Source organism: Uloborus diversus, chromosome 2 (assembly GCF_026930045.1).
Source record: "Uloborus diversus isolate 005 chromosome 2, Udiv.v.3.1, whole genome shotgun sequence".
NCBI classification, from domain to species: Eukaryota; Metazoa; Arthropoda; class Arachnida; order Araneae; family Uloboridae; genus Uloborus; species Uloborus diversus.
The window spans coordinates 77,985,841-78,130,019 of NC_072732.1; the positions used below are offsets into that span (position 1 = coordinate 77,985,841).

The 144,179-nt window shown below is 32.6% G+C and overlaps 2 protein-coding genes across 2 annotated transcripts in view; one reads left to right on the plus strand and one right to left on the minus strand.

Annotated features, from left to right (window-relative positions):
- The first annotated feature begins 51,033 nt into the window (after positions 1-51,033).
- Positions 51,034-118,984, plus strand: LOC129216374 (enhancer of polycomb homolog 1-like). Its single transcript, XM_054850587.1, has 16 exons — positions 51,034-51,413; positions 74,947-75,106; positions 80,707-80,852; positions 82,678-82,773; positions 82,901-83,008; positions 83,096-83,163; positions 86,495-86,575; positions 89,597-89,729; positions 91,184-91,330; positions 93,716-93,796; positions 94,344-94,507; positions 100,165-100,290; positions 104,073-104,551; positions 116,853-116,894; positions 116,985-117,126; positions 118,903-118,984. The coding sequence occupies exons 1-16, from the start codon at positions 51,261-51,263 to the stop codon at positions 118,982-118,984; spliced, it is 2,208 nt and encodes a 735-aa protein (XP_054706562.1). The 5' UTR covers positions 51,034-51,260.
- A 22,486-nt stretch (positions 118,985-141,470) lies between these two features.
- The window catches only part of LOC129235242 (rho GTPase-activating protein 26-like), a 235,843-nt gene continuing 233,134 nt past the window's right edge, over positions 141,471-144,179 (minus strand). The window contains exon 25 of the mRNA XM_054868951.1: positions 141,471-141,586. Coding sequence (XP_054724926.1) covers positions 141,495-141,586 — 92 coding nt within the window. The 3' untranslated portion in view covers positions 141,471-141,494. The remainder of the gene's footprint in view (positions 141,587-144,179) is intronic.

Sequence of the window (144,179 nt, forward strand, 5' to 3'; positions counted from 1 at the left end):
AGTTTTACGTATAATCTGAGTTTTGCAGTTGAGTTAAGAGTAGAGAAAGATAGCAGAGAAGAGTAGAGGAGAGAACTCGCTTTGGATGCAATGTATAGAAGCGTAAAAAATGAATTTCAATCTGCGCCCCGATTAAAATAATTGTTAAAAAAATTTTTTTTTTTCAAATTATTTTAAAAATGGTTAAAATCCAAGTTCTTAAGCATACTCTTTTAGAAGAAAATACTTTTAAAATTTCGGAAACGACCCCACTACCCAAATAGCCCCCTTTCATCCATTTATTTTGAGATTAACAAACCAAAAAGTAAAATTGGAATAAATTATTACTGCTTGGGATTGTGCATACATATAAAAATTGTATGTTTCCCGATATGCAGTAAACATGAGTAAGAGTAAAAATAAAAATGTTGGAAATAGTTAAATTCATACAAGTTTTCTCAAATATTTATTTATGAATATGGTCAAATTTCGACCACTGAGCGAACACTAGTATATATACAGTGGCTCCCAAAATGTGTTCGTACACCTACGACTTTCAATGAAATAGGACCCTATTCATTGGTTAGAATTAATCTTTCGGAATCCTATTCAATTATAAGATCTATGATCAATTTTCAACAAAACTACATGAAAAAAATTTTAAAAAATGTTAAAACTTAATTTTTTAAAAATCAAAAACAAAAAGTGCCGGAAATTTTGTCTGACAAAAGTCTTTGTACACTTTAAAAAGTGTCTATATATTATTGAATAATCTAACTTTTTATTAAGTTTTTTTTAGTAGAATATCATGCAGTATCAACAACACCTTTTAAACACGTCAGGAAATGTAGATTTCATTCCTTTTTCTTTCTTTTCTTTGCGTAATTTCGGAGTAAGTGTTTAACTACACTTCGAGTCTTACTGTTTCTAGCTCTATTTTCGTTTCAAAGCCGTATTTTCGGAATCTAGCCTCCAGATATCTCTAAATATGTTACATTGAGTTCAAATCTGGAGATTGAAGGGGTATTTTATAATTTTTAGGACAATTTTTGAGGCACTAGACGCAAACGATGAAAACAGTGTGATTCTTATTGTTATTTTGATAAAAAACAAAGTTGTTTCCGATAACCAAATTTTTGGCTAAAAGTTTAAAATTGGTTTTTAAAATATTTAAATTAACAGCATGATTCATTATCAAAAATTCCAGACTACCAAGTCCTGATGCTGATATGCACTCTCACACAAGAACACCTTCACCGTGCTCGTCTGGTCTATGCTAATTCTATATTAGTAACCAGTTTGTTTGGCATTCTTGGCTTCCTTAAGAAGTTTTCCACCTCCAGCTCAGTCACTTCCCATGCCGGGTTGATGAGTGCTAATGAGCACGAAGCTGCAGTCCTCGGCTGGAATGATTGAGCTGATGGTGTATTTCATGTAAGTTCTTAAGATTAAGTTCCCAATTTTTTTTTCTACTTACAATAATACAACAAGTGAACCAAAAATGTTAAATTCATTTTTATCTGTAAGCAAGACATAATTTCCAAACGTTTTGAGCTTATTTATCTTTGATTCTGCGACGAAAAGCGTAAGCTTTCTGTTTTTCTCACGGCCAAGAAAATTTCCGCGGGTAGAGGTCTCATTTAATCCAGCTAATCAGAGAATTTGGCGAACAATTTTAGGAGAAAATTAAATGTAAAAATTTTCATTCAACTCTGCAGAAACTTTTACAACACTCAAATGGGCATTTTTCAAAAAAATTTTAACTGTAAATCTCCAATTACGCTTTGTAAACTTTGCCGGTTGACCTTTTCTTACCTTGTTTTCAACCGATTCTTTTCTATAAAGCATTTTACCAAGCGTTTTACTATAGAATGGAATAAATTAACTATTTTAGAGACATTTCAAGCCAATTTACCGGTACTGTGAGGGAAAAATTCAAATTTCGAATTGCATTTGTGATTTTTTACGAATACGGGCCATTTTTAAGTAATAAGCACAATATTGAGGAATAAATACACAAAAAATTAAAGCCAAATGACTTTTAAGGGTCAACATAATGCAAAATAATAAAAAAACGACTTATGATAATTTTAATCATGAATTTATTCGAAAATATGTGAGTGTACGATGACTTTTGTGGCGTATTATTTCTCTGTCTCTTCGTTTTTTGACCCATTTCAAAAGAAGATCCGTCAATATTTTGAAAAAACTACAGGGTTTTATTCAGAATGACATAGGAATGAGTGAAAAAATATTGGACTTCGTATTCAAATTCAGTTTCGTGTTATTTTGATTTTACGAAAAAATTTCAAAGTGTACGAAAACTTTTGGGAGCCACTGTAAATGCATGTAACAAATTCAAAATCGAAAAAAACCATCTCAGATTTTTGTTCAAAGTTGAAGTTTTCGATCGATTGATAAATTTCTAGGAAGCAACAGAAAATACATTATCTTCGATTGTACTGTATATGTTTATTAGACAATGCATTCAAAGCTGCAACATACAATGCTATTAGCAATCTTTTACTCACAAATTCGCAGTAACTCACACAACTACAAAAAAAAAAAAAAAAAAGTTTGAATTTATGAAAAAGAATTATTTCATTGGCACGAACGGCAACGACAGACGCATGCTCATTGCGGACGATAAATTAAAATGTAGCACAAACGAAAATAAATTAATTTTTAAGGCTAAACTCTGGCATATTAACTGAACTCGCACAAATATTCGAGACTGAACATTCTATTTAGTATTAAACAAATGCCGAAAATAGTTATTGACTGTGTCCAGTGTTCCACTAGACTGATTTTTGTTTTGTCGTTTCATCCGAAGTTAACCTGAAAATGAGCCAGCAGCATTGGTAAATCTCAAAATTCACTGGTTTAAAATTTTCACTCAATCAGTCAAAATTGCTTCCTGGATGATTAAAACGGAAATTTTATTTGGAATCTGAAAGGAAAAGTTTTCGTGAACATAACTTCCTTTACTTCGTGCAAGGAAGTAAAAAATGAATTGATCAGTAATTTGAAGCCTGGGATTATCGGGCAAATGTAGTTTATATTTACTTGTTGATCCAGAAATATTTCGCTATTGCTAAATTTGAGTTCAAAAAAGAACAGAATTAAAGAAATTGGGAAGTAGTTTTCTAGTTTTTTAGGATTTCTCTTTCGTAAGTGTATTGCTATGCCTTTTACTCTGCGACATAATTTACAGAAGAGCTCAGATAATTAACCGTTTATAGATGCTACAAATTAGTTCAAGAAATACATATTTAAAAGTAACTTGTCTCATTATTTTCACTTGAAACAAATTTTCCATTTTATCTTGCGGTGTAGACAATAAAAGATATTACATTTTAATTGCCTTTTCTTTTTAATCGACTTCAAAAACGTTGAGACTATAATCATCAAATTTATACATTTGAACAAGAATCAATATTTATACAGATCAATCAAAATCAACAAAAATCATCAACATCCACATAATCTTCCTACACATACATTCCTATTGTCACTATGAGACTTAGAAATTATGAATGAAAATAAAATAGATCAAAAAGGAAAAGGAAAAAACCAAATAAAGTTTTTTTAAAAAAAGGACTAAAACAAAAGGTTGGTTTTATAACCAGTTTCTTTTTTTTTTAAATAAACTTTAAAACGCAAAAATAAAAATGTGTTTAAAAACCAAGCACTTTTACAGACTTTTCGGAGAAAAAAAATGTCAGCGCTTTTGGTTTTTTATTAAAAAGGTTTGAATTTCTCTCATGAGCGGTAAGGGGGCAGCTCTCAGGGAGTTGGGCTGATTTTGGGGTAAAGGAATCGGAGTAGGGATTCGAAGGATTAAAATTCCAAGAGTCTTAAAATTCCAAGAATCGGAGTTGGGCTGATTTTGGGGTAAAGGAGCCGGAGTCAGGAGTCGAAAGTTTAAAATTCCAAGAGCCGGAGTCGTTCATTTTCCCTCAAAGTGCGCAACTCTGCCAGTGTTTGCGGAGTCGGAGTTGGGCTTATTTCGAAATAAAGGAGTCGGAGTTGAAGTTGAAGACTCTATACTGTCCGGAATCTAAGTCGGAGCCAGAGTCGATCATTTTCCCTCCGACTCAGCAGCCCTGGTCTCAGGCTGTGTCTCTTTATGTTTACTATAATGATCATGAGTCATAACATTTTTCAAATTCATACTCGTGCCTATGATGCTGTGTCTCCTTATCTTTATTATTCTAATCATGTGAGTCTTGACATTCTTCAAAATGATACTCGTGTTTAAACCTGTATCTGTTTATCTTTATTGAGCCACGACATTCGTTGAAATCATTAGCGTTTAAAGAACTGTGTCTCTTAATCTTTATTATACCAATTATGAGTTTTGAACATTTTTCGAATTCATTCTTATATTAATATAAAGCTGTGCCTTTTATCTTTATTTTACTAATCACGAGTCTTGACATTCTTTAAAATTATACTTGTTTTCACATAAAGCAGTGTCTCTTTATATTTTTTATACTAATCATGAATTTTGACATCTTTTAAAATCGTACTTGTGTATAGATAAATATATTTCTTTGTCTTTATCACACTAATCATGAGTCTTGACAGTCTTCAAAATCGTACTCCAGTTTAAAGCTGTATCTATTATCTTTAATTTCATTCAAATACTGATGCAATCACCTTTTTTTTGTTCATGTTTTCGATTTATAAACTACAAACTTGGTATTTCATTACAAAACGGAGTTTTTATTCAATCTAAGTTTCTGCAAACGATTAAGTTATAAAAATTAATGTTCATAGACAGGTGTTTTTACAAGAATAACTGCATGTGAAGATTTTTTATTGATTTTTTGAGCAATCAAATTGCTTATTGTTCTCATTTGGCTGTTTTGAATTCCTATGATTTTATTTCCCCCTGTCTCACTCTGCAGCACCACCGTCGACCGGTCCCTCCCAATGCTGCAACTATAGCGAAAGCCGTCTCCAAGTTGCGTTCATATCCTACACACACACACGGATGCACACACACTCCTACACACACACACTCACACTTGCCTGAACACAGACACAAACACACACGCATACGTACACACACCTACACACACACATACCCACACACTCATGCCTACACACAAACACAAACACAAACGCATACATACACATACCTACACATACACACAGACACAAACACACACGCATACATACACATACCTACACCTACACACAGACACAAACACACACGCCTCCCTACGCACATACACTCGTGGTTGCGAAAAACATAATTTGAATTCAAGATGTCAAAATTCAAATTAATTTTTAATTTTTTTTTTTCCTCTTTGAATCTTTATCTCACAGACAGTTCCCCGTTTTCATCACATAACGTGTCCCAAGATTTATATTTAAAAAAAAAACTTAATCTGTAAGCTTATTTAAAATTACTCGATAAACTTCTAGCATTAGTCTATGGAGTTTGTGTTGCATACACAATAGCAGATGAAATTGCTTCATGCATAAGGGACCCAGTTCAGGAGGGATTCAATTCCTGAAAGGCACTGAATCCCCTTCGAGTGAATTTTCGTTTAAAGAGATATGCAATAAAGGATCGGAAGAAGAGAAAAAAGTTATTTTTAGGAATTGATTTTCCTCTTGTCCCCTATGGCGGTAGTTCCACGTATAGGAGAAGGAATGTTTTTCAGAGATCTATTTTATCCGTTTTTTACTTTATTTTTCTCCAAAAGGATTTTTTCTGCAAACATTTTTGTTTGAAAATATGTAGACGACTGTTGTTCGGGACATCTGGGGGGGGGGGGGTTTCCAGTCGAGTTTTAAAGTCATCCAGTCATAATTTAGTGGATTGCAATACTTTAGTGAATAATCTATTTAGTTTTACAGTAGACGGAATGTTTTGAAACTAACCTGTACAATTGTTTTATGAAATAAAGATATTTTGAAACCAGGCAAAGGTCAGACTTGTGTTTTTAAAAAGTGGAGGGATGTCGGATCAAATGATAAAATTTAAATTATTTACTAAATGAAAGTTATCTTATTTGTTCATGTATTTAAGTTAGTCATTTTTCGAGTATTTGAAATTAAACCACCAAATACTTTTTTTTTTTAAGTACTTAAATCCTGGATGTGAAACTTCAAAAATTTCCTTTTGTTCTTACAAAAAATAACTAAAGAACTATGGCATTTTTTGGAAAGAGAAAAGAATTGCGCATTATGTATAGGGATTGCAATACCGGACGAAAATTCAATATTGGTATTCGGTATTTTTAAAACGTAATACCGGGGTACCGGTATTAGTAAAGGTATTTGAAATTTGTCAAAAAATGATTGAAAACATGTTGTTTCGTTGCCACACTTCATACTTTTGAACAAAAGTTGTATTATTTATGAAAACGTATTGTGAAAAAGTATAAAATGAAGGAACTAATGTCATTTTCAAAATATCAATAATAGTAAAAAACATAATGAAACATAATTTATTGAATTGTCTAAGCCTTGCACTCATTTTTGTGCTCAACTTTCCTGCAGTTGAAAGTACTCTTTCTGAATTCACGCAGGTCGGTGATATTGTTAACAATGTGCGATTCATCTCCTCTAATTGTCTAGAAGTACTTCAACTTCAAATAATTCGGTCTTTCTGTTTTGTTTTGTTTTGTTAATTTTGGGTAACTGCTTTTGTGTGTGTGAGTTTTCTTTTGTATTGTGCGTATTATTATTATTATTATTATTATTATTTATGTATACAGCTAGTTGTAATTTCTTTCCGAGAGATGATACTTTTCAAGTACTAACATCATTGTCTCTTGAACAGGAGAGGTTTGTAATTGCTTTTTATTGGCAGTTTGGTTTGAAATTTACGATAAAATTGACTAAATTTCATCTTGTTAGTTTCCCTTATTCGTTTTTGCTTTCTTTTTCCCTACAAAATTCTTAACGGTGTATAATTGTGTAAATATTAATAAAATTACTGTAATGTATTGTGTAAATATCTCAAAGTATGTTTCAATTTATTAAGCTTTACCTCTATGCAAAATTTAAGCCACTACGTATATAATTTCAAAATACAGTAGAACCTCCATTAAGAGACACCTCCGAATAAGGGACACCTCTATTTAAGGAACATTTTTTCTGGTCCCAGTCCCTTTGAATAGGGACTTCCATGTACTTACCTCTAATTAAGGGACCCTCTGTTTAAGGGACATTCACAAAGCAAAAAATAATGCATCAGCGCTTAAGAAATAGTGAATTTACTGAAATTAAAGATTCACGTTTCCTGTAAAAATTAATTCAGGTTAATTTGACATAAACATATGTGAAAGAAACAAGTAATGTATTGTAAAAAAAAACTTGCTGAAATTAACATGCATGATTTGCCCTCTCAACAATTTATTCAAGGGCCGAAGGAGGGTGCACAACAACTAATTCGCTTGGTATATAAAACTTAAACTTTTTGAACATTAATTGTAATACACATTGCATTACATTGTAAATTACATAACATAAAGCAAATACATGTAATGAATTACTTCAAAATTATTTCTGTATGCTACAAAACTTTGCCATTACAAAATTTTTGATTGTTTTAATTAATAAAATAATATAAATTTAGAAAATTGAAAAATTGTGTTTTTTATTTAGCATATATATAACATTTTCAGTATTTAATCTTAAGTGTTCATATTTAATGTTTATTGTCATATTATACTACTAATTACACGGCATGCATCAATTCCTCTACCTCCGAATAAGGGACACCTCTATTTAAGGGACAAAATGCCTGGTCCCCTTAGTGTCCCTTATTGAGAAGTTCTACTGTATTAGCTTCCAAGTATAAAGCCAAACAGTGATACAGGACAACAAACCAGTACTGGTGACAACAAATTACCATTTGTTATGCTTTCAAGAAAAAGTTTTTGTCAAAATTTAGTACAGTTGAAACAAATATATTTTTAAAAAAAACCAAAGTATTACTTCAATATGGTTGGAATAAATTTTTCACTAGACAAATGCATTCGAAATTATACTCGAATTTAATTTTCACAAAAGGGAAAGTGAGGGATCAGGGAAATGGAAAAAACAAAAACTTAGTGCTCAAAAGCGCATGAAAATACGATTCATCTCACCATCTAGTAAGGACAGTATCATTTTGAAATTTTTCCGCTACTTTTGTTCAATGAAATTCTATTAGTTCGTGCTTTTGAAGCAAAATTTTTACATCAATAGATTGGTTGTTGTTCTGTATCATGGAAAAAGAAATATACATTTAAAATATAAGAAGATATTTAATAAGTTCAATTGAAAATTCTTTAATTTAAACATTTTTTTTTATTTTCAGCTAATACCGAAAATACCGGTATTTCACATCGGGAAAACTAGTATTACGAAATTGCAAAGTTGCTCGAAATACCGGTATTCGGTATACCGGTATTGCAATCCCTAATTATATAACATATCAACAAGTTGAAAAGGAATTAATACCAACTTCACCCTTTTTCCCTAACTTAGCTTTATTTATCGTTAGAGCACAGTCCTTTGATAAAGGTTCCTTTATAAAACGCATTCACGTAACTTTTTATCCTCATGGGAGAAATAATCAGTTATGTCTTATCAATAAACGTTTTTTCATTACTGAAAGAAGTTGATTAGATCTTACAAAAGCAATATCAACAGCGAATATTACACAAAAAAGACATTGACCCTAATTAATTCATATTATAGGTGATTCGTCGCGAAAAAAATTCGCCGAAGGAACTAACTACAAGTTTTACTACGTTCTTAATTACAACTTAGCTGTTCATCTTCAGGCGAATAAATAGGTCTAAAAAAGAGGGGGGGGGGAAGAGAAAATAAAAAAAAGAAAGCCTTTTCTTTTTTTCTTTCGTTATAATTATATGACCTTGACAGTAGAGAGAAGTTCAACCACTTTCGTAAGTGCTCCGTGAATAGATTTAGAGGACTGGATGTTGGCTTCATTGACATGCAGCTAATGTTTTTCAGATGCGTGTACGGCTAAGTGGAGAGATGACTTATTGGAAATGGTATCTCTTATAAAAATTGCGGTTCTGTAAAAAAGAAAAACCCTAATGTTCATGAGTGTATTCCAGTGGCAGAAATTTTTGCATCCTGAAATGAAATCACAGAGCATTTCCCATGAAAATCTATTTCTTAATCAGTACTCTTTTCTCCATTTTTAAATGCGGAGAAACAAGTTTTGATGAAATAACGTAGCACAAACCCATCTTTCATTAATTATCCTTTGTTCAAAGCGTGGATGCGCCATCTATCTATGATATCAGAAATTCTCCAAAGAGGCAAATCATTTCATTTTGCGCGGACAAAGCACATGTGTCATTCGACAGGTGTAAATGGGTGTGTCTCTATTTTACGTCTTTCAACCGCCATTGGTCAGAGATTGCAGCTCCTTCGTTTGTTTATTTGAATTGAAAATTCCAAGTTTCCTGACATGCATTAAATTCTCTGAAATTGTTTCTCTGTAAAAGTACCAGAGAATAAACTCTAATAAATAAATAAATATATATATATATATATACATATATATATATATATATATATATATATATATATATATATATATATATATATATATATATATATATATATATATATATATATATATGCTGACTTTAAAAACAAAAAAGAAACGAAACGGTTACGTGACAGGAAAGAGCACAGTTAGAAAACGGCAACAGCAAATAAAAAATGGAAATGAAACTTACTGGAGAGGAAATTAAAACTGGAAAGCAGTAATTACATTTAGAAATTTATTTCGTCTCCAGTAAACATTAAACCTAGAAAAAATAAAGCATCGTTAATATTTTAATTTCTTTCACAAATCCCAAAGCCACTCCAGGCTCTACAATACAATAAATGATTTTGATATTTACGTCTTATTGCAGCCAGGTAAAGTATGACAAGATCTTGTTGCATATGCCCTGGTTGCAGCGATACTGAGGCAGCAAAACATTTATCACTTCAACTGTAATAGTATGAGGGAATGAGGGGGACACGAAATCACGTTCGTCTTCAAAAATTATACTTGGGCCCTGTGTAATGTGAATTAGTTTTATATCAATTCAAATGAAAGAGACACGTGATTAATCAATGAACAAGCATTCGCATCAAAGAAAATTACGTCATCGCTTTCAGTGAAAGCCAATAGTTCCATTCAGCGAACACAAGTCTAATTCCTTTAATTCCGTCTATTAACTTTCCAAATTGGTAGCGTTTTCTTTTTCCCTGCTAGAGTTGATACGAATTTCCCCTCTTTCTCTCTCCGAACCCAGGGAAATTTTCTTTTTATTCCCTCATCGTATCTGCAGCAAAACCTACAGTACAGGCATGATCGATCAAACATAACGGGAGGGGAAAAAAATCTCAACTCTCTCCTCTATTTGGTTCGAAGGCGCTCTTTTCTTCCTTTCATGCAATGGGCTCATAAAAGAGACTGTTTCTTTACTTCATAAACAGATTGCAATAAACTTAAAAACTGTGAACGTGAATGACTAGGAAAAATAAAATTGTGCCTTTCCATTCACTATTCAGCCAACCTCGTTATAATTCCCATAAAAATATGTTCTTTTGGATTAACAGAGACAAATGAAAGTTCTTCGACTCAATTTAAAAGTAAAAGAAAAATGTAATGTTATAGTAGCTTTTTGAAGCCCCGATTATTGATGTTTATTTTTATTTCATACCGCGGGGTAGTATGTGGCTCGACGGTTGTGACTCCAGGGGTCATTTCATGAGGTTTTCCACTAGCTAGCGTTCTCTCCCAACAGCTTGTATATGTGTTCTTCCTTTTTACTTCAGAAAATTCCAGAATAAACATAATTATGCACTTGAATAAGTAAAGCAAATTCTTATTTTTTATAAAAGAAGACCCGCCAACATCGGATGAAAAAAAAACCGCATTCACCATTCCATCACAGTAACTATATCATTTCTATTTCTGTTGCCATTACCAAAAAAAAAGAACGCGCAGGCGATAAATAAAAAAGATATAAGAATTTTATACATTGCAGACGGTTATTAAAAGCAAATTTAAAACACAGCCGACGATAAATTAACAAAAATCCATAACCAATGGATGAAGTCTTGAAAATACTCCAGGGTAATATGTTTAAAATAAATCTTTCTTTTGCATATTTCTTTACACATTGAAGAATTTCAAAAATTAAGTTTTCTATTTGCTAATTTATTTTTAAATTTACTACTTTTTTTTCAAGTAACCGCCTTCATTTATACCAGCTAGTTTGTGTTTTATGGCTTCGATACTAATGCTATCTCTAAAATTTGCGATTTTACACATAAGCATTGGTCAAATTTTAGCGAGGTACTGTGAGTGATTGTGCTGATATTTTGATATAGTTTTAAGAATTGTCTACTACACTCAACTGTGAAGTAGGCAGCCTCTTGCAGTTGGCAATAAAATGACTCTCAAATGATACTTTTGTGATCAAGTTGATGAGATAAGCTCTGGGAACTCTTAGTCCATAACTTCATTTATGTTAGCAATATGTCTTTTTTTTTTTTTTTTTTACTTTTTTTTACACGATGAAACTTTTTCTAAATTAAAAATTCTCTCTTTATTTATTTATTTTTAAATTCACTAAACTAATTTTCAAAATAGCAGTCTCTATCTACATCTGATTTGTCATTCATGGCTTCAATACTAATGATTATGCATAAAATTTGCCATTTTACGCATACGTATTATTCGAATTTCAGACGTACTGTGAGTGATTGTGCTGAGACAACATTTTGATATAATTTTGAGAACTGTCTACACTACACTCAGTAGTGGAGTTGACAGCTACTTACAATTGATAATAAAGCTACTCACAAATGATGCTTTTTTTTTCCACTTGAGCCTCTCTGATCGTCCACGGGGAATGGTTTAAAGTTGCTCAAACAGCATGCCCCAGAATAACACCAAATGATGTAACTAAAAAAAAATTTTGCCTTTTTTTTCTGCAAACTTTGTAACAACAGTGTGTGTATTAGTAGTCTCATGGGGAAGATTTATAATGATTAAAACGTTGACATCGCTCTGTAAATAGTATTCCATCGTTTCATTGGGAATTATGAAGTCATGACTGAAATGAAACACATTAAATCGATTTAAAGCTCTTTATTGTGTTGAAAAAACGATTTTAAATAAATATATGTTTTACAAAAAAATTAATTTTTGTTCTTTTTTTTTTACCGAAATAAAAACCAGTTATTCTGTGTATCATGCTTTCTATGCAACCTTTAATCACTTCCTGAAATCAGAAAACCTGAAACCGAAAAACAAAGTCTGATTTCTTATCAGCCATAAGTCGTTGCCGACTTCACAATTCAGTTAGACACTTCTTAAAAGTTATATTATAATGTTGTCTGTACTCTACAATCACTCATGGTATCACATTGAAGTTGAAGTTTAATAATCAGATGTAGTTATTAGCCTTTTAAAAATGATTTATAACTCAATTTGTGGTATCAGTAGCGAATTTACAGATTAAGGAGTTCATTGCATAATATTTTTTGGAGGGCAGGGGGGCTTTGTCGATCACAGAGCTATGCAAAACATTCATCATGTGCATTTTTGTGCCCTCTTCGGGGTCCATGTGGCCGTGGGGGTGCCTCGCAATTGAAAAATTTTGACATAGTTAATCCACCACTGCCTGACATGGGTCTAATAATATTGCACAGCACAATAAGTGTTTTGGTAGACATTTTTTTTATTTTCTTTTTAAGTTAACTATAGAGAACGTTCTGACAATTAAAGTGGTAGTGAAAATTAATAAATGTTGCTCGAAAATAATACTCGATTAGCTATTAGATGCCGATCGTATTCAATATTAGATTTTTTATACTTGGTCTGGCGTTGGTATATAGAACAGATCAGCATTATAAGTCCATGGAAAATGCAAGTATTTTAATCGTTGCCAAAAACAAAGCTGAATAATATTAAGCATGAAGGCAATAGGTAATAAATTTAACAAATTAACTTCAATGCTGAACTCAAGTAAGCATAGATTTGTTGGTTTTACTCATTCGAAAATTTTCAAACAACTTAGTTTTTTGGCGCTTTCTTTGACTTATGTCATTAGTTTAAAAACTTTTTTAAAACCTTTTTCAACAATAATACTTGTTTTTACCATTGATGTGCTGTTCTAACTCAGTATTTCCATTGAACACATCTATATTACTTTTCGTCGTTTTTTATTTCCTAACTGATGTCACTTTTCCTTTAGTTCGTTCCTATTAGAGAAATTCCATTGTCACTCCAAAGTTTTTTTTTCGCTCCCCTTTCCCTTCCCCCATTAAAACTCATCAGAGCGAATCTTCATCGATCCAAAGCAGCGGAAATAAATGGTTCGACTTTTCTAAACTGCTTTGATTTAGAATTCATTTCTCTTTCTCGATTTAAAACTAGGAACGAAAACTTCTTTCATCATTTTACCTCTCATTTATTACCAATCAACATTTCTTTCGAGTTCCATTAATTGATTTCGAATAACGAACTCTGAAGTAAATGAGTGAAATCGTTGAAAATTAAATAGAAAAGGATTGAGTAACATAATGGTATTTTTGCCGATTTTTAGCCATTCAATTTCACATCCGCCCCCAAAGTCAATTGTGGTGAAGAAGGAAGGAAAAGTGTTTCTAAATGGTCTTTCGTATTAAAGAGATTGTCTTTCCTTCACAAAATAAATATTTTTCTGATTAGTTGGTTCCATTAGTTTTAATGACTAATGGAACCAACCATTTTAATGAGCCTTAATAGGCTGTGTTATGCCATTTTAGTTTTCGCTAAAATAATTCAATAGTGAAATTCAAATACAAATACAAATACAAATGTGACGACCAGCAACAGGCTCTGGGCCCAGCTAGGCTGGTCCTAGTCAATTAATTAGTCCCCAATGAAGATCAATGGCATTCTTAAAGCTATCCACTCCTTTGCTCATTACCGCCTCTTCCGGTAAGCTATTCCAAGTGCCCACGACCCTGCTAAAGTAGTAGTTTTTCCTGATTTCCAAGTTAGCCTGAGATTTAAATAGCTTAAAACAATGACCCTTGTCCTGCTTTCCCCGCAAAAATTTAATCCATTTACATCTTTCATTTTGATAAATTTAAATAACTGAATCATGTCCCCTCTGACTCTCCTTTGCTCCAGGCTATACATGTTAAGCCTATTAAGTCTGGTATCATAATCTAAATCTGAGAGTCCCCTTACTAATTTAGTTACCCTTCTTTGAACCCTTTCCAATATAAAAATATCTTTCTTCAGATAAGGCGACCAAAACTGAACAGCATACGCCAAATGAGGTCTTACTAAACTCCTATATAAAGGCAGAAGAACTTTCTTAGATTTGTTTGAAATAGATCTATTGATGAACCCAAGCATTTTGTTGGCTTTGTTACTAGCAATACTGCACTGTTGACTAAACTTGAAGTCCTGATTTATAAAGATACCCAGATCCATAACATTTTCTGCCTGATTTATGACTGAACCCTGTAAACGATATCTCATACGCTTATTTCCATGACCTAAGTGAAGCACTTGACATTTCCCTACATTAACTGCCATACCCCATTTATCTGCCCACTTAGTAATATGATCTAAATCCTCTTGCAGCTGTTTTACTTGTTCTTCATGTTCGACAATCCCCATAACTTTTACATCATCAGCAAAACAATTCATGCTTCCAGAAATATTTTCATTGATGTCATTCATAAATATAATAAACAAAAGAGGCCCTAAAACTGATCCCTGAGGAACCTCACTTAAAACATCACTCCAATTAGAATGATTTCCTCTCACAACTACTCTTTGCTTCCTACCAGTAAGCCAATTTCTAACCCAAAGTAAAGTTTTTCCTCCTATTCCAATGTCAGCTAACTTGCTGAGAAGAGCAACATGCGGTACCTTGTCAAAAGCTTTTTGAAAATCAATATAAACAACATCCACACATTTTTTGTTGTCTAAAGCTGAGGTAACCTTGTCGTAGAAATGCAATAAATTAGTAGTACAGGATTTACCTTTCCTGAAACCATACTGCAAACTAGTCAACAGACCATTAGTCTCTAAGAACTTCATGATCTTAATTTTGATCAAAGTTTCGAAAATCTTACAAATCACCGAAGTCAAACTTACAGGTCTATAATTCCCAGCAATACCTTTAGACCCCTTCTTGAAGAGTGGCGTTATGTTAACCAGCTTCCAGTCCTCTGGCACCGTCCCCGAGTTATAAGAAGCATTGAAAATATTCAAAATAACATCCACTAATTCCTCTGCACATTCAACTAAAATTTTTGGATAAATATTATCTGGTCCCGGAGCTTTAGTTGCTTTAATCTTTTTCAAATGAAATAAAACCTCCTCCCTGGAAAATACAAAATCCTCAAGCTGTATAATAGCTTGTGTCTTGTTAGTGTCAACTGTTGAGATACAGTTATCGTTAAACACACTGGAAAAAAAGTTATATATAGTTCATCCCGATTGTTTTAGCTGTGAAAAATCTGTTGCCATATGCTAACGCACACACACAAATTATTTTTAAGTTATTTTGCTTCCGAATTATTTTGCAAAATAAAAAGTACCGAACTGATATTTAAACCTTACCAGTAGAGTAAAGCAATGCCCTTTCTACAATTTTCGGGTTAAGTACACTAAAAGATAAAGGATGAGCTAAGTTAATCCATATAGTTATAGTAGTGGTGCAACATCGATGAAAAACATCGATGTTTCAAAATATCGATGTTCAAAATTAAAACATCGACCCTGAAACGTCGATGGTAAAATCATCGATGTTTCGAAAACATCAACATCGATGTCGTACCACAAGAACTGATTTACAGAGCTCGAGTTCCTGGGCATAAAACCATTTTGTGGGCACGTTAAAGAGTCGGAAATATTTATGTAATATGATAAGCATGAATAAAATCCCGATTTCAAAATATTATTTTTTTAGTTGATAGCAAATTGTAAACAACCTAAAACTTCTTAACATAAAACGAAATTTTGTAATTTGATTTAGCTAATCTATAGGAAGAACAACAATAAAATTTAATTTTGAGTTGTTGGTGAGTATATGGTGAGAAATATATAGGACATGGACGTATCCAGAGGGTGGCAAGCGAGAGCATCTGTTCCCTCCCCCACCCCTTTCCAAAATAAAAAATATTTAAAATAAAACCAAAAAAAAAACTTTAAATTGACGGTTGCTTGAATTTCTAAATTTATCAATGAGTTCGGTCATAGTAAATTTGTCACCGAGTTTGAAAGTGTATAACATCTTCTTTGGGAGCATAGGCGGATTTACGATGGTACCAGGGGGTGCGCCGCACCCCCAAAATTTTTAGTTGGGATTTGAAAAAAATAATTTAGTATCTTTCACCCAGAAACGCAGTTGGGGGGGGGGGATTTCATAGCTGGGGGCTATGCTAGTAAATTTACTTGAAACAAATCCAGTGTATTACCACACGTCGTTAGTGCAAGAAAAATATAACTGTGCTCACAGTAAGAATTGAACTAATTTTATCCATTTGAAAAAAAAAAAAGAAAGAAAGAAAAACATAACAAATAATTTTATGCAAATAAAGAAATTTCTCAAACAATTTATTGTTCAGTGCTGTGTTATAGAATAGAATAATTGTATGCTCAATAATTGTGTATTTATTGGTATATCAATACAAATTCTTCTATTTTGAAACTATTATGGCTAATCAAGTCCAAAAGAAATACCATGACTATTGCAACAAACTTTATCAATAAAATCTACTCCGAAATCAACTAAAACCCAACATTTTTATGGTAAATTTTCAAAACTTTGAAGGATGACTCCCAGACTTCTTGCTGCAGTGGTGCATTCAGGAGAGAGGGGGGCACAATACTGGTGACCCTCATCGCAAAATGCTGAGTGGATGTTTTTTAAAAAAATCTTCTTTATTATTGAAGAGAAGAAAAATCTTATTTTGGGAAAACTCCGTTATTTTAGAAAGAAAAAAATTAATAATGTTTTGAAATAACCTTAATTTCTTTCAAAACAAAATATTGACATACCCCCCCTCCCCTTTTCTTTCTTTCTTTTTTTTCCGATCTCCGAAGCTCTCTCTCCAGCCAAATTTATTACGCAGTATCTCAAATTTCGTTTCTTGGGCTTCATTTTCGCAAATTTCCAAGGAAGATCCTCCAATCACCTAAACACATCAAAAATCGTTCAAAGTTGCGTTTTTGGAGTTTCAGTTTTGAAAAACTGCAGCGTTCCTAACGTTACCAAATATGGTCTTACACTCATGTGTTTAAAACTTTAATTTTGGAAAATATTCGAACAAGGGCCTCCTTTCTCTAATATCATCAAAGATTGTTAGTATTTTGGTTTTGAAAACTATTTCGTAATATTTAAGTGGGAGAATCTTTTGGGACAGCAGCCTTTGAAATCCTCTTTTTAATACCATAGAGTATTGCATAAGAACTTCATTTTTAGGACTTCAATTTTAAAAAATTTCCAAGGGAGAGCTCCAGAACAATCCGTCCGGTAAGGTAACAGCATCAAAAATTGTCCACCATAGAGTTTTCGGAACTTCAATTATGAAAAATTAAAGATGTAGTTGGGGGGAGAGGGTACATATTTTTATCTGTTTCTCAAAAAAACGATTGGGGACAGTCCATAAGTCTCATTACTAACCCAAACTATTAATATGGACTATAATCACATTTATAAGACTTATATTTCTAAAAATAGCCCTGGAGCACCACGTATCTTTCTTCCCCCTAAAATATCTCCAAGAACTCTAAAACTGCGTTTTCAAAACTACTATTGCAATTTTTTTTCTGGGTCGTGAATCTTCTTCCAAACCAGAAGCTGGATTCGCCCTTTGTTTTTAACAACATCGAATTTCGTTCAAGACTTTTTCTGCAGTTTGAAATGTTAAGAATTGACGATCCCCTTATATTACTAAATACGGTTTACATCACGTTTTTTAGACTTAAAAGTGCGCCCCGCGTTAAATTAATTTCCGATTTCGCCACTGCCTTGTTGCACCACCCCCCACCCCTAGATCCCTGTTACTGTTGCACCCCCAAAATTTTTGGCCTAAATCCGCTTATGTTTGGGAGCCGCCTGAAAAGGAAAAGTTATTGATGTTTAGTTGGATTAATATTGTTATCCTTTTAGAATTACATTGCTTCCAAACTCTTGGAGGAAGGGGGGGGGGGGTGGAGCAATAAGCCAATTTGCCGAATATAATTCCAACTTTCAGCCGAATGGGGATAATTTTGCCTAATGGAACTTCAACTTTTGCCGAATAATTACAATTTAGCCGAACAGAGTTCCAAATTTAGCCAAATACAAATGTGACGACCAGCAACAGGCTCTTGGCTCAGCAAAGCTGGTCCTAGTCAATTTATTAGTCCTCAATGGAGATCAATGGCCCTCTTAAAGCTATCCAGCCCCTTGCTTATTACCACTTCTTCCGGTAAGCTGTTCCAAGTGCCCACAACCCTACTAAAGTAGCCGTTTTTCCTTATTTCCAGGTTAGCCTGAGATTTGAATAGCTTAAAAGAATGACCCCTCTTCCTGCTTTCGGTGCAAAAATTTAATCCATTAACATCATACATTTTAATAAATTTAAACAGCTGAATCATGTCCCCTCTGATCCTCCTTTGCTCCAGACTATACATATTAAGTCTATTAAGTCTGGTATCATAATCTAAATCTGAAAGTCCCCTTACTAGTCTAGTTACTCTTTTTTTTAACACTTTTCAATACACAAATATCTTTCCTCAGATAAGGCGACCAAAACTGCACAGCATACTCCAAATGGGGTCTTACTAAACTCCTATATAAAGGCAGAAGAATCTTCTTAGATTTGTTTGAAATAGATCTATTGATAAAACAAGCATTCTGTTGGCTTTGTTACTTGCAATGCTGCACAGTTGACTAAACTTGAAGTCCTGATTTATTAAGATGACCAGATCAATAAAATTTTCTGCATGACTAATGATTGAACCCTGTAAATGATAACTCGTACGCTTATTTCCATGCTCTAAGTGTAGCACTTGACATTTCCCGTCATTAACTGCCATACCCCACCTGTCCGCTCACTTAGTAATATAATCTAAATCCTCTTGAAGCTTTTACTGGGTGTCTTTACATCTAGAAGCTCACACCTTTGAATTGAAAAAGGGGTTCCTTGAAACCTCGAAACACGTGTATTCTGAAATCTGTTTATTTGTGCTAAACAACGTTGGATATTTCCTGTTATACCTCTTGAAGCTGTTTTACATGTTCTTCATTTTCTACAATTCCCATAACTTTTACATCATCAGCAAAACAAGTTATGCTTCCAGAAATATTCTCATTGATGTCAATCATAAAAATAATAAACAAAAGAGGCCCTAAAACTGAACCCTGAGGAACGTCGCTTAAAACATCTCTCTATTTAGAATGATTTCCCCTCACAACTACCCTTTGTTTCCTTCCACTCAGCCAATTTCTAACCCAAAGTAAAGTTTTTCATCCTATTCCTATGTCAGCTAATTCGCTGAGAAGAGCAACATGCAGTACCTTAACAAAAGCTTTTTGAAAATCAATATAAACAACATCCACACACTTTTTTGTTATCTAAATTATTATTATTATATAAATGAGTGATGCAGTTATTAAATTGAAGAAAATGGAAAAACAACATTTCAAGTAAATAAAATGATCTCCCTCTCTGTAATACATAATCCGTTAAAACTGCCAAATAGCAACGAAAAGTGTCGACATGTGTTTCGAGGTTTCTAGGAACTTTTCTTTGAATAAATAAAAGAGCTGATGTTGCTATTAGCTAAAAGAGCTAATTAAGAGCTCTCTATAGTGGAAAGACATTCGGCAAAAATATCGTTCGTCGAATATTCTCTTTTCATCCCTAAGCTAATTTTATCCAAACCGTCAGGGTTATTTCTTATCTTTTTCTTTTTTTTTCTCTTCTTCCTTTTTCAATGAGAAAAGCGAGACTATGGATGATGACTTTAACCCGTCTACCGAAAAAAAAATCTGTTTTTTTAAACAGAAATTTTATGAAACTTCGTGGATAAAAAAAATAGCCATAAGTAAATACTTTCTCGTTTGATACGGTTACGAAACAGTCTTTACTTGAATAAATTCATCCCTCCCACTTAATTTCGTGTTTGGATTCAGTGAAGCTAAGTTAATCACTCTTCAACTGAGCAACGAGTAACCAAATCATACTCCTTGCGGCTAGAAATCTCGCGTCTCATTAATGAGGATCAATCGCAATCGTGATCACCAAACACAGCTGTCTTTAAGACATGGCCTGGCCTATTAGTTCATATATTTCTGAATGTTTCCAGTAAAATATCAAGTTTCCTGTAGTAAGTTAATTATTTTACCAATGAATAGATCCTTCATACCAGTCAACTAATTAGGGACCTCATAGTTAATCTCAAAATTAATTGCAAAATAATAACAAGCAAAATAAAGCAAATTAATTTTTTGCAGCGAAGAACGCATAAACAGTACAAGTACGGCTAAATGTAATGCGATTTTTTTCTTTTTTCGCTATAAACTCCAAAGCTGAATAAAATTCATTCTCAGCAGAAAATTAAACTGGAGCTAAAGTGTCCTGCATAAGACTTTTGGTGAAAAAAGGGGTTTTTTTCCCCTAACAACTATAGAAATTATGAGAGACATAGGCAAACTGAACAGCAGACATTTCTCAACATTTTAAAAGCTTTCTTCCTTCACATAGATACTGTGCATTTTTAACATCCTTTTACATATTAAGGGAAGTATTGTAATCGCGAGGGAAAATGTCTCTCAAGCTGCAACCTAAATTTGCAGTTGACTCACCCGCAAATGAATTTTAAGGTGTTTCTTTTTTTTCTTTTTTCTTTTTTTTTTTTTGGAAAATGAATCTCTATAAATACCTTCTGGCATCGATTTATGACAAACTACGGTTGTAATTATTTAAAAGGTTTTCTTGCTCATTCGAAGGCACTATTATATTGTATTTTTGATCTTTATAACAAACTCAATAGTGGTTTTATGCACTTTTAGATAACAAATGGTAAAATAAAAAAATAATAAAAAAAAAACATCATTTTTCTTTACATTTGAAAGTACCTTTCTCCAGATTTATGAGTAGGAAAAGGCATACATCCACGAAATATTGTTTCCAACGTTCGTGCATGAATGCACGCATCCGTTCTTTTGAGTTATTAAACAACATCGACTATTTAATAGACGTGAATAGAAGAAGTGTGGGATCCACACCAGATTTTTAAATTTGATTTATTGTTTTCCTTCAAACAATGAAAATATCTGTGTGAATCTGTTAAATGCCCCGATAGATATTAGAGAGGGTATTATTGACAATCAATTAACAAACATTTTCACACCTTAGCAGTCTACTTTCAATACTAATATTGTAATTTGATTAAAGCTTATTAATTAATTCTGCTTTCCTTTGGAACTTGTTATTATGATACGTTTATGAGAAATGTAACCTTATTTCATGCTTCCATAAATTTATCTTTTTAATCAATTTCATTTTGATCTTAGAATTTAGTTCATTGTTAATTTTTAAGGTGAACGAAACATTTTTACATTACATCGAATAAAAGCACAATAAAGTGTGACATAGGAGTCAATAACAGTGACTATTGATTGACTTGAATGACTGAAAAACAAAAAGGTAAATGAGATACCAGCAAAAATTGATTCATCCATATGGTCATTTCTTTTACATTGAAAAAAGCATTCCTTGTAAAGTCGAAACACATGTCTGCAGTAACCTGTAGTTTTGTAAAATTAAACGTTGTTTTCCTTATTTTATACATCAGGAACGTGGTTACTCTTCGATAACAACATCAGTTAATTTACGACATAGAAATTACTAAAAGCAGTGGTGCCAAACCTTTTTTTACCCGAGGGCCGCACCTCATACAAAAATGAATCTCGCGGGCCTGAGCACATGTAAAGTTAAAATATATTTAAATATGTTTATAGATAAAATAGGAAAACTTTGAAAATGAAAGAAAATTACAAACCAGTAACTGTTGTTATCCTTACTACATGCTTATTTTATTGATACGAATTTTCCTTTTTTTTTTTTCTTTCTTTTTTTTTTTTTTTTTTTTTTCCTTTTCGAATTTAATTTCTAACGATTTGGCTTCAAATTTGCACCAAGCATTCGTAATACCGAACATGGTCAGTTGCTTTGGAAGTTTCCAGAACGTATTTTTCGATTCGTAACATTGAACATAACAATGGACCGCATGGATCGACTTCGCAGTCCACATCTGGCCCACAGGCCGAGATTGGGAACCACTGACTAAGAGAATCCCCAGTGATACATACATTGAAATATTTTTGCACTTGCAAAGGGAGAAAATCTCTCCGTTCTGTTTTAAAACATTCCTATAAGAAAGAAAAACCTGCTATATGTTCATAAAATGAAAAAAGCTCGTACCGCGTTTATTTAAAACACGAATCATCTGTTTTCAAGTCAGTTTTCTTTTGACAAATAGTTTCTTGCTTAGCGTATGTTATCCTGCTGCGTCGTTTTATTATTACAATTTATTCGACTGTATAAAAGAAAACCGGTTGGTGTGAAACGATTATGAGCCACGGACGAAAGGTTGAAAATATTTATATTTCTTCTGCGTTGTAAGTCCTTCGAGGCTACTAAGCATAGGGCTATCAAACACGATGTTTCCGAAAGGACTGCATTAGAGCTGGAAACATCTTACCATGGTTTGGCCTTGCAGTCAAACACGCTTATAACGATAACCCTGATTTAGCGAGGAAATCAGGAAGATCTGGTTAGTACAATGCTAAGTCTGTGGGAGCATAACTCGCTTTTAACGAGTAAACCCTGCCTATAGGGAGCAATATTTTTGTGATTCATAACATTTCTATCGATATGAGAGAGAGAGAGAATTCCAGCTCAGCTTATCCTTTGTTATAAAAACTTCTTTGACACTCTGGAGCACACCTAAAGTTAGTGCTGAGTCATACATCCTGAAAAAAAAAATGATGACGGTTCTTTTTTTAATTATTATTATTCGTGGAGTAGAGAAGCATTTGAAAATTGAATATTTCTTATCGCCAATATGTTATCTCTTCAGAGGTATACTTCCGAGGATATTGTAGCTTAAATTCAGGCAAATGCAGATGTGAAAAATAATGAAAGCGGTGATGATAATGACAAATGAAGCACTGAGAAGCAAAGGGATGCAAGTGGCAAAATTCAAAATGTGGAGATAATTAATACAAATGGTAAGTGAACCCCTCCTATATCTTGGGGCAAGATATAGTACTAGTAGCCCTGGTAGATTCCGGTATACAGCTTGATTTAGAAAAAAATTTCAATGAAAACCTACCTAGGATCTGATCTTTAAACGCGTTTTACTCAAAACTTCAAAATGTCCACTTGCATCCCTTTGCTTCTCACTTCCTCAAATGAAAAAAAATTGAAATTAAACCTCCTTCAACGTCAATGGCTTTTCATGTGCAGAAAAACTCCAACCTTGCGCAAGTGTCGATATTTTTCGGGTGCACAAGAAAGATACAATCAATCAGTCAGTTCAAAGCAAATTAATAAGAATTTACTAAAAACAGAATTTAAAAAAAAAAAAAAATACTAAGCACTTTTCATAATGCATTCAAAAGGACACAATAACTTTTCTGGGTCAAAAAGAACAATACAAGTATTCCTGTAGTTTTCAATGTTTCCAAGAAAATGACTCTAGAAACGAAGAAAAGTGCGGCTTAAGTCATGTAGAGAATTCCTTATCATTATCTAGCTTTCAGTCATAAGTTTGAGTGTTGAAACATGCATATTTTTCTTAATGAGAAATTTTGGTTTGAAATCACTTGAGCCACACTTTTCTTCGTTTGTAGTATCATTTTCTGGTAATCATTGAAAACTACAAGAATACTTGAATTGTTCTTTCTGACCCAGAAAAGTTATTTCGTCCTTTTGAGTGCATGATGAAAAGAGCTTAGTATTTTTTAAAAAAATCTGTTATTTTAATATTTTTAGTATAAATGTATTTCAGAAATAGAATAACGTTACTATCACCAGAGGTGGCCACCTAGGGAGAGTCGTGGCGCAAACTGCGTCACTGAAATTTTTAGGGGGGGGGGGGGTTTGGGGGATATTTTTTCTCATTTTTAGGAGAGGGCTCTTGCTTTTGGGGGGTTGAGACATTTAGGGGGTGCGCCTTTGCCCTTAGGGGGGCACCCCTGCAATCACGAAACTTCACCATATTTCTTCATTTAAATGATCCGTACTAAAAGAAAGAAAAACTTATATTCGTGCTTAAAACTTAAAGCAATTGGCACTAAATACTAATCCATTTTTTTCTTTAGGATTTATTTGTGTGCAAATTCATTTGAATATTAAAGGTTTCCCAAACTAGTTAATATTTAACAACAAACGAATTCCAAAAAATATTTAAACATTTAATGGGGAAATTACATGAAAGTTGCTGCTTTCTATCCTAACCGAAATAATAATTTTATTTTAGAATTTAAATTTTTCAGCGTTAAGATGTACCTTAAGATTAAGCAAATCATTCAGTGAAATCCCGAAGTCTTAAGTGATCTAGTTGCTGCGATGTAAGCAAAAGCAAGCCTCAGATTTTTCCGTGACATTCACGCCAAGTATAATAAAAGTGCTTAATAAGGAGGTGTGTATGAACTTTTGTGAATTTTTCAAACTCGTTTTTTTTTACGAGCACTCGATTATAACGAGCTAATATCACAGTCCCTTCGCATTCGTTATAAGCGAGTTCGACTGTAAAAAATTCCATTTGTAGTGTGAGTAACGCATGCCTATAATAAGATAGAAAGATAGAAAAAAATGCTCTTGAATTTGGCTGAGGTTGGGAAAATGTTGTTGAAAGAAACATTGAGGAAGTTTATCGAAATATTTTTTTTTTTTTTTTTTTTTTTTTTTGAAAGTTCTTAACGCATGGCTGCGACCGACTGTTTATCTGAAAGAGTGTTTTCTGTTTTGAAAAAATAATTAAAAAACTACAGGCAGTCGAAGTCAAAGAAATATTTTGTGTTAATACAACAGTTCAGTCTATGAGTAATGAGTCAGATATAACTGACAAAAATAAAACATTTTGCTCGCGCTCATGCGAAACGAAAATCTTTCATTGGAGTTGGAACTCTGAAGTGATAAATCCATAATAGCGTATATATAATAGCCGATGATCGTGTAACCGGCGTGTTTCAACAATGAAACTCGCGCCACGGCCAGATAATTTGATAATATGTTTTGGCAATGTTTAACATGCAGAGAAAGGCTTTGTCGTGACAAGGCTGAACTCGATCCGGTAACTTAACAATTTTACTGGTAAGTAAACTTGCCCCGGACACGGAGCACTTTTACGCATATTTATTTTGACACCTAACGTGGTTCTGTTAGTGTTTTGAAACTAATGTCTTACCATCGTTAAAATAAAGCAAATTTACTACGAACTGAATAGTGTACAAAGTAAAAGCTGAACGGGCGTGAATACAGCATTACATGATTTTGAGCTATAAGATACGAATTTGAAACTCAAATAAAAGTTAAATGGTGATTTTCAAAACTAAATGACCTGAAAATATTTAAAAGTTTTGAGACAGTTCGGAGCGAAAAAAGCGTTAGGGCACGTTTAGAAGGAAGACACAGTAAGGACGTGCGTAAAGGTGCTCAGACGTCAACGCGTAAACTTGCCCCGTCGCCAAGTTTGGATTGACATTTAATGTAAATCCATACAGGTACAATTTTCAAGAAAGAATAAAATTCTGCTACTTTTTACATATTTGTTCTTTTTTAACTAAGTATCATTTATTCACAATAAACTTCAAAACCTTCAACTCAAAATTTACTCGACTTGTCGAAAACAGATTATTCTTTCTGCATGCTAGACCGAAGCACGACTGATGCTCAAAAACTTGTGAGGATATTAGCTAGCAGGGGCGGCAAATAGGGGGAGCGAGAGGGGGCGGTTGCACCCCCAAATTTTTCACTAAGAATAATAAAAAAAATGGCTAAATTCAATTTAGATAACTTAGAAAATTATTTGCTTGCATTTTAAGAACAGAAAAAACAGATGGAGAATAATTGTTAGCCTTAACTAAAGAAGTAATCTCTTCATATGGGTTAAATATTTCAAAATTGTGTACTCTGTGCTATGATGGTGAATCTTCTATGAGATGTCCGTACAGTGTTTAGACTGCGCAATTGTTACGCGTAAACTCCATGTCATTTTACATAAAATTTTATGCTCATATTATGACTTAATGTTAAGCTAATAAGTGTTCATTGATTCCTTGTACTAGAAACATATTTTAGCCACTCGATTTAGCAACATTATATGCTTTCTTAGAAACTCTTTGTAAAGATATGCTCTTTATGAAAAACATCCCACATCAAAAAATACTTTCACATCAACAAATATATCATGAGGCTCTTTACTTGACAATCTCTGAGTGACACACGATGGTATTCAAAAGTTAAATCTATAAAAACCCCGTGGAAGAATTACTGGAAAGTGACCTTTTCAATCATAGAAAATCTGATGTCATTTTAATATGTATGACTTTGTTTGAATTTTTGTTTACTTTATTTATACTGCGGAGCGTTTTTTGAACAATGCCACACACTATCATAAAAATTTCAATCCGCTAACCTTAATTCTTGGATTGATAATTGATTTCACACTAATGCATGATTGAGCCCTTGAACAAAGTGTAAAACTTTGTGACAGAACTTTCCATAACAGTTTTTACTGTATGCCAATGTAGAAGAGGTAACAAAATCACATGAAGTTTTAGTCAAAATATTAAATCACTATTTTGAATAAAATGATCAATTCAGTTTCTCAAGAAATTGAGACAGGATTTGATGAGATATATTTATCATTGATCTGTCCAATATTGTGTACATCGGTTATATAAAGCGAAAAAGAAAATATTACACTTATAAATAAAATGTATAGCACGAAGGAAGAGGAACTGTTTTGTGAATTGCGACTATACTTTTTAATGACGCTAAATGAATACTAGCCCAATTTAAAAAGTTTTCTTGGTTACTTTAAAGAGCGGAATTTGAAAGAAATGTGTTTTTTAATATAACTTTCTTGTTTCATTGTTTTTTGACTATTTCAATCAGGTCAGTCATTTTATAGTAGATAACTTTTGTGTCTCAACTTCAATATTGCTTTATTGTTCTTAACATTAAAACCATTTTATTATCACTTCCTGTTAACCAATATGTATTTTATACCGTACTGAGGAAATTCATGTTCAAAAAACTCGACCCCCCAAACGAAATGCTGAAATGCCGCCCCTGTTAGCTAGTGAGCAGCATCAATATGTTATGACTGTTAGCTCTCCAGTTATAATTCGTTTTGAAAAAAGGGCACTGCGTAAATGTGCCCCATGCGCAAATGTGCCCCGGTCTACTCTAGTCTAGTTGCGTGCCACCTAGTTGGCAATACTTTAACTATGTTGTTAAGCATGTTGCTGACTGCAATTAAAAAAGAAAAAAAAAGTCACTTCTAAAGATCCTGTTACTGACTGAGTGATATAAAAGAAAAATAGTTTTTGTATTTATAAAATGAAAAAGTTCTTGTTTGCTCCTTTCATTTGCACAAATAAATCGTTTAATTTTTTTGTCGAGTCAACATCAAGTAAAACTAAAATTTCCACGTTGTTCTTTCGTACAATTTGTAGCCCAACGACTTGGACGAGGGGGGGGGGGGGGGGGGGTCAAGTGTTTTATAGAGGCATTATTTTCAGAACGTCAATCTGAAATGCAATTTTTTGATACGCATTTAATTTTAACCATAACAACACCCAGAGGTGCCCTGATAGGAGATTACTGTGACCTTTCAAAACTTTCCTTATTAGGCAAATTTTGTCTGACGATTCGGCAACGTTATCATTATTCGGAAACATTTGGAGTTCCATTTGGAAATTGAGAATTTGCGAGATCCCAAAAATTTAAGTGTGGGGCGCCCTGACAATAGCTTTGTTCTTATGGAGTTTCTAAAATTAAAAAAGAGAAAGATCGGTAATAAATTCCCTTTCCTTATTTATTCTTTCATTTTATTTTCCGAATCACCGAGGTGAAGAAAAAATCGTGCGTAGGTCAATAGTGTACTGACCAAATTGTTCTTTGTCTCCATCCAGAAAAAAAGACTCAGACAAAAGGAGGCAATAGGATGGGATCGGGGCCAATTTCTTCTCCGCTTCGCAGAAGCATTATTTCTTGTGCCGCTGACCCCTGGGAGAGCGGTATCCGTTTTCTGCTTGAAAAAACAATAGTTAACAAGGTTAGAGCCCGAAATATTTACATGCAAAAAAATAATAATAAAAAAGAACCCGCTGTTTGATTTTGTGTAAATTGTTCACGAAGCAGAAAAAATCTTATTACTTTGAATTTTCTTAACTTGGAACTTTGGTTCAGAATTTAATTTCATTATGTTCCATGATGATTCCAAAACTAAATCCTTTTTTGTATAGTAATAGAATTATAAATTTAATTTTAAATAGAAAATAATTCAAGTAAAAATCACTTCATGTAGACTCACGCAATACTTAAATATCTATAGATTAGGAGCATAGACGGCTCGTACGAGGGGGCAAGGGGGCAGGCAACAGCCCCCTTACTTCCAAAATTGAAGGGGCCTTGCCCCCTCACTTTTCAGAGTTAAAAGTTAAAGATTGATTGAAAAATGATTTTTTGCTCTATGAATTAATTAATTTCAAGGTAATACGAGTAAAAGCTGAAAATTCCTAATAACTGGGCTTCATTTCATTAGGATGGAACTTTGAAATGAAAGGGAATAGTAAACGGTAGCCATCCGTTCTGAATTTTGAAGCCATATTTCACATTTTTTGAAGTCATTTAATCATTAATGATAAAATTCAAATGTGTAGCCCATTTTTACAGAAAAAAACAGCTTTAAGGGATCCACCCAAAACCCTTCACACCTCTTTTGCTCACAAAACTTTCTCTGAACTTCCTAAATTTTTACTTGCTGCTAGGAATTTTAATAATTCATTTTTAGATTAAAAAAAACAACTTCAAAAAACAAAGAGGAACTAAAAAGTAAAAAATAATTGGTTATACTTCCATACGATTTTCTACCCAAACCTATAAATCAAATTTATTTTACAATTCCAGGACAAAAATCAACCAAACCAAACACCCAATTATAAAATAAACTCTGATTTTAATTACTATACAATGAATCATTTTAATACCTAACTAATTCTATGCGATCTCTTAATTTTTAACAATCTTTTGAAGTCGGGGCCTCTTACGAACTACTACCTAACGTAACTGAGTAGGTTTAGTTTTAAAAACTAATTTCGCGTTTAGTTAAATTAGTGTTCAATTCAGGATTCGGAGGGTTGTCAGCTACGTTAAAAATAAAATCTTCCAAATAAACTGCACTACTTCAGACCGAAAAGAGGAAAGAATCACATCAAATCCTCGATGGGCTCTAAAAATAGAAAAAGGCGAAAAAATGATCAGTCTTTCCGAATATTCACTAACTTCGAAATTTAATTTCTCGTCATCTATTTTAGATACAATAAAAGTAAAAAAAGCTTTCTAAAGATAATTTTACGTTCATAAATTTATTAAGCAACAATTTTCTTTGCAAGTTAATATTTTTTGAGATATAAGACAAAAACTGAAAACACTCACTTTAATTTCAATATGGTCGTGCGAGCTTCTTCCCTACCACCGGCTACTTCAAGTACCCTCACCCGCTTTCCAGTTTCTGGAAATCAAATCACCATAATGACCTTCACTACTTCAGACTGAAAAGAGAAAAGAATCACATCAAATCAATCACTGAGGAGATTTTAAAAATAGAAAAGAGCCAAAAAATGGTCAGTTTTTCAAACATTCATAAACTTTGAAATTTAATATTTCGGAAACTAATATAGCGCTACAATGAAAATTTAAAAAAAAAAGCTTTTTAAAGATAATTTTACGCTCTTTAATTCGTCAAATAACAATTTTTTTCGCAAGTAAATAGTTTTTGAGATAAAAGACGAAATCTGAAAAAACACACCTACAATCATAGGTGGCGCTGCGAGCTCCCACCCCCCTACCACCCGGGACTTCTATTATGTTCATCAGGCGCCCTTCCTGTACGTGTGCCAATTTGCAAAATTACATGTGTTTTTTTTTTTTTTTTTAAACCGTTCATTGACTAGACTGTAGTGAAAAAATGGCATGTTTTATCTCCGATAAAATAGTCCGGACTACAAAAGAGACTGAAATAGCTTAGGGTCCCGTTAAGTTGTAAATCAGCCCCCTTCACGAAAAAAAAAATGGCATCGATAGTGTCGAAAACTGAAGAAAATTGGGGGGGGGGCAGTTCCAAAAAGTGGGGGGGGGGGGTGATGGGGGAAATGGTAGTCATATTTGGATTCAGAGGGTGATTTAATATTAGAATCAGCAAGAATTGTGTCAGAAGCATTTTAAAGGGGTTTTTTTTTTTTTTACTTTGCAGTGCAGTGATATCAATGGTTAAAAAAAATGTGAAATGCAGTACTGAAATTGCACTTTTCTTGTGTAATGTATGACGAAATAACATTAGTAATTTCTTTTATCTTTTTATAAGGCTTCCTCTTTTTAACACTTGTGAGATTCAAGATAAACATTTATCTCCTGAAGAAAATTTATTTAGATCCTTTCATGAGGAAATAAACTTCGCGCGCAATGTTTCTTCTTATAATCTTATGAAGTCATTCGCCGCATTTCTCTTCAAGGAATATGAAAAAAAAAATTAATTTTCTTTTGCTATCTTTTTCAGCACCACCGACATAATGCGCTGAAGTTTATGTTTAAAACTGTCAGAGGACAACAAAAAATGTTTCTCGTGCGTACATTTATGCAGTGCCGTCATTTGGAAGTTCAAAAGTGTCAATTAACCCCCCCCCCCTTCCTGAATTTTTGAAACATGATGTAATTAGGCATTTTTGTATGTATTTTGTCTTTTTCTCCAATAAAATTTATTGAATATAAACCTTTCGAAATATTTGAAATGACAGACCTGCTTAAATGCTATTATTTTTTTCAGCAGGAAACTACCCCAAAATTGTTCCATTTTTATCGTATTTGATACACAAAATCAAATATAAACTAACTGCCAAAGCGAAAGCGGCTAGATTAGTCGCTTGTGACGGGTTGGTGCAAGCCTCCCTTCTTGCGAAGGTGTAAGTTAACAAAATAATGTTTACTGGCGTTTTTTTTTTTTTTTTTTTTTTTTAATTTTTTTCCCCTATATATCTGCTGATTGAAATTGTATATAGTTGAGACTAAAATTACATTCCTTCAAATGAAAAGAAGAAAAACAAGTTATACATTGAATGAAAAATTATCATATAAGCTTTGTGCTACAATATGATTAAGGTGAAAAAACAACGTAAATAAAGCACAAATATTCGAGAAAATGCAGCATATAGCTATTTCAAGGCTACAATGGAGCCTCTTCATCAGTGCAAAAAGCTCACCAACACAACCAGAAGTTGCGAGAGAACGTTGTTCTCTAGCCTTGAAATAGCTATATGCTGCATTTTCTCGAATATTTGTGCTTTATTTACGTTGTTTTTTCACCTTAATCATAAAGTTATACATTGATTAAATACACGTCCTACATAATCTACCTGCGCTCAAACCAGGCATTATTGGCTAAGGGCCAACTACTGCATCAATTCCGGAATGATTGGAAAATCACTTAACACTGATGTTTTATTTATTTATTATTTAGCCGTCTGCTAAACCCTCAATCCGGTGCCCTTCGCGGGTAGGTAATTTTACAGACAGACTGACAGACATGCACGGATTTTAATAGGATTGAATTGACCATAAATTAATTTATAGATATATAGATATGAAGATTATAACTACATCGATAGTTACTCGTAGATAAATAGATAGGTACAAATAAATTTATCGAAAAATATATAGACACATGGATAGATGTAACTAAATTGATAGTTACTCGTAGATAAATACAAATATAGATTAGTAGATAAATGTAAATTACAGATAGATAGACATAGATAAATATTTATGGATAGATGGATATATAAATACAGATAAGTTGACAAATAACAGACAAATAGATTGAGTTTGTAGGCGATTGATTTTAGTTTTCAAATTAGTACACAAATGTAAATTATAGATAGATAGATATAGATAAATATAAATAAATAGAGGGATACATAAATACAGATAAATAGACAAATAACAGACAAATAGATTCAAATGTAGAGATGTATCAGACAAATACAGAAATAGGTTTTTTTTTTATTTTTAGTTTGTTTATTCATACTGTACTGTTACGAATTTTGTTCTTCCTGGGAAGAACTAGAGCCCTCCTATACCCTCCCTTACTACGCCACTGCCCTGGTGTAGAGAGTCGGTATGTAGAAAGAAAAAAAGAGAGTAACTGCAAGAAAATGGGAAAAAATGCAGATTTAAGTCAGCTGCTAACGATTACAAACGATCTGCAGACAAACCTGTTACAACCCCCCCTCCAACATCGATTTTCCGACATCAGTTTTATAGAGTTTCGGTTCGTTGATTTTAGAGCTCGTTACACCAGTCTCAATTGGTTTAGTATTATTTAAAATTTTTTGGTTAATTTTATGATCGGTACTTGATCCTGGGGGTTCTTCAAATCCTAAACAATGAAATCACGTCCTACAATGATATTGAATATTTATCATTTCAAAAATCGAGTTTCTGCCATTGCTGAGAAAACAGCAAATTTATAATTTATCAATAAAGTTATTTTTTTACTGACTTCATTACTATTGAAATGGTAAAATGAAATTTGTAGCTTGTTTAGATTGCCTAGTAAAGAAAAATAGAAAAATATTGTTGCAACACTTTTTGAAATCCAAAAACTTGGGGTGTATTGGTCCTCTTTTTTTTTTTTTTTTTTTTGGGTACGTTGGTCTACTTTCTTTGGTGTACGTTGGACTTTTGACCATTCTACCCCAAATAGTTATCTTTAAAATCCAATTAACCTTTTTTTTATTTTTTGCTCTCATAATAATTATATTTTTATTTTTATTGTTTGTCTACTTATTCACAGGTCCGGATTACCCAATAGGCCAACCTAGGCCCTGGCCTAAGGACGTAAGCAGAAAAGGGCGCATATCTAAGCAGAAAAGGGCAGCAGAAAAGGGCGTGGGGGTGGGAAAAAAATGAACAGCTTCTTGGGGGGGGGGGGGAGAGGGAAGCGGCGTGCTAGTATTTGAAGAATAAAATTCCAGCTAGTTCCAGATTGCAATCTGCCTACTGAGCAGAAGAAAAACAATTAGAGGACAGGGGGCGCAATGCTTGAGTCAAGGTACCGTTTCTGGACTAAGTAGATAATTTTCCACGGGCGCCGACTCTGAGGGCTCTGCGATGCTCCAGCACCTTCTCCTCCCCCCCCCCCCCCAAAAAAAAAACATTATTTGTGGAATTTGTGGAGGTGCCAGGCACCACCCACCGGCAGCAAGCAGAAAAATGAGGCCATACAAAAGAGGACGAATTTCTTAATATTTGGTTAAGCTTAACAAAAAGAACAATTTATACTGTTGTGTTTTGTTCTTACACTATTTATGTTTTTATTCTCGCTAATATTTTCTCTGCTTTATTTTTTTTTATTCCCCCCCCCCCCCCCGCTCCTTTTTTTTCTTTTTTTTGTGCTCTGTGTTAAGCACCCTCACTGGTTTTCAAAACCTGGTTCCACTGTAAATTTCTTTGATTTGAACAATGATTGCTTGAAAATACAGCTCTGCCAAAGTAAAAGAAAAAAAAAACATTTTAGAGGTAAGTCACAAACAAGGTAATCCGTAAAAGCTGTGATATGGAAAATGTTCAGTATATAAAACTTGTTCATGAAACAATTTTTTACCTTGATGTCTTTAAATCATGTCAGTAAGTATGTGTTTTGCAATTAATAGTTTATTAATTCATGTTTAGTTTTGACAGTCAATGATTAGCGGCACCCGAAGTTTAAATTTTTGAAGGAGTGAAATTATTAATTTACCGAATGAAGCTTCAAATTTTACGGAATGACAAAACACGAGTATGCACAATTACACGTGTAGCAAAATCAAACTAAAAGAGACTATAGACATCTTTTTGAAGAATATTATAATTTTGTCTCCAAATTTGCCGAATCTTCAGACATTGTTTGACGAATAAGGAAATTTTTTCTTGCTAAAGCCACCTATCGCCCGCTCATCAAAAAAATACCCTCTAAAATTCTGTTTCAAGACCTCAATTTTTTCGTTCTCTCCCAGCATCATTAAAGTTTTTCAAAAATGTCATTTTATGACTTCACTTTCGGAAAGGGAAGGGAGAGAGAGAGAGAGTTCCCTAACTCATCCCTTCTTGTAACATCATCATAGATGACCGAAACATCGAGTTAAATCGGCTTAAATGACTTAAATTGCATTTCTGGAGCGTCAGCTTTGAAAAATTTCCGGGCCGCACCCGCGAATCCCCTCTCCTCTGAACATCACCAAGGGAAAATTAAAAAATAAAACTCATCCCTCAATTTTCAAACGGAGGGAAGGGAGATGCGCGAAATTTTCACTTTTCCCCCCGAACTCTGCTACGCTTCTGAGAAAGATGGGGGGGGGGGATACGATTTCGATACAGTTCGGATATGTGAAAAGGGTGGGAGGGCGTAATCTCTAAGCTTAGCCTAGGGCTTAAATATACGTTAATCCGGCCCCGCTTATTCATACAAAAATACAGTTACTCATTTCAAGTTATACACATGTCTGAACTCTATAATAAACCTTCCAGAAATAAAAGTTGAGCAATCTATATATATAACGAGCTGATGTGTGCATCACATGACTTCCTTTTACACCAATTTAATGCTATTTCCCTATTATTGCAATTTTAATGGGATTCTCTCTCTAACTCTTTAAATATCACTAGCAATGGCCACATTGAAAGCAGATTTAAAAAAAAAAAAAAAAAATCGCCAAATTTTTCGCCAAGTTGGCGACAAAACTTGGCAACCAAAAGACTGGCGATATATCGCCAAGTGACCGCCAAATTATAACACCACTTGAGTTTGCATCGAAATTAACAATGATTTCCCCCCAAAAAGGTGCAAAAGACCCCTTTAGAAACACCCGAATGCAACCAAAATAGGAGGTGCACAACTAGACCCCACTACGAGTCTATGTACCAAATTTCAACTTTCTAGGACATACCATTTTTGAGTTATGCGAGATACATACGCACATACGCACATACGCACATACGCACATACACACATACGCACATACATACAGACGTCACGAGAAAAGTCGTTGTAATTACCTCGGTGATGGTCAAAATGGATATTTCGCGTGTCTATACATTCTTAGGCACTTTTCCGCATGTGGTCGAATCGAAAAAAAAACTCAACATTCATTTGGGGGTGAGCAAAATGGAAATTAAGGGCGATTTTTGAGTGAAAATTTTTTCGCGAATACAATACTTCCTTTTTTGTAAAAGGAAGTAAAAATGGAATGTTTGTCTGTATGTCATCCATGAACTCAAAAACTACCCGGCAGATTTGGCTGAAACTTTCACCGTTTGTTATTTTTGGTGCTGGGAATGTTTATAGACCAGGGCGGTCATTCCAAGCTCGTCAACTTGCGAGATCGAGACTCTCGCTCACGTGATTGGTTGTAACGTAGAAATATCGCAAAGTAGTATTTTAATCTACTCGAACTCAACTTGCGGCTAGGTTCGAGTAGATTAGAATACTACTTTGCGACACTGTTTCGTCACAACCGATCACGTGAGCGAGAATCTCGATCTCGCAAGTTGACGAGCTTGGAATGACCGCCCAGTTCGAAAAAAATCCGATCGATAGTTCCTTTTTTATTCCAATATAAGTCACAATCCATTGGATAAATACGAATAAAATTATCGGCTGCAGAAATTAATTCGCGTGAAAGATCTCATTGATAAAAAGTTAGCTGTTGCCATTTTTCTTGAGTTTGAACAAATAAATTCTTTCTTTATTGTTTTATGGCTTCTCATGCAAAGGGGGGATTTAAAACTTTTCTATTTGATTTTTTAGCGATTGATTGATCTTGCAAACTGCGTGAGTACAAAATTTGAGTATAGTCACGGCTTCACTTGATACGTGTTTCTATAAGACGCGATAAGACGCGTATCGAGTGAAGCCTTGGTATAATAAGCTAATCGGGACTTTTAGACACGCGATTTAGACACGTGTCACATGAATTTTGAAACAAAAAAAAAGCGAACGATATGTGCCATTTCGAGTCGAGAGTGAAGAATTTGTATAGATTGTGCGTATTTTTGGCATTCAATATTTACAATATTGTGCTTATTTTTGACATTCCGAACGCATTTGCTGTGCAGTTTTTTTTTTTTTTGGTAGCATCATATACCTACCATCGGCGACTTGGCGACATCTTATAAATTCAAAAGGGACCGATTATTATGAAAATTGCTATATATATGCATTTTTCCACGGAGAAGATGCATAATATGCTCATTGAAGTCACTCGCCACCAGGTGCCACTGCAGAGTAGCAACTTCTGCCCCGTTCAACCGATTGTCATGAAAATTAGTATAATGATGTATTTTTTTGTTGGCGTAGCAACGCGCGTCGGGTACAGTTAGTATTTGATAAAAATTATCTGCCAAAAATTAGAAATCAATTTTTTTATCAAATGAATTAATTAATAACAATCAATTAGTTTACAGTAATTTAGTTTTACTACAATCTGCACTTTTGCAGCACTTATCTATTCCTTTAAAAATCAAATTACAGTTTTTCGAAACAATCAAGTATGTAATGCGAAAGTGAAATTCGATTTGATTTTCGCGGTAGTTTCACAGAACCTTTATTTTCTTGATATTTTTCTTCTTCTTGTTTTTTCTTCTTGAAAGAAACTGTAACAAAATTATTGTATAGTTTTTTTCAAGAAACTGTACAACATTTTTTTCTTCTTGATTTTTCCTGAATTTTCTTCCTGAAAAACTGTAACAACATTGAAATTAGTAGAAAATAATCGATTGGATAGGGGACAATTTCAATGGAAAATCTACTACATCAGAACACGTGATATTTTCAGTATAGCTGAACAAAAAAAAAAACTTGTCAGATTAACCTTTTCAAGTTTTTATCAATCAATCACATTATGGGACTCATGTTATGAAATGGAATCAAAGATTTTTTTTAACTCTTCGTTAACATTTTATAAGAGTGAGATTTTTCTTTCTCTCTCTCTCTCTCTTTTTCTCCGGAATACCAGGAATCGGGCAAGCAAAAATCTCTATCTCTATGCTAAATCTCTATCCATGTCACAATTCTTTATTGAGTTATGTTTTGCTTCAGTACGTATGACATTTCGCTAATTTTCAAAGATTTTATTTTTCTTTAAACTTTGATAATTTTTCCTCTTTATTTCCCTCCCTTTTCTTGAACATTTTTCTGAAAACGGTAAATAATACTAACAATTAACACAATTTTTAATATCAATGGCTTATTCGTTCTAATGGCTTTTACAAACCATCAGACGGAACACTGCAGGCAAAAAAGCGTGAAAAATCTGCCCCCCCCCCCTCCTCTCCCCCCCCCCCCAAGTAAAAAGGAACGAACAAAAAAATACAAAAATAAAAATATTCTGGATAAAAGTCAAAATCTTGCCTTTTCAAGTGCATGAAATCATCTTCGTTGTGACTACAACAGTGCCAAATTAAATTCTTACGTGCTTTTTTTTTCTTTTTCCTTTCTTTCTTTCCTCTTTTTTAAATTTATTTATTTATTTATTTTATTTTTATTTTTTTCAATATAACCGCATTAAAGAACTGGTTTGTTGTTTCCGATGAATTAACCCTATATTTACATCTTCCCTATGAAATCTGAAATCAGATGAAGAAAATCAAAAAATTTTGCTCAGAGCGAGTTCTACTCGTTAATAAATAAACGAATTCTTGAAGCAAGATGATAAAAAAACGAAGGGGCATTTATCCTGTGGTTACGAAAAATCACGCGACTGTTGCTTACTTTCGGTAAGCATTACGTCAACGGAATGTTTTAGTTGCGTTTGGTACGACGCAACGAGAGAGAGAGAGAGAGAACCAATCTTATATAAACTGGGTGAATATTTTTAACACGTATGATTGCTCAATGTTCCCGATGATGCGATGACGTAATAATCGGATGCGCTGTCGACGGGAAAACATCTGTTATCGTTACACCACTTTCACTTTAAAAGCAAAAATTTTTCTTTTTCACAAATCGCTAAAAGAAAAATGGGGTCATTTCCAAAATTTTAAAAGTATTTTTTTCTGAAAGAGCGTGCTTAAAAACATAGGATCTGATAATTTTTTAAATAATTTGACTAAGTTTTATATTTTTAAAAAATTACTTTGATCGGCGCACTTTCATTGTTTATATTTCTTGCCGATAACATCACAAATGATGAAATGCCATTTGTGTTGCCATTCACAGAGCAAAATATTTAATTCGCATCTTTACTCACATGTATTGGCAACGGTGTGGTTGATAGCAAGCGTAGAGCGCAATGGGGTGGTTTCCTTCAGTCAAAAGTATTACTTTTAGTCATTGAAATGGATAAAATGAGCAAAAAAATAATAATAATAACATGAACCCAGAAAATACTTTTATTTTCCCAACAGTTTTTTTTTTTAATTAATTTTTTTTTAAGTCCGATTTTTCAAACAAGGCGTGGTATAGATGACGTCACAAATGATGCACTTTGCCGCATCTTTCTACTACGTTTCCACGCTATGATAATCAAGCAGCGAATTAAAATTGCGCTCTACCATAGACTAATAATAGAATAGACCGAGCTATGGTAACCCTTTTGCTGCTCATAAACCAAACCATGTGACTGGTGGATATCCTAGCAACGTATCTATTAATCGTAGCAGACGATCAACGCCCGCGAGAAATAAAATAAATAGAATTGATGGAACACGGAAGAATGATCTTTTATGGAGTCTGATTCGTAAATTTGTTATTCTAAGTTGTTAATATTTTGTTAATATAGTGAGTTTTTCGTTTAGATAGTATTATGCATTTTCTTTAGTCCAATTTCAATAACTCTCTAAGTAATTAAAGATGCAAGCGCCCAAAAAGAATCGGCAAACGGTAAGATTTTTACCTAAAATTTCAATTTAAGATACCGATTAGTACATTTTTGCGTTAACGCAAAAACGTTTACGCCATTACGTTTACGCCAACGCTGACGTAGTAGTTCCAAATGAAATAAAAGTTACTGAAAACTGTGATCAAAAACTAATGCCAAAATAATGCATAACTAAAAGAAAAACAGTTCAATCTCTGCACCTGAAAAAAAAAATTATAATGAAAATACATCACGTCTTAAAATACATGTCGAGTGCCAAACTATAGATAATGTTGCCATCTAGCAACCATGCCGCCAAAGTTTTCGCCAAGCCTTCCATCAGTCACATGATGTATCCATGAACCAATTTTTTTCATCAGCAAGTCTGGGGAAAGCTCGGTCTACTCTTATTATTAGTCTATGCGCTCTAACGCTTGCTATCAAGCCATGTCGTTGCCAATATACGTGAGTTAAGATACGAATTAAATATTTTGTTCTTTGAATGGCAACATTGAATGGCATTTCATCAATTGTGATGTCATCGGCAGAAGCGTTTAAACGATGAAAGAGCACCGATTTAAGTATTTTTTTTTAAATATTAAACTTATAGAAATTATTTAAAAAATGGTCAGATTCTATGTTTTTAAGTATGCTCTTTCCGAAAAAAATACTTTTTAAAATTTTGGAAACGACCCCATTTTAATTCGCTTCTTTATTATCATAACGTGGATATGCGGTACAAAAATGCGTCAAAGAGCATCATTTGTGGCGTCATCAAGACCACGCCTCGTTTGAAAAATCGGACATTTAAAAAAAAAATAATTAAAAATTTACTGTTGGGAAAATTAAATTATTTTCTCGGTTCATGTTTTTTTTTTACCTTTGCTTATTCTATCAATTTCAGTGATTAAAAGTTGGTACTTTTGACTGAAGGAAACGACCCCATTAATCTTGTAGCGATAGTTGAAAATACATTAGTTAAGTAAAATAGTTGAAATCAGTGTTCGGAAGTAGTGCGCTACAAGTAGCTACATTTTTAACTTCTTGTAATTTAGTGCAATACTTTAAAAAAGAAGTAGAGTAGCGAGTAGTTCGGTACAAAAAAAAGTAGTTTGCAGCGATTTCTGGAAACTACTTATAAATTAAGATTTAAAAAAAAAATTAATTTTGACATCTTGAATTCAAATTATGTTTTTCGCAATCTCGAGTGTGTGTATATAGGCGTGTGTGTTTGTGTGTGGGGGGGTATGTGTGTTGTGTGTAGGGGTATGTGTATGTGTGTGTAGGCATGTGTGTTTGTGTCTGTGTGCAGGTATGAATGTGTGGGTAGTTGTGTGTAGATGTGTGTGTCTGTGTAGGTGTCTGTATGTATGCGTGTACGTATGTGTGTAAGTGTGTGTATGTGTGTGTATGTGTTTGTGTGTATATGTGTGTGCGTGCGTGCGCGCGTGTGTAGGTGTATGTGTGTGTATGTGTTTGTGTGTATATGTGTGCGTGCGTGTAGGTGTATGTGTGTGTATGTGTGCGTGCGTGTGTGTGTAGTTGTGTATGTATGCGCGTGTGTGTAGGATATAGATGCAACCTGGAGATGGCTTTCGCTATAGGAGCAGCATCGTGAGGAGCCGGTCGACGGTGATGGTGCAGAGAGTGGCGGTGGGAAAATAAAATCAAAGATCATCAAAACAGTCAAGTGAGAACAATAAGCAATCGTGATTGCTCAAAAAAAAAAAAAAAAATCATCCGTACTTAAGAAGGGGATGGTGTTCAGATCCAGATCCCTAGCTTCAAGTTCAAAATTAATTAATTAGATTCTACAAAAATGTAAGTTCCAATAAAATTAAAATTAATCCCAATACAGAAAAACTGAAGTTTTTCTCCAATGTTTAAAAGATGTTTTCCTCATTTAATCAATTTTATGTACAGCGCACCCTCGTTTAACGCGGGTTTATTTTACGCGGTTCTGATTATACGCGGTTTAAAATTTGACACCTTTATTTTATTTTACACGGATGAGTTTCGGTTTTACGCAGATGCGGCAATGCAAACAGATAAAATCTTCCCCTCTTTTCAAAATTCAAACTCTAAGATTGCAGATGACGCGTAATCAACTGCATTTTGGGCGTACTATTAAATCGAGCTTGGGCCACTGGAGACATTTTTTACGATTGGTTCCAGAGCTCTCTCCAGAAGTAAAGTTATTAAACTCACACAGTTCAGAACTCACTGGAAGTAGAGCTTTTAGAAGTGACAAAAGAGAACAAGAGCAACCTCCACCTAAAATTTTCAATGGAGCAGTCTGTGCCATGACTCCCCACCCCCCTCTTGTGGGGCACACCTGCATTAACTACAACGGTCAACACATATATTTTTCAAAGTATTTTCAGGAAAACATCCTTTTTGGAATTCACATGTGAAAACAAAAGCAAATTTTTTGTGCCATCGAATGACACTTTCATTATATGCGATTAGTAATTGTACATGCACTAGCATCTTTTCCTTTCATTCCTAGATGGCAGCAGCAGCATTTGGATTTTTTTTTAACTCTACTCTCCATTATTGAATTACGTGCGCAATTAAGAGAATGAAAGCTTTTAAAATGTTAAATTGCTTTGAACCAGCGTTTTCAAAAGAGCGAAACCTTTTGTTCAACAAAGCATTTCCAAGAGTTCCGCAAGGATCTAAATTATACTAGTTTTGTTTTCGCAATAGTGAAATGTTTTTTTAATCGTTGAATTAAAAATCATTATCGACTTTTATATAAACTATACAAATTTAAAAATGCAGTGAGTACAAATTGAACTTACATCATAAATCAGTTTTCGTACGAGAGTTAACATTAAGTCAGGTCCGGCTCCTGGGGTAGGCGACCCAGGTGGCCGCCTAGGGCGGCAGATTTTAGGGGCGGCAAATTTCGAAATTGAAACATTTTTTTAAAAAGTATGAATATTTGTTTCAGCGTCATAAGATTCAATGCTAACAAAAAATAATAATTTAGAGTGTGTACCAGTGTTTGATGGATATGCAAAACATCGTGCGTAATTTAACAAGAAAAAGAAATTCAATTTAATTGTCAAGACGGCAAATTGTGTGATTTAAATCCTTTTGAAACGTATATGTTTCAGTGCTATAAGATGAACTACCTTAATGTTGAAAAAGATAATTTGAGATGTGTACCAGTACTTGGATATGCAAAACCCAGTTTGGAATTTAACTAGAAACTCACTTCAATAGAAAGCCCTTTACTGTTATTTTTATTTTATTACTACATTATTATTTTATATTCATATTAACTATTCAATGGCGGGGGAGGGGGTACTTGTCACTATCGTCTATTGTGGCAGAATTATTAGAGTCAGCCCTGCATTAAGTAAAAACAAAAAACTAAATAAAAATGAACGAAACTGTAATTGTGTTTGAATTTTACAGTTGGAATCATCTACAAATGATGTCACCCTTTGAGGCGGGGAAGGGTGCGGGTAAGGCCCCTATAGTAGAGGATCCGACGCATCCGCCATTTTTGGGTTAGTTATAGCGATTCTAGGTGCAGGTGATCCTGAAATTGTAACAGTTGGACATAGAGGAGGATACACAGGAGGATTGGACATAGATGACATAGAGGAGGAAGAGGGTAACAAAAAGTGTGACACTACGTTTTGTTTTTTGAAGGAAGTATGGTGAAGTGACGCATTGTGACAAAGGAGGGAGGGGATGAACTGGCCTTTTGCTTTTTCTTAAAAGAATACGTTATCAAATGAATAACATGCACCATATTTGTTTTTTGTATATTCATTTTTAAAGAATCAAGGATAGATTTTTCTGGTCATAAAAGATATCGTAGATTGGCAATAAGCAAAAGAAAATAAAAAAAATAATTTTTACTGCATGGAGACGGAAAAAATAAGTTTCAAAAACTTATCAACTAAGTTTTAGCGAAGGCTCCAGTTTTTTATAATCGTTATTAATATTATTGTTGAATAATTTGTCCCCTTGAACCCCTTAACATTTTAATAATAAAATAATAAAAAATATAAAATGAAAAATAAAATCAAAATTAAATTTTAAAGAAAATTTTGCTTTTTCTTTTTCTTCTAGGCCACAAATAAAAGTGAGCGGAGATGCAGACAAGGAGATAAATCAAACAAAACTGTCCACCATTTTGTGATCCTTTTATTTTTACTGACTCTTTTTCGTATTCTTTCTTTATTTTGTTATGTAACAACAAAAATATTATTTCAAATGAAATGTACAGTATGGTTTCGATTCTTTCAATTAAAATGTTTCGATGAGATATCCGTTCATCACTTCGAAATTAAGACATGTAAAGCAAATGACTCTTCAAACCGTTTCTCCAGAAACCATTCCCCCCCTCCCCCTCCCATTTCTTTGCGTTGTATTTTTCAATAAATAATAAGAACAAAAATTCCATTACAATTCACACAGACATCGGTAGAATATGTTTGAAATTCATGGAAATGATTTTTAAAAGAGTTTTTTTAACAAAGTACGACAGTAAAATTAAACAGCCCTTCATATGAAATTACTTGCACTCTTCCTTTCCTTTATTCCTTAAACAACATTACGTGTTTTGCCTTTATCTTCTTAGTAAACTTAGTTTCACAAGTCCTCTATCTCACGAAAGAAATTGCTCATACATTCTTTATCGTTTTGGCTCATACATTCCTAATCCCTTGAACGAAATAACTTATACGTTTCCTTTATCCCTTAAACGAAATTACTTTACCTTTATTTTATCCCTTGAACGAAATAACTTATACAGTTCATTTATTCCTTGAACGAAATTTCTTGCACATTTCCCATATATTTTGGAATAAATTTTCGGATCATTTTCTCTTGAATAAATAAATCTGCATCTCATTTAATTTTTAATTTGTGTATAAATTCTTTTCTTTTTCTCAAAAGGATTTTAATCTCCCCCCCCCCCCCCACCTTCTCATTTCGTTTTTCCTCCCCCGTTCTCCTTCCTTTATTCTATGAAGGAAAGTTTCAGTCTTTTTTTTATATGATCATTATTATTTATTTATCTTTTTTTTTTTTTTTTGATAATTTCTTTTCAATAAAACTCAGGAAAATTATTTTCCTGATTATTATTTATTTATTTTTTAAACTTTGATGAAAAATATGATTTTTCTGTATGTATGGTATGATGCCTCTATTCCATTCGCGCAATGTGAATTCTCACAGGTTATTCAAATAACCTGTGCTGCATAAACGCGATGAAAATAATTTGCTAAGAGATATTAAAAGGCTTTTTTTTCCGGAAAGCACTTTCTGGAATTGCAATTTCAAAAGTCTATTTTTAGTCAAGATTCCGTTCCCGATTCTTGACGCGCTCTGTTGCCAACAGCGAGGAAGAGTTTTGCACAACAAGGGGCTTTGTCAAAGGGTGGGGGGTGGGGGGTGGGAGTTCAGTAAAAGGACAAGATATTCTAAAGCGAACACCGATATGAACTGCCTTAAATGTACTTCTCTTTTCGTTTTATCTTTGAACTGACACGTTCGCTTAATTTTTGCTTTTCAAACTTTGATTTAACTCGGAAGTGGAATCTATAAAAAGAAACGAAATTAGCAAGAAATTTTCAAGTAACTTTATTTTTCAGCTTGTGATGCCAGACCTCGTGAGCAGTAGTGAGTTTTTCACAGGGCTGTGGAGTCGGAGTCGGAGTCGGAGTCGAAGAGTCGGAGTCGGACTGATTTTGGAGTAAAGGAGTCGGAGTCGGAGTCGTTGGAAAACATGCCGACTCCGACTCCGACTCCGGGCTTCTTTTTTTCTTTCCTTTTCACTGACTCTCCTTGCATTTTTTAAAAATTGATTACCAATTGGTTCGATTACATGTATAAAAAGATACTAATGAGAAAATAACTGCCATTATGGCAATCAGCTAGCTTGAATGCTTACCGAACTTTCTGTAGCCGTCCCCTAGTTTGCTTGCTTTTTAACTTAACTAATAGCAACTGTCAGCAAACGGTTTTGTTGAATAACATTTTCAAGTAATCACTTTCAAATAAAAATAGAAATATAGTGTTTTGTTCTATCTCAGTTTAAAATAGTAAAAGAAACGTAACAAATTAGTAAGTCGACGCCTGTAGCTAAGGTTGAAACATTTAAGTGTGATCGGCAAATTCAAAGAAGTTCTGGCTCGAAAGCACGAATCCAAAAGATTCGATGAAATAATCTTTTTTTCTTTATTAAGACTATTTCTGTAAGCTTGGTTCTCACTAAAAAGTATGTAACAAAATAAGTGTAAATTTCTTGATTACAACACTCAAGAATTGCAGTTAATCTTAAAATCTTCATATTTAGGTTAATTTTAAAGCAGCCAATAAAATTTAAATTAAAAATTTAGCGAAGAAGTAATATAGGTATAGTAAAAGCTATTCGTACAAATTTGTATACCGCCGCGTTTTGTGTAAAATTAGCTCCTGACGCATATGTGCCATATTTTCGTTGAAATTTTATTGATGAAATATAATTTAAAATATATTCGTGAAAATTTTCAGAATTAAAGTATTTATATTTTTTATAAACTCTGAAATTAACTTTGGGGTGTCATCTACTAGATGGATGTCACCAGGGGCAAACCACTCCCTCTCAAGAACTTGGATTTAGAAAAAAAGTTTTTTTTCTCTCAAGTTACAGCTTTTAAAAATTGAAAGCTTGATCAATATATATTTGTTAAACATCAAAGGGGGGCAAATTACAGATAATCATTTTCAAAATTTTTAAAAGGGATTTTTAAGTCATCTCACTTTTTAACTCGTAACTATTGGAAAGTTTGATTTTTAAATTGAATTTCTAACGTTGTATGACGTCTTGGGTTTACAATAAAAAACAAAATGCTAAATTTTCATAAAAAGGAATTAATATTTCAATCTCTGTTAAGAGGTTTTCCCCCTTCCCTTGAATGGAGAGAGGGAGTTTAAAAAATACAATTAAAAAAAATTTTAAAAAAAATCCGGAGTCGGAGTCGGAGTTGGAGTCGGAGTCGGGCGTTTCAAAATCCAGGAGTCGGAGTCGGGGTCGGAGTCGGCCATTTTCCTTCCGACTCCGCAGCCCTGGTTTTTCATCATACACCGCAACTGTAAAGAAAAGGAAAAAAGCGATCGTTTCTGGGTTTTAAAACCAATCCATCTATGCATTTTTGCTTGCATTAATGCTTGTAATTAAAGCATAATCTAATTATGCATTTCTGCTTGAAATTTTGATGTTGTGCTTTTGGTGCTTTATTTTTAACGATGCCTATAAAATGCTTTGCCTGCCCTCTGCCCCCTCCTCGAGGAAAACTTTGAAATGACGGACCTGTGACCATGATCAAGGTTTAGTTTAAAAAAGAAATATTCATAACAAAAGCCCTTCTTATAACACACCACAGCTCATAACATACTTCTGAATCTTAACATTTAAGAATTGCAGAAATGATCCTAATTTTAAAAACGAACCTCATGGATTTGGATTACTTCAGATAAGTTTTTCAGTATTATCCCAATAACTTTTATCCGTCCGTTTTAAATCCTTTCCAGAACGTTTGAGAACCTCTCTGCGTTTCTGCACTAACTTCTTCAGCATATGCCTATAATTTTCATTCTTTTTTTTTTCCAACACTAGATTTGGTTCACTAATAGGGCAGATAATTTGTTTTTTGTTTATAACATTTTAGCAGCAAAACATAATTTTACGAATCGCATTTATATTACAATTCATCATAACAATGATTATTTTTATTTGTTTTCAAAAATTGAATGAATACCTCCATTGTTTAATGTGTAATACAGAATTTTATATACAATGTACAGGTTTGCTCCCCACCCCCAATGTTTACTGTGTAATCCAGAATTTTATGTACAATCTACAAGTTTGCCCCCTCACGCCCCAATGCTTACTGTGTAATCCAGAATTTTATATACAATCTACAGGTTTGCCGCCTCACCCCTGAAAATTTTCAAGTACCCTTAGTAAAATTTCAACAATTTGGTCTGTGCTTGCGAACCCTCACCATATGAGCGGAGGAGGGTCGTTGTAGCGAATATTTTTGAAAAATTACAGAAATATTACTTAACAAGGGCTTCTATCAATTACATATCTTGATATGCATAGATATATGTCCAAGTGCCCCCCCCCCCCCTGCCTCCCGAAGATGACCTCCTCAGTTAAAACGAACCCCCTCCCCCCGAAAATAAACATGACTTATCATTAAAGAGACTAAAATCCGTTTAAAAAAAACCTTCATTAATTCAGTGGTAAAGTCTGTCTCATGCCCCCCCCCCCCATGTGACAGGCACTTCTACTTCAGCTATTATTATTAGAATAAATTATTGAAATATTTACGGATCAAAATTTACGATGACTTTTCTCTACTGCAGATCATATTGCTAGGAGTGCCAATTCTCCCCAAGTGCGTTGCCCCCCCTCCCTCAACTTTATCAAGCCTCCCCCCCCCAAAAAAAACAGGATCCTCAAAAAAGAGGATAAATTATTTTGCAATAACATCTTTGATTCTTTCAGTTACATAGTCTGTCTCATGCCCCTCCCCCCCCTCATGGCATATCCCTGCTTTAGCAATCATTATTGGGACAAACTACTTTAATATTTAGCTTTCAAAATGACCGATGGCTTCCCTCTGTTGCAGATCTCAATAAAAAAATAATGTAGTTAGGGAAGCACCAAGCACATCCCTTCAACTGCAACGACACCCCTTAATTGTACTAAGTGTCATCCCCCCCTCCCCGGAAAAAAAAAACGGGCTCCCCTAGTGAAGAGTCTAAAATCCTTTAAAAATAACTCCTCTGATAGTTTCAGTGGTATTGCCAGATTCATGCCCCCCTCCCCTTCAAATGGACATCCCAGCTTTATCAGAATAAATTGCTAGAATATTTACATTTCAAGATTTTCGTAGGTTTTACTCTATTGCAGATCTTAATATATAGATCATAATGCTAGGGCTGCCAATCCCCAATAAGTGCGATGGCCCCCCTCATTTTTATTTTAACGAACCCCCTCCCCCCCAAAAAAAATAACAAGAGACCCTACTTAAGAGACTGAAATACTTTTAAAATAAGGTCCCTGATAATTTCAATGGCATAGTCAACTTCAAGACCCCCCCCCCCCAAAAAATGGATACTCAGCTCTAGGCATTATTATTCGTCTAAATTGCTGGAGCTGGAACATTTGCTTATCAAGATGTTCGATGACTTTTCTGTATTGCAGATCTTATAATGTATGTGATTTTAGTGGGGTTGCCAATGTCCCTCCCAAGTGCACAGAGGCGTAACTTGGCCACATGAAGTGGGGGGGGGCAAACTTTTTTTTCAAGGGATATTTATTTGATTCATATTCTGCCATTCAACTAAAATAATGCAAAACAGTTGTGCTTATGTTTTGTAGTACTTAAGTACAGATTTCTTTTTCCAAGTTGCGTTGGTTTTTATTCGCGAATAACTTCATGGACTAATTAGAAAGCTCAGGGAGTTCTAAGTACTTTGGAAATGAAGTTTTTTTTTCTTCCGAAGTTGTTTTCAAGGATCTCAGGAATGAGGAATCTGAACAGTATACATACCCTGTTATTTGTGACCTATGCCCTGAACCAAAGTGATGTTCTTTTTCAGTGGCACAAAGTTTTTAGGGAAGGGGAGGGGGGAGTACATCGAAAACTAAAAGAAAAATGTAGATCTGATTGGAAAGGGGGGCCGAGGGTTCTCCCTCGGGAAAATTTTTGAAACTTTGAGCTCTAATAACGCAATTTTAGAATTCCTTCGCTGAGGCTAGTGGGACAAAAGGTACAGGGTTCTCAACGGAATTTCTAGAAATTGAAGCTTTAAAAACGCGATTATAAGCCACATTTATCGACGTTAGGGTAACGGATGGAGCTCAAGGACTGTCACCGCTCGAATTTTTTTATATAGTTCGAAATCAGTATTCCTCCTCCCCCCCGCCCCTGCGTTCGACATTGAAGTTTCAAAAACGCAATTTTAGACAAACGTTAAAGACCTTACTGGAAGGATGTTCTAAAGCTCTTACCTGAAATTTTTTTCAAAATTATGGTGCTAAAAGCTGACGCGATTGTAATGCCCTATTATGTAATATTAAGGCCAGGAAAGTTCCGAAATTAAAGCTCTAAAACGCAGTTTTGAGCGATTTTCGATGATGTTCGGTAATTTTGGCTTTCCCCTGGAAAATTCTCAAAATTGAAGCCCTGAAAATGAAATTTCAGATGCTCCATAATGCTTCCGGTGTGCGCACGTGTGTGTGTGTGGGCGTGGCGGTCTTCGGAGGAGCAGCATTTTGAACACATTCTTATTTTCAGATGAGCTAGGGAAAAAAGAGAAGAAATGTTATGGTGCAGTTTAAAAACAGATAAACTATAGGTTGAAATTACTGATTGGTGGTGGTTGAAGACAAGGATACAACTTTTGCTTATAATTTATAACAATTGCATTGGTAATATACGATTACATTTTGTTATCGTCTAAAAATAAGGTCAATTTGACAAGCAAATAAAAAACAAACCTTGCTTAAAAACTAGGGGGTCAAAATAATAACCCTGCCCATGGCTCAAAAAAGTAGGGGGGCACTTGCCCCACTATGCCCCTCCTAGTTTACACCAATGCAAGTGCGGTGGCTCCTATCAATTTTATCCCCCCCCCCCAAACAAAATAAAAACGCCACCATCTTTTTAATGGATTAAAATCCTTCTGTAAAAATTTTAATGGCGTTGTCTGCGTCATGACCTCCCTTCCCCTGCAGCTGCTGTTATTATTCTTATATAGTGCTTTTGCTCTTATTATTCGCATAAATCCCCCTCCCCCCTCAAATTTATCGCGCTTCCTCCAAAACGCGACCTTTTATTGAAGAAACTTAACTCCTTTTTAAAATAACTTCTCTGATATCTTCAATTGTATACTCAGCATCTAGACCCCCCCCCCCCCAATGGGCACACCTGCTTTAGCTATTATTATTCGAATAAACCGATGTAATATTTTCTTTTCAAGATGTCTAATGGCGTTTCCCAGTAGCAGATCTTAATATGCGGAGGATGTAACTAGGATGCCCAATCCCCCCGACTGCGATGGCACCCCTCAATTTTACCAAGTCCCCTTTTCCCTCAAGAATTGCGACCCACTAATAAAAAGACTTAAATTCTTCTAAAGTAATTTCTCCAAACGTTTCTGTGGTACAATCCTGCCTCATGATCCCCCCCCCCCCCATGACTCACTTCCTGAGATCCACTTTTTGAAACAAGACTGTCTGGTCAGTTTTTAATAACATATTCCAGGATAAGAATTATGAATTATGCTTCGAGTTTTATGCTTAATATACAAAACAAGAAAGAGCTTATTGCAGTGTAATAATCAATTCACTTGCAAGAATATGAAATGCTTTGATACATCATCTTTGAAGCAGCACTGTGATCTGGGAGGGGAAAAGGGACAAGGGGAAATTTACTGTTGCGAAAAAAACAAGAAAAAAAGTAGATTACACTGGAACGACTATTCCAATAGTTGAGTTTTCTCACAATAAAGCTTGCAGAATAAGCTTTCTCTTAAATGAGTTAATTTGCTGAATAGACGTGAGGGGAAATACCAAATTAGGGACTCAAACTAATCGTTAGAAACGTGGTCATTTTATAAGTTAACAAAGTAATTTTGCTCAAACATATTAAATAATATTTTATTTTTGTGTAGAAAATAACGTTTAAAATTCACGTTTTTAATTTTGCTTATTTATAACAGAAACAGAAACTACTTGATGCTAAACGACGAGCCATTTACAAAACAAAACTGTCCTCTGAAAATTTCTTCAGTCGTAGATGGCGCCAGAGGGAAAGTTTTTGTCGAAATATTGTGGGAAGAATGGATGTCGTCCGCCATGATGGACGGTCAAAATCGTTGTAACATCTCAAAGTTCAAAGTTGATTTAAACATTGTTCCTGTGCAAGAAACTCACCAAAATGTCATGGATTAACATCAAAGGATTTCGAACTTTATCGAGGAGAAAAAGTTCCCGTTTTCACGGGCTTTTGAACTCGCATCAAGCCGTTTTTTCGGCGAGCCTCGTGTTCGTAGGGACTTGTGACGGTTGGGCCAATGAGTAAGTTGTCGTTTAGGGCTAGGGCGCTGGACGCCTCAAAGCCCATGCCCATATATTATATGGACGATGTTCCTGAATTCCAGGATTTCGCTACTATCAATCGGGCTGTTCCCCAAATGCCCACTGGGATGGAAAAAGAGGAAGAATGTGTAAGTAATATGCATTTAATATATACTGCATTGTGATTGGTTAATTCATCATTGTGGCGGGTTCTTAAATTTTTATCTGTTCTCTTGAAATAATGGTGATTAATATAATTTCATCATCTTGTTTACTGATTATATATGAAGCTAAGAAGGAGAATCATTGATCAGATGTCTCATAAAAAATCAAATATGCAAATGATACTATATGTTTTTGTCTTGGGTTCGAGGCAATATGCAGGCAGCCATTTTGTTTTTGTTTTGTTTTTTGTTTTGGTACATAGTAAGCTTAAACTATTGCTGAAAACTTTGTATTACGTCTTTAAATTGTATTTGTTGCTTTTACGTTCTACTCTTGCTTATTTATTATCCAGATAAAATTCTTACCATATAGCTAAACTTAGAATTATAAATCATCAATTCGTATGTAGTAAATAGTGATGCCACAAATATAAAATTGTTTCCTAATTTACATGCGATTTTTTTAACAAAATACTCAAGAAGTGAAAATATAATTGTTGACATTTTTTGTTGTAGAATCTCGACTTTCCGATCAATTGTTTTTGATCACATAATTGAAGATTTTGAAATTTTGCACGTTCCTCAAAATGTAAACATTGCGTCACGAAACGAAAACAAAAGCATGCGTTTGACACATGTCCATTTAAAAGGAGTGCATGCATAATACTCTGTCTTTCATCTTTATTAAAGGGAGGTCTTTGTCTTTCGAAAAGTTTTCCTTATTGTTTAAACTATTATCAATAGTTTTCAGGTCAAAATATTTCATACTTTAATACAATTTCACGTCTTCATTAAATCCCATAATCGTGAACATTATTAAATCCCACAATTGAGGCACATCTATCCAATAATTAATATTTAATTTTGTTCTTCTGCCCCAGTTTTACTTATAAATTTTTTACTTTAATTTTTTTTAATTTATTTTTATTTATTTATTTACTTATTTATTTATTTTTTGTCTTTCTATAAATGACAGCAGGGTTGCAACGCCGCAGGGAATCCTGAAGAAACAAGAAAAATACAGGAAATTCAAAAAACCATACAAACACGGAAAATACTGGAAATAAAAAAAAATAGGTTTAAAAACCTGGAAAATACAGGGAATTTCACGACTTTAAAAAATGAAATTGCAAAAATAATGCCTAAATATATAAACTACCAATAAATAAATAAATAAAAGTTAAAATTAAAAATATATATATGAATGAATGGAATAAAATTAAAAATTGTAATTTTGCTTAACATTTTTTTTAAAAGTAAATATTAAAATATCTATCATAAAAGCACAATTTATTGAATGTTTTGTTTGACATGCATCTTGAATTTTCTGCTAATTTTATTTAGAAAGCATGATATTAGTGATCAATATTTAAAGTTCTGCTCACTTTAAATTTTTTCCTTTTAAGGTCCAAGTAATGAATGGTTGTGATTTTTTTTTTTTTTTTTTTTTTTTAACACACTATTATTTCAGTTTTGATGAACTATTTTTTACTTCTGCTTATTTAATTTATTTATTTGTATTTTTTCCCCTAATGAAACTATCAGGATGGTTAATTCTTTATATGAATATCAGTGTTAGCTTGTTTGTAAAGCTGCATACTCATACAGGGAAAATACAAGGAATTTTTTGTTCAGAATTGAATGGCAACCCTGAAAAAGATCATCAGTCACTCTATCTTCTCCAGCAATAGCGAAAATGCAGTAGTTTAGATAGAATTTTACTGTCGGGGTTTTCGTCATCTCTAATGCAAATATGAAATTCATTTCTTGCATTGAAGAATGAAGCAAAAATGTTGAGTGAGTTGGCACTTTTTTGAAAAAATAATATGTACAAAATTTAAACAAAACAAACAATTTTTTAAATTTCCTTTTCTTTGCTGTTTTTTTTTTTTTTTTTTTTTTTTTTTTTTGAAGAATAGTAGAGATGTAGAATTTTTCTGGGATCTTGGCAAGCACACTACAGTAGAGTCTTTTACACTATATGAAGTTCTAAATATTAGTTACAAACAAAACAAACTTGCCCAAACGTAAGGCATGCTTCATTTTCAGGTTGCAGTCTACTACGTTTTGGTTCATAAACATACCCTGCACCTAAAAATGGATGTTCGCTACTAATTTATATATATAAAGGTGATTCTTTCTTTGTACTTGATGGCCAGAATGCCCTATAGCAACTACAGCCCTGAAACTTGGCAAAAAATTCGAACTTACTCCGGGGGGTTTGCAAGTCAAAGCCTGAACTCTAAATTTCATATTAGTTTTTTTTAAATAACTGTAATTCAGGGTAGATAAGCCACCATATAATGTACGCCTAATCTATAATAATCGATTAAATAAAAAAAAAGTTCATCGGATAAGCTGCCCCATCCTATGCGCCGCAAGAAAGCGAATCAAAACATGCCGCCCGTGTCGATCATTTATTATAGTTTATATTATTTTCTACACAAACAGCAATAAATAAATTTTTTTAATTATAAGAAATAAATAAAAACTTACCTTGTGATTTTCCAAAGAAATAACTTCGCTGAATTCTAAAATCAACGTTATAATTCAATAAGCACTTTTTTTAATTTTTAAAATTTTTTGTTAAGACATGAGAGAAAAATAAAGTAGGTGATAAAAAATGAAGATATAAAGAAAAATAAAATCAACCAAAATAATCACATAGAAATCACAATATATTTACAACTCATTGAAACCTTCGAAAGCAGATTCTTCAATATTGTAATTGAAGAGTAAGAGTAAATCGTCATCCAATTCGCTTTCACAAAACTTTCTGCCAATGGGATTTTACTTATGAATGACAATTCACAGTTATTATGAGTCAGGGGCCAATCCAGGATTTTTTTCTCGCTACCTATTTTTGTGAAAGTATTGCATCATTCTATTTTTGTGAAAGTTTCTTTTATCAGCATTGTTTTTGTGAAATTTTAGACGCATCCTAATTTTTGTAAAAGAAGTAGTGGAACAAGGGAAATGTTATTTCTAAAAGTGTAAATGTCATCTAGTATTATTTTTAACAGGTTTCGTTTTTTGGGGGGGGGGGGGGGGGGGGGGGGGGGCTGAAAACCTAAGAAGTAGAGACGTACCGAGTAGCACTTTGGCCGAGTACCGAGTACTCGGCCTTTCACTACTCGGCTGAGTTACCAAGTACCAATTATGTTTTTAGAAGAACCACCAACACACATGTGATGAATTTTGAACTACTATTGGAATAGTAGTATAGACCTCCTTGTCCATATAATAGTTTTTAAAACTGAATTCCTGCTGAAATTTAATTAAGCATTATATAAAGAATTTTGTCTGCGTCAAAAATTTTATTAAAAAAATTATTTTTAAAAATAAAAAAATGAATAACTAAAAGGTATGATTAATCCAGGGGCGGCAAATAGGGGACAAGAGGGGGCGGTCGCACCTCCAAATTTTTTGAGCAGAATGATAAAAAATGGGGAATTTCAATTAATGTAACTCGCAAATCAATGTTATTTTTTAAAAATCTCGCTAGTTGATGGAACTTGACATATTTCCAGACAAGAGCAAGTGTTTTCCGTTATTTGATGACTTAGAAATTCATGAAAAATTTGCCGGCCTTTTGAGGGGGGAGGGCAGAGGCGTAGCTAAGGGGGGGGTTTGGGGAAACCCCCCCCCCTTGAAAAGTTAGTCTCAAAAAAAAAGAAAAAGAAGAGAGAAGAGAAAGAAAGAAAAAAGGAAGAAAAGGAAAAAATTCCAAGCGATTATATATATATATATATATATATATATATGGGGCATATTCCAAGGTATTTTTGACATTTATGTAGAGTCCGTAACATGACCTTTTTTGCCATAACTTTTTAATTTACTGTTTGATTAGCATATTATTTTATTTTGATCTTTTCCCACCAACACACCAGCTCAGATTAAAATAATTTGCAACTCAAACGGTAAATTAAAAAGTTATGGCAAAAAAAGGTCACGTTACGGACTCTACATAATGTCCAAAATACCGTGGAATGCCCCATATATATATATATATTTATATACACATATATATATATATATTTATATACACATATATATATATATATATATATATATATATATATATATATATATATATATATAAAAGAAGTAACCCCCCCCCCCCCCCCGAAAGTCGGGTCTAGCTACGCCACTGGGGGGGGGGAAGAAAACTGATGAAAATTCATTAACCATGGTTAATTTTAACTAAACAACTAATTTCCTCCTATTGGCTAAATGCTTCATACTTGTGTGTTTAGTGTAACTTTGGTACATCCAATATAAGAGGCTCGTGCAAGTAGTCTGACTGCATGATTTTCACAAGAAAATTCCTTGGTATTTTACATTCATTATGCCCATATTTTAAGTATATGTTTCTTTAACAAGTGTTCGTCACTTTCTTCTGCTGAGAATACATTTCAGCTACTCAATGCATAATATACTTTCTTAGAAAGTTCTTAAAAATACATGCTATTTTTGAACAAAATATCGTACTTCAACAAATACCTTTTCTGGGGCTCTTTAATTATGCAATCTCGGAGTGACACAAGATGGTCTTAAGGAGACCCACAATCATAAAAACTTTTTCTCGATAGTTTCAAAAGCAGCGATTAAACACCTGGAAGAAATCACTTTCGAAAACGGCTCTTTCAATGGTGAAAAAACGGATGCTCTTTAACATGTAGAACTTCGTTTAATTTTTTACTCAATTTGTTTTTATTGTAGAGAGTTTTTGAAAAATGCTTTACTCAATTGTAATATCTTCATTAGCTAACCTTATTTTTCGGCCTGTTCAAGCTTCAGTTCAATCTACACTTGAAACTGTTAATAAATTTAACATAGATGTATTTTTCCAAAAAAACGTGGAGCTTTTCAAAAAAAAAATCTTAATCCGAGCCAATTTTAAAAAAGAGCGGAAAAAATTAATTTTTTAGAGCCAAAAATACAGAAAAATATTTCTCATCAACTCCTTTGTTGAATTCATTAGAAACTGAATCTATTGGTTCATACAAAATATTAAATCATTGTTTGATTTTATATCATTTGGATTTTTTTTCACTGCTTCTATATTATCTGGATTGGATATTGAAAACGAAAAATAAAATGTTTCAATTATGAGTTAAATTTACATGAGGCAAAAAGATTAATTTTGCAAAAAGAGGTTAGACTATGTGGGGCTTCTTTTTTCATCATTGAATAAATTTTAAAGTTGCCTGGGTGATTTTGAAGAACAAGATCTGAAAAGTATGTTTTCATACGTAACTTTTGTTAATTTAATTGTTTTTTAACTATTCCAAACAGCTCGACTAATCAAGAAAGATCATTTTCAATTTTAGGAGGTAAGGGAATCAATTTCGAAGCATAATGGGGGAAAAAACTTATCTTTAGCATTCTGGCAAAAAAAACACGACACGGGGCATTGATGGTAACAGTCTAGTTAATTTAGTAACAAGATTTCACGCCTGATTTTTGCAATCTGAAAGAGCAGGAAAACTTTACCATAAGGTAAAAATTGTATTATCAAGACGTTCTATATGAGTAACATGTAATGAAATGAATGAAAATTTTCGTTACAAAAATTTAAATTGTTAATAAACACTAATTTTTATTAATATCAAACACATTTTATGATTACTTCCTGTTAGCCAATATGTGTTTTATTCCATACTAAGCCAGTTATTAATCGACCCCCCAAATGAAACGTCGAAATGCCGCCCCTGGATTAATCAAGTTGGAGTTAAAACAAATTACAGTAAAATCCCTCTAATGTGGACACTAACAGGACAATTTTTTTTTTGTCCGCAACAGAGAGGTGTCCGCAGGATGGGTTTAATAATGTTATTTGCATTGGAACTGGGGAATAAAAAATTGTCCGCATAGGAGGGTCGTCCGTTAGGAGGGGTTTCACTGTATACCAATCAATTATAGTTTTAGTCCCCCAAACATAAATAATTTTCAAAATCAGATAAAACAAATGTGCAGGAACACTGCTGACACGTGTTTCTGCCCGCCCCCGTTACAAGGAACGTCTTTTTCAGTGCATAACATGTGAGCTAAAGAATGTAAAGACATTCGACAAGAAAATCCGACTTTTGACGGATGCCTCTAAATCCACGAGCTCCCATTTTATGCATTGAAAAAGATATTTTCTTGTAACGCCAAAACACGTGTCTGCAGTGTTCTTGCACTGTGCTTTTAACATTGTTTTATTTCCTTTTATTTTTTAACCAAAGGTATTTTTATATTTTTTATAACTAATTTTTGTTTGTATCAAAAATCCATTTTTAATCTAAAAATTCCATATTTTCTATGCTTACCTTTTTTGCATAATTTTTAATAAATAAGTTTTATTAACTTTGGGGACATTAAAATAAAGATTTATTCCATTAAAGCATTACAAACTTAATTTTTCTCAAAATTTAAATTTGACTTAAAAATTTTAACTGTAAATGATTGCAGAATATGACGCTTTATAAATTTTAATATCTTTCTTGGACAATATTCAATTTTTTGCAACTACTTGGTATTGGCCGAGTATCTGATCAGAATTTGGCCGAGTACCGAGTACTCGGCAAATTGGCCGAGTAGGCCGAGTACCGAGTACTCGGTACGTCTCTACTAAGAAGTAAGAAAAATACCATCGTAATTTCAGCTTAATGGTCTATGTACTGTGTACAAAATAGGAAATTATGAGAAAAACGGTTCCTCAAAACAGATGTTTAAAGATTGCGATAATATTGCATAAATACACTTTGGTGTGAAACAGCTAAAAATTAGTTAAAATACTACAAAAATATTTCTATTTAAGCGATTGTTCATGTAAACCTGCTTAGAATTTTATTTTATGAGTATATTTTGTTTTAAACAGAGAAACAAATTTTATATTTTAAAATGCGAATTTTTGAGAAATTTTCGATGTTTTTGTGAAGCTACTGATTTTATTACTTGATTTTTGTGAAAGTACCGATTTCAAAATAGGATTTTTGTGAAGGTACCGAAAAACGGTAGCAAAATCAGCCTGTATTGGGCCCTGTGAGTTGTATTTCATAATTGCAATAAAAGTGACAAAAAGTATTTTTTCAATAAAACTAACTGAAAATGCAATCTTGAAACAGAATTTGGAGCATCCAAAATTCTGTTTTTTTTTTTTTTAAATTATATGAGTAAAGACCTCCGAAATGTGGGTTTCTAACATTTTTGCGAATAATACTGTTCAGTATCCCTTGAAGGGTTCAAATGCGCGATTTAAGGCCCTTCAGTTTAAAAATGATTAGATAAAAAAACAATATTTTCAGGGGCGACCAACATACCTACCTTTTCTACCATTTACTTTTCCTGGATAATTTTAAAAAAAAATTGTCTTCTTGAAAATCAGAGTTAAGTGTAAAAAAATACACACGCCCTCAAAATATGCTTTAACTAGGAGTAGTGATGTAAAATACCTGGGTATTTATTTTTGGGGGTAAATACTCGGGGTATATACCCGGGTATTTATTTCAAAAATTTTCATTCGTCTAAAATACTTTTCTATGTGTATCTCACAGGGTCTATTCCAAAAGTAATGCAGTTTTTTCTTAATGTAATTTATTGAACAGATTTGCACAAATACTTAAAATTCTTCAAAGTAATGTCCTTGTTCTTCTGCACATTTCTTCCATCGTCTCTGCCAAGACTGGTAGGTGCCCTGAAAGGTGTTTTTGGGGACCTCCCCTTAAGGTCTTTGTCAGGGCTAATTGGATCTCTTCTAGGGATGAAAAATGGATTCATTTCAGGTCTACCTTAATCCGAGGGAACAAAAAGAAGTCTGTCGGGGCGACGTCAGGACTATAGGGGGCTGGGACAGCGTTTTCACCTGGTGTTAAGCCAGAAACTTGCGATTCGCAGCGTGTTATGGCAAGGTGCTTCGGCACAAATATTATGTATTTTGTACTTCATAGTCCATTGAAAGACGAGATTGATTATTACATGATTTATTCCGATTGATTATTACATGATTTATTCAAGGACAACATTTCGCCGTACGTACCACCCCATATTGAAACTATATCTGGACTGGGAGTTGAAGTCGAAGTTACAATGGTAGAAGAAGTAGAAATTAATACACAATTCTCTCACACTTATTTAAAACGTTAAATATTTACAAATAATATATATATGTGTAGAATATAATAAATATATACAAAATGTGAGAACCAATAAAGTAAATTAAAATAATTGTTAAAAGTTATTTACAATAATGATACAATAATTCTGCAATTTTTTTTCCTTCATAGATTTAACTTTCTGATAGGTTTTCGTTGACGGTTTGATCTCCTTAAAGGAACTGGAGTGCCAGGGACACAAGCTTTTGCGATATTGTTCTTTTTAGGCACTGTTTGAGCCACTGTCGATTTTGCTGATGTTTGGGACAGAGCATTGGGTTCACTGACTTCATTATTTTGTGATGTAGCAGGTGGTTGATGCACTTCTTCATGACGTCTCAAAGGGAGATCACTTTATTGACTGGTTGTTAAAGAACTGTGTGATGGAAGTGAGAAGTGTACTCTTCTGTGTAAAGAAAAATCTGAAGACGATTTGCTTACTGGTTGAAGTGACTTAGGAATTATAACTCTATCTCCTCTAAACAAAATTCCGTCTTGAAGAATTATAGTAGGATTGAATACATTCCCTACCACAACATCATATTTGAACTTTTTAAATTATCATCTTTTTCTGTTTCATGTTTTATTCTCCCTGTGGTTAAAATTTCTGTTGAGATCCAATTGATAATAAATTGTTTATATGCTTGTGATTCGTCAATACTATTTATTTGATTAATTGAAATTGGTAAAGGGGTATCTGGGAAGGTAATCTGCATTCGAGTGTTTATCAGATTTTCTATGAACTATTGTGTAGTTGAAATTTGAAAGAAAATGAGTATATCGAAGCATTTGTGATGCAGACATTACTGGAAGACTTTTCTCTGGATGGAAGATGGCGTAAATAGCTTTGTTGTCGAGAATTAAAGTGAATTTTCTTCCAAAAATGTAGTCATAAAATTTTTTGCAAGCAAACACAACCGCAGTTGCCTCACGATAGAGTTGACTATAATTTTTCTCGGCAGCTGTTAAACTTCTTGAAGCAAAAGCGATTGGGCGTTCAGTTCCATCAGGCATTGCATGTGATAGAACTCATGAGAATCCAAAGGGGACTGGTATCGGTGGCTAAGGTAACCAGAAGATCTCGGTCATAAGGTACAAGGGCTTGATTACTTGCAATAACTGATTTTGCATTTAAAAAAGCAGCTTCACACTGTACAGTCCATTTGAAGCGAATGTTTTTGCATAAGAGTTTGTTAATGGATGAAGAAGACTAGATGCATCTGGAATAAATTTCGAGTAATACATTACCAAACCAATAAATTTTCGGACATCATCGACCTTTTTAGGTTGAGGTGTTTCAGAGATAGCTTTGATTTTGTCTGGTGATTTGTGAAGTCCAGCAGAGCTGATAATGTGTCCTAGATACTGAACTTTTTCTTCAAGAAATTTACGTTTGGCAAGGTTTAAATGCAGATTAAATTCACGTAACTTTTCAAGCACTTTAAATAAACGTTCTTGACATTCTTGTTTGGTTTTACCCTGGATACAGGGGTCGAAGTAGTCCTATATATCCTATATTTTCAAGAAAAGCATCAAAATCGTACTATATTTCCTATATTTTTAGAAAATGTCCTATATTTCCTATATTCCCGTTTTTCGTTGTTGTTGAACCAGGAGGACATTAATTCTACAAGTTTTGGTGCATGGTGCACTAAAGGAAAAGATGATTTTACCGCTTTTTGCCATTTCTCAACTGTTCAGTGACCATAAGCAATAGTGGATTTTCGCAATTGAGGCTGCATGCTAAAACATTCAAGCAATTCTGAAAAACGTCAAGAGGATCTTTCTCAAGCTCTGTTTGTTCTTAATGCAAGTGTTAAAGGGTTCAGATTAGATATAAAATCAAAGAACAGAGAAATTAGTACTTGGGTCATGAGTGAGGAAGAAAAAATAAAAATTTTCTTTGTTCAAGTTTTGTTTAATTATTTCGTCTATAAAGTACACTTTTTTTTCAAAAATTATTCTTTCAACTGCAGGAAAGTCATTTCAGATGTAAAAAATAATTTTATTTGAGATTTTTTTAAAACAAAATCATTGATAAGAATAAATAAATAATATATGATATGTATTATTTATTTTTTCATAGCAAATTTATTCATATAATGTGTCCTATATTTGTCCTATATTTTTTGCGGAAAATGTCCTATATGTGACAAGTCGATCAATTCTACCCCTGTGGATAATTAAATCGTCGAAATATGCTATTATACCCTCTAAATCTTGAACAAATTGATCCATAAATTTTATGAAATTCATTTGGAGCAATTTTTATACCAAAAAATAGCCGTTAAGCTAAATATATACCACGACGGGTTGAAATAGTTTGAAATTTAGCACTTTCTTCATCGACTTTCATGTGCAAATATGCTTTGTGAATATCTAAGGTACAGAAAAATTTTCCATCTCGTAATTTATTAAAAATATCCTCGATTCTAGGAATTGAATGTTGTGCATTTTGCAGCTAATTATTAACTGTGACTTTAAAATCTGCACAAATGTGTACAGAACCATCAGATTTTGGAACAACAACTAGGGGTGTTCCCCCATTCAGAAAAGTCAGTTTTTTCAATTATACCTTCTGCTTCTAATTTATCAAGCTCTTCCTCAACTTTATGTTTTAAGGCGTATGGAACAGAACGAGGTTAATAAAAACTGGTTTAGCATCTGGATTTAATTTTAGGGAGCATGTGTAATTAGGAATACAACCAACCTTAAGTTCAAACACATTTGAATATGAATCAAGAATTTTCGAAACAGAAACATCGACACAAGGAACATTTGAAATTTTGTTGAGGTCATGTAAATTTGTGCTTAATTTTTTAATCCAATCTCGTCCTAAAATAGAACAATTTTGACTTATAAATCTTCAAAACTTGAATTATTTTCATAAGAAACATTTAATTGTACAATACCAAGTGGCTTGAAAATCTGACTCGTGTAACTTCGAAAACACACATCTGTTCTTTGAATTGGAATTTTAAGTTTTAACTTCTTAAATTCATCAATATTCATTATGCTTACTTTACTTCCTGAATCACATTCGAATTTATGTTTTAAACCATTTAATTCGATAATAGCATACATCTTATCATTTGCATAATTATTAGAAAAAACATCATAAATTTGATTTACAGCAAGGTCATCTTGATCATGTATAATGTTGTTGACATTTTGGTTTCTTGTTTTGTTTTTGATTAAATAAGAAATGCAAACCGAAACTGAATGTCCACGTTTTGAACAATATTTGCAAGTTAGTTTATTCTTTAAAAAAAAATTTTGGGTTTTATGGTTAGATTTCCCGCAATGTAAACATAATCCCTCTAATCCAAGCTCTTTAAAATTAACACCTTCAGATTTCATGGGTGATTTTGAGTGACTTCTGAATTTTGCATTTTCATTTTTGGTTTGAAGTGGACGTTTATTTTTCATGCTACCGAGTGATACTTTATTAACAGAATTGAAAAATTACTCTTATATACTTCCTTGTTCTCAATTTTTGCAGCTTCAATAGCTAAAGCAATTTCGATTGTCTTTTCGAACGTAATATCACCTTGTTGCAACAATTTTTCACGAATATCAGAATCAGACAATCCTTGAATAAATTGAGAACGTAATAATAAATTTAACATAGATTTCGAACAATCACTTGAATTACATTGAGAAACAAATTCAGAATTTTTCGTAAGATCTTTTAATGAAGAAATGAATGTAGATATCGCGACTCACCATGATTTTGCAGTCTTGAAAAAAGTTGATGCTGTTCGGTCAAAACGTTCGGTTTTGGCGATAGATGCTGTTTTAGTAATGACAGCAATTCTTTATAAGTTTTAGTTGAAGGTAAATCAGGAGCAGTTAAACTAGACAGAAGCTGGTATTGGCGGGAACTGAGGCAGTTGATCAAAACTAAAACTTTTAGTTCTTCTGTTTCCGTATCCTCATTCGATAACCCTTTTAATTTGAAGTAGTTTTCCAATCTCTGTGAATAACAATCAAAAGATTCCGATGATTCATCAAATTGATCAAAGGATAAATTTAGGGCAGAGATACATGAAATACACCGCCAGCTCAGTCAATTCCAGCCGAGGACTGCAGTTTCGTGCTTATTAGCACTCATCAGCACGGCATAGGAGTGACTGTGCTGGAGGTGGAAAAACCTCTTAAAGAAGCCTAGAGTGCCAAACAAACTGGTGGCTAGTACAGAATTAGCACTGACCAGACGAGTGACCGAAACAATGGTTCGATTCAAACTTACTGAATATACCTGCCTTGCATTCAATATTCAAGTCGAACCAAACCAATGTTTCGGTCACTCGTCTGGTCAGTGCTAATTCTGTATTAGCTACCAGTTTGTTTGGAACTCTAGGCTTCTTTAAGAGGTTTTTCCACCTCCAGCTCAGTCACTCCTATGCCGTGCTGATGAGTGCTAATAAGCACGAAACTGCAGTCCTCGGCTGGAATTGACTGAGCTGGGCGGTGTATTTCATGCAGTAATATTAAGTTTATTCACAAAATCTTGAAGAGCTTCGACTAGCTGCATAATTTCAGCCATTATCTATTCACATCGTCGCCAAATTATTATATATTTTTTACTTCATAGTCCATTGAAAGACGAAATTGATTATTACATGATTTATTCAAGGACAACATTTCGCCGTACGTGTACGTACCACGCCATATCGAAACTATATCTGGACTTCGAGTTGAAGTCGAAGTTACAATGGTAGTAGAAGTAGAAATTAATACACAACAACAAACTTGCCTCAGACTTTTCTCATCGCTAAATCTTGAGTAGTGCAAAACACAGCAGTAGACGACATGTTCAGTTCGTTTGCAACCATCTTGATAGTCAATCTAGGGTCTAAGTTCAACAATTGAGGAACACGAGCCACATTATTGTCGGTTTTGCTGGTTGATGGCCACCCAGAGCGTTGTTCATCTTGAACCTCTTCCCAGCCCTCGTTAGAGGTCTTTAACCAGCTCAAAACTTGTGAATATGACAGAGAAGAGTTCCCGTAAGCCTCACCATGGGCACCTATACAGGGGGGCAAGTGGGGGCTCAAGCCCCCTCTTAGAAATTAGAATTTCCTTGCTTTTAGTACTTTTTTCTTTGCAAAAATGTAAAAACATTTCTTTTCCAGCCATTAATGAATAAGTTATTAAAAATTTCAAATTTTAACTAATCGGAACTGAAATCTGTTTCTATGAAGAAATATCCTACTAAATTATGAGGAAAATATCTGAGCCCCTCTCCCCCATTAAAATTTTGAATATGGGTGCCCCTAAGCCTCACGGATCATTTTGTTAGTCCCCTCAAGAGATTTTGTTGGTTAAGCAACAAAACTTAATCGGGTACCATTTTTCTAGTTACATGGTCAATGTGCAGAGGATAACATTAACTTACGTCTTGCGACTTCCACAGCTCGGGGAACCCTGAGACTGATTTTCCGGAAAACCTTAGGGTCCCCCCTCATCTAAACCAAGTAGTAAGATTATACTCCTACCAATAAAAGCGGCCTGGTAAAAACCATTGTATTGCTTTCAGAATGCACCTTGTATAACCAACCATATACAAAACAATAAATTTTTGCCCAAAAATTGTATTTTGATCACATAATTTAAAGAATTATTGTGTGAAACAACTTAGCAATCTAATATGATGTTCACATTAAATGTGTTGGATATGCCTAATCAATGTTGATAGCCAAATTTCAGATATAAAAAGCCATTCTACAAAAGCTAAAAAGCTTAACTGATTACAAAAAAAAGCAAACCTCTTCTCCAATTATGACATTGAAAAGAAGGATTCTTTGTTTCACGATATGTTTCTTCAGGGTTCGTACGCCCTTGAAAAACCTTGTAAAGTGCTTGAAAAAAAAAAGTTCATTTTCAAGTGCTTGAAAAAGTTTTAAAACCTTGAAAAAGTTTCTTGGTGCTTAAATTCTTTCAAAAATCATCGGATTGTGCTTAAAACCTTTAATAAAGTATTTTACTAATGTTATTTTCTGAACATGCGTTCGATTTGCAACATCGCGAAAAATCGCTTCCCTGTTTGGGAATTCAATCCTTTTCCATCTTGTAAATATTTTGAAGTTTTTTACAATCGGAAGCTATTTTGACGTATAGTACTTCAGATTAGTTTATTTTTTGTTTAATTTCCATGTCTAAAAAAGGAATTATTTTGTAAACCATAACAACATTGAACTTTCCCGAATTTCGCGAAAAATTTCTCTGTTTTTTGAAACATCCTGCAAATATAATATTTTGGCTAATTGATTGTTATTTTCGCATATACTACCTCAGATTAGCATATTTTATGGTTAATTTTAGTAAAATATTAATAAATTTGTTTTATGGAAAACATGCCAACGTTGAACTTACTCAGACTTCGCGGAAAATTGCTTCTCGTGTTTGAAATTTGAATTTTTTTGCATCTTCCAAATATTTAAATATTTTGGTTAATCAGATGTTATTTTCATACATGCTACCTTAGATTATGTTTAATTTTATGATGTATTTTATGTTTAATTTTAGTAAAAAATTAATGAATTTATTTTATGGGAAACATGCCAGCATTGAACTTGATTTGTGACAATTTGCTTCTCTTGTTTGAGGTTTCAACCCTTTTGCAACTTGTAAATATTTTTATATTTTCTGGCAATTAGAAATTATTTTGACACATGCTACATAAGATTAGCTTGTTTATATTATTTTTAATAACTAAAAAGTTAATTATTTTTGTTTTGTTTAATTACATATATACTTGCTTAATTTTGCAATTTTGATTTTAATTTTATCATTAGCTAATTCTTGGTTATTACAGATTTAAAAAAAAAAAATTAATTTAAGCGATTGAGCACTTAACATTTTGACTTAAAGTTTGTATTTTAATGATAAAGTTGAGTTATACAATTTTGTAAAGTTGAATTTATAAGTACATCATTCTTTTATGTCTGCTAAAATAATTAAGGTATATAACACGGGTGATTGTGTTTTGGTTATTCACTGGAAATCCAGTAGAGTTCGTTATGCTTTCACCTCCCTACTTCCAATTTTCCCCCTTTACCACAAATATTCAAAATTACTACTTTTGTTGGATTGTGGGGCATTTGGAACAGCTTATCAGAAGAGGCTGTAATCAGCAAAGGGGTAGATAGCTTAAGGAAGGTCATTGATATTCATTGGGGTCAAATAAATTGACTAGGACCAACCTAGTTAGGCCCTTTGCTTGTTGCTGGTTATCAACAGGCACTTATCTGTGCAATATTTTAACTTCATAAATTATTTTAACATAAGAAATGAATTTTATATGTATCAAAAGTAATTGCTGTACACATGTATATTTAAGTAATAGGGATCTTAATTTTCAAAATTATCCCCCGACCCCGATTAGCTCGGTGAAACTTACAGGTGATTTTGTATGAAATCGATTGATTGATTTATACTTTGATACCCATAAATAATTATCAAAAGTCTAATACTATTAAACTTAGTGCAACCGGAAATTACCTTCTGGGTTGTGTTTTTGATCCTAACCGCCCTTATATGTGTATGAACCACTATCAATCAAAACCTCCTCTAGCCATTCCATTGAATTTAGGCATTGTGGTTTCTTCTGATAAAAATTTAAATCACTCAGAAAAGGTTCTTTTTTTTTATTTATTTTAATTTTTTTTTATAAATATTAACTTTCATATTCTGTAAAATATACTTCTTTGAATGTGAATATTTCAAAAATTAAACCTCGTAGGACCTGCTCCTCTTTATGACCAAGTTTTTCAGACATTTGCAGAAAAACTTTCAACACAGCGTGGATCTTTTTTTTTTTATCAGAGTCTGTTGTTGTAGAAAAGGCAATTTTGTTTTGCTTTACTTTTTTATATTATTACCTATTATTTATGTGTTTGCATTGAATGAAATCTTTATACAATATTTTTAGTACAAATTTATGACATTGCCTTGAAAAAAAATTTTTTTGCCTTGAAAAGTGCTTGAATTTTTTTCTCCCTTAAGGGTATGAACCCTGTTCTTTCATAATTTCTTTAAGTCTTTCAATAAAAAATATTATAAACTATGTAAAACATATGTATCAGTTTTACCAATTATTTCATATTTAGATTTAAAAAAAAAAATCCCATTCGCTTTTTGCATTTTTTTGTAAAATATCCAGTTTTTGGGTAAATACCCAAAAAATATTTACCTACCCGCTGTTTACCTAATCCACATCACTAACTAGGAGAAAAATTAAAATGTAGCAAGAGAGATTGAAGTGGATGGAGAATATGGAAATAGTTACATCAGTAGTTCTAAGTGTTTGAGGGTAAAAATAAAAAGTGAAACAAAACTTTATCAAGAGGTTTTAGAGAGAATGATATTTAAAATAAAATAAGAGTAGAAAAAAAGATTTAAGGTCATTAAGGCTATTTAAGGTCACCAAAGCATCAGATAGTTCAAAAAAAGTTTTATACCTGGGGCCGCAGATGATTTCCATTTCAAGCAAATAAAAATACTAGGCTGGAAATTAAAAATTTCACTATCGAAAATCTAAGTTTAAATGGTTTTGAAAGTGAAAACTGTTGGAGGGTGTTTCATATTATTTATCGATAAATAAAAAACTGGGACATAACCAAAAAAGGGGAAGAGTGAGATCCAAAAGCTTATAACCTCCTTTTTAGTCCCCAAAGCTAGCCTAAAGTGTGTTTTTAAAACTTTGCTTTTTAAGGAATTCCTGGGAAAAACGCTCAAGCCCCCATCCCTTAGTTTAACGTCATTAAAGATGGCCCACAACAGTGAATTTGGGATTTCAGCTTCAAGAAACTTCAAGGACAGCGTTTCTGCCGCAATGGACCTAAAACGTCCCCTCTATCATTAAAAAGCATCAAAAATCAGTCTCGAAAAAAATTCGGAGGTCCCTTCTCTCTCCTCAGAATAAAAATGGATGAAGACCACATTCCACTTTGAAATTGGGGGGAAACTCCTGCACACGGGTCATGCATGGGTGCAAGCTGTAGCGGATTTTGGGGGGGGGGGCAAGGGCCCTGTGCCTCCCTAAAAGGATTAATTTATTTAACTGTTTCATTCACTATTTTTTAATTGACTTCTCAATAACATTTTAAAAAATGCAAAATGAAAGAAATCATAGTTTCTTGGGAAAACCATGATATTAATGGAAACGACATGTAATCTAAATCAGAGCCGAATTTAACTCCATGCTGCCCCTAAGCAAATTTGAAATCTGCCGCCCCCTCCCCTTAAAGAAGCAAAAATTCAAAAACACGCAAAAGAAATTCCTTATTTTGGAAATTTTTGCTGACAATGCGGAAAATTTGGAGATACTATTGCAACATATTCTTTTTTATTATTATTTTTTAATTTTTAAAATTGTTTTTTAATGATACCCTAATGTTTCTTCTCATTAGACGTTATGTACGTATGTATGAGACATGTGTGAGCTCTTGCGGGCATTTCATTGTGTTTGTGACATAGGGGTGTCCGTAACGAAACTTGTTAAAAGGTTAAAATTAAGCACATTCCAAAGGACATGTATGTCATATTTTTTTCTTTATTTACTTTATATTATCCATGCAATCGCAATCAAAGCATCAAAAATACAACTTATTTCTGTTACGGACTCTACATTGAATTTTTCTTCAATAGTGACTTAACTGAATTTCAAGCCAAAACTGGTGCTTGGGACAAATAAAGTAAAGGATTATCTCTAACTAGTTTTTACTCGCGGCTTCGCTCACGTTGATGTAGTTTTTTTTCAATCGATTGAAGTTAACAGTCAACAGAAGCAGAGATTAAATAGTTACCAAAAAAAGGTTTGTCCCCAGTTTTGCCGACATTTCAAATGGCTTCCCCATTTTAATGTGTCAAAAGGTATGATTTAAGCTAAATATCCGGGGGGAGGGAATTAATGAAATGTCGGCGAAACTTGGAAGACACCCAAAAAATCACACAACATAAATCGGGAAAACGTTGTAAAGAAGTTAGTTTGGGTAATTCTCAAAAATTCCAATTTGAGTGAGGTCAAAAATTCTTAAATAAGGTCAAACATTTCCTTTATAATCCTGATCCCCTTCAAATGATGTCCAGCGCTACACCGACGATCTAAATTATTGTATAGCTTCTTTCGGAGAAATCGTCCCAAAATAGGGTCAACAATCACTACACACCTAGTAAGACTAGAGATAAAAGATGGATTTCGCGAATTAATTTTCATTTTAATAGTAGTTTTAATGTTATTTGAGCGTGTTGTTTCACCAATGTGTCGGATTAATTTTAACTTCAATACCTTATACATAGTATTTAATGACCTGAGCTGGGACCTAGTTTATAGCTGAAAGTACTTCCTCAAACGAATTTCAAATTAAAAAACCAAACTGACTAAATCCTGCAACAGGCATCTTCGCTCATTGGCTACAGCAATGTGACGTCACTATATTGGGTGGAATTCGATGATTTTCCTTCAGTTTCTACTAAAAAAAGAAAAATTGAGTGTTTGAAAAATATGCTTTAATTCCTGGATCTTTCCATAACCACAAATTTACATCAACATTCTCTCGATTTTCCGCTGTGGGCTTGTTTTGTTTGCAACCTGCTTTTGGAGGAGTGGCTTTTAGACTCACGCCGTTTGACTTTTTTTAGGTAGCTCTGTTATTTCCAACTCGCTGCATTGCAGACCGCAGTGCTCGCTATTCTCACTAATTTTTCGATTTGATCGCCTTTCGTCTTTACTTTTCACTTGCTATTTTCGATCATCCTTTAATCCCCCCCCCCTGCCCCAATTACTTTTTTTTGCAAACTTTACATGCAAGAATGAAAATTATGTGCGCTCTTAAATTGTCTTTGAGTTGAATTTGAATCACCGGTTGAGTGTGATTGCTAACGGGATGAAATGTTTACGCCACATCAAAGTGCGTACGCATACCAGTTAATACGGGAACTATCAGGGATTTTGAAGATTTTAATGAGAATGGGAATTCTGGAAAAAAATCGGAGGCAAATTTCAAGCTGGTTTGAAACACCGATGGGCAACTGTTCCTGCATTTTTGAAATGTTTCTGGTAAAATACTTAAAGAATCACTAAATTCCAATGACTTTCAATCTAACACTAGCTAGAATAGAAATAGTGGGGGGGGGGAGAAAGGAAACAAGAAAAATAACGGCAGCACGAGTTTGCAAAAAAACGCTGCTCTTGCAAAGAGGGTAAGTCCGCAAATTAACCCACAATATAGTGAAGTCTTAACACATTCATATTTTGAAGAATCTAAGAGGTGGTGGGGGGGGGGGGGGGCTACTCAAAGGCTCCAGAATAAAAAATCGAAAATCTTAATTTTAAGCCATTTTTGAAGTTGGAAGTGGTTTGGGATATCTCCTATGCAAACTAAAGAAAAAGGTCAAAAATGTTTAGGCTGTCTTTAATGATGTAAAAGTGGGGACGGTGACGTTTGAAAAAAAATCGGAAACTGGAGTCTTAAAAACACAAATCCAGGCAATCTTTGGTGAATTTATGAGAGATGGTTTCGGTGTTCTAAACTAAAAATGTTTTGTAGCTGATGCATTAATAACTATTTGAGGCTATACTAAAATGACTTAAGAAAAAGGGTATTTGGGACCCTCTCTCGAAAAAAGTTTGTAATTGAAGTCTTAAAACTTTTAGGTTGTCTTTGGCAATGTCAAGAGAGGGGGGGGGGTCTCTTTAGGCGAAATTCCGAAACTGGAGTCTTAAAAGAGCAACTTTAGACCATCTTTAATGAGCATAGAGGGTAGGGTTCCGGGTCCCCCTCCTCCTTCAAAGCTGTAGTATTCAGAACTCTGCTTTTGGTAATCTTTGAGGAACTTAAGAAGAGGGAATTCGAAGGTTCCCTCTCGATAAATTTTAGAAATTAAATTTTAAAAACTTCGTTGATGAAAAAGGGGAACCTCAAATTTAAGTCAAATTTAGTGAACTTAGGGGAAAGAGTTCGGAGAGGGGGGGGGGCTCTCTCCCCCGAAAATTTCTCTATGCTGAAGTATTGAAATGCTATTTTGGCTATTTTTGAGTGAGACTTTGGGAATTCGGGGGTCTTTCTCGTAGAAGTCTTAAAAATTAGGGTTGTCTTTGGCGATGTAGGGAGGGAAGTTGCTTTTTCAATAGAAAAATAAATCTTAAACACAAGCTTACAATGCCTTTAGTGTGCCTGCTTTACACAAGGAGAAGGGGGTACAGTAAACTCCCGATTATCCGCGGAATTGAGTGGCACAAGTGCCGCGGATAATAAAAATCGCGGATAACCGAAAAAAGGCTAAAATGGGGGACAAATGAGGTAAAAATTGTCCTATCTCAAATTCTTAACTGTATTGATGCATAACACTTTCTGCAAACAGTGAAAATATATATAGAGTACAGTACAAATGTTTTGTATTTTTGCACAACCGAACTTAACATCAATAACAAACAAGTGTATGTACGATGAAGAACGCACAATAATAATAGTAATAATAATAATAAAATCAAATTAAATCAATCAATCAAGCAAAAACAACTGAGTGAAAATTTACAATTTTTCAAAAAAAAAAAAAAAAATAATAACCACTGGTATTTGCTTTTCACTGCGAAAATACATGTTCGTGATTGTTGATTGATTCGCGGATAATCCGCCCCGCGGATAAACCGCTCGCGGATAATCGAGAGTCTACTGTATTTCGCCGCCTAGCCCGAAAAATTTTTGTTTCTGAAGTTTTAAGAACTCTTTTTTTTTGGGGGGGGGGGCTATCTTTGGATAACTTAAGTGGGAAGGGAGTCGGAAGCTTCTGTTAAAAATTTTCTGAAATTAAAGTATTAAAACTTTTAGGTGGTCATAAGTCTTGTACATAGGTAAAGGAGGTACTGTTAATTGAAAAAAATTTTGAAACTGAAGCCTTAAAAACTCAAATTAAAGGACATTTGTGGTGAACTTAAAGGAAGGAGTTCGAGAGTTCTCTTCCGAAAATTTTTCGATGATGAAATATTTAAAACACTACTTTAGGCTGTATTTGAGTGCCTTTTGCAGGACATGATTTGGGGACCCTCCCTTGAGTAAGGATTCAGTTCCCCTATTGCTTTTTTTTAATTAATGAATATTGGATAGTGTTCCTCGTTTAAAAAATATATCTACTTCACTGAAGCTGTGTTTTTTTTATTGCTAACTTTACCACCTGCTATCATATAAAAGAATTCTTTTACAAATGAAGACTGGGGGGGGGGGGTGCATGTTCATTAATCGTCCATGCCCTTCCCCCACCTTTCTTTCTTTTCTAGTTTGTTCGCGCTATCTTGGGTAGACTTTCCGATCAGAACTGACTTATGTTGTAAAAATCTTATGTCCCTAGCGATTTTATTGCTGCAATAAAAAGGTTTGCAATCGGCAAAAAACGAATGGCTTGGAACTTCAATTTCGAAATATTGCCAAAGGAGAGTTCTTGAACTCCATCCCTTTGATAATGCATTCAAAAAACTTATAAATATGAAAGATGGAGTACAGTTTCGTTTTTAAAACTTCAATTTCAAAATCTCCAAAGCTTAAATTTCGGGGAGAGCCAGCGCCCCTCCCCGTCTTTCTATAATATTTTTGAAGATCGCCCAATATTGTGATTTTGGGACTATCAGTTTGAAACAATTGATGTAAGAGAGTTCCTGAACCCCTCCTTTGCCTGAACTTTATCAAAATGGCCTGTCTTTGCGTTTTGGGGACTTCAATTGAGAACATTTCTGGGGGAGAGCCCCCCTCTCCGCAGTTGGTGGTTTTTAGGTTTTTTAACTACAATATCAAAATGCTTATGTATTACAATTTAAACTAGGTCCATGTAAAGTAAGAAAAAACGTCAAAAAAGCACAAATTGCAGATTGCAGCAGACACGTGTTTCAGCGTTACACTGCAATTTGCTTTTTTGACATTGTTTTTTCTTACTTTACTGTTCAGCACAAAGGTATTTATTTATCTTAGGTCCATGTTGTTAGCAAAAGTCAAAAGCCAAAAATTTAAAGTAAACACAGATTTCAAAACTGCCATAGTCAAAATCTATACACATTTATGCTCACAAAATTTTCCTTAAGCACGCATGTAGGGGGAGGGGGAGGCTTAAAATATTTTCCATCTTGAACATATCACCAAACTTGCACCCATGCTAATCGCGCAGCTACCTTTGACCCACTTTCTAGTTGTTCACCTTTTTCTTAAATTGTTGCAAACTTTCGCTTTTTATTTCAATCTTCAAACTTAGGATGAAACAGCGTGCCTAGGTGCCGCAACATTTCATCACCTTTCATATTTATAATAAAAAAATGAAAAATGAGGAGTGGTGATATATACACACTAATAAAGCTATGATTCTGAAAGGAGGAAAGTACATTCACAAAGTCTATGTTTAGTAGTTAATAACCAAGCCGAAAAATCACGATTTCTTCCCAAATATTTTCATGTTGAGAGCAAGAAATTCGCTTTTGCTCTAAAATTTGTTACCTTCTGAAAAACGCGCGTTATAACCATTTCCCGTAAGTTGGATTGCGTTGTAGCGGGAGTCGACTGTAATTCTGTGGGATCGAAATATTTCATAATTAATTTCCAGTATGATCCCATTGCTGTCACATTCTGAAATTTTTACCTTGTGTAGACCACCTTAGCAAGCAAAAAAAAAAATTTTCAGATATTTAAAAATTTTTTTTCAAATATTCAAGGTCAAATTATGATTTACATAACCTTGCAATGATAATGTCATATAACCTTGTCAAGTGACATATCATGGGGAAGCCTATTAAGATAGCTTTGAAATAACACCTAGTATGACACTAGCTGCAATAGGCGCTGAGAAAAACTAATTTTTGTAAGTACCAAAGTGTCACTTTTTGCCATTTTTTGAGTACTTTTTGGGGTCTCACACAAAATTCTAATGGTCAAAGAAATTTAAAAAAAAAACTATTTTTTTCTTTCATTACGTGGGTAGACTCAAACCTGTAGGTAAATTTTGTAGAATAGATGATGGGTCAATTTCAGAGGCTCTTTGATTTGGCGTGGAATGACCCAGTTATATTTTATTCTTAATTTAAATTATCATATTTTGTAAATGATTCTAAATATCATTCATGCATTATGTAAATTTTTACACAAAAGGTATTTTTAATAAATAATGAAAGAAACATTTTAGTCTATGTATTATAATAATTTAATAAAATTACTAACTTTTATTTGAGGATGAGTTATTATTTAAAGACTTCAGTTTGTGATTGAAGATATTGGATATTTTTGAAAATCCTGCTTTTTCTGCTGCAATTACTAATTCCTGTTTTTTGCTTTTTCTGTAATGACTAAAATAAAGACTATTTTTGCAAATTTGCATTGAAAGAATTTTTTTTTTAGGAACATCATCTTCAAAGAGCGATCTCAGCCCAACAAGCTTATGGCCACACTGGTGAACTGGTCATACCTACACCTGAAGTTTATAATGTTCCGAAACACATAAAAGACGAACTGTACCCTATGACTTACAAAAGTTCACGACAACTTATTCATGTTCAACGTAAGTAATTTTTATCTGTTGTATAATATAAGTATTTGAATAAAGTAGAGATCTATTATATTAGGTTGGTATTCAGTGTTCTGCATGATTGGCAGACAAACCATGTTCGGTTTGGCCTAATTAATGTTCGGCAAACCGAATAGAAAGTAAAATGAATTTCCTCCGGTGATTTTTTAAAATTTAAGCTCCAAAAATTTAGATAATCTGTAACGACATTGGAGAAAAAGGCTCTACCTTAAAATTTTTTAAAAATTCAACTCCTAAAAATGTAAAAATGCATGTGAGTGGTTTTTGTGATGTCAGTGTCAAGGGCGGCTTCAGAATAGCATTGGGGGGGGGGGGTTAAATCAGGGTTGTTCTATTTTGTCCACCCTCGAAAAAACCGTTCCAGAGAAAATATCATTTTGTCCACTTATTCAGTACATTGAAAGTTCTTAGTTAAAAATTCAAAGTTTAAAAACTATAGATAGATGTTATATAAATTCTTTATTCAAGTAATATTTTACTATCAAAATAGCATGCATAAATGTTTATACATTGTGAGTTTGATCGAATCTGCCGTACGAAAGGGGATGATAGAAGAACCCAAGTGGAACATAGAACCACCCATTATCATGTCCAATCATTAACCGTAACCTAGTTATGGTAGATATAAGGAAAATGAGTAAAAAACCAAAATTTTGAGGAAACGATCAATTTTTGAGATGCCTGTAGGACTTACACACAAAATAAGTACATAATTGAAAAGAGCAGACTAAATCCTACAAAAAGAGACTTTTCCCATCAAGATGGTCGCATTTTGCAGCAAGCTTCAAGCTTTGAAACATTGGGCACACTCAGAATTGAAAAGGTGCCAAAGTTTTCAATTGACGTTTTCAAAAATAACCTTATGAGTTACAATCGGGCAAATCTATCAAAAACTGACCCATTTCACTACCTTTCAGATGATACAACAACAAATCATTTGGGCTTCAAGTTCAGCTGAAATTCAAGCTTTAGTTTGAAACAGTGTAAAAATCAGGGCTGCGGAGTCAGAAGGAAAATGGCCGACTTCGACTCCTGGATTTTGAAACGCTGTTTTCTTTTGTATTGATACTAAGACCTTTACAATGACTGAGAGACAGCAGGCAGGTGTCATACTGGTCCAAGTGGAAGAGAACATACGCCCTCATTACTACCTGTTAGCATAGAAAAGATTTGTGCTTGGTTGCACAAATAAGGATTTGAATTAAAGAAAGGAAGAATGCTCTGGACGAGCGAAGCGTTTTCTCTAAACAATCTAGTTACTTTTCACATCCTTTCTAAGGGATTAGAAAGTCTACTGGGGTATTGGAATGCTCACTCTTATCACGCTGTAGCTAATGATCATCTTTGCTTGCCATTTCATGTTGAAGCTGAAAATAACTTTCAATACATGTGATAGTAAATTCGTGAACTATATCGAAACCATTTGAAAATCGTGTCAAAAAGAGTGAATGCTAATTTACTTGTATGTGTTGGTTGTATAACTATTTTTAACGACCTCTGTTGCATCCCACTTTCAGATATAATGCGCTTTTTCTTTGTCGCCTGAAAAGCGCAATATAACGAGGGGTTACTGTACCCTTTGGCAGATGGCTACTATCTGGAGACATCGAAGAACACCATTTTCTAAGAAAGATACTGTGGACAAATGAGTCGTTGTTCACTAGAGGGGGAATCATAACTTTGCATAATTAGTGCCAGTATGCTGCTCAAAATTGAACGAAAAATTGTTCAAATCAAAAAGTTAAATGTGGGAATAAGGTGTCTTCGCCAAGATCTTTCAAAAAAAAAAAAAAATGAATCGGATTATTTACTCAAAAGTTATTGGGGGGGGGGGGTCGGGAACCAACATACATTTTCCCCCATCTTAATACCCTACTTTCTAATTTTTAATTTTTCGATATTTATTTAATTATTTCATTTATTTTTTTTTTCAGGGTTCGTATGCTTTTTAAACTCCTGCTTTTTAATGAAATAAAATAAGGGCCTTTAAAACTCCTGAATTTTGCTATTATCTCCTTACAAACTCCTTATTTCTTTATTCTACTTGACCCTAAAGATTTTCTTCTATCGCCAATTCAATATGTGTGATTACGTTATACCAAACTTTACCGGAATTCTGCTATTTTATTTGTTTGTTAATACCAGAAATCCGATTTTTTCGTTAGACTATTCTTCCCCGCGTCCAATATTTTCCCCTGAATTACTGACAATTATGCTGATAATTATAACAATATAACACCTTGTAGACTTGTTAAAGTACCATTCTAAATTTTTTTGCTTTAATAAATTCTTTTATTTGCCATTTTTAGACTCTTGATGTTTTCATTTTGATTACTGCAATCTCTTTGCATCCGATATGAGAATCATTTTTTTTTTAAATGCTGATTATGCTTTTTGGGAGGGCAAATAAATGAAATTTCTTTTTATTCCCAAAAAACTCAAAGTTAAATTTTCAAGCCAAATTCTGTGTCCTTTATGCGAGTCTAAAATTTAAAATCTAACTTGCTGGTTTAATTTGATTTTTGCTTCAATTACGTTGGTTGTTATTAATAATACGTTTATTGTAGAGCTCTAAAATGCAGTTCTAAAATAATTTACTTAAATTCTTTTATGTGCCGATCTTTATACTTTTATCGTTTTCACTTTGAAAATCGCAATCTCTTTGCATCTGCCATGGGTATAAGATTTTTTGTATTTATAATACTTACTATGCCTTTTGAAAAGGCAAAGAAATTAAGTTCATTTGTATTTTTATCAAAATCTTTAAATTGAAAAGTTTGTAACGAAATTCATGCTTTTTAACCTTTAGGATACGGCAACTATACAATTATCTTTTCCCTCTCCCTACGGCTCAAAGCTTTCTTAGTTCCTTCCCCCCCCCCCCCCGAATAGGACAGCATAAAGGGGACGATGTCCACTTCGACCGCTGAGCTCTCCTCAATACAGGGTTACTATAGTGGGACACTATACTTGGCTAGTCATCACTTATTCAATGGTTTGAAAATATTTTTTTTCCCTCCTTGTTCCTTATGGGGTTCTCTAGATTTAGATTTTCTGTAAGTATATTTGGTTCAGTTTTAAAATTGAAATCACTGAAATAACGCTTCTCATCTAACCTAAGGCTAACGACAACAAAATAATAAATATCAAACTCTATTTGTGAGGTAGACCACTGGATTCAATAAATGCCAGATGTCCTTATCTATGCGCTAAAATGCGGAGGTAAATAGCGTTCAACTGAGACCAAAGCCATTGTAAATACAATGTAGAATACCTTAGATTCAAGGGAGGCAACTTTGCTTTTCAGCTTGGCTATTCAGAAAAATGATGACACTAATACGTGTGTCCAAGAAAGAATCCACAATAATAGCGAACAATTCCTTGCTTTGCTTTTCTGAGCAGGTGCAAGCGGAATATGCTTGAACACCGTATTCATTTACATAAAGAACGTTAGCGCTTATCTATCTTTTAGAGCATGCAAGGCACCCTTTTTTGTATATGAAGCTGGCGTTTCAAAGTCAATCACTGTCGAGTGAGATAATATGGAGAGACAGCCTACAAATCCCCTGATATCCCCATTCACTCTTTCTTCTAATTGTGGTTGAAATACCTCTAGTAATTGTTGAAGGATTAAGTTCCGCTCCCTTCACAAAGCACAAGAAAAATATCTGGGCAAATTTGTTTTAGATTCCAAGTCTTTCCTCTTTTCAACATTTCCTATTTATGTATTTTCTTTATAATACATTTTCACTACCCAGTACGTTGTTATTTGTGAGTAAGAGAAGATAAGTAAAAAAAAAATACGCATGAGTAAACAGAAAACCAACCTCTTTCTTCCATTTTTTACTGGCATAAACAGTTCCAAATGTAAGAATTAATTAACAGAAAAAAAAATAAACAGACATTAGACTCTCATTGAAAACTGAGTAAGATATATCAGGTGCTCTTATAAATCTTTTCACTTAACCTCTTTTTTTTTTGCGCAAGGAAGAAAGAGGAGCAACCGACTTTGACTTAAAAATTAACATTTTAAGCCCCTTAAATACAAACAGGGGGAAAACTGAATGCACAAATTTATACTTTATTAACTGCTTTATAAGGCCATAACATTTAAGAATTCCTAAGTTGAACCACAAAATTAAAAAATTCAGCGAAAAAAAAAATCCTCGTAAACGTGCCCCGGTGTACCATACTTATTTTGTTTCATTCAGCATATCCTTAGTCCTTTTTACTTGCTACTGAAATAATATTCGCTATAGACAAAATATCAAGGAAATACATTTATATTTTCTAAAATATCAAAATTAAGTTTTTATGCTTTTCACTCAATAAGTGATCAATTAGATAGATTTTGAGGCATAGCGAGGGGGGGGGGGGTAAAAACACCCCTCAGAGCCCTTGATTTTAACATTCTTGCCATCCCTAGTGCAATAACTTTTACATATGAAAAGGCTCGTTTTGAACAGAAAAACCCCTCCAGAAGATAATTCTGGCTGTGCTAGTGACTCTTTTTATAAAAAAAAAAAAAAAAGAGCATTTAGTCTAACTTTCAATTTTCAAACCAAAAGATTCACGACACAGATTCTTAATTGAACCTCTTTTTCAAATTTATTGATTTTAGAATGTTTTCCATGTTTTGTTGAAACGGTATTACAAATAATTTTCAGTTAAAATGTAAATAAAGAAATAAATGAAACGTGGCAAATCGCAAATTGATAAGTTGTTTCTTATTCAGCATGATATTCATTTTCGAAAAGTTAGCAAAATAAGATATGCTTTTCAAGTGTTTAATTATTTTTATAAAACCATAACAAAAGAAATATTTTGGAGAATGATGTTTCTTGCGCTCTGCTCCCTAAATATCTACACTGCTTAAACTAAATAGGTGTTTTGTACTCAGTAAAATATGCTGTTATTAATTATAGGAAGCCTTACTATTGGGTTATTAAACAGAAAAAGGCTATCAAAAATTTTTCTTTCCTTCAAGTATTTTACTTCTGCTTAACTTTCTCCCCTCTTTTTCGAAACTTCGCCACACATTCCTTCACTGGGAACAAAACTATGCCAAACGCCTCTGATTGACAGACCCCCAAAAGGGGTGTAGTGCGTTTCATTCATTTTCTCCCTGCGTAGGCGTGTGTGAAAGGATTATCAACTGCGGGAAGTAACTGGAGGGGGAAGGGAAGGACTGGTACAGACGTTGTACCACAGCCGTAGGAAGAGAGCACTTTTTGTCGGTACAGCATATGTACCGCCGTTGGCTAAAGCTTAAGCACGTAAATTTCTTAAAATTTCAATCAACAATTATTTTATTGAATTGGAAGTTATTTCATTACAGTTAAAATACTGTAATTTCAAAAATTGTTTTGGTTATAAGTTTCTGAACTGTTAATGTAACTTTTGTTTAATTCAGTGTATTTCATTTATACCCCACCCTTGATTTTTGCCTTAAGTGCTTAATTTTTGCTGTGGAAATAGTGTGTGATGCCCTGTGTGTGTAAAATTATAAATTAGGTTTTTTTTACTGAGGAATGCATTTTATTAGCAATTTCTTGATTATTTTTTTTCCTCAGCTTTCTCCATGGACCAAGACATACCCGATTATGACATGGATTCAGAAGATGAGGCATGGCTATCTCAACAGACAGAAAGGCTAGATATTAGTCCTCTACAGTTTGAAGAGATAATGGATCGTTTAGAAAAAAGCAGTGGTCAGCAGGTTAGCATAACGAACTGTTTTGAAAGATTCTGAGATCTTTTTTGAATTGTCAATAAAAAGATTTTTTTAAACACTACACGAAAATGCATAACGTAATTTGTTTCAGTTATAATGTTTAAATGTTAATTAAAAGCGTGTCTTCCAACTTGAGGATTTTTTTCATAAATTTTATGAAAATTAATTTTTTAATTTAATTTGTGTAAACCTGTTTTTATTCTTTTTTTTTTAATTTATTTACTTGCTGATTTTAATGAAAAATTTTTCTATGCTTTAGTCTTAAATGATGCAAATTTAGGCCATCTTTATTCAAGTAAAGGGGAAGAGTAAAGGTGTCAAGCATTCTTTCCCATAGGACTGGGCGATGCATCACAGAAACCAGTGTATATCCCACATTAAGAGACCGATTTAGAATTATCCTCTAAACCAGCATCGCTTAAATTGTGTTCCGCGGAACCCCAGGGTTCCACGAAGCTCTCTCAGGGGGTTTCATGAGACTTGCATGTTTTCATTCCACATCTTTCAAATATCTCACTTAAAAGATCGATAAAAACGCTTTCCCAAAATTTAAAATAAATTTACTTTCGTATGCTAATCTGAGCTTGATTACCCATCAGGATTAGCCACTATGGGAATAAGTTTATTTGTCGCCTGAAATTGTGCCTCTACGATTCAACTTCGAAATTTTTCCAAGATCAGTCATAAAGCACCTCTTTCTCACTTTTTAACATTTCTATTTCAAAGAAAAAAGTCCCGAAGAAGCTACTGACCCCCTAATATCACCAAAGAGAGTTTAAAAGTGACTTCAATGTTGGAAAACTTATGAAAGGACATGCAAAATTCCCTTTCCTGCATAATTACCAAATATTGCCTAAAATTACGATTTTTGACTTAAATTTCAAATATTCTACTATTAATACTAGCCACTCTCCCAGTATCTATGGCAGCAGTTGAAAGCACAATTTTAACATTTACCGAGTGAGGACCAATTTAAGTCAACATAACATACAGTGACAAAAGTCTCTGATTCATATTAATAACTTTAAAAAATGTTGTAAAATAAGAGACATTTAAAAAACTTTTTCTTTGTAAATTTTAGTGAATTATTAACACTATTGTAGGTAAAACACATCAGTATTTCTTTTTCTCACTAAGAAAATATTTTAATCATTTTACTAAATGCATAAGTTCTGAGGTTATTTATCTGTTTTAAAAATACTCACTCAAAATCACAAGTAGGCATACTCGGCTCGTATGAGGGGGCAAGTGGGGCAATTGCCCTCGAACTTTCAACAGTAAATGGATTTTTTCCCTCTAATTTTCCAAGTTCAAAACTAGATCAAATTAAAAATGATAGTGATAATCTATTCAGGTGTTTAAAGAAAGAACCGACTTAATAGGCTTTGATTTTGTAGGAGGGAATCTTCTGTGGCCATCTGGTCCTGCTTTTTCAGTCCGTTTCTGGAATTTTTGGAAGAAGGCCAGGCCAATTCATTGATGACGTAAAAAAATTCAACTGCCCAATTTTTGAAGAAAAAAAAATAGCACTAAGGGTGTGTCGCTCACCAACCCCCCCCCCCCCCTGCATATTTATGCAACAAAGCATATATTCTTATCAAATAATTTCTGTGTTATTTGTGTTCATTTAAAATGATTGTAACATTTACATTTCCTTCATGTCTGTATAGCCAATAATTTATTAATGTTCTGATCTCTTTCAAATGTTCTCATTTTAACTGAATCAGCTTTCATTTGGTACCAATAAAGCCATTTATTAGACATGTTTGTTAAGCAAATGCTTAAAAATTATTACTTATATCTTTTTTAGGTTATTACTCTAAAAGAAGCCAAATTATTACTGAAGAATGATGATGACATCATTATTTCTGTGTATGATTATTGGCTCACTAAAAGACTAAGCACAGTAAGCATATTTCTAAATTTGAAGGTATATATATTTTTTTTAATAATGAAAAGTACACAGTATATCGAACATCATTTGTATATTAAGAATTTTGGATGTTAATTTTATGGTTTAATTTTATTTTTAGCAACATCCTTTAATACCTCAAGTCAAAACTGAAAAACGTGATGGCTCAACAAATAATAATCCTTACGTAGCATTCAGAAGGCGCACAGAAAAAATGCAAACTCGGAAGGTGTGTAATTTTATTTCAATATGTATGCAAATCTGAACATAATGTAATGATATAACTAATTCTGATTTCCTTCCTCTGATATCATAGAATCGCAAAAATGATGAAGCTTCTTATGAAAAGATGTTAAAATTACGCAGGGATCTTAGCAGAGCTGTGTAAGTTATTTTTATTTGAAACTTTTGTAATATAGTTAAATCCCGTTTTAGTGCCTATTGCCGTAAAAATCTTGTTTTATTGAAGACTTGATCCCAAATTCTAATTAAACAAGAACAATCCATATTTGTAATGCAGTCAAACCCTACTTTTGCGAACCCTCAATGGACTGTCTAATGAGATCGAGATAACACAATTTTTCAACGAAAAAAGTTCACACATGCTAAGTTATTTCTATAATGTTAGTCTTTATAACACAATAATTTTTTGAATGAGTATGATAAAATTAAGTTAAGTATTAATATTACTTAACCTCCCCCCTTCGCGGGTTCCTCTTCTCCCCAAATCGCCGCTACTGCATAAAAGCATGTTGCAGGGTTGGGTTTTGGACTGTCCAAAACTGGTTTAGGGGAGGACAGGTGGTTTTTACTGTCCAAAAGTGTTCGAAACTGTCTTAAACTGTCCAAGACTATGCTAAAGCTAAAGGGATGTAATCTAATCAGTTTGTATTTACTACAATATTCATAATGCATAAAAAGACATTAGTGAGGTTTAATTAGTATTTGATAACATTTTCCTTCAAAATGTTCATTTACACAGGGATGAGATTTTGCCGGAAATCCGGCTTTTTCTGTTGGCTTTTAAAACGTTTCCTCCTATTTTCGCCTCTTTCAGGCCTTATTTTTCTCAAAAATTGGAAAAGAATACGATTTTTTTTAAATTTTCAGTCTTCGATTTCTTATTTTTTCTATTTTTCCCCCTCGAATCTTCATCCTCCTCGATATCTGCCAAAAACATATGTTTTGGAATCATGCCCTATGACGTCAAACACGTGCTGCGTTGAAAGTTGCATGCCTCTTTTGAGAATCTTTTTGCATCCTGCAAGTATTTCAATTATTTTCAATGTTGGGATGGTTTTTTACTATATGCTACCCTATGTCTGCTTATTTTATTCATCATTTCAGTAATATTTTCATTTCTTTATTTTAGAAAAAATGCAAAGGTCAATCAAAAAATGTGGCTCAGCACCCACAGTCTCGAATTTTATTGAAACTTGGCATGGTTACTTTTTTTGTGCATTTAAGGATGTGTAAAAAATATTGATGGTGAATCTCAAATGGTTTAGGCTTTACAGCCTGTTAAATGTTAAAACAAATTTTGGGTTCCAATGCAAGGAAAAAGATAACCAATTGTTTATATACATATATATTTATTTTCAATTCTTACTATGAAAAGTATGTTCTACCACATAGGGAAATTAAAAAATTTTTCTCTATGTTGTAAATTTTTACTTTGCAAACAAACCTAGTTTTGAAATTTATGTTCTCACTCGTTTAACACTATAAATTCAAATGATTTTAATGAAAAAATGTACTTTTCTCTAAAAAATATGAAAAGTTGACACTATATACATTTGATGCAGCCAAGATTGACCTCTGGCTCCCCCAACCCTATGTTCAAGGGTTAGAAATTGTTGCCTCTTTTTCAAAATTTAGATTTATTTAGGAATAAACACTCTTGCAAGAAATGGTACAATGCAGCAAATTGTACAAAATTATTACTTATACTTAATTAAATATGTATTACTTTTAAAACTGGCAAATTAGCCATTTTTTGTTGAATTTTTGAATATCATGGCTTCCAGATTCTATTTTGATGCTGTTTTGTATATCATCCCTTTCACGAAATTTGTTTGGATATCATCCCTTTTACGAAATTTTTTTTAGATTTCCTCCTTTTTGCTCTCTGACCACTCTCATACCTGTTTACAAAATATTTTACTTAAAAAAATTGCCAATAATTATTGCATAAAAACTTCCTTATGTAACAGTTGGTTAAGTTATGAGAGGAAATTCACAATGCTACGAAGACAACTAGACCTATACAAGGAACAAAAAATTGATGATTAAACACTTATTATAAAACTTGTTCTATTCTTTCTTTAGTTCATATTTTTAATATAATACATTCTGTAACTACAAAAAACATTTATTTATTGTATTTAAGTCAATTATTGGACTACATTTTGAACTTTCTTTTGCACCCGTGCAGATATGTCCAAAAATTAGGTTTATGGAAAAAAACTCCTGCCTACAAATTGAAATTTTTAATGAAGAATTTAATTTCTACATAACTAGATTAAAATCAGCTGCATAAATAAGTTACATTTATATTTATACTTTAATGTTCACATTGTTCTGTTTTTGATATTTTTTCACAAAGTTTCTCAAAAAATAGTTTAGGACACTTTCCAACACAAGGGTTTTGAACAGGATGGTAAAAACCTTTCCAACACTGCTTTCATTTGCACACATGCATAAACATAGGGAAATTTGGTTACTGTTATCAAAAAATATATATAAATAAGTAATAATAAACTAATGCATACAATTGAAATTTTAATCAAGACTTCAACTTCCGTGTAACTAGATTAAAATCAACGCATAAATAAGTTGAATGTTCACATTGAATAAATGTCCAATATAAAACAGTAGGTACTTTGATACATTTTATTCTGTTTTTGATGTTTTCTCACAGAATACAATTTTTCTAAAAATATAGTTTGACTGGACCTTGTGTAGTGTCCAAAACTTGCCAACTCTGATATGTTGGTGTTGTCACTAAGCATTAATTAACAGAGAATTTTGAGAAATAAATAAGAGTTTTCGAGATGTCCACACTAGCCCCCTTCTCCCCTTTAACGACCCACTAAAGGAATGACAGGCTAGCTGCATTTACATGGACCCTTTCTTCTACCCCAAAAAAAACCTGCTTTTAACCACATTCTGGTTATTTCCCTGGTAAATGTAGATCTTTCATCCTCCTGCTATCGACTGGAGTAAAAGTGGGGTATTTACCTAAAATGCATTATGCGAAATGAATTTGCTTACTTGCTGGGTATAGCCGCGAAGAATGATTTTTAAAAAAGCTTTCTCGGATTCAACCGAACTCTCTCTCTCTTCACATGTGAACAGTGAATTTTCCAACCAGTTTTTTTTTTCCACAGTTGGATCATAGAAGTAACGAGGTACAAAATGTCTCATGTAAACACACGGCTGCTGAGTCTACTGTTCCCCACCCTGGAATCAAACCTGGGTCTGCGAAGTGGAAGCGCAGATCACTGCCCCTAGGCTTCTGTAGCATACTTACGCTTCTTTAGAAATATTTCGTTTGTATGAATGTGTGCAAGAATTAACCTGTTCGGTATATGATAAAGAAAATTTAAAACTGATTCTAAAAAGTTGTAAGGTAGAATCAACTCTTTTATCCTGGAACATAATAAAATATTGGCCAGTTTTGGAAAATTAGTAACATTTCCTTTTTTCATTTCAGAACGTTACTGGAGCTAGTTAAACGAAGAGAAAAAATGAAAAGAGAAATGCTGCACTTAACAGTGGAAGTAGTTGAGAAAAGGTTTGTAACTTTTACAGTTGTTGTTATACATCTTAATGCATTTGTTTTGTTATTTCCTATCATATTTTTGTTCGCAATATTAATCACTTTTTAAAGATTTCATATTTCTTCAATAGTAAGAGAACATTTTAAAATCAGAACAAAATCATGGCTTAAATGATAAATATTCCGAGCCCTGCCTACTCTATTGCTTTGGCAGGAGGCTCTGCTGCTTTTTATGCAATTAAAAAGTCCTTCAAGCGTTGACTGTCTAAGAACAGTCAGCAGAAATTTGCCTTATGAGTGACTGTTTAAAACCCGGCTTAAAAATTGGCATGCTGTAGTGTGAATTTATTGTTGATTACATCAAAGCTTTACTGGATTAATGCAGAACTATTACAAAAAAGAAAAAAAAAGGCCTAATGTTTTTTTTTTAATGAAAAAAATTTTAACATTTAAAACCGAAGAAGAGATACAGTAATGCAGATGGAGTGATGGAGAATAGCGATGAGACGAGCTCGGCCCGAGCCGGGGCCCCGAAGCAGACTCGGACTCTAGAACCAACTAGTATGTTGTGGCCATCACGAAAATTTCTTCTATATTTTTCTTTTTTTTTCTGATCCCTCCCCATGCTTGACGAGGAAGCAATATTCCCAACAAAAACGAAATTACACATGCAAAAACTTGACCACCATCCCAATGTCTGAATTATTGCAAAAGCAAAGCAAAGAGCGAAAATTGAAAGTTATTTTAAAAGCCTTGCTTGAATTAATTACAAATATTTTATTTGTTAACAAATATAAGATGGCAACAGTTAAAAATTTTAGATCATTGAGATAATATTTCCGATCATTTCCATACAATTAAAATCACGAGAAATACGCAGACGACAATCTATTACGATTTATCTTTCTTATTGTTGCATTAATAAAACTATTTTTATTCGCTAAAAAATAATGATAATAAAAATAAATCAGCACCTCTTGGCGCGATTGGCGCAAAAATTGAACCAAAGCCTGTTTACATATGGATTCACATATATTCCAAATTTCAACCAGAACGTAGCATTACTTCTTGAGATAGGGCACTCACAATGGAAAAAAAGAACGGGCGATTGCGCTACCCCCTTTTTAGCTGTTGACACCAAAATAAAATCAGCTCTTATACCCACTAAGGGCTACTTGCCGATAAATTTTTCTTTCCTTCCGTTCATTATTTCTTGAGATACAGCAGTCACAATTGACAACAAAAAACGTTCTATAGCTCAACCCCCGTTTGAGTTATTGACACCAAAATTGAATCAGCACCTGTTCCTGTTAATGGCAACATATGGACCAAATTTTGTTTGATTCCGCCAGTTACTTCCTGAGGAATAGCAATCACGCGTAACTCAAAAAACATTCCATTGCTCCACCCCCCTTGGAGGAATTCGCACCAAAAACCAATGGGCACAAGTTCACATGGGGGCACATATGTGTACCAAGTTTCGTTCGATTTTATGCGTTAGTTTTTGCTGTAGAGCGACCACAAAAAACTGGTCACACACAGACGTGACACACATACACACACATACACACAGACAGACAGACATTTTCCAAAAATAGTCGAAATGGACTCAGCACACCTCAAAACGTTCGACTCCGTCAAAATTCGAAATTCGAAAATTTGCACGAATCCAATACTTTCTTCTATATATTATATATAGAAGAAAAAAAAAATAGGTTTCAGGCTCGGACTCAAGCTGTATGCTTGACTAGATTCAATTGTCAATCTCCAAGCAAATTCAAAGCAAATAAACATTTTCCTCTGTGAGAAAATGAAAGGAACATTTAAATCAGTTCAATTTAAAGAAAATTTAACCTCCCCCCCCCCCAAAAAAAAAAAAAAAAAAACGCATAATGATGTGTTTTTTGCGATTACTATTGCAATATGTCATACAATAATGCTGTTGAAGTGGAGCATTTTGAGAAAATTTAGAAACGTCTGTTAATGAAGAACATTTGACATAACATATTTCATAAACAGAGAGATCATGTCGAACTGTAGAAGACTCTGTTTTTGATATAAAAAAGTTTCCGTCGGGCTCGGGCTTTGGTCTGAGACAATATCACCCGGGCTCTCGAAAATGAGCCCGAACTCATCTCTAATGGAGAACACTACTTTAAAAAGTTATTTTTTAATTGTGTACCACCTTACATTGCCTTTTTGCACAGCATTTTATTTGCCATTTCAGATTTCATTTATAAATATTTCCAAAAGCTGAGAAAAGAAATTTTTAAAAAAATTTACTATTAAAAACGAAAGAAGGAAAAAATTCTACTTGAAACCGAAATGCAGCAAAAGAATATGTAAGCTTGTCTATTTGTGTTAATTCTCTAATGATAAACAACTTACTATTTCATTGTCTATTTGACTAATGTTTACGATTATTGATGAATTGTTACACATATTTACAGGACCTTTCCACATTTATATGGATTTTTTCCTAGAAGTATATAAAAGGAAGTATTTAATAAATTTCATTAAAACTTCGGATTTTAAAACCTGAATATGCAAATGTGTTTCTAATATTTTATGCAGCACATTATTTGATATGTAGAATTAAAACTTATAGAACTATTTTATATGCTTACAAGCTACTTTATATATATATATAGATTAATGAGTTATTGAAATTGTTTGAAAGTTATGTTAAAGTATTAGATATTCTAATTTTCATTTTCTTCACCTAATTTCTCTAACATTTTCTATTCATTAGTTTTGCATAAAACGTTTTTAGGCTATCCAACACTGCAATATCCGTGTAAGACTAAGAAGAATGAAATAAGAAACAATAGCATTACAGTAGTTGTGTGTTTCTATTTTTTTATATATTGTATTTCCAGCCTAATAATCTAATGAATTCTGCAAACATCGTTTTAAAGGTTGTATTCGTATATTATAGACTGTTATACTTTTGTGCAAAGTCTTAAGATACATAATATTTCTCATAGCAGTTATCTAGATGTCTGAATAAATATAGAATGCCTTGATTTATTATAGGTACCAAACTGGAGACTTCAGTGGCCAGTTGTTAGCGGAAGTGTCTGCCATTAAGCACCCTAGGCCTAATCTCATTCCTGTAAATAGTAGTCAGGTTGTAATTAAACAAGAATCACGGATAACTAAAAACAAGGTAAAGTGAAATTTTGTTAGTAATGTATATAAATGAAACATAGTATCATACATATCTACAACTTGTTAGAGCTTCACCAAATTTGCATTGAGGTACTTTAAGGGTCAATCAATTCAAATCGTCCCGAAAAAAGAGCATTTACAAGATACACAATGGTCATTTTCATGAAAATCTTAATAATTTTAGCTCAAGAAATCTAGAAAAATTAAAGTGGATAAAAACTCAAAAATTTATTTCCTTTCCAACTTGGCAGTAAGGACGTAAAAATTTCTTCATAATCTCCATTTGAATCAGAGATGTCAAAGTTTTAAGTAATTCTTTTTTATTCTTTCAGGCTTTTCTCCAAAATTTGGGGATTTGCTATTTCTGCTGACTATTTTGCTATGAAATGTGTTGTTAATTGACACTTATCATTTTACAAAGGGGGGAAAACTAGTTTTCTATAAAATGCCCTAGCGAGTTTTATTTTTTGCATATACTACGAATAAAATGGTATATATTTTAAATATTTTTTATCTGGATTTATCAAGGCAATGCATGATATAATCATAAAGAAGCCACAGTAAAATAGAGAGGGTAAAATAGTTTTTGTTTTATTTCCAAACATTTGTGTGCAGGCTGCCACTGGCAACTAAAAAGGTGACTGGAGTGACGGTTTGGATCAAAGGAGACTTTTTAAACTAAAATATTGGCAAAAACAAGTTTTGCATTCAGTTGTAAAAAACTGCTACTGTATTACTGAAACAATGACTAAAAAACCTACCTTCATTTGTTTCCTTGTGAAAAATAATCCAAAATTCTCATATAATTTTAAAAGCATTGAACTTAGTCTGGCCTGTGCCCAATCCATAGACTTGGTACCTCCCATATGAGGCCTATGTGCAAAGGTATTCTTATGGGTCATAGCACCTTCAATGTTAGTCCAGTATCGGTGTACCTCATTGGACTAATCAACTAGGATAGAAGGAACGCCAGGGAATCAAAGATCAGGGTAACATGTGTAATAAGCAAAATTTCAATCATGTCATTCGTTACAATAAAGAACCATGTTTTGTAACAAAATTATTTTGAATGAGATAATATTGCATAGAAACATGAAAATACATAATGTTTTTCTTAGACATTTAAAATTTGAAAATAATTTTTCACATCATTTCGTAACGAAGAATTGTTCCGCTGTCTTCAAACACATGTTTCATGCAAGCACTCTTATCATTAAAAGAAAAAGTAGAATTCCAAGCATGCCTATTGTTACCTTCTTGGTATTACAGTGGAAAATTATTTATGTCAACCTTAATTTTTAAGAAGCCTCTTGTTATTTTCTCCCTAGAAAATTTGATTCAAATTTTCTAGAGATCTAGATCAATGAGGGCTGAATAAATAATGTTCTATACTGTATATGTTTGTTTTTGACTTGTTTGATTGATTGAAAACACTTATTTTTTCTTATGTAGCCAATTAAAGGTGCGCCAGCTAAAAAGCGCCAGTACAAGCGAAAGAAACCAGAGAGTAGTGCAACAAAATCTGCAATAGCCAATAGTCATGTTCTTGATCTCAACCTAGGAGATCTTGCCAGTTCTGAAGATGATGGCCTATCACCCGTAATCTTATTTTTATTTAATATTTACTTTATACAAAGTTCAAAATTAATATATTGGAAGATTTTTTTTCACATTGATATGGAGAGAGGGGGAGGGATTCGACTGTATTTTTCCAAAAATTTTCCTAGTCAAAAATTGAATTTCACAGTGGGGTTTTTTTCCCCCACCCTCATTGTAGTAAAAAATGTTTTTGTATTTTACTTAATTGCTCAATTTTGGTTTCATTCGAACAAAATAAAATTCTGGGATATATTTCTAACTGTACTGGGCATATAAAAAGTTGGATTTAATTTTACTTGAATTTTTTGTAGTTTTATGTAATGTAATTTTTTTTAGTTGCAAATAATGAAGTACTTGTCAGTTTGTTTAGTAGCAGAGCCCTCATAGAAAATTCATATCTCCTCTCTTGCTAGGTGAGAGACGGAACTAATGTGATAGTATAAAGCTAAAAATTATCACCCATACCCAGAGCTAAGGCAGCATTGAAAACAATACCAAACAGCTCAGTTACAGCATGTTTTTTGACAAGTTTTAATATTTCCTCTTTTATGCTCTGACCACTCTTATCATTGATTCAACCATTGAGTTGTGCGTGATCAGATCAAACTTCAAGGAATCTTTGTTTGGAAATCTATCAGTTACGGTTTGTTCGCTAGATTATTCTCTGTTGCAGTAGGTTAAAGGAAATAGTTGCCCCTTTTAACATATTTCCCCCTACTACTTTTCTAATTACAAGAAGTAAGTAGCTTGTATAAAACTGCTGTGAAATTTCATATTTTTCATGCAATAAACAAAGCTATTGCTTTCCCTTTTAATAGATAAAGATTGCAGTTGTAAGTTATGATGAGTCATTGTTTCACTAGCTGCTTCGTTGATATTTTCATATGTAGTGTTATTAAGAAATTTAGAAAATGCCTCCATCCAAAGCAATTAAATGTTTAAAAAAGCACTTTTCTTTTGCTTTTTTTGCGTGTTTTTCAACATTTCTTTTTTACATATTAGTCACCTAGGATTTCAAAGCAAATTATTTTAGCTAAAAGCAGTAAGAATGGGGGAGAGGGGCTTATAAAAATTCTACCACATTATTCAGTTATTATGAATTGACTGTCATTGAAAATTTTGATGTTTTATCAAAATAATATTTTTATATCTTAAAATGGGTTTGAAAGGAAGTTCTTTAGTGTGCTCGGCTCATATTTTTTGTGATTGGTTAAAATATTTTTTGCTTATACCAAAGGCGGAACCAAAAAATGTTCAAGGAGGGGGCAATTTTGTTTTTATTTCTGATTCTTTTTAACTTAAATTTCTGAAAACTTTCAAAGGAGTGTACAAAACCCCATCGCTTACCCTTATTTAATCAAAGGTGTCCTACACTTGCGTGTATTTCGAAAAATACCCAGGGAGAGCCTTTGAACCTATCCCTAATATCATCTAAGATTGTCTAAAATTGAGATTTAGGTACTTCAGTTTCAAAAAAAAGTCCCGTATAAACTTCCATTCCCTATCCCCAGAGTAATAAGAGTGGGCTACGATTGCGTTTTCACGACTTCAGTTCCGGAAGAAGTCCGGGAATGAGCCCCCCTTTCTTCTAACACCATCAAAGGTTCTGTAAAATTGCGTTTTTGAAAATTTAATATTGAAAATATACCTGAAGAAAGTTCCTGAATCTCAGCTCAAGGAGAGGGCGATCACCCTCCACCGCCCCTCCCTTGTATCCGTCCTTGGACTACACAAAGTTTATATTGAAATATTTCAAAAAAGAACTGAAGAAACTTTTTCAGGGATGATTATGTTCCAGTATTTTTTAGTATTTTAATACTGGAAATTCGGAATTATCCATTATGCTTTTAATCTCTCCTACACCTCTCAGGCTTTCATTTATTATTTCCCCATTTTTCAGGTATAATTTTAGGCATTTTCCCATGAACTTACAATCACCTAATTTCTGTAAGAGATGGGTACAAAAAACACTTTGAAGTATTTGATTAACAAGAATTATTTTTTATGCTTTTACAAATAACTTTTTTTATGCAGGAACACATTAAAAACTTAACAAATTTGTCTTAAAATATTTAATTTTCATTTATCAATTAAATATCAACTAACCAAATCTTTGAGTTATTATAATTATATTTACAAGGAATTTCAATATTGCTTTCAGGTCTTTGTAGCTTCCATCCCATGTAAGCCTCTTGTTAAGGACCACCCTCTGATCTGCCAGTTTTTTAAATTATATTTTGTCGATCTTTGGGTGATCATTTTCAGAGGTTTTCTCTGTTTATTTTTATGGCATTTTAATAATGATGCAAGGAATTTAAATGCCTGTAATTATTTTACAACAATGAAACTGTTGTATTAAGTGGAATCAATATCTTATGTAAACAGAGTCAGTCTGACCAAGATGATGACAATGATCCTGATGGACCTTATGCCTTCAGAAGGAAAAGAAACTGCAATTATCATGAGGTACATTTTGATTGCTATTTGTTTTCTTTTTATGTCGATTTTTAGTGCATTTATATTTGATTATTATTAGAAAACTTATATTTTATGCAGTATAATTTAATATATAAAGTTTATTTGTATGTTCAAACTATTTTATTTCTTTTGCACCAGTTTTGGTCAAGAGCTTGTTGTTTTTTACTTAATATTAGAAAACGTTTTTAAAATTAAATTTTCAAATCTTCTCAACATTCAGATTAGAGATTATTTTCATCTGTTTTTTATTGGAAAGTCTGACAATTTCATGTGCTCTTGCTGCAGTCACTTTACAGTATTTTTATAATAATATTTATCAAAATATAGATAAATCTCATTAGGGTAATAAACTTACAGAAATAAAGTAATAAATGGGTGACTTTTTAAAGCCATTAAATGTTTAAAAAAGCACTTTTCTTTTGCTTTTTTTGCGTGTTTTTCGACATTTCTTTTTTTACATATTAGTCACCTAGGATTTCAAAGCAAATTATTTTTTTATTTTATTTCTTTTGCTCAAGTGTTTCACTTTTTGCAGCCTCGTCTTGATGCTTTTGGCAACTGGCCATGGTGTAGTGCTCAAGAAGGAGGTTCTGAAGACAAGAGGTTTAGGTACTGCTTAACATCTATACCTACCTCTGATTCTGATGACAGGCTAAGGTGCATAGGTTTTGCTAGGAGAAGAATAGGTAGAGGAGGGAGGTAAGCTCTTTCATAGTATTATTTTTAATGTCATCATGGCAGATTGTAAATTGTATTAAATTAAATGATTTTTTCAATTATACATTTTTTTAATTGGTCCCTGCAGAGTGTAATACACATTAACCTGTACCTTTTATACTTTTTTTCATTTGTATGCTCTTTTCATAGTCCCTTACAAAAAACTAATAAACGGTGCTTCACTATATATATATATATATATATATAAATAAAATATTCTACATTTAGACAGCGTTAAATGTATATTATATATATCTCATTTAAAGTCTCACTCGTAAGTGGCACACTAGCAAGTGTAGGAAACAAAAACAAAAAGAAGCGTATAAGAATAATAACAATATAAATTGAAAAACTATGCGAAGTTGAACAATATGAACTTTAGAATGGGCAGTAACTGCTACGTTATCAAAGAGCTGGAGCAGTTGCATAATATATTAATTTGCAGGTTTCTATAGAGGTCGGTAACGTACATGTCATAGTGCATTTGCATTCTTATCATATTATTAAGTATTAACTTGCCATATTGAACGTGATAAATTTATTAAGTATTAACTTTTTATAAAAATTGACGAGTTTTTTTAAATGCTGACATGTACAAGTCCAATCCCCCAGCTCTGACCTGCAAAAAAAGAAAACAGTCAACTTACCCATTCTGATAGAAGAACAAGAGCTCCAAGAAATCAGTCATCCATTTAAACAAAATCCAGTTTCGTTCCAGTTCCGACAGTTGACCGAAGGCTCAGCATCCAAAAAACGCCTCCCTTGCATAAGGTTTTAAGCGTATCCCATCATTCATGCCTACAGCGGACCTGTTGCCGTTCGCAGTTATTTGGGCAGAGACTGTAGTTTTCGATTTTTTATGAAAGATTTCTTGAATAAATTAAAGTAAAAGAAGGTAAAATTGGCAGGATCAAAATTGTAGTAGTATAAATTTGCAGCAAATTTAAAACATTGTTTGCTGAAATGAACATTGTTATTACAAATCCTAAAAAATCTGCTTAATTGTCCAATTATTATATTTGTAAAAACTTTTTTATGTAGATTGCTATACCAATGTGGCATACTAGTAGTGAAAAAATTGAAGTAATCTCTTTTATCGTAGATATTGGTGATAAGCCCAGATTTAACAATTTTGAAAGAAATGTCCAAAAACTTAGCGGAATGTATGTCATTATTGGCTTTGTTTAATTGTAAGCTTTGTTGGTAAATTAGATTGAACTTATCTTCTAAGTTACTATTGAGGATCAGAATGTCGTCAATATACCTAAAAATATTGTATTTTTTGTTATATTGAACCGTGTGTTTAAATTCATAGAAAAATAGATATAGATTTGCAGCCATGCTAGAATAATTTGTGCCCATTCCAATTCCATGAACCTGTTTAAAAGAAGAATCATTGAAAGTAACGAAATTGTTGAAAAAACAGAAATGGCAGATACTGTCGAAAAAATTCTTATCAATTCCAAGCTCCTCAGCAATATGAAAAGTATCAAAAAGTTTTAATAGAGTTTTGTATGAATCATCAATAGGAATGTTACAAAACAAATTTTCAAAGTCAAAAGTATGAACAGATTTGGGTGTACATTGTAATTTTCCAATAATTTCAAAGCTGTTTTTCAAAAAGAACTCAACTCCTCCTTCTATTATATCAAATCTAACCCCAGCACTGACAGTATTCTAAAGCAGCTCATTGCATATAAAAAAACTCCGCAACTCCAAGTTTTCCTACAACTTTCCCATTTCAAATTGTCGATCTCTGCCTTTTATTTTCATGACACCCAAATTCCATAAAACGCCAATTAAACAAATTTGTTTTTTTGAAAAACAAATATATGCATACTAGCTACTTCTGGAGTATTGATAACAGCTTTGAAAAACAGCCAGAAAAAAAACCTTATTTTTTTCTGGAAGAATAAATATTGTCCTGAATTTTAGTTGTTTTCCAAAAATGATAGTGCTGTTGGAGAAATAATATTTAAGCAACGTACTTAAAAAAATATCAAGCATGTTTTTTAATTGTAAAGACTCTGTACAAGCTTGATTCGCTCTGAAAAGTATGGAATAACACAAGTACATGATTTTTTGATTTAAACACTCAAAACTTGCAGTTAATCACAATATCTATATATTTAAGCTATTTCCAAAACAGTTAATAAAAAATAAGTATTTTATTTATTTATTTATTTTTTTCATTGTTTCTGGCAATAAAAAAAAATTGAGGTAAAATGCAGGAATTACGACACAAAATGTAAGCTAGGAAATAGTCTTTAATAAAAATAAAATTAGCTACAATTCGCATTGCTGCACTGGAAATTAAAAATTATGTTAATTTGTTTCTCACGTAATGTTTTAAAAACTGTATAATATCGTACATGTCTTAAAATAAGGAGTAATATTGCGACCCCATAAGAAACGTTTCACGATTCTATTTGGGGTCAAATTATGCATCGTTTTCTTCTTAGGAAGTTTTCTAAAGAGAAATACAGTAAAATCCTATTACAACGTATACTAATGCAACGAAATACTTTCAACCAAATAAATTTCTAGTCCCGATTCTGAAATTCGATGAATTTTACTATATATTATGAATTACATGTTCAATGTGTATCTACCTTCTAAAGAAATTTGGCGAGTCTGGCTCTTAACCCATTCATGCCGGTTGGTACAAAAATATACCAACCGGGAAAAAAATTATAATTCGTCCTCACATGATGCTATCTCCCCAATAGCTGTACATTTTACATAGTAAATAATCACAAAAAGGGAAAAAAATATGTTTACTGTATCTTTGTTAAAAACGGTCGTAACAGTAGGCTTAAAACTTGAATAAATCATAACTCCAAAAGCATTCGTCTTCCGTCAAAAAGTAAAATGCAAGTTTTGCATGTATTTTAGTAATTTCAAAAAGGTTTAAAAATTGTACCATAATTGTAACAGTGTTATTTGATTCAGATATACTTTTTAAAACGTTGTTTTTATCTTTGTTTCGTGTTATGAATTCTCTTTTACTTTCAATGGTAGAAAATTGTACCAACCGGCGAATATGTAGTCACTGTCTTGCTTCGGGCAAATGAAGTGTTTAATCTAAAATTTGTACAAATAAGTGATATTTTTAAAAGATTTTTTAAGTATTTTAGTAGTGTTGTTGATTTATTATGGACGTCATGGACGCAAAAAGCTGATAAGAGGAAATTCGATTAGATTTGAATATAAGCTGTGGGTGTTATTCTCGTAATACGGACTTTTATTTTTTTTCGGTACCATATTGCGTCACCTAGACGAATTGGTATAGCATAAAATATTAGTATTGGTATAGTATTTGTATAGTATATTGGTATAGTATGGAAAAATAATAAGAACCTAAGTACCAGAGGAAACGCATGCCATTATGGGCTATTTTTTACTTTTATTCCTGTGCTAAATGATATTCTTTCAACTTATACATTGAAAGAGTATACAAATGTATGTTCCATTGGGTTCAAGAAATGAAATGAAGAAATACACACACAATCAACCAAGAACAGCATGTGGTAATGCTGCAATAAAGATGATGCTGTAAAATGGAACGGCAGTACTGCAGTAGCAATTACAAGCAATAAAGTATTCAGGACATGATGTGAATCAAGCAGTAAATGAGATGCTTTTGAGAAAAATAATTTTATTATTCCAATATCGTAGTTATTGAAACACATAGCAAGTGCATCTGTCGGATAGACCTTTTTGATCCGTAGAAGAATACGGTATTAAAAATTGTTGCAAAAAAAAAATGTGGAGGTCACTTTTTTTGGGGGGGGGGGGGCAATTTCTGCAAAGTGCTGTAAAAGAATGGCGAATGTTCCAGAATTTTTGAAAAGAAGATTCGCTATTCATTCCGAGAAGATTGTGATGCATAAATATTCGGTTAAAAATATATTCAATTCGAAATTTTACTACATTTTTAGTATCGATTTTTTTCAAGTTCATATTTCATAAAATTTTATTTTACAAAATGAACACATTTCTTTTTTCTTTTGAAATAAATGAAATTGTAATTAGAAAACTCTTTTATGTAAGTGTAAGTAATATTCTACAATTATAAATAATTATAAGTGGTAATCAATGCAATTATTGCAATCAAACAATAAATGTAAAATTTGCAAACAGAATGTGCTCACACCATACAAACGCCGGTTGGTAGAAAAATCTACCATAAAAATAAAAATAGAAAATTTAACGGGAAAAATTAAATTTGTATATAATGCACTTACTAGACATAAAATAAATAAATACTAATAAAATTATCGCAGTTTATTGTTTTTTTCGAAACCGGCATTAATGGGTTAAAGACACATTTAATTTTCAAAAATGTTTGTTGAGCTGTGGAAAGCACTTTATGTGTGTACATTTGTAGTAACATAAAACACATGTAAAACGATGCAAAATACCTAGTATCTGGAATCTGGAATATGATTTAATCCATATATAAAAATATTTTTCTACTGGAAGGGGAAAATGTCAACTTTTCGCATTCGACAGCATTGTAACAATATTGTTTATATTGTTAATAAACAATTTGACTCAGAAGAAATATCCCTTTCCAATCCATTTCTTTTCAAACCACAAATTTGGAAAAAAAAAAAGCAGATGTTGCTAATTTAACAGCTAATAGCACGCAGCTACATGAAATCACTTTCAAAAGCACTTGATTCTTCAAGAAAGTCTTAGGAAAAAAGAGGAGAACATCCAGCGAAGGTCATTGAGGGGAACTAATGAGAGGGTAATAAATCTTACACCCCATTAGCGCTCTCCCCTCAAAAAAGGGCGTTTACTATGGTAGGCGGAGCGAATGCAAAAAGTGAATGAATTTTGAAATTTTTTTCAATAGTTAGAATTCGATATTTGTTTAAAAAATGGTCGCATTATTTCAAACAAGATCTCAAAAGAGAGCTGAAAATATTTTGCGTGTCATGGCGTTCTTAAAATTTCGATAGCACGAGTTCCAGATGTTTTACAGAGCAAAATGTCCAACAGTACCTCGTTTTCGAAGAAATTCATTTTTCTCGAATTTTAAAAAATCAGAGAATGGATACATCAAAAAAGTAAAAACTAAAATACACAGACATAGTCTTGAAAAATACTCAGAAAAAAAATTGATCTGAAAACTTCACAGGAATTTGTAAAACAAGCTCCAATTTTCCTCGTAGGTTAACATTAGATCCGAATCTTTCAGACTCTCAGTGAAGAGCACCCTTAAACTGTATGCTCATCTTTCCGTCTCATTAGTGATCAGACAGTATGGTATGATCAGTATGGTGAAATTTTAAATAGTAAATAAGAAAAGAATTTTTTGAGGATTGATGTTTGTGTTTTATTTTGCTTGTAAATTGACGATTTACTCACGTTTTTAGTAGATTATTCTAATTAATGTATTTTTGAACAAAAAAGAGGCGAAATAAGTGTTTCCGGTCGGAAAAGCATGTTCTGATGTTCACCATTAAGTCCTATCATGTGAGCATGCAATCATTCCCGCCCTCTCCCCCCCAAGCATCAGACTTTCCACTGTATTTAAATTTAGCCATTTCAGTTTTTTTTATTTATGTATTATATATATATATATTATTATTACATTATACCTTTAAAAAAATATTAAATCTTTAAAGGGTTGTGTTTGATCGAGCATGGACGCCTCTTGATGATCACCTATCAGAACTAGATAACATAACTTCATCTACACCCAATGGTTTACCTTCCAACACTGAGCTAGTAAATGAAATAAGAAATGAATGGTAAGTTTTGTTTCTTTTATGGAAATAAGCTCAAATGGCTTATTCATTCCTCTTTTTTTTTTTTTTAAAGTTAGAAACACAAGTATTTATGTAACAACTTATTTATTATTAAATACCATAATTTATTATCCAAGCATCGAGCAGTTAGTATTTTTCTGGTACCAAATTAAATATTTGGTATCTACAGACCACAGAACCAACCCTGTTGCTTTAGGCTTGATTGAAATAAACCGACTGATAATTTTTGAAGAGAGGCATTTTGGAAAAAAAAAATATTTTTTTTTTTAATTTTTGAGCGAAACCATTTTTGTTACCTAAAAAGATTTATCAGAGGTGGTGCAACAAAAACTGTATATTCGATTTGATGTTTTAATGTTGTTACTAGTATATTGAACAAAGTCGCTTATTTAAAAGAAAAGAAAAAAGAGAGCAGTGGGTTCTGAGAAGTTGAATATCATTTGATTTTAAACAAATATTTAACTTATTCTTATTCAGGGGTGTCCAACTAGAGGGATCATGGCGCCGACTGCGGCATTGAAAATTTTAGGGGGGAAGGTGTTTTAAGTGCTATTTTTCTTTTTGGGGGGTAAAAACGAGGAGGGAAGGGGAGGGGAGTCAAATGGCACAAAAGGCGCATCAGTAGGGCACAAGGAATGTGTGTGCGAAGTTTCAGCTTGATTCCTTTTTTCGTCTGGGCTGTAGCCCTGTCAAAGAAAGCGAAAACTTTTTTGAACAGCGATTTTATAACTGTAATACCTCCTCTCCCTGATGGTCCAGGGGATTGTATTTCGGTTTACGGCGTCAGGGGCCACTAGAGATTGAGTGTACCGAAAATCAACTCCGGGGGTCTTCATGGGGCTGAAATACAGAAGGGTGAAAACCCAAAAAACCCCAACTTGTTCTGTCGTGTAATCTTGTTCTTGGTCGCTTTTATTTTCTTTCGTCTTTGGTGGTGTATTTGCTTCTGTTGGCTGCTGACGTTTGGTTTCCTTGGCGGGGCGACGCTCCCGCGTCCTGTGGTAATTGCGACATTTTACAAAAAAAAAAAACTTTGGCGAATGCCAAATCGAGCGATCATTGAGGTATTTTGGGCTGACCAATCGTTATTCAGATAGGGGTGCTTATATGAGTGAAAATCTTTTCTTTTTGGAGGAATATATAAAAAAATTTTCTAAATGCATATTTTAATTAAATTCTTTTTTCTTTGTATGGAAAGGGAACTTTTGTTTGCTCCAGAACTTGATTTGAATTCTTATTTTCACAAGAGGGAGAGGGCAGAGTGGGATTTTTTTGCTCAAAATGGATTAATTTTGCTTAGTATTTTAATAAAATCCTGTTTTCTTCGAGGGGGAGGAGTGGTTGTTGAATTTTTTATTTATTCTGACTAAAATGTGTTTTTTAATTAATTTTATTCTCCTTTTGGGAGGGGGGCGTTACTTTGTTTATAATAGTGTGTATTGCATTTATTAATTCAATTTTGTTTAATGGGAAAGTGACCTTTGTTTATTCATTTTTTCCCCAAATCACATGCATGTTTTTTTTTTTTTTTTCTCAAACTGTTTTGCATATTTTAGTGAAATTCATTTTCCTTTTGGGAGGACGGGAATGCTTAGTTATAATTGTGTAATGTAAATTTTAAATTTATTTATTTATTTTAATTTTTTTTTATGGGAGGAGGAGGGGTGATTATTTATTTCTTCAAATCACATGCATGTTTTAGTTTTTTTCTTTGGGGAAGGGTCCCCCCCTCCCCCCGAACTGTAATGCATATTTTCATTTAAAATTATTTTTTCTTCGGATCTTATTTCTTTGAACATTGAATAGATGTTGCATCTGTATTTTTCTGGTATTTAGAACTACAGATAAGTGCTGAGAGATTAAGACTGAAAAAATGAATATGAGAGTGGCATCTCCACTTACCAATTGCTGTTACCATGGTGTTAATATTTTTAACCATATAGATTTAGCTCAAGGTTCCTTTTTTTTTCTCTAGGGAAAACTGAAAATCTGTTGGGAATCTTGATATAGAGCTTTAATGTTTTTCGTTTTTGTATAAATTGAATTTATTTAAACAAGAATTTGTGCAAAATTAGTTAATAAATAAATAATTTTTCACTTTTGAAATGAATTGCTCTTAAGTTTGTCCATTAGCTCATTTTTCACTTCATGGAGCATTCTTGTAGAAAGATATTAGGTCCAGAAAAATTGTCGCAGAAAGTAAAATAAAATTCTGCCACAGGGTTGACCGTCAAAAGCACTATGACCCCTCTCTGCCTAAGCCTAAGGACCATCTGTGGAACAAACCTGCCTTTAGCAGAAAAACAAATTTGTTCCAGCTGTGATCAATATTTTAAATTGTTCTTTCTCTGATCAACATATTTAAAAATGTTCACCTGCATAAACGAGAGCTGCTCAGTGCGGAAGCAAACTCTGTCTAATTCTAGAGCGGGAAATGAGTCTAGTCAAAACATGGTAATCTGTTTTACCCCATAGATATATCTTGTTTTCTTTATTTTTTTTGGGGAATTGTTCTAGTTTAAATTTGGTATGCCAGTATCTATTTTGTATTCATTCAAGTACAGAGTTTGTTCACATTCAAATACAGAATTTGTTCACGTGTCCCTGTGAATCTGTATTTTCAACATCAGCAGTTATGAAGTCTCAATTTCAAGCAGTGGAAGACATTAAAAGGGACCTGAGGCGCACTTTTTCAAGAGTTGCAACCTTGTATACAAAAACTTGTCAAGAGGAAACGGTTATCTTTTGATGTTGTGAAAGTGACTGTTATGATATGCCCCCACCTGAATCCTAGATTACTTCAAATTAATTGTATTTAGTTCTTTGATTTCATGTGTCCTTATGAGAATATATTGAAAATCAAGTTATGCAGAGTGATATAAAATTTTGTTTATAAAATTTATCTGTATTTTTATAAATTCCCCCTTCTTAAGCTCTTCTAGCTAGCTTCAGTTTAAAAATTTTTATTGAACTCTTATACTGACCACTTATTTATGGTGGTCTGATTGGGGAGGGGGGGGGGGGGTAACTCTCTTTAGTGTTCACAAAGGGATGTAGAGCCTGAAAGATTGAACCCCTGTTCTACAAAAGAGGTGTGAACAAATGTGTGGTCTCTACAGATTCTCTGAGGGGGAAAACTGTCAAACACAAAAATGTTTTCTAGACCATTACCATTTTGTTTATACATGTTTTACTGTATTAACTATATTGCTGTTGCTCAAAATTGTGGTAGTGAGAAGCAAATCAACAGATAAAGTACTAGTCTGTTGTGGACAGGTAAAGGTCAGTAACTGCTTTTTTTTTTGTCATCTATTGTATGTTAGCTTTATTGTACTAACTTGCTTACTTAGTTTCTGTTGGAAAAAAAAAAAAAAGGTTGAAATAAATATCTAATCTCAACATTTCCCTATTGTTATTATTGAATCCAACACATTTCTTCAAATATCTCAAACTCATTTTTGCAGATACTGCTGTTTACCCGCTCATGGCAGTTTTAATCTTGGTAGGTGGTGCTTCTAAGTATGATTTAGGAAAAATAAACTCCATGAAAACCTACCTAGGGACAGAGCTTAAAACTCGCTTTACTCAAAACTTGAAATTGTCCACTTACATTCTTTTGCATCTTTCTCACTGCCTCAAATGTTAATTTGTCAATTTTTAAAAGTGCATATAATGATACAGTTGCCATAAGTTATCTTAAATTTGGAATGTAACTACTTTCTTTTATGATATACAAGTAAATAGTTTTATTTATTCTTATTTAGGAAATTTTTCCGACCTAAGTCTACCTCGTCTGGTGATGATGGTGATAATCAAGATCAGGGCGATACCTCTTCTGGTGATTGCAATAGAAGAAGAATGGGTAGCTCTACAAGCAGGTCCCTAGCTTGTGAAAATACTGTATTAGACTTTGTAAATAATTATATAAGCCAAGATGATGAACTTTTTGAAATGCAAAGGAAGCAGGTGGAACGGTTAAAATCTGATGAATCACAGTCCGTTATAGTGCTTGTGACAGATCATTCCTATTCATCTCTACCCACCTCGCGCTTTAATATTGCTTCAACTCCTCATAAAGTTCCAATCCAATATCATCCAGTGACAGCTGAGCTGTCTGAAGAAAGCTGTCCGCCAAACACTCAATGTTCAACTTCCACTTCCACTAAAGTGCAACTCCAGGATACCTCCAGTATTACTACTAATGTAGACAGGGTAGCACTAACAAATGGGCCAGTTGTTGATAGTAAGTGCTTTTTGATTTTAATCTTAGTTATGTAGTAATTATTACCAGTGGTGTTCCATAATACACTGTATACTCTAACATTTTTCAGACATATAGCGTATACCCTCAAGCTTCAAAAATTTTCATATCATGTATATGATTGCATACACATATTGTGCGTAATGGATTACTGGGAGTTATACCCTCAGAAAAGTTGATAGTGAACATCACTATTACCCATTCAGGGTTTGTACGCCCTTGAAAAACCTTGAAAAGTGCTTGAAAAAAAAGTTCATTTTCAAATGCTTGAAAAAGTTTTAAAGCCTTGAAAAAATTCCTTAATGTTTAATTCTCTCAAAAATCATCGGATTGTGCTTAAAAGTTTAAAAAAGTATTTCACCAATGCAATTTTCTGAACATGTGTTCAATATGCAACATCGCCTAAGTTTCCAAAAAAAGCAGAATTGTATGCTTAACTGCAAACAAATGAAAATAACGCAAATGTGCTGCAAATTGTTTTTTTTTTTTTTAACTAGAGGATCCGACAGGCGTTGTTCTGTTCAAGCCTTGTAAATTGAAATGTTAAAAAAAATTTGTCGAGTGTTTGAACAGTTTTGAAAAAAAAAAAAGTAAAAAGAAAATGATTTTGGCTGCTTGGTGTCAGAATGAAAACATTTATTGCAACTTGATTTATCTAATGCCTACTGAGCAGTTGAACTATTTTTTCTCCTGTACATGATGGCTTGTTCCTTCAGCCATACTCAAAGGATAAAACTCGTCCTCAGATATTAAGTGTAAAAAACTAACTACGCATCTAGAACAAACGAGAAATCCCGCTGCAACATCCCCCATATGAAAAAGAATAAAACAATCAAAAGGAGATCAGCGGAAATCACTCATCCCTTCCCCTCCCCCCTCCCTCCCAATGTAAAATAAAAAACATTCTTCAACTAAAAACGATTCAAAACTCTTTAAAACCGAAAAGCAACGATTTAAGTTTGAAAGAAAAAATAAACTATAGATTTCTCATTACAACAACCTTTTTTAAATTATAAGTAGTGCAGAAAACAAAAGGGAATAGAGGTAGTGTATTATTTTTTTTTTCGTGCTAAACAGATTAACAATATGCAATAGAAGTGAGATAAAAGCAATCAATACAAAAGAATTTCCAAAATACTGCATTCGAGATTGAATATATAGCAAGATATGAAACATGTGAGTCACAAAAATTTATTTCGAATAATATGTTACAAATGTGAGATCCATGATTTTTATTTTTAATGCAGGATGTGGCAAGGAGCTGAATATTAGTTAGAAATTTTAAAATTTAAGGTTTGTAGCCATATGTTTCCAAATATTCAAACACTTGAAAATGAAATTAGTTTTTTCAACCAATTTCCGTTTTTTAAGGAACGAATCATGCAATTTTTTTTTTTTTTTGGGGGGGGGGGGGAATTAGGGACCCACTTCAAAGCATGGGCCCTAAGCAATAGCTTGTTTATCTTATAGGAAAATTCAGCCTTGTTTGTAATTCACTCTTACCTGCAGATTTTTGCTTGATTTTTTTTTTTTTAAATTTTTACAAAAATTCGCCAATTTTTACGATTAAAGGATTTTTACGGTTTTACCAATCTTTGTTAGATTTTTATAGATTTTTATAAAATTTTAGCAAATTTTTCCAAAACTTTTGATGACACAATTATTTAGATTTCAATAATGACAAGGACTGACTCACTTAGACTTAGAGGATTATGACTTACCTTACTTTTTAAACAGTATTTGTAAAGTAAGTAAAATTGTACTTTCCCTCAAAGTTAAAAGATTCAATTAATCAGAATACTCAGATAACTGAAATTTATTCAGTTGGGGTAGAATTAAATTTCTCTCTCTCTCAAAAAAAAAAAAAGGAAAAAAAACTCTTTTTTAGAATCTCTCAAAAAGTCAATCTACTAAGAACATAAATATTATGCACAAATATATTTTAAATGTGGACACAAATCATAACGAGTATATCATTCTGTGAGCGCGAATGGGGGGGGGGGGGTCCTACCTTTGTTATAGGTTCTAATTCGTTAAAATAATCATCAATTATTATAAGTGTTGCAGCTTAAAGGACAGCTTGTTTAGCCTACATTTTCATACACTTGCCCAAATGGTTTTCAGTCAAATACTGAATTTAGACACATTTTCAGCACCCCAGTGACAGCTGCGCTATTTGTATTTAATGTTTTCTTTTCTTTCTTTTTATTTCTTTTCTTTTCTCTCATCAGAAAAGGAGATTTGCTATTCTCTTTATTTTCACTGAACTATTCAAAAAAGAAAAAAGTAATGATTTTTTTGTTTTAAGATTTTGGAAGATGTGTTGTTACTATATAAAGTCCTCTCAAAACTGGGGGGTATTGCCCCTATGCCCCCTTTCCACTATAAACCCACCCATGCTCTTCTGAACTATTCAAAAAAGAAAAAAAAGTTTTATTTTTTATTTTTGGAAGATGTGTTGCTACTACATAAAGTTTTCCAAAAACTGGGGGGGGGGCATTGCCCCCTCTGCCACCCCCCATAAATCCGCTCATGAATCCAGCCAATCAGTGAGCGAAGCCAACTCCGACCGATTAGCAGTTCGATATTTTGAACGAAAACTTTTAAAACTTCATATATTGCCTAATTTGTTCTTTCCACCAAAGGTAAAGATCTTCCACTGGACTGATCTTTTGTGTACGGATCTACTCTGTTGTAATTTATCTGGACGAAAATAAAATTTGTTTCGTTTTTAAATTCCATCATCTTTTCCTTTAATAATGTACTGAGTAGTTTGATAATCCTTAAAGTATTCTTGACATTGGTGCCAAAACTCAGATTTAAGCCGAGAAACAAATGTTTAAGGTACGGTACTTTCTGATCATTTGTTAAGGAAAACCGAAAGCACCTATCCTGTCACACGGTTCAACTACGACGACACAGCAACAGGTTTTGAGGAACCTTTCTGTACCAGAGGCGTAGCTAGACCCGATTTTCGGGGGGGGGGGGGGGTTACTTCTTTATATATATATATATATATATATATATATATATATATATATATATATATATATATATATATATATATATTTTAGTATTGAAAAAATAAGAGGGAGGTGAATCTTACATACTTTGGAATGGGGTGCCCCAATTCCGATACTTGTGTCAAACAAAACAAAAGCAAAGATTTCTTTTCTTTTTTTTGTTTTTTAATCTGGAAAATTCAACTTTTTTTTCTTTTCCCTCCATTTAATTTAAAGTGAAATTTTCTAGCAGCGTCTTGTCAAAACTAGTCTATCCAAATCAAGGTTAAATCACATATCTGATGAGCGTGTGCCGTTCATTTCAGTATGACTGCTTAAGTTAGAGGCTAACACACATCTACAAAAGCTGGCATCCCTGAAAGGATGTTTGACTTTCAATCTCATTGCTGGTTAGACTATAAAGACTATTTTTACCCAACTTGGTTTGCACTAAAAGTATGAAATAAAATAAAAAAAAGAGACTTCTTGAATTATAACCAGCAAAAAATGAAATTGCTTTTCATATCGTTATATTTATATGTTGCTTTTTATGTATTTACATTTATGCTAATTCTAAAGCAGTTAATAAAATTTGAATATAAAAAGTTAGGGAAGAAATATAGGCGGTAGAAAGTTATTCGCTCAAATGCATACCATCTGTTCTCCATTCAAGTCTTTATTTTTAATTTTATTAGCTGCTTTACAATAACTGTTTAAGAGAGCAACAGCAATTTCCGAGTATTATAAACAGAAGTCTTTTTTATTTTATACTTTTTAATGCGAACCAAGCTAACAGAAATAATCTCTGTTACTTATAAATAATCTCTATTATTTCGGTTACTGGGCACCATTAGTAGCCTAAGCGGGGATAGTACAATAGACCTGTGGTCTCGGTGCTCGCGCTGGTTTCATGCGCCCCCCTTTTCACTTCATACTTTAACAGAAATAATCTAGATTCATTTCGTTTTTAAACATTTTATTCATGTAATGCTATGCAGTTTTCCTTTTGAATTAAAATAAAATTACCTTCAGAAGGGTCCGATGGGTCTAATGCTGCTTTGCAGACTGTACTTTTCAGACGAACCTTTTCTTCAGACGACGTTAACTTTCTTTTTAGAGTAATCCTTTTCGTCATTTTAATTTTTTTGTTTGGGTTTAAAAAAGCTTGTTATCGGTTTTGCTCGCTTCATTATGCAACAACTTTCACTTAGAATGTACTATCTTAAACAGACTGTACGTTTCCAAAGGAATACGTAGTAAATACTGGCTGAAAAATCAATGTGATTGCAATGGATACTCTGGTTAGCAAAGGTCGTTTTGACTATGATCTATGACACACACGAGACCAGACCAACAAAAACCTCTATCGTCTCGAATTCCGGTTATGCTATCACTTTCGGTTTTGAAGCCCAATGATCTTTAAAGAAGCAAACAAAAACATTTTCTTCAACTCAGAAACAGAGAAATTGTCTTCAAGAGCTGAGGAGGCAGTGGAAAAAAGGGAGAAATGCGTTCCACGAATAAGCTTTCCAGGAAGATTAACCAAAGGACAGTCGTTTCACCCACTTTCTTGGAAGAAGAGTAAATGGGTGATATTCACAGGTTTGACATGTAAGATGAACATTTCAAGTTCATGGTTAAAGATCATTCAAGTTAAAAGCCATTTCGCACTGTTATCTGGATTAGTACTGTTCTTTGGTTGCTCTCTTTCTTAAAATTGTGATTCCTTAGAAAACCGAAACGATAGGAGTGAAAAGAAAGTATAAGTTTTTTTCAAGTGATGAAAAAAGGAAAACCGTAGAATACTGGCCAAGTTAGATTTGCAGCAATTGCTAACCTGCCTCAAGAAGATAAATAATGAATCCAAAAAAAAAAAATCAGGGACCAAAAAACAATAAAAGACTTTTTCTGGAAAAATATATGTTTAAAGTTTCTTTTATTGTCAAAATTATTCCTTAAACTCGCAATAAAGCACTTAATAATGTAATAATAGAATAAATACCTAACAAAACTAATAAAAAGGAATTTTAATCAAGAGCCCATATTGTCTTTAGTATCGATTTCAAATTTTCACCTTCAAATTTCTATAAAAAGTTTCTTAAAGCCCCGTATCTCAAAACTTCTTTATCTCGATTTTTTCTTTAATGTGAATTTCGAAATATACATATTCGACTGTATGCAATATTCCTACTGCGCCGCTCATAAAATTAAACATATTTAACAATTTGCAAAATCTATAACAAAGAAAGGCTGCATATACGTGGATTTAACAAATCAATCTCATTTCTAAAGCAAAGTGTCAAATTTCACTCAATTATCAAAAAATTTTCGCAGCAGAGGGAGGCGTCTTTATGCTAGGGGGTCACACATGGAGCAGATTTTCAATGGCATTGAGGGGGGGGGAGTGAAGTGAATTTTCGACATTTGTTACTCAGAAAAAAATAGTTTCGATTTTTTTCTTTTTCTTCTTTTTTTTTTTTTTTTTTCTTTTTTTTTTTCTTTCTCTTCTCTCTTCTTTTTCTCTCTCTCTTTTTTTTTTTTGAAACTAACGTTTCGGGGGGGGGGGTTGTCCCCAGAAACCCCCCTTAGCTACATCCCTGTTCTGTACTTTACTTTAAAATGTATCTCGGGACCTAAAATCGTTGTTTTCAAGAGATGAAGGCTTCACTCTCTCTCTTCTTATCTATTCTCAATTGACATATCACAGTAGGAAATTTCATTACAAAAAGCAGAGCTTGCTTTCTTATTGTTCTTCGGCAACGGGTTAAATATTTATTTCAGTTCTCACTCAACAATAGGTTAAAATAAATATTAATCATTTGGGAGAAATAACCATCCAAAGTTTAAATCAATTAACAAAAACTTTTCCGATTCAATCCATCAGGCTCCGAAACCATGCTCGCCACAACTTAATTACACACAAAATTTTATCAAAATCGGTCCAGCCATTTAAAAGCCTTATGGTGTCAAATGTCCGCACAGAAGATTTTTATATATAAAGATTAAAAATTTTCATGTAGTTTTGTTGAAAATAGATCATAGACCTTATAACTAAATACCTATTCCAAAATATTAATTTTAACCAATGGATAGGGGCGTATTTCATTGGAGTTTGTCTTCTTTTTTTTTTCTATTTTCCCTATTTTGTTTTGTTATAAGATAGAGATGTTTATTAGAGATGAGGCGGGCTTGGGCTCTAGAACTGAAAATAGGTTTCCCGCTCAGATACGAGCAAAGATCTCAAAACAAATTCAAAGCTAATAAACATTTTCCCTACTGTGAGAAAATGAAAGGAGCATTTAAATCAGTTCAATCAATGTGAAAATTTAATCAAAAAAAAAAAAAAAAAAAGAATTTAACGCTTATTTTAGTTTTTTTTTTTTTTTGCTATTACTAAAGTGGAGCATTTTGAGAAAATTGAGAAACTTCTGTTAATGAAGAACATTTGACATAACATTTTCAGACCCCGAAGAGTTCCTATTTTTCCTACTTTTTAGAGCTCTCTCCCTATTTTCCTACTTTTTCCTTTTTTTTTCCTACTTTTTCTTTCTTTAGTATAGCACTTCTAATTGTGCATTGATTCTTATTTTTACAATTCCGCATCTATAATTTTCTGCATGTTTCAATTTTAAAAAGCAAAAGAAACAAGCGGATCCTGAGCTTTTCATTGACTGACTGCAGTAATTTCTGGAAGGAACGCCGCAGTGTTAGAGTGTTTAAAGTTAAATTTTCGTTAGTGACTTTTTTTGCCGTTGCGGCGTTTATGATCGACTTTTCTTTTAATCTCCCCGACTTCAGTCCTACTGTTTTAACAAAACAATAAAGAAATAGATACTGGCACATTTTGATGCAAATATACATTATTTACCCGTCAATTAAAAGCTTTAATTAAAGTAAACGGCCAACTTCAAAAAGTGTGGGGAAAGCCGAAAATTTCCTATTCAACAATTTTTTGTATAGTTGATTACAAGTGAAATAAATGTAAGGAAGCAAAAAATGAAAAACCTGTACACGGTACCTACTTTATTGATGTTAGTACAAAATAAAAGCTACAGTTAACAGAAATTTGCAAAAACTGACCACTTCAAAAATAATTGAGGAAACTTTTTTCATACATAAATATGATTATTGCTCATTCTAAATCGTAAACATGATTATAATATCTATAACATTTAATTTGTTTTTCCTTCGTAAAGAGTATTTGCAAAAAAAAAAAAAAAAAAACACTGCAAAACCTAGATGAGCAAAAGTTTCCGTTTTTGGTTCCCGATTTTTGGAGAAAAATCGGAAATCAATTTAAATGCGAGATTCCGTTTTTATTCCTTCACCTTTTTAAAAGTTAGGGGAAAGAACCACAAGCAAATATGCAGGGCCATCGACAGGATTCATGAGCCCCTATGCAACTTTCTTCAAGGCCCCTAACTTTTTATTTGAATCTCCTCTTTCTTCGCTCTGCTTTTAAATAAATATCCTAAATATTGTCAATGGGTCTAGGTCTAATAAGAAGGGTTTTTTTTGACTGAAAGTTTTTTTTTTTCCTCAATTAAAATTGCTTTGCTGTGCTTCTTCTTAATTCAAACTTTGTAATGTTATTAAAAAGAGATTCTTGTATACAGGGCCGGATTTCGACTTAATAGCGCCCAAGGCTACTTTAAGTATGGGGGACCTTTTTTATAGTTCGGACAACATTATATTAGCAAATCAGGCTTTTTTAAAAAACATTTTCCCAACTATATCTTTTTCTCTGGCACATATAGCGATATAACCATGAATGTGTGTTTAAAAAATGATTTTGGTATAATTTCTTTTTCTTTTTTTTTTTTACCTTGGACGAGGAGGGTTTTTAAGAGAGTTATACAAGGACCTCCTTTGAGTTGAGGGTAGAATCCCTCAAATTTGAGGGGGTCCGGGGGTTTCTCCCCCGTAAATGTTTTTGAAAAATGCATTAAAAATTCTGCATTTTGAGGTCTTATAAGAGGTAATCCGAACTACAAAAACATCAGCAAAAATAGGAGAACAAAATACAGATTTTTTTTTTTTTAAACTTATGCACTCTTTTGCAAATTAAGGGAATACAAAAGAAAAATTGCCCTTGGTTCAAAAAATCGTTGATATTTATTGACAGAGAGGAAGAGCGAGAGAGAAGAAACGATATGACACACAGTCTATCACTTGCTCACATCGACTTTTGGTTACATATTTTATTTTCGACCCATTAGTTTTGATTATCCCCTCTACCCACCAACAAACACAACGCTGAATCAATTGTAAATTTATCTAGATTAAACAATGCATAGAATTCTTTAAAAGAAATGATGGAAATATTTAAAAAAATAGGTACTAATGAGAAAGCAACACCCTAACCATTCAGAAATTTCACCTCTAGCTGCAGCTTGTTTAGCTTATAGGAAAATTCAACACTGATTCTAATTAATACAGTGACACAGGGGAACCCTTCCCCCCAAATTAATTTAATGGCCCTGACCTCCCTAGGTGGGCACCCTTTAGTGACATAACAGTGCCCCTTTTAGACATTTGATGAGAAGTGCTGCCTGCGTCCAAAATGTTTTCCCAAATTAGGCAACCGTTTTTTGCCTACTTTCCCAGTAAAAGTCAGAAAAAGAAGAAAAAAGCATGAAAGAAGGCTTGATGCATCTTAAAAATGTCGCGAAAAACAAAACAAAAAAAATAATTAAAAAAAATATATATATAGAAAAATTAAAAATTGGAAAGTAGGGTATTGAGATGGGGAAAAATGTCTGTCGGTCTGTCTGTCGATCCGTCGGTCTATCTGTCTGTCCCCCCTAATAACTTTTGAATGAATAGTCCGATTCGAACAAACATTTTTCTATTCGAAAGATCTCGGCGAGGACACCTCAGTCCCATATTTCACTTTTTGATATGAACTATTTTTTGTTCAATTTTGAACAGTTCAAAAAACTTAACATTAGCGCCTACGGGGAAACTGAAAGTCAATGTAGATTCGGTACTTGAAGGCGGATTTATTTCAAACAAATTTTGTTGGAAATAGCTATTGACGCCAAATTCCAGACTCCGACTCTGAGAATTTAGAGGCACCTGACTCCGACTCCTGTGCCCGATAATTAATCGGACTCCGACTCCCGGACTTCGACTCTCTGACTTCGTAGCTTTGGCAAAAATTTATACACGGGGGACAAATGACTGACTCCGATTCTTGGATATTCGTCTCCGACTCCTTTATCCCAAAATGAGATTGACTACGACTCCGCAGCTATGGTTTTCACTGTGAAATAATTATTGTTGATATGATTTGTTTTTATTTTCAAGCTAAAGTTGTAATTTAGTTATTCAGTTTTCGGCGAATAAACTCAAAGTCATTTATGTTTCTACATAACGATATGCACAGACGATTTTTTTTTTTGACAATGAAAAGTATTTCTTTAAGTTGACATTTCATTGTTTTTATTTATTTTGGTAAGTGCATTAATTCATTTAAAAAATTATTTTTGGTAACAGGGGAAAAAGAAACGATTTCTTTTTTTGATATGATGTATTTATTTTAATAAGCTTATTAATTTTAATTATTTTTTCGTTTTGAAAGCTGTTAAAGAATTTTTTAAGGGAAAAAAGTGTATTTATTAGCTGCTTTGTTTAAAAGGTACTGCTTTTTTTAAAAATTTTTTTAGATGTGTGAGGAATACTTTTTTATTAGAAATTAGCAAAAATATGTTTGAAACAATTTGTGATTTTAGCTATTTTTGAGAATATTGATCAGGTACCAGAAAGTAGTATGGGTATACGGGAAAGTAGGCTCGTATAGTTCTAGACGGAACTTCTTGTTACTCTTGAAACAACGCTAGAATTTGTTTTATTTTGTATCACTAAACTTAAAACTCAAATCAATACATATTTTAAAATGTTTCATCAAACTGAGCCGTTTGCCAATGTTTTAAGTTTCAAACGCTAAAAATGCAAGCGGCTTTTTTTATTTTTTTTATTTTTACCCCTTGTCCATTTCACTAAAGTTCTGGTAACCTTTAAAAAATAAGCGTTTTTTTTTAGTTACAGTCGATAGAGGGTTCTGAAGATAAGGACAAAGCAAAAAATTCTCACTTCGAACATGCAAGATTGAAAACTTGTAATCTCTAGGAGAAAGAGTTTCTTCGAACTAAAAAGCTTTTAAAAAAAAAGGAAGAAAAAGAAAAAAAGTGGTGGAAGGGATTTTTTCTTTTTCTTAGGCCCGCTTCGCCCCCCCCCCCCCCCCCCAATCACTCACGGGCCCCTATGCAATGCATAGGCTTGCCCCTCCTTCTCGACGGCCCTGTAAATATGTACTGATTTTTTTTTCTTTTTGTGATGGGTATTTTCTACTCTGATATCAAATGGTGCTACCCCCTCACTTTCAATTTCGTAAACAATTTCCGATTGAATATTTTTGTTGTATGGTAAGGATTGAGAGAAACTACATACCTTCCCTTTTCTGCACAGAGAAGCATTAAAAACTGATTTTTGTCTTTGATAAAAATGTTATGTTTACCATCATGTTTTTTTCCGTGACAAAAATGTTGGAACAAGAAGTGGGTTAAAATCATCAAACCAATAAAACAATATTCATTTTTAGTGCTTGATTAAAATTAAAACTGGCCAATCATTTTGATTTTCCCCCCTCGGGGGTGGCTAGCGAAGGATGTATACTGTGAATACAAATTTTATCTTAAAACAACAAAAACCACACAAACTCTTGTAATTTTCCAATTTCATTAATTTTCCAAATCCAGGGAGAGAGGAAATTGAATGCACTGACCTCCATAAACGACGTGCCTGAAACAAAAAGTTATGTTGAATGCTAAAAATACATAACAATACAAGCTCTTCAGTTTACTTATTTTGTGATTTATTTAGTTTTATTATTTTATTATAAATTTTTTTGTCCCATATTTAAGAGTAAAATTATTTTAGTTCTGCACTTTCAGTTTATTTCCTTTTTTTTTCCAAATTCAAACATCTGCCCCTGCTTATGCAAAAATGCATCTCAGCTGCTGATTATCTTTAACTAAAACTAATATAATATTTGCTTTGCTTTTTGTATCATAGTTTATGACAACAGAAGCTGAAAGTGTTAGTATTTTCAAATGATAAATGGATGCTCTCGAAGGAATGTTTTCGTTAATGACAGAACAAAATCTTGAAAAAAAGTGGTTTTATTGTACCAAAATATAAATTTTATTATTATTATTGTTTTTTTTTTTTTGCGATTGCTATATTGCATTTTATTCTTTAACCATTAAACATTTTATAATTGTATTGTTGAAAGGTGTTTCTTTGTTTGGATTTTTTTAAAAATATTTTTGTAATTTATATCTTTGTTTCCACCAGTTTATTTTTCATACTGGTGATTGTCAACTTGTTTCTTTCGTTTTGTTATTGCGGCTCGGTCTTACATTAAATTCCTTTGATACTTCAAAAGTACTGTTGGTTTATTTTTGGGACAGTTTTAAATCAAAAATACTATTAGTTTATTTTACATTAGAAATAAAATTTGCTCTAAATTTGTTTCTTCTTGACGTGTGTGTAGTCCTATCTCTTCCTATTTTTTCCTACTTTTTTAAGTCATTTTTTTCTACTTTTCCTACTTTTAAAATTTTTGATTCCTTATTTCCTACTTTTTCCCTCCAAAAAACCACTTCAGGCTCTGCACTTTTCATTAACAGAGAGATCGTGTTGGACTGCAGAAGGCTCGGTTTTTGGTGCAAGAAAGTTTCCTTCGGGCTCGGATTTTGGTCCGAGACAATATCTCCTGTACTCGGGAGAGCTCCGTTACAAATTTTTGGGCTCGGGCGGGCTCGGGTTTTAAAAAATTAGCCTGAACTCATCTCTAGTGGCTATAGAACATTCTGTTAATTGAAAAAAAATAATGCTAATGTTTTAGATGATGATCAAAATGCAAGCAGAGGCTTGGGTAAGTGGTTTTAGATTTTAATGATTTTTATTCACAATACTGGGGAACTGCTTAAAAAAAAGATGGAAATTGATCTACCAGTTGTTTTTCCGGGGTTGGCAACCCTATTATAACAGTAAAATTAAATTATAGTACTAATGAGAAATGTGAAAAGGTTGTAATGAAACTGAAAATATTGAGAATATTGGAATGGAAAAATTGAGTAAATCATTTGATTGGGTTTTGTATGGTCATTTTTAAATTTTGTTTTCATCATTTTGTTTTATTTTTATTGCAACCTTTTTTTTTCTTCTCTATAATGCAAATTCAAATCATATCTCATTGTTTTTTTCTTTTTCAGAAATAGATGTTTTTGTCACAGATAATGCCCTGGAAAGGCATCGTAAAGACTTTCTAAGCCCGGGTCTAGAATCCATTGTAAATTTTCCTCAAAATTCAATAATCCAAAGCGTGAACTCATGTTTACCAGCAGTACCGTCCATTGAACTTGGAGGTGGAGCTGCTAGCCATTCTAGTGACAATATTCATGTGATAAATTCTAAAGCTTTTAGCACTTCCACTCCACAAACAACATTGAGGTTCACCAGTCTAGAACAAAATGGAAATGAAGCAAAGTAAGTTACAATATGTTTTTTCTTTTCTTTTTTGAATATTAATTGAATGCAAGGTAACAACTGAGCCAAGAATGTAAGTCAAGAATGTGCTCAACTTAAGTTTGAATCTTATTTTTATTTATTTATTTATTTTGAATATTAATTTATTTATATTTTGCATCTATATTGAGGGTTTTTTAATGGGGGATGGGGGCAAAATAAAAAAAATATTTTTTTGTTTCATTATTAAGAATATTTTTGATCAAATGAATGAGCCAAGAAAAAAAACAGACAAATGAAAGAAAAAATAACTAAGTAATTAAATAAAGGAATGTAAATTTATTACTAAATAAATGAATAGGTAAATGACATAATAAATGATTCAATAAGTGTATAAAATAAGCTATTTCATTTGTAGGATTTACTTTGCTCTGCATGCACTTGACTAATTCTACATAACATTTAAAATAAAAATAAGCTTAATATAAAATAAATAAATACTGCACCAAATGTAGTTGGTCTCAGTTAATATTCAAAATGTTAATAACAAGAACTTTATCCTTTTAAAATAACGAAAATAATTTTTGACTTTCAACATAATATTACAATATGAGTATCAATTTTTAAAAAATGCTTATATTAATCATATACTTTGATTTTCAGAACATTTTCTGCATTTGAAGAGACTTCGTGTGTTACTACATAGTTAAAGCATTACCAAATAGGTGACACTAAAAATAAACTAAAACATTTTATCATTTTGCTTTGCCCCACATTCCCCTACTTACTTAAGAGAAATCCCTTTTTCAATGTAAAGGAAATGATCCAATGGTTCGAAAAGCATCTGACAAAGTCAGAGACCAATTGAAAAACTTTTAAAGGCAAAAAGAAAACTTTCATGTGCTTTTAAAAAACCTTAGAAACCTCAAAAATCCATTCCCCCCCCCCCCCCCACCTCCTGAAAATTCTGATTATTTGGGGAAACTTTTTTTAATTGAAAAATCTGTGTCAAATTTTGTGCATTGCAAGAATTGACTTAAAACTTTTCTTTCACTAAATTTTAACCATTAATACCTCATATATAAAAATCTTAAATTGGGATAAGGCTTGTGCTTTGCTGAAATTTACATGCAAAATTTGAGATTTCAATCCTTTTGATACATTTTTGAAAAATTTTCAATTATTTAAAATTGAAAGTTATTTTTAACATATACTACCTTAAATTTGCTCATTTTTTAAAATTATTTATTTTTTTAAAAAAAGGTAACATTTTAAATATTAGACCACAGCAATCAGTGCTGTTATTTTCTATTTCTTCAGCTTTAAATGGTGGCAGTCTTGAAATTTATGGGGCTAAAAGGATGTATTAGGTACTCAACTTTTTGTATTCTTTGAAGACTGAAAAATCATGGATTCTTGGCTTCTCCCAAAGCTTGTGCAAACAAATTTTGGGGAAATATTTCATTTTATTTCCAGGATAGTGATATAAAAGCAAAGCAAAAATTTTCTTGATAGCAAAAATTTTCTTGATTAATTTTGAAATTACATTCTTTTTTTTAAAAAAAAAAATACTAATTGTATTTTGTTAGTCTTGATTTTTAAAATATTATGTGTATTAAAGTAATGCATAATAAAAAGTAAAAAAAAGTGGGGGAGGGGGGATCTTTAAGACAATACTTTAAGTGTAAAATTTCCAAAATAACACCTTTTAGAAACCATGTATGAAAATTTAAATTTTATTATTATTTTGTTTTTAAAATTTTATTTTAGTTATTTACTTATTTATTTTTCATGTAGATTGAAGCAAGAATTATTCCTAAACAAAGTGAAAGTGGAAAAGGTTGCAAGTGAAAGCGGCATGTCGATGGATGTGACATGACACTTGATCTTACTTCCTAAATTAAGGTTCACAAATTGAGTTTGAGGCAAGTTTCTTCAGACACCCAAGGAGCTATATGCAGTTGCTGCACCCTCAGTTCATACCATTTGCATGTGATGCTTCACAATGTGTTCTGAGTTCTAGAGAGTAATAACTCAGGATTAGCTTATAACCTTTTCAGCGAGGATTGAGTGGAACTTGTCCACCATGCCATTGTACTAGAAATGTTTGTTTAGCTATACAGATCTGTGGCATGTTTGTATGTACCTGTAAATATGAACACTAGTTCACTGTCTTATTTTTAATTAGCATCTACTCATGTTGAGTGATGCTTTTGTGATAATAGTTAAACTCTTCTGTTTGTTGAAGATTTTCCCTATCGAATTTGATTTGTTTGTGTACAGTGTGAAGTATTTCGTCTGCTCAGTGTGTTCTTCATGACCAAACTACATTGTTAATAATTTGTGGACATTTCTCTGTATGTCGTTATTAATTTGTTAAGTCTGAGATACATGATTAGTCATAGAATCCTTCTTTCATTCAGTGTAGATCCACTACATACATTAAATATTTAAAGCTTGTAAGTGAAATTAATAGTATGTAAATATTTAATAGGTTTTTATGAAGTACATTTTTAAAAGGAAAACTTATATTGACCAAAGGAGAAGTTTGCATGTGTGAAAATTAAAAAAAAATACTGTTCATTTTTATAAAGAAAATAGCTCAAGCTAATGATGCAGTTAAAATGTTTTGTTTTTAAATCAAAATTTGGGTTTTTAAATGGCCATTTCACAATCCCACTGTATGTTTTCTTGATTAAATTGTACATGCATCTGCTGAAGCACACATTATGAAATTTAGTTTCCTCTTTTTTTCTCTTGGGAAACACTTAAAAACATTCTAGACTTGTGTAATAGCTGAGCATGCAGAAAGTAAAAATATACTCGTAAATTTTCAATAGTTTAAATCTATTTATAAAATGAATATTAAGTAGTTGGAATCAACTCGCAGTAATTGAAGTTGCAGATTGCTTTTGCTACCTAACAAATAAAATAACTTAATTTAAATAAAATGTCTATTTACATTTGGATAAGAGTAATAGCTTGGGAATTCATTTTGACTATGAACCATGCCTTCGTAATTTGTTTAAATTAACCAAGTGCGTCTTACAATGCTTCACAAAAATTTTAACCTACTTTGAAATGTAGGTATGATTAAAAAAGTAACGAAATAAAAAGAAAATATGCTTGTTTCGTGCATATTACAATATTATACCTACTTGACTTGGATGCAAATAATAATTTACAGTTTCTTGATTTAAACATCTCATCAAAATTATTTACATGTGTAGAACCTTCACATCTCTTCTATGCTTTTATTTAAGGCAATTGTACGAAAAATTACCAGCATGAATAAACAGGTGCAAAACTCAAAATAAAAGCTCGGAAAACTGATTAAAATACTCACCTTTAGCTTATCTTGTGTGAAGCTACTACAATGTGAAGTTGCTTAGTTGTAACATTTCAGTTCTTTTCCTTGAATAGAAAAAGCTGCCCCCCCCCCCCACACCAAGAAAACTCCTTTGCCAATAGAAAAGGAATTGGTATGACTTTGAGTAAATTGTCTGTTATATGTGGGTCCTTTAAGGCTAGCATGCATGTTCCTTTTTTTCTAATCCAATGTACTTAATGTGTAGAATATTTCAATTTTCATGTGTTTTGACTTTTTTCTTGACAAAGCAGTTAATGTCGTAAAGAATAGATTCATTTTGGTTTATTTGGAAAAAAATGTTATCACTTTTAAGAAACTTTTATTTAAACGACCATTTAACTGAAATATGAAATTTTTTTCAGAAAACTAAATCAGTATACTATCCTAGAAGCGTTAGCATGCAAACACTTTTAGTTTGAGAACCAAAACCATTTTATCCATGTATAGTAGAAATTAATCCCATTGTGTTAATCTATTGCACTAAGTACTTCTTTTTCTTCTTCTTCTTTGAATGCCATTTATTAATTCATGCGCAGCTACTGCACAATTGAAGGAAAAAAATTAGCTTCTTCACCGTAATTTTTATTTTTAAGTAGCTATTCTTTTTTTTTAATCCATTGAAAATTTTTGAAATAACTGCAATGTTCTTTGCAACCATCATGTTTTTTTTTTTTTTTCCTTTTTTTACATTTTTTTAAAAATTGTTTCTCAGAGGTACTTTTAAATGTAATGCTGTTTGTTGACTGTTTTAAAAAGTTGGTTTTTAAGTCTATGAAAGATGTTTCTTTGTTTTTTTTTATGTGTGTTCATATTTTATAACAATCATTTCTGTCTATGTTCTGTATTTCCTCTCGTAATTTATCAAAATAATAATAATTTGGACATTACACATTACAATATCAAGTGTGAATTTATTAATTTTGTAGAAGTTAATATTGGCATTTTTTAAAGTTATATATATCTTCAATCATTGAAAATATTACGTTTAGGAAATAATAGTGAACCTTAGACTACTTTGATTTTTGTTCTGTGATTGAAAAACAACAATAATAATAATAAATGTATGAGTGTAGTGGTATTCAACCTTGCAATGACCATAAGTTCTTGATATAATGCAATTTGTAGAAAGTTAATTCTTTATTTGATGTTTAGTTTTACTCGAAAAATCATAGTTTGCATTCTGAACAAGCTTCAACTTTTATTTTTAAAGATTTTATGTTGAAATTCACAGCTATAAATATTCCTTTACTTGGTCTAGTACTCTCTAATTTTTAGCAAATGACTCAAGGTACGATATTACTGCAATAAACGTATTGTACAGTCCTGGAGGAGGGAAAAACAAAACAAATATTTCTAGTTACTCAACCATTATGCACACTTGGAAGACAAGTGAGATGTTAATCAATCTTAATAGAGGTCCTTTTTATGTAATTGGAATTAAATTTTCAATAATGATCCATAATTGTATCAAAATGAATGAATGTATTTTCCTTAACTGATTAGTTTAAACAATATATTTGCTTGCATTTTGACCACTAGAACTAACAATACTCTCATAGGGACAATCATTGCTTTAGCCTTCTCAATTACAGATTGAGGTTAATGAAGCAACAAAAACGGACTAGTTTTAGTGTTTTATTTGCATGATAATATGCAATTTTTAGTTATACCTTGCCAAAAACTAGTTTTATTAGGACTTTTTACCGCTTACAGGTAGAATTATATATTCGCTAATAATATACAAAATTGTAGCAAAGTACAATTTTAGCTTAAACAAGAAAACAATGGAATATTTTAAACTAAATTTTAAATATACATATACATGTTCCACCAGATTAATTTTTATATTCTTATGTCTTTCTTTTTTATTTTTATAATTCATAACCAAAATTGAATAGATATTTTCAACCATGTAACATTTTTTCCCCCTAATTGTTTCATAGTTTTATATTTAAAAACACTGCAATTACTATGGTATCCTAAGTGTTAGGAATGAAAACAATATATTTTTTAATATCTTGAATTTTTCTCAATATAATTGTAAAGCAATTGTTAAAAGTTGGACTAACTAATTGGTATACAAGGTTAAATTGTTTTAATGTGTATTACAAAATTTATCTATGAGGAAGAGGGACTCTAAAGTGAAAGCTCATTTTTACACCTGTGACAACCTATAAACAAGATTTTACTATCAGCATCTTATGCTGTACATTATTTTTAAAAAAGTGGACATATTTCCTGCATCTCTTGAGTAAATAGTATTAAAAAAAAGTTTTTTTTTCTTTCCGTGACTGTACAATTAGCAATGCAATCCAACAGAAATGAGTAGTCTATAATGCAAACAAAAAGTTAGAAAATTAATCCTAGACTTCTGTAACTTCTGTCTTGAATAAGTCTGTCAAACCTGTATGTACTGTAAGTGAGGACATGTTAGCCAATTTTCTCTATTTTGTTCTGTAATGTTTTGAAAAAATTGTACACACAAGTGTATTATGCTCGTAATTTTTTGAGTTATTGTCACAGTAGTCATGGAGATAGTAGTAGAAAACAAATCATTAGCTCTTTAAAAAAAAAAAAAAAAAAAAAAAAATTTTTTCTTTTCATTTAAGTGTATTGTAATATTATCTTTCCATAATTCTACTGCTTCGAGTTTGAAATGTTTACAAACACGTGAATATTTTTGCTTGCTATACCTCATCAAATAATGCATACTTTGTTTTAAAAACAAACAATTTTGTTTAATTTATGTTTCTCATGAAGTTCAAAGATAAGTTTTAAGAGCTATTTAATCTAGTCACTATATCACTTTTCATCTACTATCAGCTTTGACTGTCAAGAATATCTTTAATAATTGTTATAGAAAGTATGTTAAAACTATTCATCTCATTTTGCTCTTCCATTTTGCTTGCCATTTTTCCTTTATTTCAGTAAAAGAATCATGTTATGTTGTTTTTATTGATTGAAAATTATTAGTGTATTATTTTGAAGCTAATTTCCTGGAAACAAGACCAACTTATAATTGAGAAACAAGTCATTTGCCATTTCGTGCATCAGGCATTTAGTAGGAATCCTTTTTGTATAAAACTAAAAAATTTTAAACTTTCTTCTGTACTCAATCATTTTTCAAAGTCAGAGAAATGGATTAAAGAAAAACATAGTATTTTTAAGTTGTAACAGTTAACATCTAAACCCTCATAGAAAATGATCACTAACTAATGGTCAGTTGCAATATGACCATCAAAAGAAAAGTTTCTTGGAATTTTATCTGCCCTTAGAAAAATTTTATTAAGTATTTTAGTCTTGGAAAGAAAAGCGAAAACTCTTTATAAACTTGAATCAAATGGTGATATTTTGGCCATATTCAATGGCTATATTTAAGACTAAGCTGATACATTTACAGCCCAACATAAAGCTTTCTTTTTCAGTCCTTTTGCTGTATTACATTCAAAAATAAAATTTTGATTTGTATAGTTTGATCACTAATAAAATGAAAAACTGAACATCCCATTTATAAACGGAATTAGACCCATCTATTACTTTGCGGGACTCTCAGTTCGCCAAGTTCAAGACATAGATAGATCGAAATGAATGAAACATTGAATTCAAAATCTTTCACTATTTTTACTTTTCCTGTGATTTAGACTCAGATGAAATCTTCTTAGCTGGCAACTTGCCATAGTAAAGGTGACCAGACAGTATTGTGTGATGTTAGCATATTAGAACAGCTTTTCAGTTTCCTAAACTAGGGATGTTTCCCCTTTCTAGTTGATCATCTGTGACTTAATGATATCATTCTAAAGGCATTGAAGACCATGCACAGATTCGACCCTAATGTAGACACATATTGTTGGAGCATTTAACTGTTTTTTTTTTTAATTAAGTTTCATGGAACTAGTGTAAATGTATAAAAAAAAGGGACAGTTTAATGTTTATTCTCGCCAATACAACTGCACTGGTCTAATTCTAAAAGTCATAACACTTACAAAATCAGAAATAAAGTGTGTATAATATTGTCAAGAATATGTGGCATTAAATTTTGTTTACCGGTGTTACCTGAAATTGTATTTATGTATAATTTTGCCTTGTGTATTTGGTTGTTATAATAACAAAGTTTTTTTTTTTTCTTTTGTACTTATGAACTTTTTACCACAAGCATTTGAAAGTTAAACATATTTACACACAGAATTGAATTTTGTAAAAATGTAACAATGTACTTAACATCAAAAAAGCTCTGCCAGCATGTGTTGTCTGTAAACCAAAAATACTTCGAGCTAGGAAAGGGTTTAAAAAAAAAAAATACCCCATTAAGAAATGCTGATCTTACTTGGTGTAATATCAAAATAATATGAATTTAACGTGTTCGGTTTGTTGAAAATTTATTTTGTACATACTAATGCAATTACATCCAACACTGTTCCACATGATTGTTTATTTTCAGTTTTGTAACTTGATGAAAACACTTATTTATATAAATCTCTTGTAGAAATTCTATGATTAAACCAAATATGTTTCATAAAGTAATTTTTATTATTTCTTTAAAAGCAAAAAACTCAACCATTTCTGTTATAAGATTAAATTCAACCTAGAGTTTTTTGAGGAATTGAAATATATTTTGCATGAAAAGGCTCAAGGCAAAGTTCTGAAATTTCTATCGACTTGAATGAATTATATATGACTTAAGAACAAATTTATTGAAAGCTTTTGAATCAAATATGTGTATGGTTTATGTAGAAAACTTCAAACTATTCTTTATTGAGTTCTTGGCAAATTTCTTTGTTTCAAAGTTGGCTGTGGAGAAACTTTGATTTAACCTTTATTTTATGATAAATTCACTGCATTTATGTATTTATGTTTGTACAAATATATTTTTGTTAAAATAGAAGTACAGTAAGGTAGCAAAGAACAATATTACGTGATAATTTTATTGAAATTATTCTTGCAATAGAAAGCATTTGTTGTTGCTGTTAAAGTGTTTCATTTTGTATTTAATTCATTCTTTATTTTGCATGTTCCATTAAGACTTAGTGATGCAGTCTTACATTTAGTAAGCGAGTTTTAAGTGAGTGCAACTTTCATTAAGTTTGAATGTCAGCTGTAGAGTGCAAGGTTTGGCTTGCTTGGGATTAGTGTGTTAACTTCAACAGTGCAGCTCACACATATATATATTGTAAATTTTGTATTTTTATATGTTATGTACATAAAGGAAAAACATAGCACCTTGAACTTAATCCCATTGCTGTCTTGTAAATATATAAGCTTTGCATTTCTATTCATAGTTCGTTTCATGAGCTAAAACAACTAGGATTCATTTTATGTGATTCCCTCTAACTTGCAAAACTATTGAACGAGACTTGTGATACTTAACAATTTTTTCTCATATTATAATGTTTTGTAGAAAACAAGACAATAAAAAAAAACTTGTCATCTCAGCATCAATATTTATTGTCAATTCTGTGTTTGAAGAACTAAGGTGCTATATGTTTAATTTATCGTAAAGTGTAGTTGAACCGTTCTCTGTTTCGAATTCGTGTGTAATTTTAGCTTTTATCTCTAGGGTATTTATTAAACTTTTTCCAAAAGAATCAATAGATATTCAACTTTTAATGTACTGTTTTTAATATTTTCGAGTCATAGTTTTTTTTTTTTCTTTTTCCCCTCTGCCACTATTCCCAGTTTCTTTTGACAATCATTTTTCATTTGTCAGAATCTATTTTAAAAATAAATTCGTTTGTTTGATTTTTATGCCATTTGTAAAAATGTCCCCTGTACAAATTTTCCGTGAGGTTAAAAATAGTGATGGAAAAAGTTATTTATCTGATTATGCTGTTTGTTGTATGTAAAAGCTGTTAATTTGAAATTGTAACGTTTCCATTACCATATGAGCTTAAATTTTGTAGAAAATATTTTGTTTTTGAATATTTTTGTTAATGTGTGTAGTTTTTAATGATTTATTACTGGCTTGGTCATAAAAAAAATTTCATCATTTACTGTGATTTTCTTATGACATTTGTCATTTCAAAAATGTGTGCACTTGCATTCATTATTACACATATGCTCAACATCATCATTAAAAAAAAAGTCTATAAAATTGCTTTATATTATAACGTAATAATCAGTACAGTTAAAGAATTTCTTTTACACTTAACACTTTTTCCCTTGTTTTGAAGCGCTTTTGAAAATTTTGTTAAATTAGTTTTAAATTACACTGAGTAAAAAATAAATATTTATTTGCAATATTTTTCATTGATATGTAAATTCTTTGTCAATTTAATTATTGATAAAAAATAAGATTTCACCACTCTTTACTGTTTTTGTTAAAAATAAGCACACAATTTTTTCCCCCTTCCATATCAATTATTTCTTTTCAAACATGAAAAAAATAGCTTAGTTTTAAGTTTAAACATTTTTTTTTTTCTCATTTACATCTTTACTTATGATCTGTTTTCTTTTATGCATTCGAATCTACCATTTTCTAAAGTGCAATTAAGAAAATACCCATGCAAATTTTTTTTGCATTTGAAGTAGATATGGTAAAAAATAATTCATACAAACAAGCCTAATTCCTTACTTCCGAAATAACTCTGAACCCTTCAATGCAAAGAGAGACTTAAATGAAACATACCATTTTTTACTGCTTTTGGCATAGATTAAGTTAAAAGTGAATACTTTAGAAAATAGCAGCTACAGACAAAAATCTGCCCTGTGATTTTTTTTATTTTAATTTTAAGTAACACTAATTCAGTTTTTAAGAAATGGCATGATTCATGAAGCCTAATCACACATTGAAGAGTTAAAGTATATTCCTGACCTCTCAGAAAAAAAAAAAAAAAAAAAAACTAGGCAAATCAAGGTATCTAGGTAAACTTAAAAGTACTTAAAAAAAAAAAGTACTTCTAAGTTGATTTTTTAAAATTAACTAAGTTTCAAGTTAAAAGGAAAAAAAAAAACATGGTCTCTTTTGAACATTTTTAGAAGACTAAAGACTTATTGTTGTACAGAAGATAACAGTATAGCTAAATAACATTGCTCTTTGTGAATTTATTGTCAACGTTTCCTACGGTCCTCTGTGAATAATTCCAAATAACTGCTGCAGCAGATTACATTGTGAAGCATCAATTTGTTTTCTTTGTGAAGGATTGAAGACTGGTACACATCCTGTTACCTCGCTTCATGTATAAGCAATTAACATTTGGCGAGGCTGTAAAATGTTTTGTATTTACTTCAGAAATGCGCTGTCTGTATCATTGTAAATAGCACTATAGTTCGCATACAATTAAAACCATCAGTTTGATCGAAAATAATTTTTGTTTCATCAATTTCTTTCCAATCCAAAAATTTTTTTTTAAGTCACTTAAAAAGGAAGGAGGAAAATTTACAATAACCTTTAATATTTCTTGATGTCCTATATTTTCCTTGCCTATCAGTCAACATTTTTATCAATTGAAAGTGACATGTTCCACTTGTAAAATAGCAATTAAAAATGTAAACACGTGCTGCAAGGTTATGAGAAACTTTCACATCAGGGGTGCCCACAGGGGGGGGATTATGGCGCAAGTTGCGCCATCAAAATTTTTGGGGGGGATATTTTTTCCGGAAAGTTTTTTCTTTAGAACGTGACATTTTTGAATTTTGGAAAGAAAAAAATATTTAAACTCATTCAACAAGAAATTGATGCATTAATAATGCTTTTTTTCACATACTCTTGAGGGCAGTCTCCGTCCCCCCCTTCCCCGTTGTTTTTCAGAAGTGAGGCCGCTAATTTCATTTTAGCGATGGAACTAACGAAGAAAAAGGGAAACTTCGTTGTTTTAAAAAATTAAAACAGTAACTATAAATAAAAAATTTAAATAATGGTGCCAAAAGTGTTTTTTTTTTTTTTTTTTTTTTTTGTGAAATTTGAATAGAAAATGTAATCTTAAAAATACAATTTAGGAACATCCATGATTCTCTTTTATTAAGAATATCTAAGTAAGAGCCGCGGAAATGTACGCTTCAAACATTTTTATCGATGAAAAAAAGAAGTATTCAGTATAGTACACTCCTCACTAGGCCGCAGAGTGGGTATGTCTGCCTAATCGAAAACTATGGGCTCGGCTCAAATTAAAGTATTGTGCATAGAGAAAAATTAGCATAATGGGAGGGAGGACTGGCGACAACACTAACATGGTGCACGCCTTGTCTCTCGGCGGCTCTGGTTATACAAAACCATGCTTCATGGTTTTTTCAGTTTAAAAAAAAAAAAAAAAAATACATAAATAAATAGGACAGCTTTATTAGGATATCCCATAGAATAGGGGTAGCCGAAACATTCCTTTTTTTTTTTTAGATGAAAAATGTTGTCCTGAAAATCATTATTGATTGGAGAAAAATGTATGGGTCGCCGAAATAAGTTTGAAATAGAGAGAGAAGGGGGGGGAAAAAAACAGTCCAATGCAAAGAGAGATTCTAAGTATTGTAATGAATACTCACAACTAAAGTTCTAAATGTTCGAATGTAAAAATCGTAAGTAAATCAAAGCTTGATCAAGAGATGCAGGTGGAATATTTAAAATAAAATGAAGTGGAATAGAGACCTAAAGTATCTCAGAAAATTACCACTTCCGTTCAAAATGTTAAAAGTCTTTTCTCAAAGGCCGCAAACACTTGTATCGCAAGAAAACAAAAATATTAAGGGGGAAATTGAAAGTTTTAGTATGGAAAATCCAACTAAATAATCGTGTTTGACAAAGGATAATTTGAAGAAAATATTAACACAATATGTTTACCAATAATTAAAATTTACAATAAAGATAGGAGAGACGTAGCCAAAATGAAAAGAAGAGGTGGGGGAACTCCAAACTCTTCTTTTTACATCCCCAAAGCTGGCCTGTGAGTGACTTTTTAAAAAACTTAGGTTTTGAAAAACTCCCGGGATAACGTTCTCGAACCCCATCCCTTACCCTAACGTCATTAAAGATGGCCTCACCTGAGAACTTAGGACTGCAATTTCGAAGAACCGTGAGAGTGCTCCCAACGTAACCTCCGAGAAACGCCCTCTAATAAATTAATCACTCATCATCATTCAAGGCCGAATAAATTTCGTCTTTTCTACTTTAATTAAAAAAAAAAAAAACTCGCTGAGGTTTCCCGAAACTGTCGTTCTCCAAATATTAACGAAAATCTTCAAGAATTTCATTCTAAAAGGCTTCAATTCATAAAATGATTCGGGGGACATTTCCAAAACCTTTTACCCCCTCTAACAATTTTTAAAATCGTCTACGATTGCGTTAACGGAATTTCAATTTTAAAAATTTTTCCAGGGGAGGACTCTCAATCTCTCCACCCATTCACTATTACCAAAAATCTTCTAAAACTGCGGTTTCAACAGATCGAAATTTTTACGAGAGAATGCGCCCCCCCCCCCCTTTCCTCTCTCTCCGCCAACATCATCGAAAAATGTCTTAAATCTCTCTTTTAGTGCTTCAATTACGAAACATTTCTGGTCGTGAGCACCTTCAAAACTTCACCCCTCCCCCCCTTTTCATCGAGGTTGGATTAAATTAAGTTTTCGGAGCTTTAATTTCAAGAAACTGGCGGTGCACTAAATTTTCAATAAAAAGTCTACAATCGCGTTTTTAAAGCTTCAAAATGTCAAAAAATTTCGTGGGTCATTTCTTTTCCTTATTATCACCATAGATCGTTTAAAATTGCATTTTTCGAACTACAATTTTCAAATTTTTCCCGGGGGAGAACCTCCGGACCCCCCCCCCCCCCTCATGCATGTTACAGTAAGAAATCATTCACAATTGGAAATGCGTGCTTGGTGTTCGCATTTTGAAAAATTATAGAACGATGACCCCGAGTCCCTTTTCCTCCCTTAACATCACTACAGATCGTCTAAAACTGTTTTTCAAATAACAATCTTGAAAATTTTCGGGGGAGATGCCCCAGATCCCCTCTTCTGAACATAATTAAACATAACGTACGATTGTGTTGGAAACTTAAATTTGGAAAAAATATCGGGACCTCATCTCCCCTTCCTCCCAAACTTAAAATATAGTCTAAAAACTGTTTTTATGTCTTCAATTTAGAAATAATGCAGGAAGGTAGCCCTCCGAGATCCCTAATTCTGACCGAATATTATCCTTACGATTAAATTTATATTACTAGTACTAAGGTCTAGTAATATGAGTATCCTTGATAAACCAGAAGCCAAAATCTCTCTCTCTGCACATTAAAACGTGCGTTTGAAACAATTAAAAGCCCGCCAAAGCTTACACCCCCCCCCCCCCCCAGAAGTTTTTTTGACCTAGCGACGGCTCTGGTACTCTTTCCAAAATTTAAAGACCGTGTTTCTTTTTCAATGAACTGAACACATCACAGACGGCATGGAGTCGGTGTCCGTTTCAAAGCTGGATCAGACGATTTGACTTCTTTTCAATTTTTTATGCATTTTCTGGAAGTAGAACTATTCTGCATGAATACGTGTGACAGTGATGAGAGTCATCTAAAACTGCGTTTATAGTACTGCAATTTTGAGAAATTAATAGGCGAGAGCCCCTGATTCCCCCCTCTTTCCTTCACACGATCAAAGACAAGACTAGAATTGCGTTTTTTGAGTATCAATTTCAAAAACTGCCGGGTTAAATGCACCGAAATTCACTTTCCACGAATATTATAAAGATCTATCAAAACTGCGTTTTTAAAGCTAAAAGTTTGAAAATTTAAGTAGAAAATTAAGTCCCCCCCTTCACCCCCCCTCTCGTCAATATTATTAAAAAATCGTCTTACATTTGGTTTTCAGGGCTTTTAATTTTGAAAATTTTCCTAGTGCGAGTCCTAGGATCTCTTCTTTTTCTAACATTACCACATATAGTCTAAGACTGCGTTTTTAGAACTGCAATTTTGAAAACAAAGGAGAGCCCTCATTAACACAACGTTAGAATATCTACAATTGCAATTTTTAAAGTTTAAATATTGAAAAATTACCGGAAGGGGCCATCAAACCTTTTATCCCCCTAATATCAGAGATAATCTAAAACTGGTTTTAAAACTACAATTTAGAAACCCCAGGACCCCCTATATAAATGACGGTTAAGATTTATATTGCATACATCCAGTAATGACTCCATTCTAAGCCAGAAAGTTGAATCCACTCTCCCTGTAATTATTCATACGTTCGGGGGGGGGGGGGAAAAAAAGGTGTAGCGAAATTCAGGGGTACTAAAACTTGTTTACTCAAGGTCCACGCTGTAAACTTCGGGAAGACAAGGTGGATCAACAATATTTCAGTTCAAATGGCATTTGTTAGCGCTCCCCCCTCCCTTCCCGTGAATTTGATTAGAAATTTAACACTCTAAAAACTATTATGTTTAACCCGAATCGAAAGCGAGAAAAATTTTTTGGGGGGGAATTTGCGCCATTGAGCTTGGGGGGGATGGGCACCCCTGTTTTTCAGTGCAAAAGATCTGAGAACACATTTCATCTATTAGCTTATTGTTTACATTGAAAAATGTGCCTTATAACCTTGAACCACCTGTCTGCAATTTAATTGGCAGACCCACGGTCTCTTCAAATTTTTTCAGGGGAGCGCTGGGTGATATATACCATCATATATTGATATACAGTTATATATCGATATATATTACTGCGGTAACGATATTTAAATTTCAATCCGTCTGATGCATCACCAGACCAGACTTGATTACGAACTAATTGAACGACTTAAAAATCCATGACCATCCCTAATAGCACAACGTGTCCCGTGTACCATCTAACCACGGATTGTATGGAATTGGCAAACGTCAAGTTAAGACTAGTCTATCTGAATGGGGGGAAAAGTAAAAATTTGATGCGCATGACTCTGTTTAATTTAGAGGCTAATCTACATCTGCAAAAGCTGACATTTCTTAAAACTAATAGATGCATCCTTTTCTGCCTGTAAAACGGATGTTTGCCTTTCCATACAATCCCTGGTCACAGTCACGAAGTAACTGAATTATGACTATACACAGAAGTCACATTGTTACACATTTGCGACTTCTTTCATGTAACTTCACTACAATGTCACTGTAACAACTAGATTGTACCCCCACTATGCAACTTTGAGGAGACGTTACATTGTGACCTTAAAAGGACTTGATGAAAAAGTTATTGGTGTTCAGTTGTGTGTGCATTACCGTCGCAATGCCACTATGAAGGTAAGAAAAGGTAAAACAATGCAAAAAACACACACCAACTCCCAACTCTTAATATACACGACCCCCTCTTCATACAGCTTGAAAAAAAATGAGGAGGGGGAGCAAAAGATACATCCTCAACATGCAACAAATGGGAAAAACCACACATTATTTCTAAAATTGGAAAGGGGGCAGCAACCCTGCTCCCTCCCGATCGCCTAAATAACTGGCCTGTCCCCCCTCCTCACCCAAGGCAGAGTCTTAACTCTGCCCATGGTTGTGTGGGTATTTTTAGAAGGTGTCGCTATGCCCTGACTAAAAAATAGCACAGAAGCATGAAGTTTAAGTGAAATAATATAACTCATTACAATTTCAGTATACTTTATTGCATTTCTATTCAAGTTGAAGCATAAAATAAAAATTTTGCACATTTTCAATTTTTAAACGCATTTTTTCTATTATTGTAATCTTTTGTTTCTGAACAAAATTAAATTTTGTTTTTATCGTTTATGATGTTTTTTTCTCAGAATACAAAATTTTAAAATAAATTATTCTGATACAACACCATTACATTTACATGCATATTTGATATGTTCAATGCAATTTATAAATTTCTAAACGCACAGATGAAACAGACATCAAAATATACTTAATAAAATAAAAAATCAGTTTCATGTATTTGAAAGTCTATTTCATGAATTTATTTCTGTTGATCTTGGAATTTTCAGCCTCATTTTCCCCCTTCTAAAACCTAAGTCTCAACAGTAGATGTTTGGTTAATAATCAGGAGATTGAATGAAAATTATTTTAAATGCATACATTTATTAAGAAAGTCAAGTTTAAAGCAGGAAGTACTGATTCTTGTGAAAATTGTTTTGCTCCTGCAAAAGTTTAGCTTATGCAATAGTTCTTGAGCAAGTTAATTTTTAACCCCAATTTTCGCTGCTGTATTAATTTGTCACATAGGTTTAACTTAACCACTTTTTCCATCAGTTTAGTCAATGACCAGTTTGAAAAAACAGTAAAACATGTAGTTTTGAAAATTAGCACACATGTACAGGAAGGGCTCCTGATGAACATACGAAAAGTTCCCGGTGGTAGGGGAGGAGCTCGCAGCGCCACGTAGGATTTTATTTAGGTGTGTTTTTTCAGTTTTCGTCTAAGATCTCAAAAACTACTTACTTTCGAACGAAATTATTTGATGAATTAAAGAGCTTAAAATTATCTTTAAAAAGCATATTTTATTTTTGATTGTAGCTATAATAGTTTCCGAGATATTAAATTTCAAAGTTTGTGAATCATGTGATGTCACAAAATTTGAAACGTTATAAGTATATCAACACGTCTAACAAAAGTGGTTGGGAAGCTGATTTTTGGAATGAAAAAAAGCTGGCACTTCGTAGAAACTCACTTCAAGTCGTTATGCTCCTTACTCCATTCTATATATTTCGTTCACAATGAAAGGATGTAGCACAAGATGTGGCCTCAGAAAATTTAGTATAAACTGTAGCATTGCTTGCATAAACTGCCGGGATTACATAAAAACTGACAGCGGTTTATCAATAAATAACATCGCCTTAACAATCTAATTTAAAGAAGAAGATGCCCTTTTTGCATGTTTGAATTTTTTATGATTTATCCTTACCGCACAAGGTTACACGTTTATTTCTTACATGCATAGAGGTCTTTTTGGGGTCTTAATTGACGTAAATGACATAACAGAGTCCATTTATACTAAAAACATGTGATTAATATGTCATTCGCGGAGTCCTGAAAAGGAAAAAAGTTAATAGTTTTCAAAATCTCACGAATTTGGAAACACATCGTCTCTGCACCTTTTTTAATTATAACAAAAACACATTTTTAAAAGTAAATTTGTGCTCTTTAATTTACAGATGATGATTTTGCTCTCCAGAAAAAAGATTGTGAGATATAAGACGAAAGCTGAAAAAACGGAATCCAAGATAAACCAAAAAAAAAAAAGGAATTCCAAGATAGCAGCACGGGCTCCCCTCAAAACCTATCTAACACCAGGAACTTTAAGTATGTCCGTTAGGAGACCTTTTTGTATATGCGTACCAACTTTTATAATAAACGTTTATTTTTTACCCTCATTTTGGGTTTTCGTTTTCTGGACTATGGTGGAAGGGAAAAAAAGAATGAAAAGAAAACACCTGCACATGTTTTTGTCTTTCAGCATTACTCACCTCCTTCCTCCCCCACCTGCCCTCTAAATTGAAGAAATAAAGCCCTCCAAATAAGCTGCACTACTTCAGACCGAAGAGAGGAAAGAATTGCATCAAATAAAGCCTCGCAAAAGGCTCCAAAAATAGAAAAAAAAGAAAAAAATAGTCAGTTTTCCAAAAATTCACTAGCTTTGAAATTTAATTTCTCGTCAACTATTATAGATGAAATAAAAGTAAAGAAAGCTTTTTAAAGATATTTTTACGTTCTTTAATTCATCAAGCAACGATTTTGTTGAAAAGCAAATAGGTTTTGAGATATAAGACAAAAACTGAAAACGCGCACAGTTAATTTCAAGATAGTCGTGCGAGCTCCTTCCGTACCACCGGAAACTTAAAGTACCCTCACCTGCTTTCCAGTTTCAATAAATCAAATCACCATAATGACCTTCACTACTTCAGACTGAAAACAGAAAGGAATCAATCACTGAGGAGGCTCCAAAAATAGAAAAGGGCGAAAAAATGGTTCGTTTTTCTAAAATTCACAAACTTTGAAATTTAATATCTTGGAAACTATAACAATTTTGTTCGCAAGTAAATAGTTTTTTAAATATTAGACGAAAACTGAAAAAATGTTCATCAGGCACACATGTTCATCAGGAGGTCTTTCCTGACATGTGTGCCAATTTTCAAAACTACATTTTTTTATTTTTTTTTTTTGTTATTTTCACCCTCATTTTGGCCTTCATTTACTAGACTACATGCTGCATTAATATTTGAATTATGACAAACCTAGGCAGCTTAAATCAAGTGAAATAAATATTTTTTTAAATATGTTTTTAAAGTGATGCATTTAATTGCACACAATATTTTAAAAACATTTCACTGTGTGTTACGCATAAAGCACCTTTTGTGCAGTAAAAAAAAATAATAATAATAATCTTTTCAATGATTTCAGTAATTTAAAATTTTGGTAAATGTTTTTTCATTTGCAAGCAGAACAAGTAGCCAGTCTTCAGTAGCGCCAAATCAATAGGGGTTTTGGGCCCCCAAATAATCTGTGGGTAATTTTTTTATAGAAGGATTGGCGATGCATTTTTGCTTGAGGAGTGCTTTTTTAGAGGAGAAGTTTCCTTTTCTTTAATGAGTGTGAAGTTTTTGAGGAATTGGTAGGCCTTTATAAAACTCCAGATATCAAGGCTAAGACTGTATATAAAAAGATCTTTTTGTATGCGTAGACTTGCCTTTCCTAGATTTAAGAGCACTGCTATGACGGTGTGTCAAATATGAGGAGAGAGTTCGGTGGAGAACAAAAGTTAGCTTCAGATTTACAGCCACAAACATTACATATCCACTGGATAGCTCACTTCAAAATATAACTAAAAATGTACCTGAAGACAAGTGATGTGGTCTAATTAAACCAGCAAATTTTTGTACTAATTTTTGGCTTTGTTTACTTAGGAAACACCATGCCACATATTGTTGATTTGTATAATTTATACACACCAGAAACAGAAATAATGTAAAATAGCATTTTCAAGGCACAAAAAAATCTGAAAATTTTGCGGGAGGAGGGAAGCCCCTGAACCCATTATACCTGGAGGATTCCATACCCCTGTTAACGTTCGACTAAACCGAGAAACTTGACGTTTTTGAGTGTTTTTATACCGAGGACTGTTTTGGGAAATTTTCTTCTATTCATTTTTTAAAAAATTACATAAAAATTAAAAAAAATATATATCAAGGTCACACAAATATTATTTTAGTGTGTTTAGTATCATTTTCAGATCAACATTTGCAAATGAAAAATTAACTTTAGCTTGAAAAGTTCCATATTTTTGAGTACTATGTGGGATACTTAAATATTTGCATGAGAGTAAAAAATTGTATTTAAAGCTAATTACCTACTTTATTGTTCAAAATTTTTCAGCTTGATAATTTATAAAAATAAATCTTACTTTTTTTTTTAATGTACAAAAATAAAATCAATTTTTTGCAAAAAATAATAAATTTTAGACCTAGTGTGGGCTACCTAAATTCTTTTTTTTTTGGATGAATGTTTTTGTGGTAAAACCTACTAAGAGAATATTGTAAGGAACCCTGTTTCATAGAAAAAACACATGAATCTTAATAATATACTTTTTAGAAAATGAGTAATATAAATTTCAAATTCTCTTTATATGTATTTCAAGTAATTTAACATGCTTTGAAAGATCAAAAATTTGGAAATGCATTGACAAACATAGCATAATTAAGAGTAAGCATTTATAGGATATGCTCTTATATATTTATGTAAACATATTTAAGAGACATGAACTCTTGAACATTTGATACTTTAATGCAATTAGTAAAGTAGGGAGCAATGTTTATAAAGTTTCAATGCATTATATAAATTGTTATTGGATACATACAATATTCTACATTACTTAAAAAATATCTTTACTGTAAAAACTTTACCCACAACTTTTTTTTTTTTAAATCTCCTGTACAATTAGAGGTAATTTTCAGATTTACTTGGTAGATTTTCTAAACAAAATAAAAAATACACAATTAATGAACTGATATAGTCTTACATTAACATAAAACACTATGAAAATCAATTGGACAAGATCACACTTGATTTTATTATGATATAGTTAAGTAATAAAACAATGCACGTCAAAATAGTCTAAAGCTGCAAACTACTAAGTTGACCTATTGTAAAGTCGAAAAGGCAGTGGCTCTATTTTATATAAAACTCTGTTTTCCGATATGATGTCAACATGATATATATGTGTATATAAATTTATTCTTTTTTGAGCAAATCTTTCCTGTACAAATGGACAATTTTGTGTTTAATTAGTTTACTAAATACAAGAAGTTGGCCTAATAATGTGCAAACTTTAAATTTCATGTGCATATTGTGCTCTTAATATTGCAGCTACAATTTTTGCTTATAATTCTATATCTGAAATAGTAAACTAAATCTTCCATAAAAATACTAAACTAGAAAACTATTACACTTCTCTTATATATAAGCATTAACACGCTTGAATGGAAGAAATGCTGTTGTTATACTTTGAAGAAAAATTCTCTCCTCTATATATTTCTGCATTAAGTGGCCACTCTATATGTTTCTTTAAATTATGAATTTCTAAGGAGTAGAGAAATTTTCATATGAAACTAAATGCAGAAGAATAATAAGATAAAATTCAAATACTATGATTAAAAATATTGCTTAAAAATAAAGCATTAGCGTATAAGCAAAGGATAAAAAGTACCTTTTTTAACAAAAATATAAAGTTTCGTGTAATACCTAAATGCATATACTTTTACCAAGTGAAATACCAAGGTCACTAAGAAAATGAACATGAATGCATCTGTATACATATACAATATAACCCCAATTTAACGATTGTCAAGGTACTAGAAAAAGTTATTGTTAAATCAAGGAGCATATACATTCAATGCAGTTTAATTCGGACCAGTGAAATTTATCATTAAATTGAGAAAATCGGGTATCATTAAATTGAAGTTATACTGCACACAATGAAATCCCGTTGCAATGAAATAAGTTTTGGATCCCAAACAAATTGTCATTTAATTGTTTGAATTCTTTTACAACAAAATTCCTGTTACAACAAATAAAATTTGTGGTCTCTTGAGGTTTATTGTAATGGTATTTCAATGCATATATAATCAACTCTCAAATCTGCACACCCTGGGACCAAACAGTTTGCATATGATAGAACTTTCTAGTCTACTGTTAATTCAAATTATATTTATGCAAATTAAACCATGAAATAGAAACTGAGATTTGTTTTAAAAAAGAATGATTTCTTCATTTTAACATTTAACATTCATATTAGTCCCATGAAAGTTCCTATTCAGCATTTAATTTTAAATTTCATTGCTTATATCTCAAATCTTGAGCTGTTATTGACAATTATGGGTCAGCGAATTTCAGAGTGTTGAGATGTTATGAGTGATATGTAGCAAACTTTTTAAGTCTTTAGCAAAATTATTAAGTATTTTTAGCATGGTCTGTGTTTTACTAGTCAATACTAAAACAGGCACATTTACTTTCCTGGTGAAAACATGATTTGATTATTAATCAATTTTTCCTTTACAATGGGCTGTTGCTTATAAAGCTTTCTTCAAAAAGATTAAAACTTTTCCTGTAACCTTAGAACAATTAGATATTTTATATCCAGGTTATAGCTGAGCTTTATCCAGGGTTGCCCACCTGGGGGGGGGGGGGGTCATTGGTGCACACTGCACGATTGACATTTTTAGGGGGGTGTTTTGGGGGTAATTTTCACTTCGGGAGCCTTGCTCTTAGGGAGGTGGACACCACTGCTTTATCAGCTCCTTTTGATATAAATGCAGTTTTACATTTTGGAAAAAATAAATGTTTTACTTAAAAGATTTAACAAAACGAGGATTTTTTAAAAAATAAATGACAACATTTTTTAGTATTAGCACATGACAAAAAAATGATTTAAAAAAAACCCCTAATGACATATGTCATGCAGTTTTCAGTACCATAAAATTCTAACTATTTTCACTTCTTTTTCTAAAATAACTGATTGCCAGCAATCAATTTATACAAATTGTATTTATCGTATTTCATCGTATAAATATTTTTAACTAAACAGAATAACTAATCATGCAATAAATTTAAAACATAAATTTGAATTAAATTATGTACAAATGGCACTTTTATGCATTTTATACAATATTTGCAAAATATAACAAACACAGAATATATACAACATTTGTCAATGAGAAAAACAGAAAAACTTTGCATTCACAGTTTTAAATGTTTCATGCTTTTAGCTATTATACTAAAATTCCTTTTTAATTAATTAACCACATTCAGATAAGCTTTCATATTCCTTTCTTGCAATAAAATACAATCAACTAATATTGCAGTTCAAAATTGCACAGTTTTAAAACATAAATATATCTATATATTATCAGCATAATGATGCAAATTTAAATATAATTATGCAAATGTAATAATTATGCAAATCTTGAAACAAACCAATGTACATTTTCACAAGTCAAATATTTGATCAACAAATTTAGGTTTCAGATAAAACCTTTACTTTTTGAGTAACCAATTATTTACAGCAAAATATCTTTAAAAGGAAAAAAAGGGTTGTGGTACATATATAATATATGCCTATATACATTAACTGCCAACTATTTGGATCACTGGTAATTTGAATCGGTGATTTCAAAAAGGACTCATCTGATAAATTTTCAGTCATGTTTTTTTTTTTTTTTTTTTTTTTTTTTTTTGAAAATATGATTTTAAACGGGTTGTTATATTTGTTTGAATGCAAAACTGGCTCATATTTTTATTTCCTATTGTTTTAAGAATACCAATAACACCAAAAATTTGCTTGAACTGCCCATCAAATATCATATTTCACTCAAAAATTTCAAAAATGCAGAAGATTTCAGATGAACTTTTTGAAAAGACCAATTCAATTGTATCAGCCAATTCTGTAGATAAATTTAATTTAATTCTATCGAAATCACACCAGTACTTATAGTTTTTATTCTTACTTACATCAACCACACACTTTCAAAAAGGATTGGAGAAACTCATGGAGAGCAATCATAATAATTTCTTGGTTTCATAGTTCAAAAAATATTTTCAGTACTTTTGGCGCACATATGTATAGAAAATTATATTTCCTCAATAAATTTAGTTCCCAACTATTCATTAGGTGATTAAATCTTGAATTTCTCAACATAAAAATGTCACCTATACTTTGCAGTAACTTTTTTGTAGAAAAAAAAATATAGATGCTAAGAAAAGTACTTAAAAATAGCTATTGAAGTTCCTTTTCTTATTGTTATTATTTCTGCAGAAAACAATACGTCTTGTACATTAAAAACAATGGCATGAAATGCATACTTAATGTATTACAAAAAACTTTACATAAGCTCCACAAAAATCAATGGATGACACACAACAAAAACAAAAAGTAACTTAGGCAACAAGGAAAAGAATTGATGATAAGTGTTACACAAAGAAAGTTTCTTGATCAAAAAGAAAAGCAATGACTGCATATACTTTGACTTATCATTTCACACCAAGATCGAACGCAAATAGAAATTAAAAAAAAAAAAAACTTTATTTACTGACAAAAACATTTTTATGCATGTTGCACTTGCATGATGTGACATTCAATTAGCAAATTTTACAACAAGCTTTTAAAAATATCATTATTATTTTCTTTAATATTGAAACATAGTTTAGACACTAGTGCATTTTGCATTTGTTTTTGCATTGCATCATGTATCACTATAGAAACTGGTGAGGAAAAAAAATACCCTTTTGTATTTCTTTAAAACAGAATAAAAAATTGAATAAAAATAGCAAATGTTAATATTGCACCTAAATGATTCTGTTTTCAGAGCTTGAAACTCAACAAGATTTGCTTTCTATATATGATGCATTCTTAATTTCTTTAATTACATTTTTTAAAAATACCCTATTTAAAAGCAATGTGTCAAAAATGCTATCCAATATTCACATAAAATTTGAAAGTCTCTGTGTATGAATTCTTTTTTGCACTAGATGAAATTCACCAATACATTTTTCATTTCTGTTAAAAACACACAAGGATTTTTTTTTCACAGTATATAATGGAACATTGTTTTCTTATATTGGTTGGTAATATCAAGGGAGACATTCTACATAATTTTCTGGTATTAATCCAGTTCTGCCATTCAAACAACCTTCCAGCCATCCTGGCTCCCTGGATTGTCTTACTGAAATATTAAACATGTATATAAATAATAATTATTTTCACATACTTTTATTTTCATAATCTTAATATATAAAAATCAATGTCCTGAGATAACATATATATATATCAACACACAGCCAATACCGCTGAAGCCTCGGACTTGAAATTTGGCAGGCATGTCCAAATGATTACGAAAGTATCCACTAAGAAAGGATTTTTCGAAATATCAATTAGTTCAGGAGAAATTAATTAAAACCCCTTAATTTCTGTGAAATTAAAACCTGTCATTGAAATTTAAATCCCTTATTTTTGGAGGCTTTCATCCCTTCAAATCATTATTCAGTACTTCTTCTCAACTTTTGCTCGATAGCGAATTTTAAATTTAATATTGTTTTTATTTCTCACGTGATTCTCGAGGCTTTCTCAAGTCAAATAATAATGTTTCTGTCTTTTGCTTTCATTTTTTCAAAACTAGAAACGAAGTTTTTAAGAACATCATCACAGGTGGACTATCCTTTTGAATTTATTAGAGTGCAGTTTCCTGCAAAAGTTTGCTTTGCAGTAACCATTAATAAGTCACAAGAACAGACATTAAAAGTAGCAGGGATCGATTTAAGAGAGGACTTTTTTTCAACACGACCAATTTCATGTAGCTTGCTCGAAAGTCAGTTCATCAAGCAGCTTAATAATTTTAGCACCAGAAAAAAAACTAAATATGTTGTATACAAAGAAGTTCTTGCTTAAACATAGGTATAACAATAAAATGTGGATGGCCTGTGTTTGCAAAGATAATCAATACTTTAAAAGGATCTTTAATAACAGTTAAAGATCGGTTAAGGACAAGGGCATATATATAAGGAGTCCAGGGGCCCCGGGATCCTCCCAAAATTAGAAAAATTTTTAGGTAATAAGTAATTATTATAGGGGATTTTCGAAACTAGGTGCACCAAGCACTGTTAACCCTGCTAATTCCATTACCTGAGCAATGCCTGGTACGGGAGTGCTAGTATTACATAAAATATCCCAAAAAGCAAATACTCATAATAATAATATTAAACAATATTAAAGAAAAATATTTTAAAAAAGAAAAAGAAAATGAATAGAAAAGTAAAACAAAAATGCAAAAATGACTGATAATAATTTTCAGCATTCTCTGCTGCACTGTATGGCAACTTGTCATCATTTGTACCTTATTTCCCCACATCAGTTGGCTCACTGATTTTTTATGTATGTAGACACGAAGTATGCAGTCAGTGGGATGCATATAAAAGCCGTGCAAACATGTTGACCAGCTGACAGAATGTCAATCATATCAATTTGCCCATGAGGTTTATCTGTAGTGAGTTGAATATCTAATGAAAAGGTTCTGTCTGTATTTTCATGGTATTTAACAATTTAGCAACAGAGACTCCAGAAAACAATATTTTAGAAGTGCAACATTCTCATGTGTAAAACTCAAAACATAAGTTGAAGCTTTTGCAAAACTTACATCTAAATGTTTAAGAATAATGTGTAATAGGATGTTGTATATAGCGGCGTACCTAGCATGGGTGAGGCCCAAGGTGGTAATTTGTTGTTTTAACCCCTCTTTCTCTATACAAACGCAAAATAATAATAATAATAATAATAATAATAATAATAATGTTCCATGTAAACATGAAATACATGCACAGTTGCCAACCTTGGAGAAACAATTTGAGGAGCATCTGTGATTTTGAGAAGCAATTTAAAATTTTGCGGAGCAGTTAGGTATTTTGTATAAAAATCAATAAAAATAACTAAAACCACTTATCTAAAATTGTTTTAGAGCTTTAATAACCATTTTTAGCAAAAATAATTATTTTTAAATTGATTAAAACAGCTTTAAGCACTATTTCAATCTTTGAGTATAAACATCTTTAATTTCTCATACTTCATGTTTGTTATGATAAAATAACAAAATTTAAGCTTGAAAACGTTCGGTTGGGAAATGCGGAGCAAAGGAACTTCTTTGTGGAAGCCACGGAGTTTTACTATTTTTGCGGATCAACTCTGCAAAATGCAGAGCAGTTGGCAACCCTGCACATAGCATTTTCAGAAACAACTACATTTGTGTTGCAACGAAATTTGAAGTTAGCTACTGTACAAAAGAAAAATAAAAACTATGAACGCTTCTTATATAACTTGCTCTAGACACATAGGTGCAGGACTGTTGCAAGGTCAAAAAAAGCTGCTGGCCCTTAATCATTCCTAATGTATCTCAAACACAGAGAAAGATAATGGGATTCAGTTCTTTGGTTTAAGACCGGGCTGTCCAACTGGCGGCCCGCCAACTTCTTAATCAGCATATTTCTTTTTTCGACATTTTATGGTGTCAAGAAGCATATGAGACTACCATTCTTGGTCAGACCGGGGTTCTCGAAATTTCCTCTTGATCGCCTTTTACTCCTTTCATTGTATTGGGAGAAAAAGGTACAGGACATCTACAAGTCAAGGTCAAGCAGTCCCACCCTGCACGCTGGTGTTCAAATGCATTCCTAGAAGTAGTATTGCCTCACGTTGGCGGTTGCAGACAGGGAGAGAAGAGAGAAACGTTTCAGATAAACAAAACCTGCCTGTTATTGGTTAAAAATAAA

What these genes read in the sequence shown, in the direction of transcription:
- LOC129216374 (XM_054850587.1), top strand. Translation starts at nt 51,261, where the DNA reads ATGAGTAAGTTGTCGTTTAGGGCTAGGGCGCTGGACGCCTCAAAGCCC. An exon ending in TGGAAAAAGAGGAAGAATGT is followed by an intron (nt 51,414 to 74,946) that starts GTAAGTAATATG and finishes TTTTTTTTTTAG; the next exon opens with GAACATCATCTTCAAAGAGC. An exon ending in CACGGATAACTAAAAACAAG is followed by an intron (nt 89,730 to 91,183) that starts GTAAAGTGAAAT and finishes TTTCTTATGTAG; the next exon opens with CCAATTAAAGGTGCGCCAGC.